At 38.4% G+C, this 144,179-nt stretch overlaps 1 protein-coding gene across 1 annotated transcript; it reads right to left on the minus strand.

Annotated features, from left to right (window-relative positions):
* Nucleotides 1-76,778: 76,778 nt before the first annotated feature.
* Nucleotides 76,779-77,984, minus strand: LOC308511786 (E3 ubiquitin-protein ligase RNF168-like; the record flags this gene model as incomplete). The annotated part of the gene is made up of 1 exon (XM_081081675.1): nt 76,779-77,984. The coding sequence occupies one exon, from the start codon at nt 77,982-77,984 to the stop codon at nt 76,779-76,781; it is 1,206 nt and encodes a 401-aa protein (XP_080937801.1).
* Nucleotides 77,985-144,179: the final 66,195 nt, after the last annotated feature.

The raw sequence follows: 144,179 nt of genomic DNA on the forward strand, positions 1-144,179 counted from the left end.
TCACATGTAATAAATGCATCTGCTCAGTAATTCCCTATTGTCAGATAAAGGACTATTTAAAAATTATTCATGGTCTACTGAATATAATCCAAATAATTGAAATAGTATTGTCATTTAAGTACATCTTAAAGCTTATAAATAGGAAAATAGAAGTCTTAGGGGGATCAGGGTGGCTGCCTCAGATATTAAATGGCTGCCATGTGAAAGAGAGATTAAAATTATTCTGTTTAGCTCAAGAGAGCACAGTTCTTACCAAGGTTCAAAATGTATTTTGTTAAAGTTGGTTTAGTTGAAGAAATAATTTTGTAATAACTTTCTTGGAATAAATTTATGTAATAATGATCACTATTTTCATTCACAAATACTTATTTTCAAAGCATTTTTTTTCTGTTTCAATTCTTAAAACAATCCAGGGAAGTGGGCTAAGGGAATGGTGTCAGTGCAGTGACTTACATCAGCTTGCAATAACTGATTCTGGGCATTTTTTCCCCAATTCCTGTTCAGTGATGTCGTGTTAATATTTAAAAATTTGCCACAGAGGGAATATTAACACCATGGTAATATATACTAGTAAATACTTACCTGTCCATGCCTCCCAGCCAGTTGTTAAATATTTACCAGCACATCATTGGATAAGGACAAATAAGGAGTCTGAGGCTTAGGTAAGTTCAGTGACTTTTTCAAAACCTAACAGCAAATGAATGAATGACTGAGTTATCTACACCTTAGGGCAAGGTGTAGATAAAACTACAAAACTATATCCTGTGTTGATGTGACCCTCAAACTAAGGATAGTTTTTACATTTTAAAAGATGAGGATTGGGAAGGAGTATGCAACAGAGGACATGGATCATAGGAAAGCTTGTCATAGACTAAAATATTTATTATTTGACCCATCACAGAAAACATTTGTTGATCTAGAGCAGTGGTTGGCAAACCGCGGCTCGCGAGCCACATGCGGCTTTTTGGCCCCGTGAGTGTGGCTCTTCCACAAAATACCACGTGTGGACGCACAGGTACAGTGCAATTGAAACTTCGTGGCCCATGCGCAGAGGTCGGTTTTTGGCCTGGGCAAGTCTATTTTGAAGAAGTGGCGTTAGAAGAAGTGGGGAGTGTCAGTCAGTCGGTCAGTCGGGCGACTGGAGACACGGCGCAGGCAGGCCACAGGATACGCAGCCCAGGGGAGGCACACGCGATTAATGCACAAGTTGAGTGAGCCAGTCAGTCAGCAGTCTCATTGTGCAGTGGTTAGTGCTAGTCGCGCCCGCAAATCGTGCGCGGGTGACAAAAGTACCTACTCGAAGCATAAAGTTACCTGTATTTTTCCAACCAGCTGCAAATCCTACAGGTATTTTTGTCATCAATTTAAGAATTGTAATTCTTTTGTGTTGGTAGCTTTATTATTATAAAATGAAACATTTTTTTAGGTGCCCTGTTTGACATGGTTACAAAGAAGAAGCCAAAAAAATGGAAGACGAAAACCGTGAATTTAAAGTTGAATGGACCGAGACTTTTGTGTTTATTCAAAACTTAAATTCAAACCTTCTGACCTGTCTTATTTGTCAGGAAAAATTGGCGCATAACAAGAAATCAAATTTGAAGAGACACTTTACAACTAAACACGTGTCATTTAGTACTAATATCCTGTTGGTGATGCAAGGAAGAAAGCAGTTGAGGAACTTCAGAAGAGTCAAGAAAAATCAAGTTTTGTATTTAATTACTGGATGCAATCTTCCAACAATGTTAATATTGCAAGTATTGTGGTTAGTCAAGAGATTGCTAAGAGAGGAAAACCATATACAGACGGCGAATACATAAAAAGTTGTTTTATAAATGCATCCAAAGAGCTATTTCAGGATTTTAAGAACAAAGCAGATATTCTAAAAAAAATAAATAAATAAAATAAAGAGTTACCATTGTCTGCTAAAACAGTGAAAGATAGAACAGTCAAAATGTCTTCGAATATAACCAACCAGCAAGTCGAAGATCTTAAATTGGTTTCAGCTTTATCAATAGCAGTTGACAAGTCTTGTGACATAAATGGTACAGTGCAAGATTCACTTTTTGTACGATTTATTTCATCTACAGGGCCTAAAGAAGAACTTTTAGGATTATTGCTACTCAAAGGTCAAACACGTGGAGAGGATATAGCAAATGCTGTAATTGTGTGCATTGAAAAACATCATATTCCACTCGATAAAATTGTCTCAATTTCAACAGATGGGTCGAAAGTATGACCGGCATAAGAAACAGGTTTGTTGCTATTTTGAAAGAAAAAAATTAATCACGAGATACTTACTTACCATTGCATCATCAAGAAGCGCTTGGTGCACAGACATTTCCAGAAGAAATTTGCAAAGTTATGGAATTGGTGATTAAGATTTTCAACTCCATTATAGCCAATGCTCTTAATCATCAACAATTTAAAGAATTTTTAGTTGAAATGGAGAGTGAATACGCAGATCTTCTGCTGCATAACAAGGTACGTTGGTTACCAAGAGGAAACGTTTTGAAATGTTTCGCTTCCTTATTAACAGAAATTAAAGCATTTCTCCTTGAGAAGGGTGTTCACTATTCAGAACTAACGAACGATCAGTGGATCCAAAAAGTTTTATTTCATGGTAGATGTTACATCTCATCTAAATCAGCTTAATCGTAAACTACAGAGGAAAAGAAACACAATTTTTTCGATGTTAGAAGAAGTTATTTCATTTGAAAACAAATTATCTCTTTTTGCTCAAGATTTTGAAAGAAAAACTTTGATTCACTTTCCAAGTCTGTTGAAACATCGCCAAGAAAATAATTCTGATATTGATATTTGCTATTCAAAACAACACTTTTAAATATGAGGGAAGCTTTTCTCAATAGGTTTCAGGAATTCAGAAACAGCAAAGCGACATTAGCCTTTGTTAAAAAACCTCTCAATGCTACTGTAACAGAATTAAATTTTTCTCCCTTTAATATTGACATTGGCAACTTTGAAATGCAATTGCTGGATTTAAAAAACAAAGAACTGTGGAGCTCGAAATTTGAATGTCTTTGTGCTGATATAGAAATATTGGAGAAAAACAAATGTGAACTTAGTTCACAGCGCAGGTGGTCTGCTTTGAAAGACCTGGAGAAGGAAGATATGTTTATTTTTAACACCTGAAATAGTATTCCTGACTCATATAATCAACTGAAAAAACTAGCGTTTGCTGTCCTTTCCTTATTCGGGTCTACATATTTATGCAAACAATCATTTTCTAGCATGAACCTTATCAAGAGTAAATTGAGAAGTTGTCTTATTGACGAGAACCTGGAACCGTGCCTAGAATTAAAAACAACAACATACAAACCTGACTTACCCAAACTTTCCAAGGAGCTGCAAGGCCATTGTTCACATTAGTGTTTGTCAGTCATTGTCATGATTTAATTTTATGGATATTGTAAGGTAAATTGTAAGGAATTTAATTTTATCAATAAATAATATCGTTATTAAGTATGATATCAAGTTTTATTCAACGTACCTATAGTTTAACTAAGACTTAAAACTTTAAAGTTTATTAAGTTAATTTTAGGGAACGTTGTGGAGTGAAAGAAGATGTAGCGTTGAGGATTGAGAAAGGTATGTTAAGATGGCTTGGACATAGAGAGGGGATGAACGAAAGGAGATAGAGAAACAAGTATACAAGTATACAAGACGAGTGTGGATGGGAGAGTTGGAAGGGGTCGACCTCAGCGAAGGTACCTTAATCAGATTGAGGACGTTTTTAGCAAAAGCCAGCTTAGGAGTACCTTAATTAAGTTAATAACAATGTACCTACCTATATTGTTTAAGTTTAAAAAATTTGGCTCTCAAAAGAAATTTCAATTGTTGTACTGTTGATATTTGGCTCTGTTGACTAATGAGTTTGCCCACCACTGATCTAGAGCCTAGCTGTTTCAGAGTCTCTGGGGTAATGCCTGTCCATCAAATTCCATTGTCCACATTTTCAATAGTAATTGAGTTGTAGCTTGATACTAGATTGCCTTGTTAAGCTATATTTCCCAACATCCTTCATGGTAGGTGTGGCTAAATGACTAAGCTCTCCCCAATCAGATGGGCATGGAAGTGATCTGTGTAAAGTATCATTTTTTTAAAAGTGAAGATTGCCCTGGGATCACTGTCCCTTTTCCTTCCTGGTAACTGAAAAATTTGAAGGTTGAAATAGTAATGCTTAAAACCACTTATTTAGGATGGCAGAATTTCCTTGCTAGTCTGGGATCCTAGGATTAATTTGTGAAGCAGAATCCATTTACTCACCTAGGTAGGATTTTTCATGTGAGAAATAAATTTGTGTCTCATGTTAGCCATTGTATTTTTGGATATTTTTGTTACAGCAATTTAGCCTTTATCCTGTGATACCCCCCTTTGCCCAAGGGTCTTAGCTATGGCAACCTTCTAAAAAGTCCTCCCTGTATCCCTAAATTTCTTGTCAATGATTATTTAAGCTAAATTACTTTAGTTTAAGGCTGCAAATGGTGAAGCTAACACTTGAAACCAAATGTTGTGACTTTATCATAATATTGAAAAAGTGGTTCTATTGTATGTGTGTGCTGACATTTAAATAAAAAGCTCAGTTTTTTCTCTGAGAAGGAAATATGGAAAATAACATCAGCTAGCCTTTGATACATTGTTTTCTTGATATGTTTGTTGATAAGTAGAAAGGACATGATCATACATTGTTAATCCTTACTGGTATATTGAGCTTTCGCTAAGAAATTTTGTAACTAAACTAGCTCTTGTGACTTACCTTAAAAGAGAAGCTAATTCAGTGTACAAGGGTTCTCTTTTCTCCACATCATTGCCAGCACTTATCATCTCATGTTTTTTTTTTTTATAACAGCCATCATAAACAGTGTGAGGTGATATCTCCTATTTTTGATTTGCATTTCTCTAATGAGTCAGTGATATTGAGAATCTTTTCCTGTGTCTGTTGGTCATTTGTATATTTATTTGGAAAAATGTTGATTCAGGTCCTTTGCCCATTTCTTAATTGGGCTATTCGTTGGTTTATTTATTTAGTTTTTGCTGTTGAGTTGTATAAGTACCTCTTACATTTTGAATATTAAGCTCTTATTGGATATGTGGCTTGCAAGTTTTTTATTATTGGGGTGGCATTGGTTAATAATATTATACAGGTTTCAAGTGCACAATTCTATAATACTTCATCTGTATATTGTATTGTGTTTTCACCACCACAAGCCAAGTCTACTTCCATCACCATTTATCTCCTCTCCCCTTCCCCCTTTGCCCATTTAATAGGTTGCCTTGTGCACTGTTGGTGAGAATATAAACTTATCCAATCACTATGGAAAATAGTATGAGGGTTCTCAAGAAATAGAACTAACATATGATTCAGCAATTCCACTTCTGGGTATATATCCAAAGGAAAGAAAACCATGATCTCAAGAGATATCTGGACTCCCATGTTCATTGCAGCATTGTTCACAGTAATTAAAGTATGAAAACAAAGTATGTGTCAACAGAAAAATGGAGTATTATTCAGCTTTTTTTAAAAAAGGAAATTTTGCCATTTGTAACAATGTGGATAAACCTGGAGGGTGTTATGGTAATTGAAGTAAGTCAGGCAGAGACAAATGTTGCATTGTGTCACTTACGTGTGGAATAATAGTAATAAAGAAACCTCAATTAAACAGAGAGCTAGAAAAGTAGTTTCCAGGGGCTGAGGGGTAGAGGAAATAAGAAGAGGTTGATGGCCGAAACCGGTTTGGCTCAGTGGATAGAGCATCGGCCTGCAGACTGAAAGGTCCCAGGTTCGATTCTGGTCAAGGGCATGTACCTGTGTTGTGGGCACATCCCCAGTAGGAGATGTGCAGGAGGCAGCTGATCGATGTTTCCCTCTCATCGATGTTTCTAACTCTCTATCTTTCTCCCTTCCTCTCTGTAAAAAAATCAATAAAATATATATATATATATTTTTTTAAAAAGAAGAAGTTGATGAAATAATACAAACTTTCAGCTATTAAATCAATAAGGTCTAAGGATCTAGTGTAGAACGTGGTAACTGTAGTTGATAACACTATATTGTGTGATTGCAATTTCCTTGGAGGGTAGAATTCAACTGCTCCCACCAAAAAAAAGGTAAACATGTGAGGTGATGGATGTGTTAATTAACTGGATGAGGGGACTCCTTTCACATTGTATACATATATCGAATCATCACATTGTGCACTTTAAATGTCCTGCAATTTAAAATTTTTTTGCAATTTTTATTTGTCAATTGTACCTCAATAAAACAAAAAGAGAGAGAAGAGCCAATTAGGTAGGCATTCTGAATTGTTCCTATAATGATTAATATGAAAAGGATCTTTGATCTCAAATAAAATCTTTAAATGTCTTAAAATAGCTTACTATTTCAATCCTGCTCAGCTGTTGTTGGTGCTAGAGTATGTGTGGTCAATACTACTGGATCTTTCAATTCTAGTCTTCTAGAAGTCAGAATTCTAGATTGCTGCATAAAATTTCCCAACTTTAAAATGTTAACAGTTAACTTACAACCTGTTTAGTCATTTACAAAATTTTAAAAAATATATCTGTAGTTAGGATTATAATAAATTATCCTTATTTATAATTTAACTAGAGGCCCGATGCATGAAATCCGTGCAAGGACCTGGCCCTGGCCCCCACCCTCTGCCACTGCTGCCATAGCTGGGGGCTTCTGCTGTGGCCCCCATCCGCTGTGGCTTTGTCTGCAAGGAAGGACGTCTGGTATAATTAGTATATTATGTTTTTATTATTACAGATTATTTTTTATTATAGTGTATATATAAAATCAGGAAAACAAAACCACAATGAGTATTATGGGTGTTATAGATTAAACTGTAAGAAAATTAAGTTATTTTGTTTAAACTGCCCAGTCTTAGGTAGTTTGCTATGGCAGCCCTAGCAAACTAATCCAATGGCAACAGGTGATTTATTATAGTAATCTGATCTCATATCCACCTAAACCACTAATAAGGGTAGACAAGTCAGAGAATATGGGAAAATTTGAGAAATCGAGCACATATGGCTGCCAAGATTGTACCATGTAAGAAGATTTAGTGGAGAGTTCTGTGGAAACTGTCATTTCTGTAAATACTGTTCCCTTAGTGGAATCTGCTACTTTGTTAAGACCACAGCCAAGCACTTGGTGATGGGTTTGAGCCTGCTGCTAATTAGTAAGGCCATTAGTCAGAAAGATAAACTAAGAATAGAACAGAAGAGCAGGGTTATGTAAGTTTCTCTATATATGTCTGTCACTATATCACACTTGAACAAACTTTCTAGTATGGTGGCTTCTGTTTGACTTCATTCCAAACAGCATATGGCAAACTCAAATGTAGGAAAGAGGATTCTTGAAAACAAAGCTCTCAGCTTTGAGAATAGTGCCAAGTGATTAACACATCTGCATGCAGAAAACATATCATTAAAAACATATTATTTAGTTTCTTTTTTGAACTTATAAACAGTAACATTGCATGCACTGGTCTATAACTTGGTCTTTTCACTCAACATTATGATTCTGAAATTGTCCGTGTTTATGAGTTATGTCAGAGTTGCTTTCTTTTAATTCATATATAGTATGCCATAACTTACCCAATCTGCTGAGGCACATTTGAGTTGTTTCTGGTCTCTGGCTATTGCAAAGAGTAGTTAAACAACTCTGTACATGTCCCCTGGCACTCAGGTTCAGGAATTTTTCTATGGTATATACATAGGAGTGGGATTCCTAGGTATGTGCATTTTTAAAAATATATTTTATTGATTTTTTACAGAGAAGAAGGGATAGGGATAGAGAGCCAGAAACATTGATGAGAGAGAAACATCGATCAGCTGCCTCCTGCACACCCCCTACTGGGGATGAGCCCGCAACCAAGGTACATGCCCTTGACTGGGACCCCTCAGTCCGCAGGTCGACGCTCTATCCACTGAGCCAAACCGGTTACGGCGGTATGTGCATTTTTGAATGTGCAAGACAGTGCCAAATTACTTTCCAAAGTAGCTTTCTGATTTTGAATTGTAAGAGTAGTATTTTGTATCATAGTAGTATATGAGTTCCCATTATTTCATATCTTGGAAGGCTCAAATTTTTGATTTTTGAAATCTGAAATGTATAAAATTGTATTTCATGTGGATTTTGTTTTCATTTTCTATATTGCTAATGAAAATCAGCATCTGTTATATGATTTTTGAGCATTGTTTTATGTGAAATTCTACTCATATAGTTAGTCCATTTTTCTACCTGGTCATTTGTTTTTTTCTATATTCAATTATAGGGATTTATTATTTTTATCAATCCTTTTGCAGTCATATATGTTACAAATATCTTTTTAGAATTTTGACTTGTCTTACAGTTTGTGTGTTTAATGAACATAACATTTTAATTAAATGTAATCAAATACATCAATCTTTTACTTTATGTAATTTGCATTTTGTACATTTAAAAAAAAAATCCCTTCTTACCTGAGGTCATAAAGGTGTTCTTCTATATTCTTCTAAGAATGTTTTGCATTTCACATTTAAGTATTTAATCTACTGTGAATTAATTTTGTGTGTGCATGTGATTTTGTATCTCAAAATACAATTATATTTTGTATCTAAAATGGATGAACATTCTCTCAACACCGATTCATCATATAGTGAATATTCATTCTCTATTTACTTGCAATGCCACCTCTGTCACATAATATATCTATCAATATCTACCTTTCTACTCCCTCCCTCCATCCTTAATTCCCTCCCTCCCTCCCTCCCTCTCTCCCTCCCCTTTCCTTCCCTCCTTCCCTTCCTTCCTTCCTTCCTTCCTTCCTTCCTTCCTTCCTTCCTTCCTTCCTTCCTTCCCTCCTTCCCTCCTTCCCTCCCTTCCTTCCTTCCTTCCTTCCTTCCTTCCTTCCTTCCTTCCTTCCTTCCTTCCTTCCTTCCTTCCTTCTTTCCTCCCCGCTCTCTCCTTTCCTATCTTTCTTCCTTTCTTCTTCTCTTCCCTTATTCTCTTTCTATTGTGATCCATTGTTTTACTTTCTAATCCTGATCCAGCGCGGCACTGCTTCAATTCCTATATCTTATATAAAGTTTTGATATTTTGCAAGAGTGTCATTATTTCTTCTTTAGTTGCATTTTCACTTTTTTCTTTGACATATAAATTCTAGGAATATGTTCTCAAGTTACAAGAAAAATTTTATTGTTACTTTGATTGAAATTTCATGAATCTATACATAACTCTTGGAAGGAGTGATGCTTTTTGATACTAATGTTTTGTATGAATATACAAGATAAATTTAACTATTTATATGTCATCTTTAATTACTTTAAATAAAGTTTCTTAATTTTCACCAAAATGTTCTTAGATGTCTTTTATTACTCCAACTGTAGGTACCTTATATTATCATTGTTCTAAAATATATTTATTGTCCCATCATTCTATTAATTCTGGGTTTAGTTTGTTTTCATTTTTCTATTTTCTCAAATTATAAAGTTAGGATGCTGATTTGAGATTTTTTTAAAATTAAGTGTATAGAGCTTTAAATTCCCTCTTAACACTTACAGTATCCCATAAATTTTGGTATGTTGTACTTTTGTTTTGATTTTTCTATAGATATTTAGTAATTTCTTTTGTGATTTCTTTTTTGACTCATTGATTGCTTGAATGTGTTATTTAATTTTTACATATTTGTGAATTTTCTAGCTTTCCTTCTGTTATCAATTTCTAGTATTCTTTTGTAATAGTCATGATGCTTTTTATGATTTTAATTTTTCAAACTTATTAAGGCATATATATGTGGCCTAATATATGCTTTATCCCAGAAAATATTACATGTGCATTTGAGAAAAATATGTATTCTGGGATTGTTAGGTAGATTTTTCAGTATATGTTTGTTATGTCCAATTATATCAACTTTATTGTGCTATAATTTCCATAAAGCTAAATATACACATTTTATATGTATGGATTCATGAGTTTTGACAAATGTGTGTGTATATATATATATAGCCACTACCACACTCAAGATGGAGAGCATTTCCATCACTCCACAATATTCCATCTTAAACCTTTTTGGTCAATCCTCCCACCAACCCTGTCCTCAGACAACCACTGATATGCTTTCTGTCACTGTGGATTCATGTGGCTTCTAAAATTTCATATAAAGTAAATAATACATTATATACTGTTTTATGTATAGCTATTTCTGTACAACATAACATTTCTGAAATTCATCTTTGTAATTAAATGTATCAATAGTTCATTCCTTTTTATTTCTGAGTACTATTCCATTGGATGGATGAATTTACCTCAATTTGTTTATACATTCACAATTTGGTGAAAAGCATTTGAATTGTTTCAAATTTTGTCAATTTTGAGTAATGCTTTCAAGGAATTATACCAAAATAAAGTTGATTTTAAAAATATAATGGAAACTTAAGCTCAATTAATATTTGACAAAGGAGGCAAGAGCATACAATGGAGTCAAGACTGTCTCTTCAATAAATGGTGGTGGGAAAATTGGTCAGATACATGCAAAAAAATGAAACTAGACCACCAACTTACACCATACACAAACATAAACTGAAAATGGATAAAGGACTTAAATGTAAGATGGGAAACCATAGAAATCTTAAAAGACTCCATAGGCAGCAAATTATCAGACATACATTGTAGCAATATCTTTACCAATACAGATTCTAGGGCAATGGAAACTAAGGAGAAAATAAGCAAATGGGATTACATCAAAATAAAAAGTTTCTGCACAGCAAAAGAAACCATCAACAAAACAACAAGAAAGCCCATTGCATGGAAGAACATATTTGCCAATGTTATCTCTGATAAGGATTTAATCTCCAACATTTACAGGGAACTCATACAACTCAACAAAAAGAAGATAAACAATTCAATCAAAAAATGGGCAAAGAACTTAAATAGACACATTTCAAAAGAGGACATACAGAAGGCCAAGAGACATACGAAAACACTCTCAAAGTCACTAATCATCTGAGAGAAACAAATCAAAATGACAATGAGGTACCTTCTCACACCTGTCAGAATGGCTATCATCAACAAATAAACAAACAAGTGCTGGTGAGGATGTGGAGGAAAAAGAACCCTCCTGCACTGCTGGTGGGAATGCAGACTGGTGCATACACTGTGGAAAACAGTATGGAGTTTCCCGAAAAAAATTAAAAATAGAACTATCATTTGACCCAGTGATCCCACTTCTAGGAATATATCCCAAGAAAACAGAAACACCAATTAGAAAGGATATATGCACCCCTATGTTCATAGCGGTACAATTTACCATAGCTAAGATTTGGAAACAGCCTAGGTGCCCATCAGCAGATGAGTGGATTAGAAAACTGTGGTACATCTACACAATGGAATTCTACGCTGCTGTATAAAAAAGAAAGAACTCTTACCATTCGCAACAGTATGGATGGACATGGAAAGCATTATGCTAAGTGAAATAAGCCAGTCAGGAGAAAGATAAATATCACATGCTCTCACTCATTTGTGGAGTATAATGAACAACAGAAACTGATGAACAACATAGATACTGAGACAGAGTAGCATCAAACAGACCACCAAACCTCAGAGGGAAGGTAGGGAAGGGGAGGTAAGAGATTAACCAAAGAATTGTATGCATGCATATAAACATAAGCCATGGAGAAACACTAAAGAGGTGAGGGCACGTGCTGGGTGGGTGGGGATGCCTGGGGAGAGGTCAATGGGGGAAAAAGGAGACATATGTAGTATTAAAGGGTGTCCCAAAATTAACGCAAGAAGTAATTTTGATAGAAAACACAGGTTTATAATTAAAAATTGTAAATTCTTTTATTGATTCATAAAGTATACAGTATAGGGTTATGTATGGAATAGCATATCAGGTAAATGGCCTCCACGGCTTTGCTGGCACATACATACTCTTTTGTTATTGCCCGAGCAGCCGCATTTTCAAAGAAGAATGGTCCGATGATGCCTCTAGCCCAAAATCAGTACCAAACAGTGACACGTTGTGGATGCATTTGTTTCTCAACAATCACTCATGGATTTTCTGAACCCCAAATGCAACAATTTTGTTGATTAACCAAGCCATCAAGATGAAAATGAGCCTCATCAAAATTCAGCCCCATTTATGCAAAACGGTCATGGAAAATGTCAACAAAAGAGTGCATATGTGCCAGCAAAGCCGTGGAGGCCATTTACCTGATATGCTATTTTATACATAACCTTATACTGTGTACTTTATGAATCAATAAAAAATTTACAATTTTTAATTATAAACCTGTGTTTTCTATCAAAATTACTTCTTGCGTGAATTTTGGGACACCCTTTATATGTAATACTTTAAACAATAAAGAATTTTAAAATCCTAATATATAAAAACCCAGGATCCATAAGGTTCGAAGGCTTGACTGACCAGAAGTCATTCCTGCTGTGGCGACCCAGCACTGACTGCCACTGCTGCAGGTGTGGCAACCCAGCACTGACTGCTGAGGGGGCTGCAGATCAGGCCCGAGAGAGGCTCGAAGAGAGAGGCAGAGTCTGATCCACAGCCTCCATGGCAGCTGTTGGTAATTAGCATATTACCCTTTTATTAGTATAGATATAAAATGGCAAACATGTCAGGAGCAAAATGGCAGACTAGGAAACTACAACTGGTCATTCTTCCATGGAAACATCAAAACAAAAGCAGAAAATTTCTGAACATGTGTTTTTTGAGAAAATATATATATATATATATATATATATATATATATATATATATATATATATATATATATTCTTTAAATTTAGATATATATCTAGAATTGGAAAATTGGAATCATGGCATTTATGGAGTCTATGCTTAATCTTATAGATATAACCAAAGTGATATTCAAACTGGTAGTAGCATTTTAGAGTTCAACAAGCAATGTATGAGCATTCCAGTTTTTCCAAATACTTGCCAGACATAGAATTTTTGACCATTCTAGTGAATGTGTACTGATTTTTCATTGTGATTTTAATTTTTATTTTCTCTAAGAGTAATGATGCTGATTGTTTGTGTGCTTATTAATATATATGCATATGTATAATTTTTGAATTTCCATTCAAATATTTTGCCCACTTTATTAGTGGGCTGTCTTCTTAATATAGAATTTTAAGTGTTCATATATTATGCTTAAAGTGTGCTTTTTAGCATGTGTATATTACAAATATATTTTCTCATTCTGTGGCTTGCCTTCTCATTTTCTTAATGGTACCTTTAAAGATATTAAAGTGTAACTTTCTTGAAATCAAATTTATTAATTTTTGCTTTTTATGTCCTATTTTTGCTCATGCCAGGAAAATGTTTATTTGACTAAGGCCTGATAAAAATTAATCTCTAAAAATTTTGGCTCAGATATTTTGTGGGATTGGAATTATAATGAGCATAGTAGAGATACCTCGGCTTTACTTTACAATGTCTAAGCCCTCATCTGGTAGACTCAATGGCCGATTAATATAATCTTATTTTTTAAATATATTTTTATTGATTTCAGAAAGTAAGGGAAGGGAGAGATAGATAGATCAATGATGAGAGAGAATCAGCTGCCTCCTGCACACCTCGTACTGGGGATCAAGCCTGCAACCCAGTTATGTGCTCTGACCAGGAATCAAATCATTACCTCCTGGTTCATTAGTCAACGCTCAACCACTGAGCCATGCCAGCTGGGCTAATTAATATAATCTTCCGAAGACACTTATATTAATAATGTAAGTTGATGCTAGTTATACATTGAAACCTTTCTTTGGATTTTCAGTTGGGTAGTCTAAATATGGCCTCTCCATATGACCTGGAGTTCCTCAGGTTGTGTCTGTGTTACAAGGGAAATTGTCTTGAGAAAGAGAAAGACCAGACAGAAGAAACAGTATCCTTCTTATGACTTAGCCAGAAGTCATACAACATAATTTCTACTACACATTATTGGTCATAAAAATTACAATTCCCAACTCAAGCTCAATAGGGAGAGGGCAGAAACCTCATGTCACAGAGTGAGAAGGTGTCACTCATAATGTAACATATATGTGTTGTATAAATGCCATGGGTCTACTAACATCTACTACAATCTGTACTCTGGTCAAATTATCCACATCTCTTCTACATACAAAATTCATATGTGCCTCTTCCAAAAACCCCCAACTCCTATCCTATTATAGCAGGTGTCCTCAAACTTTTTAAACAGGGGGCCAGTTCACTGTCCCACAGACCGTTGGAGGGCCAGACTATAGTTTTTTTTAAAAAAAGTATGAACAAATTCCTATGCACACTGCACATATCTTATTTTGAAGTAAAAAAACAAAATGGGAACAAATACAATATTTGTATTTGCATGTGGCCCGCGGGCCGTAGTTTGAGGACCCCTGCTACAGCAACAAGTTCAATCTCAAGGTCTAGGATCTCCTTACTTACAAATGTTGTGTTGGGCTGAGGCTCGTCAGCAGTTGTTCTTCAAGTATAACTTTTCAAGTATATCTTCTCTTGACTTAAAAGTCCTGTGAATTAAAAAAGATGCTATTTGTGCCCAGATGCTGTGTCTCAGTGTTTGAGCATCCACCCACAAACCAGAAGGTCATGGTTTGATTCCTGGTCAAGGCATAGGCCTACGTTAGCAGCTCGATCCCCAGTAGAGAGCAAGCAGGAGGCAGCCAATTGATGATTCTCTCTCATCACTTATGTTTCTATCTCTCTCTCTGCCTTCCTCTCTCTGAAATCAATAAAAACAACAAACATATTTTAAAAAATAAAAAGATGCTATTGGTAACACACACACACACACACACACACACACACACACACACACGTCCTTCAACATGAAATGTTTGATAAGAATTGATCTTCCTTTTCAAACAGAAAAGCAGGAGGCATGCTCGAACCACTGGTCCATAGAAGTTCAGAAATACAGTTAGGTACATGTTGTCAATTCTTTTTTTTAAATATGCTTTTTATGGATTTCAGAGTGGAAGGGAGAGGGAGAGAGAGAGAGAAACACCAATGATGAGAGAGAATCATTGATTGGGTGCCTCCTGCACACTCCACACTGGGGATTGAGCCCACAACCCAGGCATGTGCTCTGAGCCCCTGACTGGGAATTGAACTGTGAACTCCTGCTTCATAGGTCAGTGCTCAACCACTGAGCCACACCAACTGGATGACATGTTGCCAGTTCTTGATTAGGGTTTAGTCCTACTGCCTGTGAATGATTCAATAAAGTTTTTGGTTCTATGCTTTTTTTTATCCTGTTTTCCCACCAATAAAAAGCAGCATGTTCTCCCCCCCCCCCTACACACACACACCATCCTTCTTATTTGTAAAAGGTTGGGGTTCCAAAGACCTCTTTTAATATTTTAGTCGGAGCTAATATAAATATTTTTAAAAACTTAGTGATTTTCTTATGAATTAATACATAATCTTTTCCATTAACAAAAGCCACAATCACAAATTTCTTTGAGATTAGCCCTGCTCTAGTTGACTTCTGAGAAATAATGAATGTTCTTAAGATATTACAAACTTTATTGTTCAGTTGAGAAGGTCTGTGAGACAAGTCCTTAAGATCTTCAGGTGAGTTTTTTGTGAATTAAATGATTCTTGGAAGTACCACATTAGATCTTTCTTTGGTTTTACAAAGGATTTTATCTAAATATATATATAAAAGCCTAAGAAACCGTTATGACCAAACGACTGGAATGACCAAAACGACCAGACAACTGGCCGGTAGCTATGACATGCACTGACCCAGATCTTGCTGCTGGGGCCCTGACAGCCCCGAATCTGGTTCACTCACACCCTGGACCCAGACAGGAGAGAGGAGGGAGCCTGATTCCTCATGGAATCGGCAGTTGGTTATCTTTCTGCAGGGGCCAACCTCCCATAGTCCCTCTCCCAGACAGCCAGCCCCCTGATGGCTCGGATCACTGGCCAGGCCAAGATACCCCACCCATGCATGAATTTGTGCACCAGGCTTCTAGTAATCTTATAATTTTACATATTACTTATAATAATAAAAGTGTAATATGCTAATTAGACCAGGCAGCCAAACGACCTTCTAGACATCCTTCCAGATGACCTTCCGGATGAAGCTGGGGCTGTGAGGGCTGAGCCCCTTGTGCGAATTTCATGCATAGGACCTCTAGTATTTTATAATCTTACAATGTATTGTCTCTAAAACCCTTCCCTAATTCCAGAATCTTGGAAAGTCTGCAAATAACAATTTTTTAACTTTCTTTGTACTTAGCAATTCTTTATGTAGATTATTTCTCTCCCATTTTTTATAAGCATCAACAAGAAGGCAGGTGTCACTTTTGACACTTTAAACTCCTTAGTTACATCATCCAATTTGTTACATGTTTGGTTTTTTTTCCATATAGCTGTAGATGACATTGTCTAAACTTCCCACTTCTGCATAACAAGGTTTTTCTTTCCTTCATGCTCTGATGACAAATTCCTTGCTTTCTTTTAATCCTTAAATGACACATTTTATGAGGGCTCTTATGCTTCCACTAATAATCTGAAGGCTTTCTAATTTAGGCCTAACATCTGGTACTCAAAATGTTGCTATTTTTTTTTTGTTGTTTTATGGCAGAATGCCATGTTCATGTAACAATTATCTTCCAGTTAGCATGGCTGTGTGACAAATTAGTCCAATATTTATGGTGTAAAACAATCATTTATTATGACTCATGGATTTAATGGGTCAGGAATTCAAACAAGGGGAAAGTAGGGTTGTCTTTTCTCTGCTCCATGGTGTTTGAAGCTTCAGCTGGAAGATACCACCACTGAATGTAGAAATTTCTTCATTCTGCTCCTACTGCACTAATAGTATTTCTGTATCATGGAGCTGGGGAAGTGGTTATGTTGGGAATGATGAAAATACCACAAGTTTCACTATTCTAATCATGATTCGGTAATTTTTTTTTAAATTAACAGTTCTCAAATTGTTTAATACTTTTGGCCAATTCCTAGTTTTTGAATTTTTTAACATAATTTTGTTTACTTTTATTATTGCTTTTTCAGGACAGTATTTGCCAAATTCCTCACTCACCATTCTGGAAGTCTCTTTCTCTCTACCTTTTTCAACTTAATTTTCAAAAAATATTTTTGTTGAGTAAAGAATTTGTACCCCATTTATTGAAGAGGCTGTCTTTACGCCATTGTATGTTCATGCCTCCTTTGTTGAATATTAATTGAGCATAGCGGTTTGTGTCAATTTCTGGGTTCTTTATTCTATTCCATTGATCTATATGTCTGTTCTTGTGCCAATACCAGGCTGTTTTGAGAACAGTGGATTTGTAATGCAGTTTGATATTTAGATCCCACCTACTTTTTTCTTCTTTTTCAGGATTGCTGCAGCTATTCAGGGTTCTTTTTTTCATTCCAGATGAATTTTTGGAAAGTTTATTCTAGGTCTGTGAAATACGCCGTTGGTATTTTAATAGGAAGTGCATTGAATCTATAGGTTGCTTTGGGAAGTATGGACATCTTGATGATGTTTATTCTACCAATCTATGAACACAGTATGTTCTTCCATCTGTTTATGTCTTCCTCTATCACCTTTTTCAATGTCCTGTAGTTTTCTGCGTATAGTTCTTTTACCTCCTTTGTTAAGTTTATTCCTAGGTAGCTTAATTTTTTTGGTGTGATGGTAAATGGGATTGCTTTTTCAGTCTCTCTTTCTGTAAGTTCATTATTGATGTATAGAAATGCCATAGATTTTTTTTGGCATTAATTTTGTATCCTGCTACATTGCTGAATTCATTTATTAAGTCTAATAATTTTTTGATGGAGTCTTTAAGGTTTTCTATTGGACAGATACATGCAAAAAAATGAAACTAGACCACGAACTTACACCATACACAAAACCAAACTCAAAACGGATAAAAGACTTAAACATAATACGGGAAACCATAAAAATACTAGAGGAATCCACAGGCAGAAAAATCTCACACATATGCCAAAGCAATTTCTTCACTGATACTGCTCTTAGGGCAATGGAAACTAAAGAGAAAATAAACAAATGGGATTACATCAAAATAAAAAGTTTTTGCACAGCAGAGGAAACCATCAACAAAACAAGAAAGCCCACTGCATGGGAGAACATATTTGCCAATGTTACCACTGATAAGGGTCTAATCTCCAACATTGACAGGGAACTCATACAACTTAACAAAAGGAAGACAAACAACCCAATCAGAAAATGGGCAACGGACCTAAATACTTTTCAAAAAAATACAGAAGAAAGGCCTAGAGACACATGAAAACACACTCAAAGTCACTAATCATCTGAGAGATGCAAATCAAAACAACAATGAGGTACCATCTCACACCTGTCAGAATGGCTATCATCAACAAATAAACAAATGACAAGTGCTGGCCATGATGTGGAGAAAAAGGAACCCTTCTTCACTGCTGGTGGGAATGCAAACTGGTGCAGCCACTGTGGAAAACAGTATGGAGTTTTCTCAAAAAAACTAAAAATGGAACTCCCATTTGACCCAGTGATCCTACTTCTAGGAATATATCCCAAGAAACTAGAAACAACAATTAGAAAGGATATATGCACGCCTATGTTCATATAGCTAAGATTTCATCATAGCTAAGATTTGGAAACAGCCTAAATGCCCATCAGTAGATGAGTGGATTAAAAAACTGTGGTATATATACACAATGGAATACTATGCTGCAGTAATAAAAAAGGAATTCTTACCATTTGCAACAGCATGGATGGAACTGGAGAGCATTATGCTAAGTGAAATAAGCCAGTCAGAGAAAGATAAATATCACATGGTCTCACTCATTCATGGAATATAATGAACAACATAAACTGATAAACAAAAACAGATCCGGAGACAGAGAAGCATCAATCAGACCATCAAACCTCAGAGGGACTATAGGGGAGGGTGGGGGTAAGGGGGAGAGATCAACCAAAGGACTTATATGCAAGCATATAGGCCTAACCAATGGACACAGACAACAGGGAGGTGAGGGCATGAGTGTCTGTGGGGGCGATAGGGGTTAATGTGGGGATAAGGAAACATGTAATAATTAATTAAGAAATTAAAAAAGAGTTTGTACCCCATTGTGTTCTAGTTTGTCTTATTTTCAGTAAGAAATCTACTATTATCCTTGTCTTTGTTCTGGTGTATATAATAAGTGTTGTCTTTTCTCTAAAGGCATTTAAGGTTTTTTTTCTTTTTTGATATTTTAAGCAATTTGATAATAGTATATTCTAGAGTTATTTTCTTCATTTTTCTTGTGCTTAGATTTTATTGAGCTTCTTGAAACTGTAAGTTAATTATTTTTTGACAAATTTAGCCATTAGTTCTTCAAATATTCTTTCTATTCTTCCACTTTCTCCCCTCCTTCAGTGACTCCAATTCTACATATATATTTTTAAATATATTTTATTGATTTTTTGCAGAGAGAAAGGGAGAGGGATAGAGAGTTAGAAACATTGATGAGAGAGAAACATTGATCAGCTGCCTCCTGCACACTCCCCACTGGGGATGTGCCCGCAACCAAGGTACATGCCCTTGTCCAGAATCTAACCTTGGACCCTTCAATCCCTAGGCTGATGCTCTATCCAGTGAGCCAAACTGGCTAAGGCTCTAATTCTACATATTTTAAGCAGATTGAAATGTTTTATAGTGTACTTATGCCCTATTCATTTTTCCTCTCTGTGCTTCATTTCATATAGTTTTTATTGATATATTCACTAATCATTTATTCTGTATTATCTGCTCTGTTGTTAATAATATTCAGTGTATTTTTATCTTAAATATTAGGATTTTAATTTCTAGAAATTCTATTAGGGTCTATTTGTATCTTTCATATCTCTATATAGTATATTATAATTTTCTCTAGCTTCTTGACAATATGAAATACTGTAAGTATAATATATTCATGTCCTTTTCTACTAAACCTATATGTCAATTCAGGGTCATTTACAATTAATAAATATTTTGTCATTATGTTCCTCTTTCTTATTCTTTGAATACTTGTTAATTTTGATTAGATAACAGACATTGTATATTTTATTTTATTTGGTGATGGATATGTGTGCATTCCTAAAAATATTCTTGAGCTTCGTTCTGGAACATATTTAAGTTGCTTGGAAAAAGTTTGAGAGGCCTGGAAGCTCAATTGATTAGAGAATTGTCCCAATACTTCAAGGTTGTGGGTTCAATCTCTGGACAGGGCAAGTACAAGAATAAATGAATGTATGCATAAATAAGTGGAACAACAAATCAATCTCTCTCTTTTCTCCCTTCTCCTCTCTCTCTCTCTGAAAAAGTTTGATCCTTTTGGGTATTGTTTTTATCTTTGTTAGGTTATACCAGAACAATATTTTATCTAACATTGATTTTTCCTGCTACTGAAGTTAAAAAAAAATACAAAACCCTGAAACTTTTGAGAACTCTACCCAATGTTCTGAATGATATTATTCACTTTGAAGAGTGAGAGCAGGCTTTATGCCCAGGCTTATTTACTGTAAGCTATGGGAGTGTGTGTGTGTGTGTGTGTGTGTGTGTGTGTGTGTGTGTGTATGATTCTTTCCACAATTTCAGGAGATGCCTCACACAAATGCACTGATCAGTACTCAGCTAAATACTCATAGAAATTGCTTTGTTGATTTCCAGATTCTCTCTCTGTGCAGTTCTCTCTTCACCACCACTTTTTTCTTTTGAATTCTAGCTGCCTTGGCCTCCCCAGACTCCCAGCTCCCTCTCCTCAATTCAAGGAGACTGCTGTATTTTAGCTGAGTCCCTCCATGCTATGCTGTGGCCTGAGAATTTACCCAAGGTAGCACCCTGGAAATATTGGTAAACAAATTATTTGTTCCCTGATTCTTAGGGATCCCTGTCTAACACTGCCCAGTGTCCAGTGTTTGGAGTGCTAATTTTAATGCACTTTGTGTGGTTTGTTGTTTCAGGTGGTAAGTTAGTGATAAAAGTAACTCATATTTACCCATATAGTTATCATGTTTGTTTCACTATATTATTTTATGTAGTTTTAAATTTTAATCTGATACAATTTTTCCTTTAATCTGAAGAACTTTCCTTAACTATTTTTTTTGTAATGCATAATCGTTTACACTGAACTAGCTCAGCTTTTGTTTTACTAATTTAAAAAATTGCCTCCATTTTTAAAGAGTATTTTCACTAGTATAGAATTATTTGCTAACTTTTATTTTCTATTTTTTTTAGCATTTGCACTGATAATATCACTGTCTTCTAAGATGTATTTTTAAAACTATATTTTTATTGATTTCAGAGAGGGAGGGAGAGATAGAAATATCAATGATGAGACAGAATCACTGATGGGCTGCCTCCTGCATGCCCCACACTGGCGATTGAGCCCACAACCCTGGCATGTGCCCTGGCTGGGAATCGAACCATGACCTCCTGGTTCATAGGTCGACACTCAATCACTGAGCCACTCCAGTTAGGCTATTTTTTTTAAAAAAAAAAGATTTTAAAAATGGATTTTTTTTTAGAGAGAGAACAAGGGAGAAACATTGATGATGTGAGATTGAAATATCTATCAACTGCCTCCTGCACCCAGGCGTGTGTCCTGACCTGGAATCAACCGGCCAGAGTCTAATCTTTTTTCTGATAAAATATCTGCAGTCTTTTAAAATAATTCTTTTTTTGTGTGTGTTGTGCATCTTTGGTTGATTAAATTATTTTCCCTTGGTAACTGGTTTTCAGCTATTGGACCATGATATGCTTTGGTGTTTAATAATTTTCCTGTTTGAGGTTTGCTGAGATTCTTGGATCTGTGTTTATACTTTTTATACAATTTGGTCATTTTCAGTCATTATTTTCTTTTTTTTTTTGCTCTTTTTCACCTCTGATATTCCAAATCCTATATAATAAAACCCTAATATGCAAATCAACTGAACAGGGGAATGACCAGTCACTATGACATGCACTGACCACCAGGAGACAGCGTGCAATGCAGGAGCTTCTGCCTCCCCATCCCCCCTCCAGAGGGAGGCAACCATTCGTGGTGATGGGGGTGCGGGGCTGGCCAGTGGGTGTCACAAGGCCACCAGCCAATGCAGGTGCCAGTGGGGGGGGGGAGCTGATTGCCCTGCTCACCCTTCACCCCACAGATCAGCCCTGATCACTGGCCAGGCCTAGGGACCCTACCCTACATATTGGGAACAGTCTCTTAGATTTAAAAATTAAAACCTGGCAAGGCTACTCTAACACTGAAAAAACAGGAGGATGCAGTGATGACATGCATGGACTCTGGCTTGCACATTTTGTGGCCAGCCCTGATTCTGACACTGTGTGACAAAGCCAATTACCTAACTTCTCTCTGTTTCAGTTTTTTCACCCATAAGATGGGTAAAATGGTACTACTGCCTCAGAAGGATCATGTTATGCACTTCTTTTTATAACCAGGGCAAAAAAATGCAACTGCCCATACAACAGCAAAATGCCTTTCACTTGTATGAAAAGTATGGTCACTGGTGCATGCAGTGTCCTGGTATTTAGGGGACTGGGCCTAAACCTGCAGTCAGACTTCCCCCGAGGGCATAGGCTGAGCTGAGGGACCCCTCACCCGTGCATGAATTTTGTACACATGGCCTCTAGTATACATATGTTAGCCATATTTCCTGTTGCTGTTCTAACTCTATTTTTCTCTCTCTCCTTGGTGCTCAGTTTGGATAGTTTATATTTTGTCTGAAAGAGTATATTCTTTATTATTTAACTAGCTGCTTTTCTCACCCAGTGAATTTTTCATTTGAAATAGTATATTGTTCAGCTCTAGAAGACCATTTGGTTCTTTTTGTAGCACTTATTTCTCTCTTCATTATTGTTATAAATTTATTTAATTCCTTTGGCATATTTATAACAGCTGTTCAAAATGTTTATTTGCAAATTCTACTGTCTAATTTTTGAGTTTGTTCTTAGTGACTAATTTTCATCCAAGTTACAGGTGATATTTTGCTGCTTCTTTACATGTCAATTAATATGGATTGGATATTTGAACAATGTGACATTTACATTGCCAAGTACTGGAATTTTTTATTTTTCTTTAGCCAGAATTGGACTGTGTTATTACTAACAATTAATGTTCTTTGGGATCAGCTTGATTCTTTTGAAGCCTTTTTTAAACTGGCATTTACTCTAGGTCAAGTTTAGTCATATTACTAAGGTATGACACTTGTGGGATTCTCTACTGCATATCTAGGTGCACAACAGCAACTCTTCATTCTGGATGCTTAAAATCAGAATATCTTACCACCCTGGAAAAGTTCTGAGAATTGTTCATCTTACAGCTATCTTATTTTTCTTTACCATGGATGTTCACATTTCTCATGGATGTCTTAGTATTCATAAGGGTTACCTATGAATATTCTAGAACACTTTCTTTGTCTCCTTCTTTTTCATAAATTTTGGGGACTCCAGCCTTCTCAAATGCCAAATTATCTTCTCAAGTCAAGATCCCTGTTTTCTGCTTGGTTTTCTCTTCTTCATACTTTTGGATCAGGAAGTGTCTCCAGGAAGAAAGCCGGGTGATCATAAAGCTCATCTCATTGTTTTCCATTCTTTCTTGGGCAAGTCATTCACTTTCTATTGTCTAATGATCGTAAACAGTTTTAAAATATTTTGCCCCCTTTTCCAGTTGTTTAGGGGGAACTATTATCTATTATTCCTAATTTTAAAAACATTCTTTTATAAATTGTTTCTTTTTAAATTTTATTTTCCAATTTTTGATGTTGGTATATAGAAAAGAAATGTAATGTTTTAATATTAAATCCAGACTCTTTACTTTCCTAAAATAGTTCTGATAATTTATCTGTGGATACTCTTTCCATTTTCTACATAGATCATTGTTATCATGTATAAATAACTTTTTGTTTCAGACTTTACACTTTGTTTCTTTTTATCACTGCCTGCAACACTGCTAGGATTCCTGGCCCATGATTACTAGAAATACTGATAGTGAGCTATGTTATCTTATTCCTGATTTTAAAGCAAATACTACAACCACTTCACCATAATGTCTGACCTGTTGTATAGAGTTTTTAATTTTTTTATGTTGATACAGCATAGGGAATATAGTCAATAACATTGTAATAATTATGTATAGTGCCAGGTGGGTACTTTAAATATAGGTGGGTCCACTTTGTAAAGTATATGATTGTCTAGCCACTATGCTGTATACCTGAAACTAATACAAAATATTAAATGTAAACTGTAATTGAAAAAAATGTTTTATATTAGATTGAGGAGGTCTGCTTATATTCCTTTGTATTTCTCAAGTGTATATAATATGGGTCCTCAGATCACCAGGAATCATAAATAAGCTAAAGACCAATTGGTCAGCAAGTAAAGATTGAGGTAGGATCTCCTAATTATACTTACAGTTAACCAAGGCGAGAAAGGTTCAAGAATCAATGAATCAAAGTAGACATACCCAATAATAGTGTTCTGACTTCATCAATGAACTTGAGCCTAATACTAAATTTAGTTTCCAACACTGTTGTTTATGTACCCCCCAGCTTAGGTGGGAAGTGGTATCAGGGTCGGGGTGTTGCTAACTCCTAAGAAGGAGTCACTGTTGGCTAACAGAGCAGTGATTATAGGTGAGTTATGATATAATCAAATACTTTTTTTTTTCATTTTAGATGGCTACAGTGAAGGAGTGCATTTACCAACTTTATTTTCTAGTTGAGGAAGCTAAACTATTTTGATAATGTGAGAAATAGATTCCATTCATTCTTCTTTTAGAAAATATTTGCTCTGCCGAACAGTATGCAAGGATCTGAGAAACCAAAAGAGAATTAGATTCACCTCTTCCCTATCCTCATAAAGCTTGAAGTCTCACAGATTCATGGGTGATTCGTATCAACAGTTTTCCTTTAGAACTACTCCATCTTCTTTCTGCAACTCTTCCTTCTCATTCAGATGCCCAGTACTTTCATGGTACACTGATTGCCAGTATAAATATAGGAGTTTTACTTTTCTATCCCCTACCCACGAAATTAATATATAATATGATCTGTTCACAGAAGTACTAAAAATTTCTCTGTTGACAGATCACTTTGTGTCTCAGTAATAGTATTCATTTTCCCCCTAGGTCAAAATAATATTTCAATTTATTAAGTACTTTCAAATAAATTAGCAAGTGTTTGTGTCCTAATAACTTAGTGGCAACTTAAAAATTATACACATAAATTTGAAGAACTATTTTTATTTTATTCTCAAATAATCATAATTACTTAATGGGATACATGTGTCTGCACAAATTCTTAAAATTTCCAAATCAGATTGGACATTATCATTTTCTGTATCCCAATTGTTTCCACACAGTACTTACCTTTTAATTCACAGTAACTGTCAAAATCTCAGTTTAGCAAATGTATAATGTTGAAAATAATGTAGCACATTGGCAACAACATGGGTGGGCCTTGAGAATATTATGCTAAGTGAAATAAGTCAGTCAGATTTCACTCAAATGTGGGATATACTAGTAAAACTGAAACTCATGAACACAACAGCAGTGTGGTGGTTGCCAAAGGGGAGGGTGTGGGGGTGAAGGGGATCCTAATGTAAGGTGACAGGAGAAAATCTGACTTTGAGTGTGGGCACATAGTGTAATATACAGATCTTATAATATAGAAACCCACACTTGAAACCTATATGATCATTTTGATCAATGTTGCACCAATAAATTTAATCTATAAGAATAAAAGTGTAATATACTAATTAGACCTAACAGCCGAACGACCTTCAGACGTCATTCTGGATGTCCTTCTGGATGAAGCCGTGGTGTGGGGGCCGAGGCAGAGGCAGTTAGGGGTGATCACTCAGGCAGGTGAGCAGTTAGAAGCCAGCAGTCCCGGATTGTGAGAGGGATGTCCAACTGCCAGTTTAGGCCCAATCCTGCAGGGATCCCGGATTGCGAGAGGGTGCAGGCTAGGCTGAGGAACCCCCCTCCCCAGTGCACGAATTTCATGCATCAGGCCTCTAGTTTAAAAATAACTGTTTCTTACAGATTTAATGCTTGATGAATGTCAATCATTATTATAGGCAGAAATAATAGGGATTAGTGGTCTCCCATTAATATAAGATATATGAATGAATGATCTATGTCCTCTAGCATTTGTCTAGACCTAGTAATAGGGTTATAAGATAATGAGAACCCATAGTCTTTATCTGTAATACAGTGATCCCAGCAACTTGTTCTGGTTATGTGGGTTGTTCTGATTTTTCTGTCTGTATATACTGGCCAAATTGGTAGCAATATTAATTCATTTTTAGTTAAGGAAAGAGGAACATAAGACATGGCTACAAATTCATATTTGGTTTAAATTAAAATAAAACAAAGAGAAAGTGCTATTAAGGGCTGATAGGCATTCACTTGAAAATAAGGTAGAGGAGAAAGTAAAAATCTATATATTTTTAAATTCTTGAAAGGGTTTAATTCTAGTTGTTCTATATTTCAATCCTTGGTCTAGTTTACATTAAAACTACAAATGCAAGGGAAGAAAATAAATAAAAACAAATCTGTAACGTGAAAGTTTTGAGTGATATGGTATTTTTATTTTATAATACCCAGGAGTGCAGAATATCATAAAATCTCCATCCACTGATGTTGGTTTATTCAAAATAGCACACTACTCAAGATAACTGATAATCCCCAGCCCCCTGGATATCTCACTATGTTTTTAAAATAAAATGACAATAATACAGCCAATTCAAAGTTCTTTTCTCTAGGGGTCTCTAGAGAATTCACATCTTATTAAAAAGAAGTAAGACACCGAAAGAAGGAGTCATAAATAAAGATCTTTTGTAATTCTCCCAACTATATATTGAGTGTACTTTTGCTACTAATACAACCCATCTTATATAAATTATGTATACAGGTTTATGGATATAAACAGTAATAACAAAGAGACAAAATAATAATTGAACAGAAGCAAAGTAGACAGGAAAAATATATCAGAAATCACATGTTTGGGATAAAACCAATGAGTCAGGAAAAAACTCAGGATAATGTGCGTTAAAGCTTATTTGGAAAGAGGTGAATATAAGAAAACTAGAGGCCTGGTGCACGAGTTCATGCATGGGTGGAATCCCTCAGCCTGGCTGGCGATTGGGGCTGATTGAGGCCATCTTATCCAGTGCCTATTGGGGCAATCAGGGCTGGCAGGCCCACGGTGGGGGTAAGGGGGGGGCAGAAGGACCATAGGAGGTTAGCCTGCCAGGGGTGGGAGGTGGGGACCGAGGGAGTTTGGCTGTGGGAGCACACTGACCACCAGGGAACAGCTCCTGTATTGAGTATCTACCCCCTGGTGGTCAGTGCATGTAATAGCGACTGGTTGATGAGTCGTTCTGTCATTTGGTCATAATGGTTGCTTAGGCTTTTATATATATAGATAACACCAATTAAGTCCGGACACAGTAGGAGGTCAGTTTGGCAGCTGAGAGAGCTGGAAGCCTGACAGTAGTTATCTCAAGGAGATTTCTTTGAGAGAGCAAAGTAAATCATCACTTTATTGTCAAGAGGCTGACTGGGGCAGGACCTTGAGTATCCAACCAAAGTAATTTGATGCCTCAGGTTTCAGAGACCAAGCATAATCACAGGCAGTGATAGTTACTATATGAAATTTTACAACAGGTAGAAAACTTAAGAAATTCTTTAGTTTACTACATCATTTTGTAGATAAGAAAATGTATGCTCAGAGGGTGGAAGGGTCTGTTTCAGGATAATGCAGCAAATTCGTGTCAGTCAGTTTTCCTAATTTTCTCTCTACATTCTTTCTTATATAATCATCTTCAGAAACAAGGAATTGAATGGACAATTTCAATATACTATAGGCAACTTTCTCTTTGTTGTCCTTTTATTTAGCATGTCTTTATACCAGGTTTGTAATCTTCATGTGAAATGCAATTGACTAATTGCCTTCCCACAAATATGCAGGTTATAACTTCCAAGGAAAATTTTCAGAACTCAGCCAGAATAAAAAATGTCTTTTTGTTTTTAATCATTCAATATTGCCACAGAATATTTCAGGAACACTATTAGGAAAAAACTTTTTTTATCTTCAGAACATTCCAGTTTCAATAATCTCTATTAAGATAAATAAGCACAAGGAAATGTCCCCAGCCTCCTTAAAGCCTTGCCCTACTGCAAAAAAAAAAAAATTGTATCATTTTGGGTTAAGGCATTCAAGGATACTGCTAAAACACAAATAGATTTCCTAACAGCAATATATTGGCAAAAATGGACTTAGAAAATCTTTGAGGAAAAGGTGAATTGCAAGAGATATGAGTTTGGCTGAAGAGAGTGCCAGAAAAAGCACATCAAAGAAAACAAGTATCTCAGATGTGGCTAAGTTCTCTGGATGCATCCTGAATGCAATTAAGACCTCATGGTAGGAGGATGGTGATGGAGGTTCAGAGGAGTTGTTAATTTTGCACATTTTTTTTCTAAGGGAAAAAGTCCCCCGTTGTCTCTGAATTGGCTCTAACACTACTTTATCTAGGACTTGATTAATGAATCCACAATAAATATTTTTAAATCAATTTTTTTGTTAACACTCTTGAATATTTTAGAAAAAAAGCTCAATATTTCCAAGAATCACTTTTTAAAAAAACTCAGTTTGTATATTACAGAGATAAGTATAATTCTTCCATCAACGCCATGCACAACCTTTCACTCTGATATTATTTTTCTTTAAGAAAGCTGAGGAAATGACAAGCAAAAAGCATTATGAATATATTAGCAGAAAATTCCAAGCCAACAACAAAGTTATATGTTCTGTTGACCTACTTGTGTTCTGGATCATTAATTGCGTCTACTGAGAAGGATTGTGACTGACTACAACAAAAGGGAGTGCTTTCAATTTTCCATGTGAGCTTTCACTAGCTCCATTAAAATGAAAGCAGTTTTATGGAATATGCCTGACCCCAAAATAATAACACTGAAAAAGAGACAGAGCAAAGCATGAAAAAGGAACTCTGATAACAAGGAAACTAACCACTCAGGATGCCTTTTTATTAATGTTTAAAAGAGATGTAAGTTTGTTGATAGTGTTCTATAGTTGGACCATGCTGATGATGGTCTCAGGGACAGCCCTTCTGTGGTTAGCCTTTCCTTGAGTATTTATTTATTTTTGAAATAGTATAATGGAAAACAACCTGAACTTTATTTAAAGCATTGGTGGCTATTGAGGTATTAACTATGACATTATACACTGTTTCCTAATATGTTGTTCTGTCCCAAATGGTCAAACCTAGGTGTTACAATGAAAGGTAAATAAGAATTCACAGAAAAATATTGCTTCCATTTGTATAAAATTACTAGTACATCCATATATGTAACCATTTTTGAAAATAGATGTGATTTTTGGGAAGAAGGAACATAAAGTAATATTAACACATATAAAATTATGAAATGCATAACACCATCAAAATCAATAGGTATGGAAAACAAAAATTACTACAAAAATGTTCATAAAAATAATGAATGACAGCTGCATAACTGGTTTCAGAGAAACTAATCTCTTTTTAATAAAATCTTTATTGTTGAGAGTATTACAGAGGCCCCTTTTCTTCCCCCATCATCCCTCCTCCACCTGATTCTTGCCCAGCCCCAGGCCTTCATCACTTTATTGTCTGTGTCCATATATAATGCATATACTAGTATGCATATAAGATCTTTGGTTAATCTCTTCCCGCCTGCTCTCACCCTTTCCTCTGAGATTCATCAGTCTGTTCCATGTTTCCATGTCTCTGGTTTTATTTCATTCACCCGTTTATTTTGTTCATTAGATTCCTTGTTCATTTATTTTGATTCTTAGATTCAATTGTTGATAGCTATGTATTTATTGCCATTTTATTGTTCATATTTTTTATTTTTTCTTATTTCTTCCTCTCCTCCTCCACTTCCTCCTTATTTTTCTCTTTTTCCTCCCCCTTCTTCTTCTTTCATCTTTCTTCTACCTCTTAAAGAATACCCTTCAACATTTCATGTAACACTGACTTGGTGGTGATGAGCTCCTTTAGCCTTTTCTTCTTTGTGAAGCTCTTTAACTGACCTTCAATTCTAAATGATAGCTTTCCTGGGTAGAGTAATTTTGCTTGTAGGTTCCTGGTATTCATCACTTTGAATATTTCTTACCACTCCTTTCTGGCCTGAAAAGTTACTGTTGAAACTTTGGGTGTGGGTGCTTCCTTGTAGGTAACTAACTGCTTTTCTCTTGCTGCTTTTAAGATTCTTTCTTTGTCTTTAACACTTGACATTTTAATTATGATGTGTCTTATTGTGGGCCTCTTTGGGTTCCTCTTGTTTGGGACTCTCTGCACTTCCTGGACTTGTAAGTCTATTTCTTTCACCAATGAGGGGAAATTTTTTTGTCATTATTTCTTCAAATAGGTTTTCAATATCTTGCTCTCTCTCTTCTCCTTCTGTCACCCCCATAATGCAAATGTTGATATGCCTGAAGTTGTGCTAGAGTCTCCTTACTCTATCTTCATATTTTTGGATTTTGTTTTCTTTTTGCTCTTCTGGTGTTTTTGTTTTTTTTGTTTTTGTTTTTTTTGCTTCCTCATATTCCATATCACTTATTTTATTCTCAGAACCCTATACTCTACTGTTGAATCCCTGTAAATTATTCTTTATTTGTTAGTGTATGCTTAATTTCAGACTGCTCCTTTTTCATGTCTTTGAAATTCTAAGATTCTTGAAAAGTCTCACTAAGTCCCTTGAATCTCTCATTAAGATACTTGAGCAACTTTATAACCATGGTTTTGAACCCTGTATCTAGTAGTTTTCTTGCTTACATTTCATTTAGTTCTCTCTCTCTTTTTTTAGATTTCTTCTGTTTTTTCATTTGTGACATGTTTCTTTGTCTCCACATTTTGGCTGCTTCCCTGTGTTTCTTTCTATGTATTATCTAGAGCTGCTATTGTATCCTGGAATTCATAGAGTGCCTTTGTGTAGTAAACATTCTGTAGGGCCATGTGGTTCAGCTTCCCCAGTCACCTGAGCTGGGCGCTCTAGGTGAGCCCCTGTATGGGCTGTGTGCACAGTCTTGTTGTAGTTGAGCCTTGTTTGATGTTGGTGTCACTGGGTGGAATTGACCTCCAGGCAAATTGGCTGTGAGGACCAGCTGCTATTACAGTGGAAAAGCTGTTGTGCAGGAGACACCCCTATGAATTAGGACTTGCTTCTGTGCGGCTTTGATGCTCACTGAGTTTGCCCCTTGAGTGTGTCACCTGCTGATGTGTAGAGTTGTAATATGGTATAGTGTGAAGCTGTCCACTGGGTGAACTGTCTCTAGGCCTCCTGGAAAGTGCAACATCAGCCACTGCCAGGGGCCACTAGGCAGGAACTGCAGAGCTATCAGCAAATGGCTGCTAGTTGTGCTGAACTAGGAAGTGCCCAGGCAAAGCCAAGCTGTGAAGCAAGTTAGGCTGGTGCTAGTGTCAGGTATTGGGCTTCTTATTGGTAGGTATGGGGCACACTGACACCAGCTGCTGCTTGTTTAAGAGATTTTAGGAAAGTCTGAAGCCTATGCCAGGACAGGCCATTCATATGGAAAAGCCACTGCAAACAACTTGGGTGGGGCTTCAAATTGGACGGGGCAGGGTCTCAGGGATACTCCAGGGTGAAGCAAATAGTGTGAGGCATGCTAATGGAAACTCAGATATGGTTGATGGGAAGCTCTGCAATTGGGGAGATCCCAGCACAGAAACAATCACCCTTGTGAGCACCCCAGTCTGGGAGAAAGCTGCTCTCATGTTCCTGCTCTTATGCCAGACAATACACTTGGCATTGTAATTATGATGTGTACGTACCTGGATCCCCTAAAGCAACTGCCCAGTGCTGGAGCCCAGAGGGAACAAGTCCAGGTAAGTTCATGCACCAGCTCTTTAAGAGGAACTACCCGGGTCTCTAGCACCTCCCTCCCAATCAGCCACAATTCCTGCTGGTTTTTAAAGCCTGAAGTTATGCTGACTTCTTTTCCCAACTCTGAAGCCCTGGTCTGGGGGTCTTCTGTGGGACTGGGGCCCCTTGCTTCTCACAGGAGGCCCCTGCAGCAAAGATATCCCTCCAGTTTAAAAAAAATGCCACACATGGGTGTCTGACCAACCTGTTTCCTGCCTCTGCCCCTCCTACCAGTTTCTATGTATTTTCTTCTTTACTTCTCCAGTTGTTGAACTTCCATTCAGCCAAATTTCAGATGGGTTTGAATTATGGTTGTTCTGTATTTTAGTTGCAATTTTGGTGTGGTTGTGGGAGGCAGCGAGTACTGGTGTTTACCTACACAGCCAAGAGAACTTTTTAAAAATACATTTTTAGTTTTCAATTACAGTTGATGTACAATTTACAAAGTGATCAAGTACTCATCTGACACCATACATAGTTATTACAATATTATTGACTGTATTCCCTATGCTGAACTTTATATCCCCATGATGAATCTGTAACTATCAATTTTTACTTCTTATAAGAGACCCCAAAGAGCTACCTAGCCCCTTCTACTATGTAGGGACAGAAGAAGTCTGCTACCTAATTATGCTGGCACCCTGATCTCAGACTTGTAGCTTTCAGGCCTGTGAGAGATAAATTTCTGTTATAAACTACCTAGTCTGTGATATTTGTTGCAGCATGAGCAGACTAAGACAATGGGAGAGCCAAGTTTAAATCAGAGACTTAAGACTCCTAAAGTTCTCATTAATGGGAAAAGTCACAATATCACAAAGAACAATGAAATACTGTTGCAGTTTTTTTAAACAAACCATCTTTTACAAAATCAACATTATCCAGTAAGTGTTTACTTACAATATTTTTCACCCATTTTAAGATTACAGTTTGAGGCACTTTTATTTATATCTATGTGCCAACATCCAATGAGCATGATATAGAGTATTTCCATTATTTCAGAAGACTCGCTTGTGCCCCTTCCCAGTCAATAGTCTTCTCTAACTCCCACCCAAATAATCACTGCTCTTCTTTCTATGACTTCATTAAATTTGGATGTTTTTAGTATTATACATAAAATGGAATCATAAGATATATGTTAATTTTTGTCTGCTTCTTTTTCCTTAGCATAATGTTTTTGAGATCCATTCATATTACTTTGTACTTTAGTCATTCTTTTTTTTATCAGTAGTATTCCATTTTTGTCTTGATCACAATTTGCCTATCTATTCACCAGTTGATAGATACTTGACTAGTTCACAGTTTTTGGCTAGGTTGAATCAAGATTCCATAATTCATGTTCAGGTCTTTGTGTGAATATTTAATTCATTGCTTTGGGGTAAATTCTCTAAGATCGAAATTACTGAGATGTATAGTATTCATTTAACTTTTAAGTAGCTGTCAAACTGTTTTCAAAGTGGTTGTATCATTTTAGGATCCCACCATCAATGCTAAAAGCTCCATTTGCTTCACATATGTCAACTCTTGGCATTGCCATTTTTTTTTTTTTTAGATTTTACCATGATTTTTGTCTTCTTATTACTGAGTTTTCAGAATTTTTTATTCTTAATATAGGTTCTGGATACAGGTTCTTGGTCAGATAGAAATATTTTGAATAGTTTGAGAGATTATCTTTTTAATATTATAAGTGCTTTATGAAAAGCAGAGTTTTCCGTTTTGATGCAGTTAAATTTATAAATTTATCTTTCAGATTTTATACATTCTGTGTTTTGTATTAGAAAACTTTTGCTGCCCTAATAATATTTTCTTCCAGAAGTTTTATAATTTGAATTTTTACATTAAGGTCTGTGACACATTTTGAGATAACTTTAGCATATGGTGTTATGTAATTTTTAAAGTTATTTTATTTCCATGTGGATAGCCAATTATTTCAGCACCATTTATTAAAAAGACTCTCCTTTTCTATTGATTTATGTTGGCAAATTTGTGGAAAATAGACCATAAATATAACTATTTAATTTTGGACTTTGTAGTCTATTCCATTTATTTATCTTCTTATCCTTATGTCAGTATCATTACTGTAACTTTTAGTAAATGTTGGAATTAGTGTAAGTCTTCCAACTTTCCTTTTGATTCATCTCTTCTTTACCCCCTTTTCTATTTTCAGTCTTCTTTTGGAATAACTAATTTTTTATTGAGGATTCTATTTGTCTCCACAATTGGCTGATTAACTAACTGTCTGTGCTTTCTCTTTTAGTCATTGCTCTATGTTTACAGTATACACCTTTATCTTACCATTGTCTAACTTAAAATAATACTGCATTACTTCATGTCAAATTTAAGAATCTTTCAAAAGTAGGCTTCCATTTGCTCCCTTACTTCCTTTGTACTAATGTATTATTGCTGTTATACATGTCATTTCTATATGTGTTGTAAACTTCACAATGTGTTGTTATTATTTTTAAACAATTATCACTTAAAGAAGTTAAAAATAAGAAATAAATGCCTTTCTTATTTAATCATACTTATTTCTTATGCTTTTCATTTCCGTTGGTATATATGTACTTTTATTTAATATAATTTTCCTTCTGCATGAAAAACTTCCTTTAGCATATTTTATAGTGCCAGTCTACTGAGGCTAAATTTTCTTCACTTTTGTTTTTATTTCACTTTTGAAATATATTTTCTCTATATGTAGAATTTTAGACTATCCTTTTTTCCCTCACAGAATTTTGAAGGTGGGATTCTATTGTTTTATGTCTTGCATAGTTTCTGAAAATAAGTACTATATGTTCATTGCCCTCTGTAGGAAACCTGCTTATTTTCTCTGGATAATGATAAGATCTTCAATTTAGCATTGGTTTTCAACAATTTGAATGTGATGTACCTTTGACTGGTTTTCTTTATGTTTAAACTTTTTAGAAGCCTTTCATTGAACTTAGTGGATTTGTGAGCTTCTAATTCTCAAAACTTTGGAAAAATTTCAACTGTTATTTCTTCAAATATATTTCTACCCTATTCCTTCTGGCAATACAATTATGCGTTCATTAGAATGCTTGCTATTGTGTCATGTTTCATTGATGTTGCCTTGCTTTGTAAGTCTTTTATCAATGTGATTTATATTGGATAATTTCTATTGCTAGATATTTAAGTTAATGGATCTGTTTTTCTAGTGTCTAACTTGCTATTAACCTCATTCAGTGACATATTAACTAACAGTATTGCATTTTCACATCTAGAAATTTTTCCTTTATATAATTTTCTGTTTTCTCATTTTGTTTATATTTTTCCTTAAATTTTTAATATATTAAGCATATAGGAAGCATTTTAGTTACTTGCAGTTACCTTGATTCTTTCTCTGCTTGTTGTATAACTTTGCTGTGCTGTTTCTTGTATAGCCTTTATGCTAGGACTAATTAAGCCTCACTACTGAGTCATAATCCTTCTAAGGTCTATAATGAATGTTCTGTGTAGTCAACGACATCTCTTCATCTTGACTAATAGGAACTCAAATGATCCTTTGTCCTGTGTGAGCTCTGGAATGATTCAGCTTATAGCTCCAGTAATCATTTTTTTCCCCTCTGGAAGTTGTACTTTTCCAGACATCAGCAGATTTCACCTTATATGTATACAAATAGACATTCAGCCACTCATGCAAAATACTGGGTCTATTTTTCTGTGGTTTTTAAAATAGTATTCTGCTCCTTAAATTCTAGCTACTTCAGCCCCTTAAAACTCATATATCACTTTACTTAATTCAGCAAGAGCACCAAGATCTGTTTGCTTTTTCCTTCTCTGCAGTGTGGTCTAGAAATTTCCTCCAGATAAAAAGTCAGGTAAAAGGGATCAGCTAAGTCCTTTCACCTTTCTCAGGATCATAATTCTCTGTTGTCCATCAATCACTAAAAGCAAACATTTCATATATTTGGTCCAGTTTTTATATGTTTAAAAGTTAATTCTTTTTTATATGTTTAGAAGTTAATTCTATACAACAAACTGGCAGTGACCATGAGGCAATGGTAGAGGTTGCAAGTGTCTGGCGAGTAATATGGACCTTTTTTTTAAAAAAAAATAATTTTGTATTTTTCAATTACAGACATACAATATCATATTAGTTTCAGGTGTATAATGCATTGATGGGACATTATATAACTTACTGAGTGATCACCCTGACAAACCTAGTATTCATATGACATGATATTAGTTATTACAATATTATTGACTATACTCCCTATGCTGTGCATTACATCACTGTGACTATTCTGTATCTATCAATTTGTATTTCTTAATCCCCTCAACTTTTCACTCATCTCCCAATACCCCTCCCATCTTTCACCCAGTCCACTAACCCCCCTCCACTCTGGTAACCAACAGTTCTCCTTCTGTGTCTATGTGTTTGTTTTAATTCTGTTTGTTCATTTATTTGATTTTTAGATTCCACATATCATACAAACAATATGGTATTGGTCTTTCTCAGACTGACTTATTTCACTGAGCATAATACCCTCATCCATGCTGTCACAAATGGTTAAATTTCATTTTTATTCTTAAAGAATTGTAGTTGTCTGATTTGAACTACCTGGTGGCTTAGGAGGACAAGCACAAATTGCCTTTGGTTTGCCTGATGAAGAGTGTTCTCATGGCAGGGGTGACTTCCTGGTGGCATTTTCCAAAAGCATTTAAAGATTGCAGCAGACTGTGGCAAAGGATAAGACTTGGGACAAGTAATAGAAAAAAACAGAAAACTGGGAAGGAAGAGGTTGAGGGGGGAAATATGAGAGGTAATAAAGGCTTTTAAAAGGTCTTATCTATATATATAAAAGCCAAGCGACTGGAACGACCGGTGGCTATCATGCGCACTGTGGTCAGCCAATTGGTCCTATCGCCCCCCCCCACCCTTCATGATCAGGGGTGGGACTGGTCAGCCAACCTCTCCCAGCTGCTCCCCCGAGCCAGCCTGGCCCCAATCAGCCCTGATTGGGGCGGGCCAGCTGGACCCCACCCAATCACCAACCTCTCATGGTCCCCTTCATCCCCCCATGGCTGGCAGGCCCTGATCACCTGATTGGGTCAGGCCCCGGGCGGGGACAGGGAATGGGTGGTGGATGGTGGCAGACAGGGCCCCTTTCCCTGGGGAGCTGAGGGGTGGCTCCCTCCTTGAGGCCAGTGGCCAAATTCCTGCAGCCCCTCCCCCTAGCTGGCAAACCTCCAGTGGTCCTTCCCCCCATTCTTCCCCTAGCCGGCAGACCCCATCCTTCCCCCCAGCTGGCAAGCCCCAGTGTCTGTGCAGTGGTGAGGAAAGGAGCGGGGGAGGTGGGGATCTGTGTGGTGGTGGGGCACCAAGGGCGGCTGTGGCATCTGGCGACTGTTCCTTCCGCACCCAGGCTGGCAACTGTCGCCTCCTCTCCCAACCCCACCAGGGCCTTCAGACCCCGATCAGCCTGGCCCCTATCATCCTGGCCCCAGTCAGCCCTGATTGCCAGCCAGGCCTAGGGACCCCACCCATGCACAAATTTTGTGCACCAGGCCTCTAGTATTGAATAAGACTGATGAGAACAGATTTCCTTGTATTATGGATTCAAGAAGGCCATGTGCATGATCAGGAGTGCCCACACTCTTAGAAAAGTCAGAGAAAACCAAAGCCTGAACTGCAGCTAATCTAAAGACTCGGTGCAAATGAGTGAAGGCTATGGCAGAGTTTGGTCTTGCTAAATGTTGAAGAGTCTTAACACAGATCCAGTCTTCAAAGATTGGGAGTCCAACTTCTCTCTCTCTCTCTCTCTCTCTCTCTCTCTCTCTCTCTCTCTCTCTCTCTCTCTTTCTCTCTCTCTCTCTATTTTCTTTCTTTCTTTCTTTCTTTCTTTCTTTCTTTCTTTCTTTCTTTCTTTCTTTCTTTCTTTCTTTCTATCTTTCTCTTCTTCCTTTGTCCCAGGTACTTAAAAAACTGTCAAAATAATATTTGACCATTTAATTAATTGAAGACAGACTTCAGTGGCTACATATAAAAATCATAGACTACAAAAACAGTATAGAAAAAATACTAAATAATCAAATGACAACAAACCACAAGAAACAAACCTTAGGTATTGAGGAGAATATGATTTCTACAGTTGCCACATTGTAATATTCAAATTGTTGAATTTTCAACATAAAATAATGGGGAATGCAAATTAATAAAAAAAACTATGGCCCATTCATGTTAAAAAAACAAAACAAAAAACCAATGCAATAAAAACTGTCCTTTAGGAAGCCTTGGAATTGAACATATTAAAAATAGAAATTAATTTAAGTGATTTAAATATACCCAAGGAGCCAAAGAAAACCATGGACAAAGAATTAAAAAATTCCCAGGGAAATTATATCTCACCAAATAAAGAATAAAATATAGAAATAGGAATTATAAAAAGAAACCAAATAGAAATTCTGGAAGAGGTAAAATAACTGAAATTAAAAATTTACTGTAAGAGTTCAACAGCAGATGTGAGCAGGCAGAGGAAAAAAATAAGCAAACTTGAAGATAATTCCACTGAAATTATCTATTAAGGAGCAGAAAGAGAAAAGAATAAAGGAAAATGGACAAATCATAAGAGATTTGTGGAACACCATTGAACACATGAGCTTCCACATATTAGAGGGAGAGGCAAGAGAGAAAAATAAAGAATAAATATTTAAAGAAATAATGTCTTTAAAAACCCTCCCAAATATGATGAATGCATAAATCTACATATTCAAGAAGCTCAATTCTAGGCAGGATAAATTCAAAGAGCTCCACACTAAAACACATTATAATAAAACTGTCAAAAACCAAAACCAGGGCATGGATGGAACTGGAGAGCATTATGCTAAGTGAAATAAGCCAGTCAATGAAGGAAAAATACCACATGATCTCACTCATTCATGGATAATAAAGACCATTATAAACTTTTGAACAATAATAGATACAGAGGCAGAGCTGCCTCGAACAGATTGTCAAACTGCAGCGGGAAGGCCGAGGAGGGTTGGGGGGCAGGAGGGAGGGGGGTAAGAGATCAACCGAAGGACTTGTATGCATGCATATAAGCATAACCAATGGACATAAGACACTGGGGGGTAGGGGAGGCCAGGGGATTGTCAAGGGCGGGGGAAAAAAAAGGACACATGCAATATCCTTTGAAATACTTTAAGCAATAAATAAATAAATTAATTAATTTTTAAAAAAACAGAGAAACTTCAAAGCAAAAAGAGAGAAGTGATTTATTACAGACAAGGAATCATTAGGAAAAATAATAGTCAATTTCTCATCATAAAACATGAAGGCCAGAAGGCCATGATGTTGCATAATTAAAACACTGACAGAAAAAAATTTTCACTCAAGTGTCTATACCTGGCAAAATTATACTTACAAATGAGAAGAAATTAAGAAATTCTTAGATAAACTAAAACTGAGGGAGTTCATCACTAGAAGACCTTCTCTTTACAAAATGCTGAAAGCAGTCCTTCAGGCTAAAATGAAAATATATTAGACAGTAACTCAAAATCAGATGAAGAAATAAAAAAGTTAAAATAGTTATTTAAGCAAATATAGATACCAGTATTTTTAATTTTTTGATTTGTGGCTTCTCTATTTTTATATGATTTAAATGCAAGTACAGAAAAACAATCTAATAGGCATATCTGTATATATATAAAAGCCAAGCAACTGGAACACCAGAATGAATGGAATGACGGGAAGGACTGGTCCCTATGATATGCATTGTGGTGGCCAATCAGCCTAATCGGGGCCCCAATAGGGGTCCCAATTGGGCCCCCCAACCTCCCTAGGCCCCTCCCCCTGGACAGCCCAGCCCCTAATTGCCCCCTCCCCAGATTGGGGGAAGGGCTGGCCGGCCAACCTCCCACTGCTCCCCATCAACCCTCCCCCCAATCACCCCCCCATTGGTGATGGGGCTGGCTGACCTCTCATGACTGCTCCACCCAGCTGGCCCAGCCCTGATCAGCACCTTTCAGCCCCCCCCCCCCAAGTTTAGGGGCAGGGCTAGCCAGCCAACCTCTTGCATCCCCCCCCCCACTGGCCCGGCCTTAATCGTACCCCATCAGGGTGGGCCAGCTGGACCCAACCCATGCACGAATTCATGCACTGGGCCTCTAGTGTTGTATAAATTACTAATTTTTATAATCACAACACAAAGAGGGAGGAATGGAGCTGAAATGGGGCAGGGCTTTATATGTATTTAAATGTAAGTTGGTACTAATTCTAATTTCATTTTTGTAAATTAGGGATGGTCATTATAATTCCCTGACTACTAAGAACAAAGTTAAAATATAGAAAAAATAACTAGTGAATTCAATGGTCCACCAGGAAAAATATTAATCAGAAAAGGCAGTAAGGGAGGAATTAAGGGACAAAACAGATATGACATATAGAAAACTCTCCCTTTTGCAAAAATGGAATAGAATGAAAAGGAGATGGCGTGGGGTTTGTGCCTAACATAATTTGTGTTGTCTTACAACTTCCAAGTCAAAATCATTTGGTTGAAACAGACTGTCACTTGATTTAAGAAAATATACAAAAACTCATAATTCTGAAATAATGCTTATTCCTGAGTAAGAAGGAGGGACTTGCATTTGATACCTAGCCTTATTGCTTAGCAAAATAAATTGCACTCATGCTTCTGTGTGCACATAATGAAATATGGGCAAAATAATAAAGATTGATCTTTCTTTAAGTCTGCTCTGTTTAATTCTGCTGCCTGCTCTTCTACAATGTTGTGTCTCTAATTGTACAGTTTAGTGACACCTAGGAGTATATAAGTTGTTGCTCATCAATAAAAATTACTAAGTTAGTTTTAAAAATGTACTTACAAATGAAAATTAAGAGGTACTCTTTCTTGTGCCATTAGAAACTCCTTCACTAAATATGCTTTAGCAACCTATTCTCATGCCTCCTGGAGCCTCTGGACCACCAATGATGGCCATTAGCTGCCCCAATGCTTCTGATGCAAAATGTTTCCCCCTTTTCCTTGGCATCACACTATACAATATTAAAACAACAAATGAATGATCTGGGCTGTCTTGGAAATAGAGGCCTTCACAGACTCTGAACCTGTGACCCCCATACCCAGCTACCCATTATGCTTTGAGTCATGAAAACAGCAGGCCACAATCTCAGCACAGCTAAGAAGGCCTTCTTGAGACAGGTTGGAACCAAATCTGGGCCCTCTGGTATATTCCACCTGCAGGTGGAGGTAGCTTCCCTTGTCTTCAGTGTCTTGCCAGATGCCAAGGTAAGAAAGGAGGTTACTCCTCCACTTGACCTCTTGAATATCTGGTATTAACTAAGTGAACAGCAATGGGAGTTCTTAGTCTGTGCAAATGGTATTGCTATCATACATGATGGAGTTTAATGGAATGTTGCTGCTTTCCATCCCTTAGTTAGAAAGCCCAAATAAAGGACAGAACCCAAGAAACAACACACAAGGCCAAACTCCAAGCAGTTTCCTTAAGCAGAATGCCCTGATCAACAAATGACACCATCTTCACAGGTATTATTAACTATTAGGAGCCTAGTGCATGAATTTATGCACCTTGAAAGGAACTGTGAGCTGAGAGTCTGTGGTGGGCACAGGGGCAGGTCTTGACCCATCCTCTGTACCCCCGCCCTGCCCCTCCCTCCGCACCCCTGGTACTCTGTCTGCTGGCAGTCCCGCTCCCACTGCTGCTGCCACTTGCAGGTGGTGATGGCACCAGTTACGCTCACACCCACTGAAGGCGCAGAGCGACTGGGGCTGGTGCCAGCAGTGGGTGAGTGCAGTGGCTGCTACCCCTGATCGCCACTCAGGAGCAGGGGGAGGTGGAGAAGCCCTAAGGGACGATTGGGTCTGACAGCCGCCGCTTGCACTTGCCAACGGTGCTGAGTGATCAGGGCTGGCGCTGGGTGTCAGCAGCAGGTGCAAGCAGGACCAGCGCCAGCAGCACGTGCAAGTGCAGGGTGGGACCAGGGCTCATGGGAGCAAAGAATTTTCACTAACCATTAGAGGCTCACCCCGATGACAGCGACCAGTGCCCCACCTTGGTCTGGTGCTCCTGCTCACCTGCTCCACCATGATGCCCACCATGTTCTGTGCTCTGCTGCCTGCTGCTGACACCTGCCATGTTCCGTGCTCATGTTCTGAGTGCAATTTAAAATCTTTTAATGGAGCTCTGGTGGTCAGCGCATGTCATAGCGACCAATTGTTTGGTTGGTTGGTAGTTCCCCCATTCTGTCTATTTGCATATTAGCCTTTTATTATATGGGATTAGGCCATTACCTAAAAAGTGCCCCCTTTAAGGTAAAGAGTGCTGAGGATCTCTTACCTCACAGATACACCAAATGTAAATCAAAATGATACCTGTTTCTGTATATACTAGAAGATACAATGAGAAGCCTTGCAAGGACACAACTTACTCTCTTCAGAGCTACAGACATCACTGGTAGTACCCAAGACACACATTTCACTTGTTAAAATAAACAATGCTGAACTCTTGGAAAAGGCATTCAAAAGAACTTTCATGCATCTAATAGTCTCAAATAGCCAGTTTAACTGAGAGATAATTGTGTCTTCAAACAACTCCTTTTTCTAATTCTAGACCAATGAGTATACCTCTAAAGTTCTCTATCTTGTCCCAGGCTTTAACCTATTCTTATAAATTTTCAATCTTACCCCCACCCCATAAGGGCTGAAGGCCAGATGGAGGAAACATACTCTCTTGGGATTCATTAACCACAAATCATCTCACAGTTTAGAAAATTGCTTATCTGGTGCCGAACCCCTTTGAACCTAACTTTACACTGAAAACAAATAAACAAACACTGTCAAGTGCAGCTGCACACCATTCTGCTGACTGTTGGTTTTATTACTACTGATTTGTTTGCTTTCATTGGTTTATAATCTGGAGGCCCACATCAACTCAAGTGGCTACCCACTTGGAAAGTATACATGAGTCCCACATCCCAGAGCTTCGCCACTGGAGATGACATTGCCTCAGAAGACATGCCCTCAGGTCACAACAGTGCCATTATAGATGCCTTTGCTCCCTAGGCCAGAGACAACCTCACCTGGGATACTAAGATTTCTGCCCCAATAAGACCCATGAATTAACTACCTCTTAAGAATCAAAGTAGGCATTACTATCTTTTTCTTTTCTTCCTAAATTCACTGCCTGCTTATCCTGTGATTCTGGGATACTCTTTTCTCTCTGCTAAGGTGTACATCCCTGCACTTTCATGCCTAAAGGAAAATCTGGTAAAAATTACTAAAATTAATGAAGATTATTGCTTTACCAAGAAGGCACCTACTTCATATCAATCAACCCTTTGACCTCCTGAGGAGAGGACTACACACTCCCTGATGTCTTTTTTCTACACCTCTCCATCTTTCCACCAGTTTCTCACTTTGCATCTCTGACCATGACCACCACAACCACACTTTCCTCTTGGCTAAACATATCACATTCTCATAGGTACATTATGATCTGAGTAATGGCTCTTTGGGCTTTTATCATGACCAAACTCACAGGCACAGCATCTTACATATTTTTCCTTGCTGACTCCTCCACACATTTTCTCTAATGAAACCAAACCCCAGTGTGCAGTGACTACACTGGGGATCACCACAGTTCTTGATTCATTTGCTACCTCCCTGCTTCCATCAGCCCAAATGTACAGTATTTATTCATATCTTAATAGGATGTGCTATAGCCATAGGAACCATCAGTAGTATGTAGTGTGTGTAGAGGGCTCTAGTTGGGGATAATATTTTTTTAAAAAGTAGATTGGGACCAGTAGAATCTAATCTGAATGACAATATTAGCATTCCACACATTTTTTGTTAGGGGAATGAAGTAAGATGATTTTTATTTGTAGGGAAATCCTTCTGCAGGTAGTGTATACGATGGATTTAAGGGGATTAGACCTATTAACATATTAAATTAGTATTAGTGAAAAATGAGTAACTGGATGAGGCCAATGGTCAATGTTACTACACTATTAAAGGAGGGAGGAGAGTGTAGGTCGAGTATTGTAACAAGCCCCTCACATGCATTAGTTTTTACAAGCACAAAGACAAATACTTTGGTACTAAAACTGAAGACCTCATTTACTTAGGAATATCTTCACAGCTTCTATTGAACATATTTTCTTTTTAGGAATGAAGGAGTCTCTCATTTTTGAGCCATTCTTTTTTATTATTTATTGTCTAAAGTTTTATATATGTCTCCTTTCCCCCCAATTGACCCTGCAGGCCACTCCCACCCCTGAGGGCAAGCCCCCACTGCCCCAGTGTCTGAGTCCATTGGTTATGATAATATGTATGCACTCAAGTCCTTTGGCTGCTCTCTAACCCTCTCCCACCTCCCTTGCCATTTGTTTCTGGATCTATTTCTGTGCATCAAATTATGTTGATCATTAAATCCCACATATGAGTGAGATCATGTGATATTTATCTTTCTCCCACTGGCTTATTTTGCTTAGCATAATGCTCTCCAGTTCCATCCATACTGTTACAAATAGTAAAAGTTCCTTCTTTTTATAGTGGTGTAGTATTCCATTGTGTAGATGTACCATAGTTTTTCAATCCACTCATCTGCCGCTGATGGGTACGTGGGCTGTTTCCAAATCTTAGCTATAGTAAATTGTGCTGATATGAACATAGGGGTGCATATATCCTTTCTGATTGGTGTTTCTGGTATTTTGGGATGTAGTCCGAGAAGTGGGATTGCTAGGTCAAATGGGAGTTCCACTTTTAACTTTTTCAGGAAACTCCATACTGTCTTCCACAGTGGCTGCACCAGTCTGTATTCCCACCAGCAGAGCATGGGTGTTCCCTTTTCTCCACATCCTCTCCAGCACTTGTCGTTTGTTGATTTGTTGATGATAGCCATTCTGACAGGTGTGAGATGGTACTGCATTGTTGTTTTGATTTGCATCTCTCGGATGATTAGTGACTTTGAGCATGTTTTCATATGTCTCTTGGCCTTCTGAATGTCCTCTTTTGAAAGGTGTCTATTTAGATCCTTTGCCCATTTTTTGATTGGATTGTTTATCTTCCTTTTGTTAAGTTGTATGAGCTCCCTATAAATTTTGGAGATTAGGCCCTTATCTGAAATAGCATTGGCAAATATGTTCTCCCATTCAGTGGGCTTTCTTGTTGTTTTGTTGATGGTTTCATTTGCTGTGCAGAAGCTTTTTATTTCAATGTAGTCCCATTTGTTTATTTTCTCTTTAGTCTCCATTGCCCTAGGAGTTATGTCAATAAAGATATTGGTACGACATATGTCTGCAATTTTGCTACCTATGGAATCTTGTGGGATTTTTATGGTTTCCCGTCTTACATTTAAGTCCTTTAGCCATTTTGAGTTAGTTTTTGTGTATGGTGTAAGTTGGTGATCTAGTTTCTTTTTCTTTTTTTTTTTTTGCATGTATCTGACTAAATTTCCTAGCACCATTTATTGAAGAGACTATCTTGACTCCATTGTATGCTCTTGTCTCCTTTGTCAAATATTAATTGAGCATAATAGCTTGGGTCAATTTCTGGGTTCTCCGTTCTGTTCCATTGGTCTATATATCTGTTATTGTGCCAGTACCAGGCAGTTTTGAGAACCGTGGCTTGGTAACATAGCTTGATATCTAGTATTGTGATCCCTCCAACTTTGTTCTTCTTTCTCAGGATTGCTGTGGCTATTCAGAGTCTTTTTTTATTCCAGATGCATTTTTGGAGAGTTTGTTCTAGATCTTTGAAATATACCATTGGTATTTTAATAGGGATTGCATTGAATCTGTAGACTGCTTTGGGTAGTATGGACATTTTAATGAGGTTTATTCTACCAATCCAAGAACATGGTATGTTCTTCCATTTGTTTATGTCTTCCTCTATGTCTTTTTTTCAATGTCCTGTAGTTTTCTGAGTACAAGACTTTTACCTCCTTAGTTAAGTTTATTCCTAGGTATCTTAATTTTTTTGGTGCAATGGTAAATGGGATTGCTTTTTTAGTTTTGCTTTCTGTGAGTTCATTATTGGTATATAAAAAGGTCTTTGATTTCTGGGTGTTCATTTTGTATCCTGCTATATTGCAAAATTCATTTAGTATTAGATCTAGTAAGTTTTGATGGAGTCTTTAGGTTTTTTAATGTATAGTATCATGTAATCCTGGAATAAGGACAGATTTACTTCTTCTTTTTTAATTTGGATGCCTTTTATTTCTTCTTCTTGTCTGATCGCTATGTCTAGCACTTCCAATACTATGTCGAACAAGAGTGATGAAAGTGAGCATCCCTGTCTTGTTCCCATTCTTAGGGGACATGAGTTTAGTTTTTGCTCATTGAGTATGATGTCAAGCCATTCTCTTATGTCAATTGTACACAATTGCATGCAATTTTATAAATAATTTTAAAATATAGTTTTGTAAATATTTAAGATTTTGCTAATATGATTTTGAATTATAAATGTCAAGTATTCAGTTTTGAAGATTATGTATTATTTTTATTATACTTTGTTAAAAAAAGAAAAAATTTACATTTTTAGACTGTTTCTATGGGTAAATTTAATGTACTGAATAAAGGTTTATTTTCCTTATTTTTTATAGTTACACCTCATAAAATGCTTGACAAATTGTTTTCTCTGGGATAAAACTGTTTATTCATCTATAGAGTGATTATGCCTATATGAGTTTGGCTTTATATATTATAAATAAGTGGAGGAAGTCTTATTACTGTCTAATCAGCATTCAGCATATAAGAAACAATAAGGGTGGTTGTCAGAGGCAGTGGTCAGGAGAGTATAACATGGACAAAGTGTTTCAAAGATACAGACTTTCCATTACATAAAAAAAAGCTGTGTGGCTGTAATGTGTAGCATTGTGACTGTAGTTAATAATACTGTACTGCATATTTGAAAATTTCTTAGAGAGTAGATCTTAAAACTGTTCATTGGATTAAAAATAATAGCACTATGAATACCTTGCTGGTAGACCCAATTGCATTTTATATCAAGAGTTTAATACAAAGCTTCTCCAATAGTAGGGGCATAGTAATTATTTTTTTCATAATAAACAATTAAAATTATAAACATCTCTAATTGTTATAGATAGTTTATAATTATAGTAACTATATGTTAGCGATCTCTTGGAGCAGAAATTTTTGCTCAGGACCCCATACATATCTGGGTATTTTGTTTGATTTTCATTCTTTGTCAATTACATTTTGAAGTACAGAGCCTAATGACTCAACAAATTGATTTATTTAAGGATTCCTTGTATAGAAAGGAGCAAGGAAGGAGAAGTGTCTGGTATTTTCTGCTTTTATCCTAAATCGCATAATCCAAAACCATCAGAGCAGGAATAATCTCCCTTCCCACCATTGTGGACAGAGGGCCTACAGGAACATCTGAAAGTAAATAAAATGTATAAATGAATTAATGTGCTACAACTATTTTCTCTATGCTAGGTGAACAAACAAGGGCCCTAAATCACCAGAACTACCCACCTAGCCCAATAGAAGCCAATGACGATAAATTGAATTTACAGTCAATAAATTTCAAGAAAGAAAAACATGCAACTACCTAGAGACTTATGGGGCATTCATTGTTGTTTTGTTGGTTGTTTTAGTTGTTTTTTATGACCTGCAAACCCTAAAAATGATTGATACCAGAGAAAGTAATAGGACATCATAAGTACTATATTTTCATTTTCATTGAGCCTTACATTCAACAATTCTTTTGACTGAAGTAAACTAAAGATAAATTAAAAAATGAATTCCTCTACTTTGGTCCTGAATAATCTTATTGTTTTTAGTAGCATAAAAATTATAGTGATTTCTAACACCATTTCTAGGCAACTCTAAATTAAAAAAGAAAAACACATTTTGATTAATGTATATGCTGAAGGGTCATGTTTAGGGCTATGTGGAAGAAAAAGAGTTATATGAAGAAGAGAGGAAAATGAGAATTCAAGAGGTATCCACCAATGACAAGTAATAGCAAAGTTATTTCTGAAACAACAGGATAAGGGGAAATATTTCATATCTGCGGAATAGAATAAAAAGCTTTGTGAAAAATCTAACTCCTGCATTTCCAGAATGAAGTGCAAGAATTAATTGACTCAATAAAGAGTCCACTCTTCTGAATACTAACTGAGACTTCTCATTTTTCACTCCTCTGGCTGACGGATTTCACATTTTCACTCAACTGGTATACTAATAAACATTGTACTTTGTGGTCTCACTTTCATGGTCTTTTCACTGACATGTTGACATAAACTTTTATTATTCTTTTTATTATGCAACCTTAAGACACCTTTGGTTCTTTTCCTTGAGTTCAAGCTGACAAGAAAGACTTCCTGTCTGAATGTAGATTCTCCGAAAAACCTTTGTCAATAGAGATTACGAAGGTAAATTTAAATGTATAATTGGAGGGGTGAGAGAATAAAGCTGTCTTATATTAGAAAAACTCAAATAAAAAGAGACAAGGAGGGAGAGGGAGAAATACAGAAAGAAAGGCAGACAGAGAGGAAGGGAGGAATGGAGGGATGGGGGAGTATGAAGGAAGAAAGGAAGGGAGGAACATAGAAGGGAGAATTGTTATAACACTCAGGGAAAGAAAAAAAGAGAAGGCACTTAACTACAAAATTGCAGGGTTTTGTCTGCCTTTAGATGGAGTATATAATAGTCAATAAGGAAAGTTTCTCTACAGGAGGCAAATTGCTTGTAGATTTGGAAAATCACACAGTACTTATAAAACATTGAATATATCCCTGGTTACGAGTACTTAAGTATGCAATTTGGTACTTCTTAGGAAAAATTTTGTATTACAAATTTTTTGGTTCAGAGCCTTCTCCAATTCTGGGTGCAGGCTGAATAGCCAAGTGGGAGGTAATAGGCTTTTATATCAATCATTATGCAAATCTGCCTTTGGCTTTGCCTCAGGTTTGAAATATTTTCAAGTCTGTCAAAATTATCATAGATGGGGAAGTAATGTTTTGCCTAAATAAATGTTCTTCCTCTCAGACCAACCTATATTCTCCATTCATGACATTCTTTATATGGAAGTTAAAGGAGGCAAAATGGATTAGTGGTGATTTAAAGGACAGATTTTCTATATATTTCCTTTAATATCAGAGCTAGAAGAAACCCTAATCTTACTAAGGTTCAGAGCTCGAGGCAACTGCTGTAAGAACTGACACTGAATTAGTGACAGAGATGAGACTAGATTTCAGGTCCTATAGCCCCCAAGCCATTGCATTATACAAGAGCTGTCTGTAAAACTGCAAAGGAAAGAAGGCCTTCAACTGCTCTCATTTAAACAGCATACAATCTTTCCCTCCTATTAACTGTTTCCCTATCCTAATATATCACCCTCACCACCTCCTCAGATCCTGTCATGCGCTAAGCCAAAATTTACCACTTTTGTGAAGCCTGCTTTTCTCCAGCCCACACTGATCACAGATTTACACCTTTGGCTGTCAGCACAGTATTCAAGTTTTAATTTGTGTGTGTTTATGCCCTTAATTATGTGGTATGTTGGAACTATTTTTGATTATTTCATGGGGTTTGTTTTGTCCCTTCAATTTAATTACAAGCTCTTTAAGGACAGGGTCCATGTTTCCTGCTTGCTTAATAACAACTTCCAATTCTTTGCCAACCACCCACATATAATCTTACATAGAACAGACAATTGATATATCTTGTTGTCATAACTGCAGTTTTAAGTGAATCACAGGCATTTTGAAATACATTTTAAAAAATGTGTTGTGTTCCTCTTTGTACGTTTCTCTGTTTTTCAAATTCTACATCATGACTCTGCGTTACTTTTTAAGTAGAAAATTATATAGCATTAAAAATCGAGAGACATACATTTTGTTTTCTTTAATGATTCCTTTTCCTCAGAACTTCAGCTAAGACCTCTATTCTAATACCTCCTAAAACTATAAATTTCCCTGGAGTTTTTACCAAAGCTATATACATGTATATCTTATTGCTTATGACCTATAGGTCTATCTTCAAATTTGGTGTCTTAACTCTATTTCATTTCAATGTTTATTCAATCAGCCAACAAATAGTCATCAAGCACTGGTAAGTGCCAGGGACAGCTTTAGGATGACACTCCTAAACTGAGCCACACTGGCCAGGGCTCTTTTTAATTTTTATTTCTATTTTTTATACTAGTGCTATTTTGCTTACATAATATACCTATCCAGTCACTCATCCACTTAGATGGCAGCTCATCATCTCAAACACAATTTCTCATAACAAGAATTAATAGAGAAACAAGATGTTCCAGGATCTGTAATAGGTTCTAGGGATAGCCTGGTAAAAACAATCAACAGCATCAAAAACAACAAATGAAAATCTCTGCTGTTATAAAACTTACCCTAGATAGTTTGAATCTTGACAGAGGTTTGCCTGTTTTGTTAGACTTCAGAGAACCAGCTTTAAAAAAACAAAACAGAACAAAAACTCCCCTTTTTGTTACCATTTTTGTATTAAATTATTTTATAATGTCTGTTATATATTTACTAGTAGCCCGGTGCATGAAATTTGTGCACATTAAAAGGGAATTAATTGCCCTAACCAGTTTGGCTCAGTGGAAAGAGCATCGGCTTGTAGACTCAAGGGTCCCAGGTTTGATTCTGGTCAAGGGCCTGTACCTTGGTTGCGGGCACATACCCAGTGGGGAGTGTACAAGAGGCAGCTGATCGATGTTTCTCTCTCATCAATGTTTCTAAGTCTCTATCCCTCTCCCTTCCTCTCTGTAAAAAATCAATAAAAATATTTTTTTTAAAAAGGGAATTAATTAGCAGAGATATTTTAATATTGCTATTTGCCCTTTCTCTATAATAGAAGTGTGAGAGATGAAAGGAAATTAGTAAAATGTATATGAAAATCATATATAAATTTATTAATAAATAAACAGTAACCAAAGGATATAACAACAACAGAGGCATGATATAAAAATGATAAAAACGTGATATGAAAACAACAAAAACATGATATGAAAACAACAAAAACATGATATAAAAACAACAGTGATGCAAACAATGACTGATAAAGTGATTAAACTTATTCTAATATCTCCCTGTACACTACATTAAGAGTGAAAACACTTTCAGAGTGCTTGACTAATTTCCCTTGTGATGAAGTACTTAGAACTTTAACTGTAACATCACATGCTCTTCAAACTGGAGAGAAAGCAACATATAACTGACCATGTACAAAAACGGGTTCAGGTAGGAACATGCCTACTCTATCTAGAGTTTGTCCTTGTAATTTATTAATAGTCATCACAAATGATGGCATCATGGGAAACCGTTGTCCAATCAATTTAAATGGGAGGCCAGTGTCAGTTGGAGACAAATTAATTCTTGGAATCAGAACAGCCTCTCCCTCTGAAGATCCTGTAAACACTTCAGCTTCGATAATGTCAGGTTGTAATCTTTTGATAATAAATCTGGTACCATTACAAAGACCCCATTTACACTTGAGATTTCTCAATAGCATGATGATTGCACCCACTTTCAATTTTAATTTATGATACGGCATTCCCAAGGAGTAATACTATTCAGAAATTTGATGGGGAAATTTTCCTTTGTTTCTTTATGGGGTGGGGCCACAACATTAGTAACAAAGAAACAGAATTAAAACTTTATTGTGGGGAGCCGCTACAGTGTTTTGGACAGGTTCAAGCCTTGGACTGATGAGAGGGCACAGTCCTCTCATTGCCACGTGCAAGTCCCAGCTTGGGGGTCAGGGCCCTTCCAGCACAATTATAGCCAACAGCTGCAGTTGTAAGCTTGAACCTATGGTCCAAACACGTGGCCCCACGTGCCTGAGTGATGTGGGCTTGATAGAGTTCAGGTGCATGTAGTTGAGTAGGATTGAAACCCAGGAGAATGTTGTAAACATCTTTGTCACGCCCTTACTTTGCCTCGTAGCATCTGCTATAAAATAAAGGCATGGCTGTGGGCATGGTCGCTGTCCCTCAGAGAAGCAGTGTCCCACCGAGACCCAGCTTTCATTCTCTTGTCTGTCTTTTCTAAGCATTTCAGCCACCCCACTCAGGTTCACCGCATGCTGGCACAGCACACTTTAGAAAGATCTGCCTCCACGCTCCCAGGGTGGGTTCCTACCTCAAACTCCACCCTTCACAGGAAACAGCTCCAGGAAACCGCTTGGGGGAGGGCGCAGCCATTGCCAAGACAACCCCTGTAGGACTGACTTCCTTCCACTCGGTTGCTGTTTGTCTGTATGTGACGAACACCACCCATGGTTTTTATATAAGTAGATTATTTCCTTTTTTTATATTCTGTCAGTTGACCCTGTTGTACATTTTCCACCTTCTTATTTTGGCTACTAATACAATTTTTATCCTTAACATCCTAAATTGAAGAGAAGATTTTTAAGAATATACATTTTCTTTTATGTGCCATTTTAGCTTCAGCCCCAAACTGAAACAGTATTTTCATTATTTTTCAGTTACAAATGTTTATTATTATTATTATTATTAAATCTAGAGGCCTGGTGCACAAAAATCATGCACTCAAGGGGGGGTGCCCTCAGCCAGGCCTGTGCCCTCTTGCAGTCCAGAAGCCCTCAGGGGATGTCCAACTGACAGACATCCTTAGCACTGCTACAGAGGTGGGAGAGGCTCCCACCAGCACCACTGCACTCCCCAGCCATGAGCCCAGCTTCTGGCTGAGCTGTGCTCCTCCTGTGTTGAGCGTCTTCCCCAGTGGTCAGTGAGCATAATAGCAACTGGTCATTCTGCCATTTGGTCGACTTGCATATTATCCTTTTATTATGTAAGTTATTTTTAGTTAATCCTCACCTGAGGATACTTTTACATTGATTGTTAGAGAGAGTTTGGAGGGAGAAGGGAGAAAGAGAGAAACATTGATGTGAGAGAGACACATTGATTGGTTGCTTCCCACATGTGCCCCGAACTGGAGCCAGGGATCAATCCTGCAATCCAGGTATGTGCTTCTGACTGGGAACTGAACCCACAGCCCTTAAACTGGCCAGGGATGTTTCCTTATTTTTATTATGATATCTTTTTTGAACCATAAATTATGAAGAATTTTTTGTTTTTCATTTTCTAAATGAATGAAGGCTATTCTCTTTTTATTGATTTCTAATTTTATTACATAGTCATCAGCAAAACTGGGTTATCTATCTTATTTTTAGACTTGCTTTGTGATCTACATATGGTCAATACCTGTGTTAAATGAATGTGTATTATGTAAATGATGGGTTGCAGATATATCTTCTCCAGATAAAGCTTGTTAATTATTTTTCATCTTTCATATCCTTATTTTTGTTTTGTCTGTGTAATCTATCAATTTCTTGGGGGAAATTTTGTTAAAATCTCGTGGAATAATTACAGATTTGTTTATTTTTCTTTGTAATTCTCCCAATTTCCCACTATATTTTAAGCCAAAATGACTATAGCAGCCTGTTACATTTTCTTTTATTTGCATTTCCTTATATAACCTCTAATTTCCTAAAAATGAGAATTTAAGCATGTTGTTCTTCTGCACAGAATGACGCATTTGTCAATGCATCCCTCTTGAGTGCTTCTGCATGATTTCTATGTTTAGAATCTGCCCTATTATCTCCAATCCTATTTCTACCAATTCCTCATCATAAAGTTTCTGCATGAATTGTTCTTTCACACCAGTCTCATTTCTACCTCCATGTTATTCTCACACCTAGGTACATTCTCCTTCCTATCCTTTTAAAATCTAACTCCTACTTGTTTTTAAATGACAGTTCCTCCACAAAGACTTTTAATTTACCCGATCTGTACTTATCACTCCTTTCTCAGATGTCTAGAGAACTATGGGACTAAAGCAAGCATGTCAAACTCAAAGGCTAACATGGGCCAAATAAACAAGGTTTATGTGCACCACACAAAAAAACACACAAAAGCTTCAAAAATAGATACAGAGGCAGAGCAGCATTGAACAGACTGTCAAACTACAGAGGGAAGGCCGGGGAGGGTTGGGGAGTGGGGTAAAGAGATCAACCGAAGGACTTGTATGCATGCATATAAGCATATCCAATGGATACAAGACACTGGGGGGTAGGGGAGGCCGGGGGAAAGTCAAGGGGTGCGGGGGAAGGAGACATATGTAATACACTTTGTAATACTTTAAGCAATAAAACAAAATTTAAAACCAAAAAACTCCAAAAGCTTCAATTTTCATGATACATAGGTTTATTTTGATAGAGACATGCTGAATAAAAAGGGCTGAAATAAATGAGTAATCTATATTAATAAAAGAGTAATATGCTAATTAGATTGGGAGACCTTCTGGAGACCTTCCGGACATCCTTCTGGACAAAGCCAGGGTTTGGCCGGCTTGCAAACAGCCCCCAAATGGCCCTCAGACCCTCACCAAGCCAGACCACTGCCCCCAGTGGGAATCCTCACCCCATGGGGGTGTGGCCAGCTTGCAAACAGCCATCAGCCCCTCGCTTAGGCCAGCCATATTCTTCGTGGGGACTCTCACCCCGATGGGGCATGGCCAGCTTGCAAACAGCCATCAGCCCCTCACCAGGCCAGCCACGTTCCCCCAGCAGGGACCCTTACCCCAATGGGGGCATGGCCGGCCTGCAAACCACCCCAGACTCTTCACCCAAGCTGGCCCCACCCCTCAAGAGGGCCCCACCCTGATCCAGGACCCCCTTCAGGGTAGACCAGCTAGCCCCACCCGTGCACCAGGCCTCTATCTATACTAATAAAAGGGTAATAATGCTAATTAGACTGGGAGACCTTCCAGGAGACCTTCCAGACATCCTTCTGGACAAAGCCATGGTGGCAGAGCTGAGGCAGAGGCAGTTATGGGTGATCAGGCCAGGATGGGTTGGCAGTTGGGGGTGATCAGGCCAGCTGCGGGGGACAGTTTGGGGCAAGCAGACCAGTAGCGGGGCAGTTGGGGGCAAGCAGGTTGGCTGGGGGGGGCAGTTTGGGGTGATCAGGCTGGTAGGGGGGGAAGTTGGAGGTAAGAAATCTGGTGGGGAGGGGCAGTTGGGGGCGAGCAGGTCAGCAGACAGAGTGGTTAGGGGTGATCAGGCAGGCAGGCAGGTGAGCAGTTAGGAGCCAGTGGTTCCGGATTTCTAGAGGGTACAGTACGGGCTTAGTGACACCCCCACTACTTCCTCGTGCAAAAATTTCTTGCACTAGGACACTAGTCATTAACATAAAATAATAGAACATTTTAATAAAAATTAATATTTTTTCTTGAACATTAATTTACCAGACACTGAATAACTACACAAATTAATAAGTGTAAAGCAAATAAACCTATTTTTCTTGTTCTCCAAAAGCAAAGTATTTCCTGTTGTGCACACCAAACAAGTCAGTGCAAGACTAATGTTGTGACAATCTGCTGCTATAATATTCGCTGCTAGAATTGGTGGAGAGAACTGGTATGTCTGCGTGTAAGGTGCGACGTAAGGGAAATGAATGCAACACGAGTATAGTAATCAGTCATTAGCAAACGTTGTAGTTCATATTAGTAATTATGTATAACAGGACATTGTAAAAATTAAGTTACAAAATTTTTATTAAAACATTTCTTACATACCATTATATTGGCTGGGCCACAAAAATATTCATTGTGGGCCCAATGCGGCTCACGGGCTGTGAGTTTGACATGCTTGATCTAAAGGGTATTTGATAGTTTTATATTTTTAACTAGACTAAAATCTTTGAGGGACAAGCTCTAACCAACTTAGCTACCCAGGCCATAGTGTAGGAATGTAATCCATTTGTGTTGATTAAGGTTTTTATTGGCACTGTACTCTAAATGGAGATGTTGATGTTGATTTGCTAAGTTAAATGGAAGCCAAGACTGAAGGCACAATATATTGAAATACCTGGCACAGTAGCTCAGGTTGATCTAACTATGAATATCCTGTTAATCTTATTTTGGGGGTATAGGAATTGTTCTTATTATTGGTGTATTATTTCCTATTTTTAAGATCAATAAAATAAAAAATTTCACACTTCTAATAAAATAAACTGAAAAGAGAATATCAAGGCAATTTTGGTTTCTAAATCATAGGTGAAAAACATAATACGTTAGATATTACATTTTATTTGCAATTCCTACTTATATTTGACTTGCATCCAAATCAAGAACAAAATACTAAGAAATAACAGTCTAGTTTTAATGGAAAATATCAAATAAATTTAGGAGGAATCTTCCAAAGGTTAGTTGTTGGTTCAATTTGTTTCCTGACAGTTTATTACATGCTTCAGTACACATGATGTTTTCCTGCAGAGTGACCACTAATCAATGTGTTATTAAGAAGTGGTACTTCCTATAAATCACAGAAAGAGCATCTGTCTCAATACCCTAATTTCCTTTCTCATAGTTTGATTGAGGGAAGCGCAATTATGTAACACAGAATTTCATCCAGAAAAAAAGACCACAATGAGGACTATGATATGATAGTTAATGTCTCATTGCCAGAGAGTAGATCTTCCACAGAAAATAATATTTTCAATTTTTTAAAAAAATCTATTTGATTGAATATGGTTCAACTACATCTTTTAATTCTTGTTTTGCTTTCTTAATTACAGTTATTATCCAACATTATATAGTTTTCAGGTGTAAGAGATTATAATTTGACATCTGTGTACCCTATTGCATGCTTCCTACCTGATGTCTAGTTTTTTTCCCTAAGCATATATTTGACCCCCTTTACCCACTTTACCCTCTCCCTACCTTCTTTCCTCTCTAGTAACTACCATTTTGTTGTCTGTATCTGTTAGTTTGTTTTTGTAGTTTGTCTATTACTTTTTCTTTTATATTTCACATGTGAGTGATATCACATGGTTTTTGTCCTTTTCTGTTTTATTTTATTTAGCATAGTACTCTCAAGATCTATCCATATTGTCATAAATGGAAGTACTTAATCTTTTTTATGTAGTATTCCATTATATATTTTCTTTTTAGGGGAAAGACACACAAAATTTTTAAATTATATCTTTATTGTTGACAGTATTACAGATGTACGCACCATTTCACCCCATTATTTTCCTCTAGCCGGATCCCGCCCCACCCCAGGCCTTCATCACCCTATTGTCTGTGTCCATGAGTAATGCATATATGCATGTAAGTTTTTTGGTTAATCTCTTCCCGTCCCCCTCACCCCCCTCTGAGATTTAGCAGTCTGTTCCATGTTTCCATGCCTCTGGATTTATTTTATTCATCAGTTTATTTTTTTCATTAGCTTTCTTGTTTATTTTGATTTTTAGATTCAATTGTTGATAGATACATATAAATTAGCAATTTATTGTTCATATTTTAATTCTTCTTCTTCTTCTTCTTCTGGGATACCCTTTAACATTTCTTGTAATACTGGTTTGGTGGTGATAAACTCCTTTAGCTTTTTCTTGTCTGTGATGCTCTTTATCTGACCTTCAATACTAAATGATAGTTTTGCTGGGTAGAGTAATCTTGGTTGTAGGTCCTTGCTATTCATCATTTTGAATATTTCTTGCCACTTCCTTCTTTGCTGCATAGTTTCTGTTGAGAAATCAGTTGATGGTAATATGGGTGCTTCCTTATAGGTAACCAACTGCTTTTCATTTGATGCTTTTAAAATTCTTAATTTGCTTTAACCCTTGGGATTATTTTTTTTTTCATGTGAAATAGGTATTAATTTTGTTCATTTCACAAGGACTTTATCACTGATGCCCAGTTCTGTTATTTTAGGATTTTTATTAAGCAGACCCAGGCCCAGTCTCTACAAAGGAAAATCAAGCCAGTCATCTGAAAACCTCACCGTTTCCAATCAAGAGGAGCTATCTGTTCCATGAACACGTGACGTACGGTGGGGCTCACCTCAGTCGTAGGGGGTGGGCGTAAAGTGACAAAAGTAGATTTATTTCTTTTCTCGACAATTTTTATGTGGACTTGTAGAATTTATTTACATTCTCCGCACGGTCACTGTGTTGAACGTGCACAATATTAATAAACGGCAGAGCTTTTGCTCTCCGGCCTCTGATTTGCTGGGAAGGTGGTGTGTCTGCCAGGCGTCAGGGCTCAGGCACGCGGGAGGGACTTGCGTGGTGACCTGGCCGACGGGACACCTCCTCGTGGGAAGAGGTCCTGGATTATTCCCCGCGTCGATGATCAGGTGTCTGTTTCCCGGTCGGAGTTGCCAGGTCTGCCTTCCCTGTACTTCCCAGGGATGCCACGGGCCCACGAGTAGTTTACGTCCACTTGGGAAAGGGGCTGGGAATAGATTCCCTTCGCTGCTGCCCGCAGCTGCGGGAAGATCTTGCTTGGGAAGCACATCAGGGGAGTGAATGTTTTTTAATGTCCCGATTAAACAAACCACCCGATCCATCTGCCCCTCACTCACGAGAAGTCGGCCCGGTGCGGGTAGATGCTGCCCACACACTGGGGGCACCTTCGCTTCTGGTGTCCACGTTTCACGTGATCCTTCTCCGGTTTCGCAAGTGGCTACAACAGTGGCTGCTTCTAGGGACATTTACTTATGTTTTTAGCTGAAACAGTAACTATTCCTGTAATGACTGCTTTTATTTAAGACCAGCCTTTCACAACTGTAGCACATTATTTCATTCTAACTTTGGTGCAATGATGACTCCCCTCCCTCCCTTTCCATGTGACCTCAGGCCTCTGAGAGGCAGGCAAAGCTACGAGTAACATTGTAGCATTTAGAGTAACACTGTCGTATTCAGGGTCATTTTGTTACCACGGTGATGAGGTGCCATGGGAACTTAACTCTCTCTATCAAGTAGCCTATGGTAAAACTGGTTTCATTGTCTGTCATGTCACCACAGTGCCAGCACCCTATCCACAGCCACGTTCAGTGAGGACCTGCTGTCCGTCTGCGGTTTCCACGGGCTCAGCTTTGCTTTCTGTCCCCACCAAGCGAAAAATCGCCTTGTGGCCAAAGGAATTTTCCATTCAAAACCAGCCCAAAGGCTCGGCTATAAAAAGGCACCCACATGAACCCCACATAGTACAGCAAAGGGCCCAGCACCAGGCTCCCCTTTGAGGAGTAACAAAACCCTTCATATATTAATCTGGAAAAATAAAATAATTCAGTCCCCCCCACCCCCCGCACCGCCCCGTCTCATATTTAAAAAATTTCTCAGTTTTCAATTTTTTTTCCTGTGCTATTTATCCCGGAACAAAGATTCACAGGGCATTTTCCGTAGGTGCTATGTAATCACACTCAAGGACTCAAACTCTGAGGCCCTGTTTCCTTGATAACGGGCACCAATGTTACATAACAATAAGAGTTCATCACTATTCAGAGACTAGAAGTTCCAACCCACCGTCACACTTTTCTTTGTACTTCAGGAGCTGAGATGGAGGGTAACTGTCAACCAGAGGAAACTTCCAGTATCTTTATCACAAACGTAAGCGGGAAGAGGACAATCTTTAAAGGTAAAAAATCGGGGGCCGGGGGGCAGAGTGACTGAGAACAGACAAGCGGGAAAGGCAATGCGCTTGATTCCGTTTACCTGACACGCTTCCTGCTGTCCTGTCGGACCACTGAGCCTTGGCAAGGAAAGTGTCAATAGTTAGTTACATGACATTAGGCGGGATATGCAAATGTAAGTCATCCTGCAATGAAGACCTGGGGGTGGGGGGCGTGGGGCTGGGGTGGCAGAAAACATTTTCCTCATCAGAGAATAAAATACTGCCGATTCACTTTGGCCATGTATCTCGCTGAGCCACTTGGGAGTAGGAAGACAAAAATAACTCTTTCGTATTTATCAAAGGTGTAAAAAGTCAGCCACCCTTCTGTTGTTGCTTCTGAAAAATCTGGTCAAAGCGGAGAAAGATTGCTCTGGCCATCCGAACCATTTCCTCCTTTATTCAGGGGCCTGCAGGCTAGGGGCAGCTCCTGCATTGAGCCTCTGCCTCTCTGGTGGTCAGTGCATGTCATAGCCACGGGTCATTCCACAGGTTGTTCCTCTGTTTGGTAGATTTGCATATTAGGCTTTTATTATATAGAATGAGAAGAAAACTCAATCAACCAGAACTGACACAGATGTTAGAATTAGCAGATAAAACATCAAAAGTTATTGTAACTATATTGTATGTGCTCAAAAAACCAAGACTCTTATGAAACATCTGAAGATAAAAAATAAAATATATAAGATGAAAAATATACTGAATTGAGAATGACAATACATTAGACATTGTAGAGGATAAGATTATGTTATGAAGAGATCACAATAGAAACTATCCAAAATTAAACACAAAGAAAAATATAATCCAATGATATTAAAAGGGCATCTGCAATTTGTATAGTCATTTCAAGTTACCTAATATACATGTAATTAAATGCCTTACTGGAGATGGTGATGACACAAATATATATTGGAATTAAGAAATAGTTGATAATTTCCCAAAGTTTATAAAAATTATCAATCTGGAGAAGTTAAAAAACCTCCTAAGCAAGAACATGAAGACATTTATACCAAGTCACTTCATAATTAAGTTACTCTAATCCAGTGATAAAAAGAAAAATTTAAAAGCAGCCAGAAAATTTGTGATATGCCACTAAAGTAGTATTAGTGAGAATTTTTATAGCACTAAATGTCTACATTATAGAAGAAAGAGGTTTTCCATATTTAAAACTATAAAAGAACATATTCTATCCAAAGTAAAGAGAAGATGGAAATAATGAAGCTTAAAGGAGGACTCAATAAATAACCAGAAAGAGAATAAAAACTAATACTTTGAGAAGATTAATAAAATTTATACACTTGAAGCCAGACATATTAGGATGAAAAGAAAAGAAGACACAATTTACCAATATCAGAAATAAGAGAAGTGAAATCACTGTTTCTTCTTAAAAAATTAAATGATGATAAGTGAACAAATTTAAGCCTACAATTTCAATAGTTTAGATGAAATGATCAAATTCCTTGAAAGCTATGAGCTACCAAAGCTCAGTCAAGAAGGATTATACAACCTATCTACTAAAGGTAACAAATTTTTAGTTGAAAATCTTCCACAAAGAAATCTCAAGGCCCAGATGGTTTCATGGTGAATCACACCAAACATTTATGGAAAAAATAATGTGATTTCTACAAGTGCTGGAATACTCTTTCAAAATATTAAAGAAGAGGGATACTTTCTACTCATTTGATTAAGCTAGTATTATCAGTGACAAAACTTACAGATTAAGAAAACTATAGAATAAAGTACCTAACAAATATTGATGTAAAAACAGAAGTTGTAAATAAATGTTAGCAACTTGGATGTAACAATACATAAAAATATAATAGATAATGACCAAATGGAATTTATCCAGGAATGCAAGTTTGGTATAACATTAAAAAATCAGTCAATGTAATTCCCCATATTAACAAACTAAAAAAGAAAAATCATATGATCATCTCATTGGACATAGAAAAAAATTGACAAAATCCAGCATCTATTCATGATTTTAAAAAATAAAACGCTCTTGGAGTTGATAAAATGTGACAGAGAAAGGCAAATAGTGTATGATCTCACATGTGGAGTCTAAAAAAGCCAAGCATACAGAAACAGAGTAGAATGGTGGTTGCCAAGGGCTGAGGGATATGAGAAAATAGGAGATGTTGGTCAAAGAGTATTTAGCTATAAGATAAATAAGTTTCAGGGATTCAATGTACAGCATAATGATTATAGTTAATAATGCTGTGTTATATACTTGAAAGTTGCTAAGAGAGTAGAAACTTAAATTTCTTCATCACTGAAATGAAGTAATAAATATATGACATGATGTAGGTATTAGCTAATGCCATGGTGATAATCATTTTGCAATATATGTGTATCAAATTTACGTGTTGTATACTATAAACTTATACAATGTTATATATTAATTATATCTCAATGAAGTTGGGGGTAAAAACTCTCAGCAAACTAGGAATAGAAGGGAAACTTCTCAATTTGGTAAAGAGCATCTGCAAAAGCCTACGACCATCATCATATTTAATGGTGGAAAACTGAGTCCTTTCCTAGTAAGATCAGAAACACTTTTCCCCTAAGTAATAAAACTACCAAATATTGACATAATTCTGATAAGATCTTTTCAGATAGATCCACAAGCTGGGGGAAAGGTGGTCAGACTTATTTAATTATTAAAAAGACCAAAAATAACTGCTATAAGCACATACAGTTTATATAATTTTATTATGTGAATACTCTTTAGCGCCATATCAGCAGTGTGGCCCAGATTAACAAAATGCATTCTGGCCCTAGCCAGTTTGGCTCAATGGATAGAGGGTTGGACTGCAGACTGAAGGTTCCCAGGTTTGATTCTGGTCAAGGGCATGTATTCAATTTCAGGCTCGATCCCTGGCACAGATTGGGCACTTGCGGGAGGCAACCAATCAATATGTATCTCTGATATTGATGTTTCTCTCTCTCTCTATCTCTCCCCCTGTCTTCCACTTTCTCTAAAAACCAATGGGAAAATATCCTCACGTAAGGATTAACAAAATAAAAATAATACATTTCAAAGAGAGTTCTGATAGGAAAAGAGCTTGTCACTCCCATCCTTACAACAAGAGTAAAACTAGACAAACTGAAAATTGAAGAAACCCAAAATGCAAGTAGATGAAAACAAGAGCACTAAGAATTTGATGGCTTCATTATCTATAGCTACAAAAATATTACAGTACCACTCCTAGAAAAATTAACATAAGGCATCACACTAAAGGCCCATTTATCTCACTTCCTATTACCCTCTGTTAAAAACTATACCAGCATATATGATATACTTGAAAGAGAAAAGGAAAAACATAGTCTGGCCAGACAAAGCAAGTATCGAAATCAGACTCAACACCAAAACCACAAACAATCCAATTTAAAAAATGGGCAAAGGATCTGAATAGACAGGGAGAGAGAGAGAGAGAGAGAGAGAGAGAGAGAGAGAGAGAGAGAGATTTGTCTTTCCATTTATTTATGCATTCAGTGGTTGATTCTTGTATATACCCTGACCTGGGATCGAATCCACAACATTGACATGTGGAAATGATGCTCTAACCAACTGAGCTACCTGGCTACAGCAAATATATATATTAAAGTAAAACACACAACCTCTCAGAAAACTAAGATTTACAGACAGTCTTTGGCCATAATTAAAAAGAGATCTTCACTAACTATAATGTAATGAAGTTTGATTAAACACACACACACACACACACACACACACACACATGCACACACACAACTGTGGTTTTCTTCATGAAACAGAACAGTTATATCATGTGATAAAAGATAAGAACACATTTTCCCCAGACTCAGAGAAGTATATGGGGAAGATACACAAAAATGTAAACAGCCGAAACCGGTTTGGCTCAGTGGATAGAGCGTCGGCCTGCGGACTGAGGGGTCCCAGGTTCGATTCCGGTCAGGGGCATGTGCCTGGGTTGCGGGCATATCCCCAGTGGGAGATGTGCAGGAGGCAGCTGATCGATGTTTCTCTCTCATCGATGTTTCTGACTCTCTATCTCTCTCCCTTCCTCTCTGTAAAAAATCAATAAAATATATATTTAAAAAAAATGTAAACAGTGACTGGTTTATTCTCCTAATTGTACTTTTAGTGTTGGGCAACATTTTAACAATAGCTGTATACAGTAACATGTGGTTAAAGCAAAAAAAGTAATAATATATAAAGTATATGTTGTATTGTTAAATAATGCTATTTACAAAAAGATGGTGACTAGAACACCAATGCATAGCACACTCCATTATGATCACAGTAACAAAACGAATTGAAATATTTAAATGTATCTTAAAAGGAGGATCAACATTCATATGCTATGCAATTTGAAGAATTTACACTAGCTACTTTAAAGGTAGAACAAGCTTAATTGAAGGCCTTGAAAAACCTCAAAATATCATTCAATAGATATGCAATATAGTGCAGGAATAATAGAGTAGTCCCTGACTAATTACAAGCCTAACGGAACCTAGTGATTTGACAGGTGAGTGTAAGACTGGGAACAAATATGGAACAGGAACGTTGACCAAATTCATTATTTAGATCCAAACCACTTGACATTAGCTGCAAGTAGACCGTAAGGCCAACTCTGACCACATCTAACAGATGGCCTAGGGACAATGTGATTTTTCTTCTTCTGGCTTTTAGCAGTAGTGGACAGGAACACTAAGAAGTAGCCTGACAGCCACATTCTGTAACTGTAGTAGAGTTTAAAAAGAGCAGACAAAAATGGATACACAATTTTGATTCCTGGAATGGAAGTATGCAGAGCTAAATTTTCCCTGAACAGACAGCCCCAAAACCCAAAATCTTTCCCACTCATGTTTCAGCATCACTAATTTGGTGATATAAGTATACACTGATTCAGGCCTCCTGCAAAATTTTTGAGTCATTAAATCTAATAGTGTTCAGGCATAGTGAGGAAATTCAAGGAGACTCCTTATACACTAATTTGGGTCATTGATCAGTTCAGTATAGACCTGCCCTGATTAAGAGATAAATACTTATTTTGTAAAATCAGCAGTTTGTATATGAAAATCTTCTGCAACATGAAAGAAAAGTATGAACATGAGATTTAAGTGGGAGAAGTAGAAAACAAAAGAAACAGCCAACAGAGTGAAAAGGCAAAATATCCAAATTACCCAAGTGAAAATTGGGCAAAGGATGTGAATAGACATTTCTCCATAGAGGAGATACAGATGACTAACAGGCATGTGAAATAATGTTCAATATCATTAACCATCAGATAAATGTAAATACCATAATATATCACTTCACACCTGTTAGGATAGCCATTATATAAAAATATTGAATGTCAACTGTAAATTGGGAAATGTAAAAAAATAGTACTATAGTTGTTCCTTCAGTTGTAACTAGTGTACCACTGAAAGGTGTTAATAGAAGAAAGAGTGAAATCTGTATTATTTTTGTGAATTTTCTGTAAACCTACAAACTCATTGTAAAATAAAAGCTTACTTAAATAAAAATTTACACACACACAAAAGAAAAAAAACAGAAAATAAATGTTTGTGAGGATGTAAAGAAATTAGATTGTTTATAAGCTGTTAGTGAGAATGTATATTGGTGCAACCACTATGTAAAACAGTATTGAGTCTCCTCAAAAAATTAAAAATGAAACTATCACATGATCCAGTAATTCAACTTCTGGGTATACATCCAAAGGAAATAAAATTAGCTAAAAGGAGAAGTTGAGAATAGCCCAAATGCCCATCAAAGAAAGAGCAAATGAAGAAAAAAAACCCTGTTGTATATAATACAAGGGAATATTATGCAGCCATATAAGGAAGAAAATTTTGTCATATGCAGCAACATGAATGAACCTTAAGGGCATTATACTGTTATATAAGTCATTCACAGAAGGACAAATACTGTATGATTCCATTTATATGAATGAGGTATCTAAAGTAATCAAACTCAATGAAATGGAAAGTTGAGTGGTTGTCACTGGCAGGGAGAAAGAGAAAAAGTTTGTCATGCAAGATGAAAAAGTTTTACATATCTATTGTACAACATTGTGCCTTATAGTTCACAAGACTGTAATGTACACTTAAAAAGTCTTAAATGGGTCTCTCTTATGCTTCCTAATGCCGCCACCCTTTAATACAGTTCCTCATGTTGTGGTGACCCCCAATCATAAAGTTATTTTTGTTGCTACTTCATAACTGTAATTTTGTTACTCTTATGAATCATAATGTAAATATCTGATATGCTATATGTGTTTTCCAATGGTCGAGACCCACAGGTTGAGCCGCTGGGTTAGAGGCTTTTAACGTTTAAATACAGTTGTAATTGACTTTTAAAAAAATGTCTGCTACTGAAACCCATATTCTGCCACAGTATATTCTTCAGAATATGGTTAAATCCCCAACACAGGTATTTACATTTGCCACCAATGATATATGAAAACATGTAAAAGGAGAGCTTTTAAGGACATTTTTTATTATTTGAAAATGATCTGATGCCTTTAATAAATTCTTATCCTATTTTTTAATGTGACAATAAGAAAAAGCTTTTAAAACTATTTACTAGAGTAAGTGAAACTAATTTGTAGAAAGCATTTTTTTCTTGCTTTCAATAAAATTGAAATAAACAAGGAATCCATAAAATAAATTGTAAATGTTGAAGAAATAAGGCAACAGTTTCATATGGAAAAAAATGTAGAAATGTTCCAAAATGAACATAATTAAGTAATAACATGACACAGAGTAAAATCTTATTATAAACATTGAATTAGAGAATCCTTATAAAAATTTCAGTCTGGCCAAAACCGGTTTGGCTCAGTGGATAGAGCATTGGCCTGTGGACTGAAAGGTCCCGGGTTCAATTCTGGTCAAGGGCATGTACCTGGGTTGCGGGCACATCCCCAGTAGGAGATGTGTGGGAGGCGGCTGATCGATGTTTCTCTCCCATCGATGTTTCTAACTCTTTATCTCTCTCCCTTCCTCTCTGTATAAAATCAATAAAATATATTTAAAAAAAATTTCAGTCTGTAAGAATATATTAAAATATTCTTTAACAAAAAGATACATAATGTAAAAAAAAAAATACAACCCAAGTAATATCCAAGAAATTAGAAGAGATTATGGGAAAGGAAGTAAAGTACACTAAATTCACAAGGCCTACTGTTTCCATGTTGTTTACAATTGTGAACCATTCCCCACCTGCCACCCTCATCATCATTTTTCTGCTCTATTTTTCTTCATAGCAGTAAGGGTCTTCTAATGTACCACAAAAATAATCTAACAGACCATAAAAATATATTTCTTAAAATATATTTTTATTGATTTCAGAGGGAGAGAACAATAGAAACATCAATGATGAGAGAGAATCATTGATCAGCTGCCTATTATAAGTCCCACACTAGGGATTGAACCCACAGCCTGGGCATGTGCCCTGACTAGGAATTGAACCCATGACCTTCTGGTTCATAGGCCAATGCTCAACCACTGAGCCACGCCAGCTGGACAAATTATGTTTATTGTTGCCTGTTCTCTCAACTAGAATGTAAGCTTAATGAGAGCAAAGATTGATTTTTTACCTCAAAGAGACCCAATGAATATTTCATTTACATATGAAGGAATGAAAGACTGAGGAATGACTTAAATCTAACCTTAAGTCATCCTATATAATAAAAGGCTAATATGCAAATAGACCGAATGGCAGAACAACTGAACAACCGGTCACTATGACATGCGCTGACCACTAAGGGGCACGCATGGAACATGGCAGGTGTGGGCAGCAGGCGGGATGGTGGAGCAGGTGAGCAGGGGCACCAGACCAAGCTGGGATGCCAGTCGCTGCATTGGGGTGAGCCTTTGGTGGTTACTGAAATTCTTTGCTCCCACACAACACTGTCCTGCCTGGTGATCGCACCTGCTGCCTGTGTTTTGTTGTGCTGCATTGACTCTAAAAATGAACCTGAAATAATATAATTATTATGCTATAAAATATTAATGAATTGACATTAGATCCTATTAGAAATACAAACTTATTTTATTCATACTAAACATTATTAAATTCCAAGCCAGGTTCTCTTGGTATCCTATATAATAAAAGGCTAACATGCAAATAGACCAAACAGCGTAACAACAGAACAACCAAACAACCGGTCGCTATGACGTGTGCTGTCCACCAGGGGGTGCGTGCAGAACATGTTGGGTGTCAGTAGCAGGCAGCAGAGCACAGAGCATGGTGGGTGTCGGCTGCAGCAGGATGGTGGAGCAGGTGAGCAGGGGCACCAGACCAAGCCGGGGCGATAGTTGCTGTCATCAGGTTGAGCCTCTGGTGGTTACTGAACATTCTTTGCTCCTGCATGCTGCAGTCCCACCTGGTGCCATCAGCAGGTGCGAGTGGCAGCTGCTTTCCCTGATCACCCCTCAGGGTTTCTACACCTCCCTCTGCTCCTGAGGGGAGATTGGGGCAGCAGCCACCACTCACACCCGCTGACAGCGTGGAGTGATTGGGGCTGGTACTGTCAGTGCATGGGAGTGGCAGTGGTGGGAGCGGGGCTGCTGGCAGACAGGGGACTGGGGGCTGTGGCAGGAGGGGCCAGGCAGGGGTATGGAGGATGGGCCGAGATTCGTCCTTATGCCCACTGCAGCTTTGTGGCCCACAGTTCCTTTCAAGGTGCACGAATTCTTGCACTGGGCCCCTAGTCTATAATAATAAAAGCATAATATGCTATTTAGACCAGATATCCTTTTGGACATCCTTCTGGATGACCTTCCAGACTAAGCCAGGGCTGCGAGGGAAGCCCGGGTCTTGGGTGCCTGCCGGCAGCTGGAGAGAAGCCTGGGTCCTGGGTGCCAGAGAGAAATAAGGCCTACTCTTGCATGAATTTTGTGCATTGAGCCTCTAGTATAGCATATAATTTCTTGAGAATGAAAATGAGGGAATAGGTATGCATATAAAAATTTGTTTTTTCTTTGTTTGGGCCTTAAGTAGAGAGGTTTGACTTAATCTTATTTCTTAATTCGTAACACATTATCATTATTGGTCAGAGAAGTCCCTCTTATTAATTTATTTATTTTTTTAAACATCATACTCCACTTCCATGCCCCCTACCTCATTGGCAACTAGATTAATATGTTAAATGTATATCTTCATATTTGACTGAATGTTTGGCAAACATGTATTATTTTGTGCATGTTTTTCTTATTTGTATAAATGGTACTGTCTTATCTCACTAATTCTTTTATTTTTTTATTTTAACCAACTATTGTTTTTTAAGATTCATCTGTGTTGCTATATATACATCTAAATAATGCTCCTAATTGCTGCATAATATTCCATAGTGCACATTGACCACAGTTAACCAGTGATGGATTTAGATTGCCTCCTATTTCTTTCCACAGCTTCAATAAACAACCTTGAATATATCCCCTTATTGAGGTATAAGGAATTGGTGGGTCATAGGGCACATCTATATGTAATTTGCCTATAGATTGACAGTTTTATCTCTAGAAGTGCTGCACAATTACATCCCTTACCAGCAGTGCATGATGGTGCATGTCTTAGCTAAAGTTCCCAGAAAGAATGAGACAAGGAGGCATGTGGAGATAGTTTATGTGGAGGTGATCTCAAAAGCAGGAATAAGCCACTGGGAGACCAAGTCAGAGAAGGAAGGAAAACCAATAATTTGTGCATTAATGAGGTCATTTCTGATGGGGCAAAGAGGATTCAATTCTGCTAGGAACACCTGACAGTACATAGAATAATCCCTGGATATGTTTGACAAGACCAAAGGCAAAAGCATTTGTCAATTTATGACAACCACTGGTAGTGTTAACCCCCTTTTTTCTGCTCCCTCACTTCTGAGCTATGCAAGACTCCTTGCTCCCCGTGAACAATGTCATTTGAATTTTGATAGAGCTTGCATTAAATCTATAGATGGGTTGGGATAGTATGGGCATTTTAAAAATATCAATTCTTGCAATTCATGAACACAGGATATCTTTCCATTTGTTTCTGTCTTCTTCAATTTCTTAAAGTCTTGTAATTTTCAGTGTACATATCTTTTATCAATTTGGTTAAATTTCTTCCTATGTATTTCATTATCTCTTATGCTACTAAGATTCTTAGCTAAATTACTCCACAGTATTGTTGCTTCAGGATCCTGTGTGTGTGTGTGTGTGTGTGTGTGTGTGTGTGTGTGTGGCCAAGAGGCCTGCAGGTGGCCCCACCTACAAGCATGTACCCTGGGTAACAGCCTCAAGAATTACAAGTAAATTTAAATCACTGCTATGACTCCCCCAGTGGTCCTTGTGATAGACAGTCTTCTCCACCTCCTATGGCCTTTGCCTTTTTGGTCCCTTAGAAAAGATCCCCACAAAGCATACATTGTTGGGTGCTTGGTATTTTTGTATTTCCATTCCTTTGTTCTAGGATGTATTTATGTTATTTAGGAATTGCTTGATCAGTTTGTGTATTGTTTTTAAGATTTGCTTCTCCTAATGGACATACAGATTGCCACTAGACATATGAAAAAGTGTTCAATGTCACTGATCATTAGAATGATGCAAATTAAAACTAAAATGAGCTATCACCACACACGTGCCAGAATGGCTGCCATCAATAAATCAACAAGCAATAAGTGCTGGTGAGGATGTGTAGAAAAGGGAATCTTAGTGCACTGTTGGTGGGAATACAGACTAGTGCAGCTACAGTGGAAAACAGACTGAAGTTTCCTCAAAAAACTTAAAAGGAACTGCCTTTTGATCCAGCAATTCCACTTCTGGGAATATAGCCTAAGAATTCCAAAGCACCAATTCGAAAGAATATATGCACCCCTATGTTCACAGAAGCATTATTTACAACAGCCAAGATCTGGAAATAGTTCAAGTGCTCATCAGTAGATGAGTGGGTAAAAAAGCTGTGGTATATTCACATAATGGAATACTACGTGACTGTAAAAAAGAAGGAACTTTTACCTTTTGCAACAGCATGGATGGACCTAGCTAAGCAAAATAAGCCAGTCAGAGAAAGACAAATACCATATGATCTCACTTATATGTGGAATCTAATGAACTGAATAAACTAACAAGCAAAATAGAAACAGAAGCCTGGATACATGGAATAGACTGACAGCTGTCAGAGGGAAGTGGGAGGGACTGAAGGAAAGAAGGTGTAGAGATTAGCCAAACAACATATATGTATAACACATGGACACAGATAACAGTGTGGGGATGGCCAGAGGAAGGGGAGTGGGGGCTGGGTGGAGGGTGGAAGTGGGAAAAGGAGAGGGATGGGGGACATCTGTAATAGTGTTAATAATAAAAATAAAGTTAAAAAGAAATTTGTTAGGTGGGACCCAAGCAGTTTATCATTTAGCAGTGGTTCTCAACCTTCCTAATACTGAGACCCTTTAATACAGTTCCTCATGTTGTGGTGACCCCCAACCATAAAATTATTTTCGTTGCTACTTCATAACTGTAATTTTGCTACTGTTATGAATCATAATGTAAATATCTGATATGCAGGATGTATTTTCATTGTTACAAATTGAACATAATTAAAGTATAGTGATTAATCACAAAAACAATATGTGATTATATATGTGTTTTCCGATGGTCTTAGGCGACCCCTGTGAAAGGGTCGTTCGACCCCCAAAGGGGTCGCGACCCACAGGTTGAGAACCGCTGGTTTAGAGATTAGTTCCCTTTACTGAGGTAATACCCTTTTGTTGCCTCTACACAATGCTTTGTAAATATTGAGATTTTTACAATATTTAGCTGGTGGAGATTGTCACTATTCCTGGGGCTATGTGAATGCTGGGAATTCTTTTTCTAATATATATTTTTTATTGATTTCAGAGAGGAGGGGAGAGGGAAAGAGAGATAGAAACATCAATGATGAGAGAGAATCATTGATCGGCTGCCTCCTGCATGCCCCCTACTGGGGATCGAGCCTGCAACCCAAGCATGTGCCCTTGACCAGAATCTTACCTTGGGACCCTTCAGTTTACAGGCCAGCGCTCTAGCCACTGAGCCAAACCTGCTAGGGCAATGCTGGGAATTCTTACCTCTAATCATTTGGAGGTTTTTCCAGTCATGGACCTATACTCAGCTGCAGACCTGAGTGCAGCCCTCTCTTCTCCAATACTCTGTTTTGGAAATTCTAATTGCCTTGATCTACTTCCCTCAGCTTTTTATCCTGACCTCAGGGAATCCATTGGGCTCTGACTGGGCTACCTCTCCCTGTGGTCTGGAAACTCTCAATGCAATAAGTTGAAAGAATCATAGTCCTCATATTGTTTGTTCTCTCTCTCTTGGGGATCACTTTCTTTTATTACCAAATATCCAGTGTCTTGAAAACCATTATTTCAGGTATCTTGTCCTTTTATTGTTGTTTCAGATGGGAGGGGAAATGTGGTCCTATTACTCCATTATCTTTGGAAGCAAATGTCCTGTGTATAGTTTAAAAAAGTAATCAGTAATGGCAAAATCTTTGGCATCTCAGAATTTAGAATGCATTCAATAGTTTGACCCTAAGAGACAGAATTTGATCCCAGAATCAATAGCTCCTGCATTCACTGAACACCCCCTTTACTGTTTTGTAAATAGACCTCATGGAAATTACAGACATGCCTTAATGCAACTTCAATAAAGACCAGATTTTAAACTTCAGTGATTTTCAAAGCAAGAAACATTCCAGAAAATGTTTGCTGCTCTTTACCATCTGTCTTTTCACACACTATCATCCATTCACAGGGTGGGAGAGTTCCCATTCTTCTATTGACATCTGGTCACATAATTTAGGTAAACAAATGGAAATCAAAATGCAGAATTAAACCTATTATCTAAATTTTTTACCCCCAGTCGCTCTGCACTCCCAGACCTAAATAAAATCCAGAAAGATGTGTAAAATATTCATAAATACAAAACAGAAGTATCTGAGAGTCTTACATCAAAATAGTTAAAATAATTGCCTTGAAATTCCTACTAGAAGCTTTCCCCCTCAATGTATAGTACTTTTCAAGGTGGTTTGGGTATATAAAAATAGCTTATGAAGAACAGCATAGTACACAAGGAAAAATACTACATATTTAGTGTGAAGAAATGTTGGTTAAAATATCTCCCAGGAATGCTAAGACTTGGGCACAAAATAAAGTCAATGAAGTAGAATTTCATGATGGTTGATTATTATAATTTTGTCCTTAACCAAATTGGTCTAAATTAATTGAGAAAAATAGAGAACACTCCAAATAGTGACAATGGCATTGATAAACACCTGATGGTAGGAGGGAGCAAGATGCATTAATGAGAGTGATTTTACTACATTATGAGGAATGAGAAATAAACTTATGGAGAGAATACAAATAGGAAGGTAATTCTATGGAGAATTTTACATGTTAGGCTAAGGACTTAAGGATGTATAACTTCAATTTCCAGAAGTAACAGAAAGTGGAAGTCGGCCTCTCTCTCTCTCTCTCTCTCTCTCTCTCTCTCTCTCTCTCAAACAAAAACAAAACAGAAATCGGGTCTAAAAATAAAACAGCTTTCTGGTTTGGAATATGATGGCCTAGACTCATCTCTCCCAGCTCTTCTCTACTAAGTACAAGTAAAAAGCCTAAAAGTAATAAAATAGACAGCTATTAGAGAACCCTGAAGGGGAAAAGGGGGGAAGCAGACTGCCCAGGGGCCTGGTGGACTTAAAGAAAAACAGTGACCTAGTATCTCCTGGCCACCCATCAGGGGCAGAAGCAAAACCAGGCCCAAACTCTCCTGACTTTCCAAGGGACAGAAAGCATACCAGGCTCAGTGTCTTGATAGAGGTAGCTCTGCTGGAAGACACTTTATATAAAGGGAATTATCTCTCAGTGATGAATTGGATATATCTCTTCACCAGTTTGCCATGTCTTCCAATTTTCCTTTCTGGTACTTTTTGTTACGTAGAACTTTTAATGTAATTTTTATTTTACAAATGTACACAATAGTCCAGTTTCATTTTTAATATTTTAATTTTCAACTTCTACATAGTCTTAATACTCCTTGACAAATTAAACTTTCAAATCCCTTCCACAAAAAAAGACAAGAAAAATTAGCAATGAATTCTTATTACTGATGCAAAACAGTAGTTTCTAACAAAAAGGCATACATGGAAGGACTATTGGCAATGGGGTGGTGAGGGACTGAGGAAGGGAAGGGTGGGAGTGGGCTGGAAGAGGTTAATGGAGGAAAAGGAGGACCTATATAATACTTACAACAATAAATATTACAAGAAAAAAAGAAAAACAAATAAAGACAACCTCATTGGAGGGTACCTTACCAGAAAAAAAAAAAAAAAGACTATTGGAGAAATTAAATTTTATCTTAAAACCTGTTTTGTTCAATTATATACTTGAAACCTGTATGGTTTTTTGAACCAATGTCATACCAATAAATTAAACTAAAAAAATATAACTCAGCCAGCATGGCTCTGTGGTTGAGCATTGACCCAGGAACCAGTAGGTGACAGTTTGATTCCCTGTCAAGGTACATGCTCAGGTTGTGGCTCAAACCCCAGTAGGGGGCGTGCAGGAGGCAGCCTATCAATGACTCTCATCATTGATGTTTCTAGCTCTCTCTCTCCATTTCTCTCTGAAATCAATGAAAATATTTGAAAGAATATGTATATAGTAAAAAAATCTAAGTATTGTCACAAGTATTCCAAAACAATGAGTGCTAGAATGTATAAGTCTAGTTTCTAACATTTAACTTCCAAAAACCAACCAGTTTAAATAAAACAACCTAAGAAAAAAACATGTCAAAAATGAGCATAAAATTTAGATAATTTTTCAAATTAAGAGAACTTTTTAAAAAATACAGTCATTATGACTTTAGTTATTACTCCTAAACAATTAAATTCCACTTGCTTATTATTACAAATGCTCATTACACAGCAATGAACCACAGAAAATGTCATATAACTAACTAGTTCATTATTCCATCTACACTAATAAAAGAGAAACATGCAAATTGGTGTCACTCTGCTACACCTACCAGCCAATCAGAGCAACTATGCAAATTAAGCCAACAAAGATGGCGGTTAATTTGCATACACAGGCATGGAGCGAAGACTGAAGGCTCTGGCCAGAGTGAAGACTGAAGACTAAAGACTGAAGACTGAAGACTGAAGACTGAAGACTGAAGACTGAAGACTGAAGAGGCTTGGCTTCTCCACTGCGGCCGGACCAAAGGCCTGGGTCCCGGGTGCCGGAGGAAAAACGGTGCCAGCAGCCAGGGGAAGGAAGGCCTATTGCGCAAATCTTCGTGCAATGGGCTTCTAGCATTTTGTAATATAATATAATGACAACCAAAAATAGATCATGAACTTTTTAAAAATGTAAACACAAACCAGAACAATCTGATATGTAATATTTGTGCCAAAAAATGAAAATTACAAGACACAGTAAGAAGGGATAAAAAAAATGAAAATAAAATAAAATTTATCTTTAAACCAACTTTAGTCAGGAAGACTTCGTCACAAAAAAATAGTCAAATAATATAAATCTTAAATACATAACACTGTTTTCCCCCTTTTTGGTTATGGTCTATTTCAGGAAGATTTAATTACATAACTTGTAATTTGAGGCATTTCCATAACGTCCACCATAAAATGTAATGTAAAATTAATCTTAGAAAAATATCAGTGCGATGAGATGAATTTTAGTCTATTTTAGACAAATTTGGTTAGTTTCTGACAACACTTCATTTCAGCACAATCACTACTCAGACATCAATCAGTTGTTGTTTTTTTTGAGAAAGGGCAAAGTAAGTTTTACATTATCATCAAAATTCTACCGATAATTACCCAATCAATACTTGAAGCACATGCCATCAAGTGTGTAAAGATTAACAGAATCAGTTACAGAATTTGGAGGAAAAATCTCAATCATGTATAAAAATATTGACAAATTTAAGCTAAAATTAACCCTAGGACATTTTTTTACCCTAAAAAGATAACTAGACATCAACAGAAATACTGCTAAAACTGTTGTTTGCTCGAAGTTGTTTATATTAATGAAACAAAGGTTAATAGTTAAATTTCACAAAATGAAATCACTACCTTCTGATTTAACTTTGAGGCATAATATAGGGCAAAACCCAAGTATCATACTTTCTATTTCTTCCCATAAACACAAATAAAAGTCAATACTAATACAAATAATAAGGAAATAAACAAATGATCATTTATGCCTGAGGTTCCACAGCATAAGATATTGTTATATAACTCTCCTACATAAATTCCCTCTCTCCCTCTCCCCCGGAATAGCAAACTAAGAGTAATGTGAATTTCCAAAATTTTAGGTAATTTATGAACTAATTTTGATTTTGACACCAGATACTATGGTGTGAAAAGTTATAAAATCCAAATGTTTTCTGTGTCATTTAGCAAAGAAAGGATGAGGGAGAATGCTTTACCAAACTATACCTCCTACTCAACCCTGGACCAATTTCTGATCACCAGCTTAGTACCAGTGCTTCCAAGTTATCAGCCTGCCCCATTCAGCCTTACTGCAACTCTTAACTCCTTTTGCATCAAGAGTCTAGTTTCCTTTCTGCAAATTAATCCTAATTTCCAGAAAACTGACTTTCTGATTTCATGTTAATCCTAACACACTTTAAATAAAAGAAAATGCTATAATGCTTAAAGTAATTAGAAGATGGCAACTAGATTCCTTTACTGTTATGTAAGATGCATTTCAAGTGCTCTGCAAATACATGGAAAGTAGCAAGAAAACTTAGATTTTAAACCTGGATTCCTTAACTAGTCAGCATAGTATAATCTTGCTTGAATTACTACAGGACAAAAAAAGATGACAAAAGGTCATAAAACATACATATTTTGAAGAAAAGAAAGCTTCACAACAAAAGTTTGCTAGATTATAAAACACCCCCTTTACCCACGCATTACTTTATCTCTGAAACATCTGAGAAGTTCTTTTCCTTCGTAACTTAGGCTGTAAAGAATGAGCACTTTGCAATAATCTCTAGTGGAACTTGGCATCTTTCATATATGAACATTAACTGAATGTTACAACTGGATCTTAAAAGAAGGTTGCCAGTTTTAATTTTTTGAGCCTCTCTAGGGTTTTGAAGGCTTTATATCAGTTTGTCTTTTGGAGTTGCTGTCTTTGGAATTCTTCTCTCTACTTGGCAGTTTGTCTGGAGATGAGGACATAGGAGATAACAGCTATTCATCTGGGGATCCTTTTGGCAGGGTTGAGTTTATTTGGTTTTCATCCACCTCTTTGCAAAGATTTAATGCTGATAACTTATCTTGTTCTTCTTGGTTTTCTCTCTCAAAAAATACCTGTCCCAAATCTAACAGATTTAAGTGATGGTGACTTCTGTTTCCTCTTGGTCTGAGGAATCTTCAGTGAACACTCTCCCTCTTTTTACAGAAGAGCCTGGATCCCCGGCTGTTTCAAACAAAGATTCCTGTGTTTTTCTTTTGGAAACATCTTTTTCACTGCTCTGTGGGTAAGACTCTTCATTTTCTGCCTCACTTATCTGTGCCATATCTGATATAATGCACATACTCTCTCTTTTGCCATGAGGGTCAACTGCAGCTTCTCTGGAGTAGGCAATGCTGGCTTTAGGTTCCTTCTCTTCATCATTTTTGCTTGGTTTCATTTTGACTTTTTCTCCAAGGCACAATTCTGTACCACTGGCACCTAGTTGAGGCATAGGTGACTCTATTGAAGATGTTGCACCTTGTTCTTGTATTTCATGATATATTTGAGAAGAAAGTGTTATAATATCTTCCTTAATTTCTGTGCCTTGGTACATAGGGCTCTTTATATGACTACTCTCACTCTCCTTAGACATGGAGTTTTTCTTGCCTTTTTTCATACCTTCTGATAGTGATACTGGCCCATACTGAGATATAGGTGACAAATACTCCTGAATATCACCAGTGTTTTCTTGTTGGTTCATTATTTTCATTTGTGACCTGGTTATGACTCTATTAGATGTCCAGCCAGTTTCTGCATTGAAATTAATATCAAAGCTTATCTTTTTTGCTAGTGCTTTATCACTTTTCAGTTGTCTTTCTATCTCTCTTTTCCTTTTTTCCTCATCCTCTGCCAATAATTGCTGTATGTATTCTTCACTGGCTTTGTTTTCTTCTTCTGCTTTGGCTCGTTGCAATGCCTCCATCCGTCTTTTCTCCTCTTCATATTCTCTTCTCAGTTCTCCAGGTTCACTTATCAGATGAACTGGCAGAGCAGGATTACAACTTGCTTGTGATTCCCGGAAAGCGACTCTTAGATTACATTCTTCTGGATAGAGTTTTTTAATTTTCTCCCACAATTCCACATTGACAAGGGAGTTTGTTCGGGTATGGTACCGGGCCCATCCAGAGATCCATAAGCGACAGAAGGGACAGCATAAATTTGACTTTTCTATAATGGACTGAAAGCATGGCTTACAGATCGTGTGATCACAAGGTAGTGTTACAGGCTCGACCAGGATTTCTAAACAGATCTTGCACTGGTATTCAGACAAAGGAGGGATGGCCTCTTCAGGTGCTGCCATTTTAATGTGCTAATAAGATATAGTCAGTATCAGCACGCAGAAGAAAAAGAATAGTATTTCCAGCCCAATTATGGAGCAAGACAATGAAGAGTTTTGTGTTTAAATATGTCCAACAGCGTATCAGAATTCAGAGATTTGGAGCATCAAACATGTCTTAAAGCAAGAGGGATTCTGCAGGCCAGGTAAACAGTACTACCATGTAATACAGTGTATCAGTCCACTTTTAGGACAAACTTCCGGTAAGAAAATTAACGGTTCAGTAAGGAGACCTCGGCCGTTGAACCAAGACAGTAATGTAATGTTTTTGGCAGGACGGACGGCTCTCTGGCGTGCGGCAAGGTTCACACCAAATTCCCCTTTCCCACTCACCAGGTGAAGATACTTCCTTGGCTTCGGGTAGCCAAGCCAGAGACAGTCCAGCAGCGCCCCTTCAGGGCCGCCATCTCAGGACGAAGGCTCTAGAGAAACGGTTCTTCGGTCCTGCTCCAGAAGCACTGCTGAAGCAGACTTCCGGTTTACTATTGCTATGGCGCAGTATACATTCCCTCGTCCACTTGGCCCTGTTCCGGAAGCAGGAAGGGGGCTCCTTGAAGCAGGACTTCCGGTTTATTATTGCTATGGCGCAGTGTACATTGCCTGGTCCACCTGGCCCTGTCCCAGAAGCCGGAAGCAGGGGCTCCCCTGAAGCAGGACTTCCGGTTTACTATTGCTATGGCGCAGTGTACATTCCCTGGTCCACCTGACCCTGTCCCAGAAGCCGGAAGCGGGGGTTCCCCTAAAGCAGGACTTCCGGTTTACTATTGATATGGCGCAGTGTACATTCCCTGGTCCACTTGGTCTTGTCCGGGAAGCAGGAAGGGGGCTCCCCTGAAGCAGGACTTCCGGTTTACTATGGCAGCAGCACACAATTCCCCAGACACTGCTTTCCAGCATCTAGCGAGGTTTCGTGGTGCTCTGACCGTGCCCCTCCACTCCCTTTGGTCTGCCAAAAGCTTCTACATGGTGCAAAGGTAGCGTGTCTGACTCCAAAAAGCTTCTACAAATATTATCATTAAAAAAAACCCCAAAAGTTAGGAAGCATTATCCCAACCTATCTTCTTTCCTGTCACTTTAGTTCTTTTTAATAAATGCATTTATATAGCAGCAAGCCTAGTTAGACCAGAGGTAGGATATGGAAAGCAGAATAAACCATTAGTTGGGCAGATAAAACCAAGATGGATTCAAGCAAGAGGAAGGTGCTGAGGGTGGGAGTTCAAATCAGCCACAGCAACTTTGTTTCAGAGACAAAACTCCAATCTCTAAAATTCTTGGAAGAGGAAAAAAGCAAGAGGAAATAGGGTACCAGGAAGTAAGTTCTGTATCTTTTCTTAGTTGTTTTAAAGTTACTTCAGACAAACACTGAACACATTACAAACGCATACTAGTATATACACACATCTACCCCACAAAATACAGTTCTCTTCAGGATCTCCTATTATCAAAATGCATTCTTGACATCGCCTCATGCCTACCTCATTATTAATCTAGCACTAAGTCTCATGGATTTTACCTCCCAAATCTGTTACATCCATCCAGTTCTCTCAGTCTCCACTGCCACCACCCCAATTCAAGGCAGTATCTCTTGAGAACTATGATGACAGCTCCCTAGTTTTGTCTTATCATATCCTCTCTCACCCCCTTCCTATTTGCTTCTAACTGCTGCCAAAAATGTTAATGCAAATCTATCCATGGTCCCTCTCTTTATTTAAAATCTTTCAATGTTTTCCCATTGCTTTTAAGTTAAGATGAAAACTCTTTGACATGTTCAAGAGCTTTCTGTGTAGTCTGGCTTTTGTTTAACTTGCAAGGTTTTCTTGCCACATTCCCTTATAGCACAAGGTCTTTAAACATGCTACCTCTTGTTTTCTGGGACATTTTATTCCGCGCCTCTCAAAGTCATCAGCAGAACTCAGGTTAAATCCCTTCCTGGCACTCTTTCCTTCTTCCTAGCATTAATCTTAGTTTGTAGTTATTTTTCGAATGGTTATTATTGCCTGTATTTTCCTTCTAGAGTCCAGACTTTAAGCTCTGTAAGGGCATATCTGTTTTTGTCCAACTTATAGTCCCAGGGCCTAGTGAGTAATTATTGAATGAATGAATGTGAAATGGGAAATTTGGACTGGAAATGCACGGTGTCCCTCTGGGCAGGATGGTTCCCAGGGCTCTTTGTCTGGTGGAGTCAAAGAGTGAAACCATGGACAAAAGATGATATAGCAAAGGTGGAAATTTATTGAGAGACAAGCACAGACTTCGCGTGGGGAGGGGGAAAGAGTCCCACAGCACAGACTCCCATATGGGGAGGAGGAACAGTCCCACTAAAACCCTTTTCTTTACCAAAGGCTGCAGTTTTTAGTGCCTCACTACCCCACTTTGATTTGGTCACTATAGCAACTCCTGAGATTAAGCCTCACGTGAAGTATGTGAGTTTCCCTACATCTTTTCCCTTATTGTTCTCTTATTTCCTCTGAGCTTTCTTCCTCTATTTTGTAAATGTGTACCTTTTGCTACTCTCAGCTCCCTTACTCGATGGAAATGTAACCTTTGCAGCTCTGTAGCCCTGTGCTTTTTCCATGGGCCCCTTAATTCCTAAAATTTCCTAAACCTGCCTATTTCGCCCTTAAAAACTCCTTTCAAATGGACACTTGCTCAGCACAACAGTGAAATTCACCAAGTAGTTTAGTTCTTTAAGCCACTCTTTTCTATATCTTTTTTTCTCCACAATGGTACAATGTCCTTACTTTCCTTGGACAGTCGGTGCTCTAAAAACCTTTCTCTTGAATTCTTTTCTAGTTCTAAAATTTAGTTTTGAAGAAATAAGGTCAAGCTAATTGAAACTTACAAGTGACAGGCTGGTAAGGCTCAAAAGTTTTCTCCTCCCTACTGAATTTACATTAAAATGCATAAACCTTAGAATTAAAACAAAGAAATTCTATTGTAAGATATTTTTTTGTCAGCTAAGTGCAAGAGGACTCCAAACTGATGCCAGAGGTCTGTTGAAGAAAAAGTCTTTTCCTTACTCAATTATTGTGAAATTCATTTCATGTCCACGGTAGAAATTTAAGTCTTTTACATTCTTCTAGAAAATTGGTGAAACCATTGTTTTTTACTTAGGTTTAGCCAAATACCTAATTTTATAATATCTCAGAGCTGAGCATTTATTTACACAGAATGTAATACATTACATTTCCTAGCTGCCTTGAGTAGCAATCATTGTTGGAATGGCTATTGTCAAGACAGTGTATAAATTATGTCAATTTCTGTGTAGATATTCAGATAGAGATAAAGATAATTGATTTTCATACCTATGTTATCAATGAGAACAAATTATCATACAGTGCCATTCTCCCTGCTATCCCAAGGAAGAATAACTTCCCTTGAGAGACATAGACCCAATGAAAGGCTTAGCACTGGAGCTGAGAGATTTGTTCTGGCTCTGGTGACTTGTAGGATACTCTATATTTTGTCTGTTTGAGAAATAGAATCTCTGCATTAATCTAGCAGAAAAAAAGAAATCCACAAGTAGCTGAGAATCTGATTGATATGCAGCTGCATTAAAATGAGAGGAAATGTAGTGCTGTTTGTCTATGGTTTCCTTCAGTCATCACAGGGTAATAAAAACAACATATTTTTTAATTACCATTTCTTACTAGAATGTGGAAATATTAGCCCCCAGATACCCATTTAAAAGCTTAAAACCAGATGGTGGAAAATATCCAACTGAATTGAAGTAGATGGGAGAGCAATCTGAGTAAAGTGATTTTTAGACATCTGATACATGAAAAGGAAACATAAAGACTCCAAGAGCAAGGAAGGGAAGTCAACTAGTAAAGTCTCTGAAAATGTTAGACATATTTGAGAAAATAATATCAAGTTAATAATGCCTAAGTTCACAGCTAATTTCAGGGAATGGTTGCAAATTATAGGCGGTAAGTTGTAGCATCCTATGTGAAATTGCTCTTTTACTAGTAAGTGAAATTAATTTTGATACCTTAAGTTTGTATGGTGTCTTTCTTTCCAAAGGAAGTTTTTTTTTCTGACTGAGGCTTACAAGTACATAGCATTGGTTGTTAGCAGAAACTCACAAAGGTAAAAAATGTCCCAAACCATGTTCTTCTCTTCTTTCTTGCAGCTCAACTTCATAATCTTTACCACACAACCTCCCACACTTGATCACTATATAGCCAAAGAAAAACACACAGTATATGCCACTACATATATGAACACTTCTTTTCGAGTAGAGGAACAACAACTCTATCCCAGAATATTCTGGGGAATCTGGGATAATATATACATTTATCTAATTGAGTAAAAAAATTACTGAACGGCCATGTTTTACCAGATACCTAGAAAACTCTACAGGACAAAGACATGAGAAAGATAGACAAGATTCTTGCCCTTATAGAGTCCCCTACTAGCAGGGGATAAACAACAACAAAGTAAAATAGTACTGTGTGAAAAGTGACAATAGAAAAAATACAAACTGTTATATGCTGGCCCAACATAACTACTGATATTATCCCTCTTTGTCTTAAGAAATATCCCCGTTTAGATGTTAAGTTATATGACCACCCTTACTATAGGGTTTAAGAGTATCTGATCCATCTAACCCAGCCCTGGATATTCAAGGGCAATCTCTCAGAGGAAGCTATGGTTAAAAGCCATAACCTAAAGGGTGAGTAGGTAGAAGATAATGATAGCTGGACAAAACTGAGAGGAATGGTGCTCATGGCAAATAATACAAAAACATAAAAAGCCCAGAAAGAAGATTTTCTGGCACACTGAACAAAAGCAAGTTTGCTTGAAATATTTAAAGAATGGGAGAGAGTGTGCAAAATAAGAAAGCAGATTAGGCAGAAAGCAAAGCCACTTTTCTGTCCTGAACACACCAAGCAAGCTCTAGCCTCAGTGCCATTGCATCCTTTGTTTCCCCTATTTAACACATGGCTCTCTTTCTCACTTTACTGAAGCCTATGTTCAAATGTCACCTAATCAGAGAGACCTCCTTTACCCTCCCAATCACAAAATAACATCCCTCCCCATCACTGTCTGTCCACTGATTTACTTCATTTCTCTTTATAGCGGTTACTAGTATATAATTTATATAATTTATCATCTCTCTTCCCCCAGTAGAATGTAAGCTTAATGAGAGAACTTTTATTTCTTCTTTTCATTTCTGTATCCCCGGTACCTAAAATTATTCCTGGCACATTGTGTTTCTTCAATAAGTACCTGATAGCCATGGCCAGTATGGCTCAGTATTAGAGTGTCAGCCCACCCACCATAGGGTCACAAATCCAATTCTGGTCAAGGGCACTTACCTGGGTTGCAAGTTCAATTCCCAGCCGGTCAGGGCACATGTGGGAGGCAACCAATTGACATGTCTCTCTCACATGGAAGTTTCTCTCTCTCTCTCTCTCTCTCTCTTCCTCCCTCCCTCCCTCCTTTCCCCCTCCCTCCCTTTCTTCCACTCACTCTAAAAGTAAATGGAAAAATAGTTTTGGGTGAGGGTTAACATAATGAATGAATGAATGAATGAATAAGTAAATAAATAAATAAATTAATTAATTAAAAAAAAATCTGGTAAATGAAGACAAGGAAAGCACTAAGAAAAGTGCCTGGCAAATAATGAGAACTAACAAGGATTAACTATTTCCATTATGAAATATTGACATAAGAAGACAAAATAAAAACTTGAGTATTTGAGTATTACAATATTATTGATAAGAAATTTGGGTTTGTCTCTGCTTAAAACCTCCCATAAAAGGAAGGACTTCACTACTTCCTAGGTCAGACTATACCAAGATTAGACCAAAAGTCTATTTATTCCAAGATTTTCTCTTAGGTTGAGCTGAAATCTGCCTTTGTAACTTCTTCTATCTCTTCAAAATTTATTGAAAAACACAAAGCAAATGCTTTCTGGAAGTTAAAATCTGTATTATGTTTCTTTACTTTTAATCAGAACAAAAAAACTCAATTCCTTGAACTGTATTTCATGAATTTGTTAGTCTTTTAAAATATTCAGTCATATGATCTGACTCATAGGTTTCATTGGTTCCTGCATATCATTGTTAATGTAATTTATGATTCTGTAAGCATTTTGTTTTATTTATTTTTTATTTCTTAATTTTAAAAATTTATTTTTATTGTTGAGAGTATTATAGATATCCTCCTTTACTCCTCCCCATTGCTCCCCTCCACCCAGTTCCCACCCTGCCCCAAGCCTTCACTGCCCTATTGTCTATAAGCATTTTAATAACTGCATTTACTGAAGCAGTTATGTAATTAATTGTACATGAGCATTGACTCATTTTTAAATATTTTCTCTAAAACACATATGCTTTATTGATTAAAATGGTTAATTTAGTTAGTTAATACAGAATTTTACAATTTAGACTTGAAACAAGAGAAAAGCTAATCTCAACCAAATGCTTCCACCGTTATTTAGTATAGTAAATGCTTGGTATTGAGGATTTAAAATTTAAAGTTTCAAGTATTCACAGAACACCCAAATAATAGTTGCATGTAACAATCTGTAATTTTGTTGAGGCATGAGTTTTCCTAAGGCATGAAGTGAACAGCCTGCAAGGTTACTATGTAGCAGTGAGTCTCTTAGGGTATGAGTGAGCCAAGCTAACACCCTGACTTGTGTATCTAAACTTGGCTTTGTTATTCTCTGCTTGAACTTGCATATATATATATTTTATGGGATTAAAATGTATTTTATAGTAACATTAGAAAATATGGAGGATGCCCAGAGATTTAGTATTTTTTTTTTATAGAGACTATTACAGGTCTAATATAGATCTTAGACAGATGGTCAATAATACTCTACTGCCACCTGGTGACATCATGTTGTCCACTCAGCATAAATTTATGATCCAGTCCCTTCCATCCCACTGTATGTAGGACTCTTTTGCCAGTTTGGATGAGCTCTTGATCAATATCCATGCTCTGTACAACCTCAAATTAGAGTAAGGAGACCAGGTGTTGTTTTTTTAATTTTTTTTTTTATTTTAGAGAGGAAGGAGGAGAGGGAGAAAGAGATAGAAACATCAATGATGAGAGAGAATCATTGATCGTCTGCCTTCTGCATGCCCCATACTGGGGATTGAGCCCGCAACCTGTGCATGTGCCCTTGACTGGAATCGAACCTGGGACACCTTCAGCCCGCAGACTGACACTTTATCCACTGAGTCAAACCAGCTAGGGCAAGGAGACCAGGTTTTATGTGAACAGTGATAAGTGGAAAAAGATCAGAGGATACTCATACTCCTGAACCAGAGTGAGAAAAAAAAAAAGATAAAATATTTTTAAGCAAATTCAATTAAGCCATGACTGAATAATTAATTTTTGGAACATAAAACAATTTTTCATTTGAAATGATCATGGTATTTAAATACTCTGTGTATCTGGTTAAAACTAAATTTAACTGAACATAATGCTTTAGAGAAACTGTTTTATATGTTTTTATAATCTATGTATCTTTTGAAAATTTGTGCTTTTTTAACTTTTTATTTTCAAATAATCATAGATTCATAGGATGTTGCAAAGATAGTAAAGAGAGGTCCAAGATATACTTCACCCAGTCCCACAATGGTTAAATTTTATGTAATCTTATATAATAAAAACCTAATATGCAAATCGACCTAACAACAGAATAACTGGTCGCTATGACGTGCACTGACCACCAGAGGGCAGACGCTCAAGGCAGGAGCTGCACCCAGCTGGCAGGCCCCAGCCCTGCCCCCCATCACCCTACTGGTGACCCCACAGATGGGCCCTAATCGCTGGCCAGGCCTAGGGACCCTAGCCGTGCACGAATTTCGTGCCCCAGGCCTCTAGTCTATTATAATATCAAAACCAGAAATGACAGTGCTACCATGTAATTTTATCACATGTAATCATCACCAGAATCATGATATAGAACTAACTACCCCATCACCACAAAGATCCCTTGTGTTACATATGCCTTTATAGTTTCAGACTCCCCACCATCCACCCACTACCATAGTTAATTAACCCTAACAATTACTAGTTTGTTCTCCATCTCTATAATTTTGTCATTTCAAGAATGTTATATAAATGGAATTATACAGAATATGACATTTTGAGATTGCCTTTTTTACACTCAGCATAATTTATTTGAGAGCCATCCAAGTTGTTATCTTAATATATAAAGATCCAGGGTCTGTCACAACCTAAATGTCTGGACCGACGACTGATCACCAGGCTAGGGTCCCAGCTGGCATGGTGGAAGTCAGTCCTGGGTCCTGGCCACCCGCGGTACGGCAGCAGGAGGGAGCTGTGGGAAAGTAGCCATGCTGCCATTGGACTTACCACTTGGTCCCTACCCCTGGTCCACAGGCCCGGGGATCCAGAGCCATGCTGTGATGGGACTTGACCCTACCCAAGGGATCCCGGATTGTGAAAGTGTTCAGGTTGGGCTGAGAGAACCTCCCTGACTCCATGAATTTTCATGAACTGGGCCTCTAGTACGTTATAAACAGGTTATTTCTTTTCATTGCTGAGTAGAATTTCATGGTATGGAGGTACCAGTTTGTGTAACTATTCACCCAGTATAGGACATTTTGTTTGTTTCCAGTTTGGATATTACCAATAAAGCTTCCATGAACATTTGCAAACGATATTTTATGTGTCTGAGGATGCTCAGAGACAGTGGGCATCTGTGTCTCCTTTGTCATTCCAGATGGTTTTACACAAGAAAAGGGTAAAAAAGTCATAACATCCACTTGTACCAGTAACTTTGTTAAAAGGAAAATCCCAAATCAAAGTCCCAATTAAAGACATTAGTTGTAGAAAATAATTTGCAAAAAGTAGGCTACCACTATTATCACCACCATCCTACATGTTATGTACAAGTGCATGTATTGGGGCCTTATAAATAGTGGTGTTTTAGATGTCTTAGATAAAAACATCAACTAAGAAGTGTTAGCAACTATGAACCAACTACTGTATATGTATTGGTATATTCTGCACCAGAGAAGTCACCCCAATAATTTTATGTTGACCAAATCCAATAAGGATTAAAAGTCATGTGTTCAGTCAATATGTGTGAGAGGGGGATTTAGTGGACAAAAAAATAATAATAAACAAGTTTTAAAGTATCAGGTTATTGAATGTCAGTGGATTTATAAATTGGCCAATATGAAACTATCTCCTATCTCCAATATAAAGAATGAAACCATGAAAAAACTGCATAATAAAGGGAGGGATGCCTTTGGCTGAGGGCTTTATAATTACCTCAGGAACATCTGCTGAGACCTACTCTGGGATTCTTCCTCCTATATGAATAAATCTGAAGGTGTCACCATAGATCAGCCATTTAAGATGAGTTCAAAAGGAGTTCATTACATCACATTCAATGTTTCTCTACCAAGGTATCTATAGGTAGATTAAAGCCCCATTAAAAAAAAATCTCTTACAGATCGTTGTTGTCAGAGCAAAATGGGTGAAGGTGGTCAAAAGGTACAAACTTCCAGTTATAAGATAAATACGTTCTGGAGTGTAATGTACAGCATGGCAGCTATAAGTAACAATACCGTATTGTACATTTGAAAGTTTCTAAGAGAATAAATCTTAAAAGTTCTTATCACAAGAGAAAAACAATTGTAACTATGTGAGGGGATGGATGTTAACTAAATGTGCTAATCAATTTGCAATACATACATATATCATTATGTTGTACACCTAAAACTAATACAGTGTTATATGTCTACTAGAGGCTTGGTGCACAGATTTGTGCAACAGTGGGGTCCCTCGGCCTGGCCTGCAGGGATTGTGTTAGTGGAGATGGGGCCTAAACCAGCTCTCCAACATCCCCCCAGGGGTCCCAGATTGTGAGAAGGTAGTTCTTGGGTGACACACCCTGGAATCAGGCTCCCTCCTATCTGGATCAGGCAAGTGGGAATAAAGCTTCCTCCTGTCTGGATCAGTTTCCATGTTTCCATGACTGTGTTTTCTGCTCCTGCAGTGAGCGTCTGCCCTGTGGTGGTCAGTGCTCATCATAGCTACTGGTCAACTGGTTAACCGATTGCTTAGGATTTTATATATATATAGACTATATCTCAATAAAACTGGAAAAAAAACAGTCTCAGAAGTGAGCATTTTTTTAATCTCTATTTTCAGCTATAGATAGGTCAAATTAGTTTAAACATCATTTGAGAATATTCCATTTTCCCTTATGGGATATGAGGTCTATAAAACCTCTTTCCTGTTTACAGAGTTTATTGTGAAGGTAAATTGAAGAATGGAAGAGACATGTTTTCAGTTCTTTGTTGAAAATATCCAATATAAATTCAGAACACTGATATTTTTGGTGCAATTATTACAAAACTGGACAGGTTGTTTAGTGCAGGAGGTGAGAAAAGACACTTCCCCAAAAATGTGGTGACAAATAATTTTGGGTTGAGTCCTAAACTTATTAAACTGTCAGTGCTGAATTATCAGTAAATCAAAAAGGATGTTAATGAGCATCTGTGCTTCAGCTTTCACTGCCATTTGGCAAACAGTAGCACAAAAAGAAAATGGTAATTAGCAATAAAGGTGAGTTTATTGGTTGTGCAATTGACAGAGGCTGTATGTCTCTTCTACACAGTATAAAGTCCTTTATAAAACTGCCAGACAATGGATGCAAACCCTATTCTCTTTTCCTTTAGGCTAGAGCTTCATGACCTTGAAGTGCCAGGAAAATCAATTAATGTGGGAATGAGAATTTATTCTTTTCATTGAAAAACAAAACAAAGAGATGTAATGAAGTGAGTAAAATATAGGTAACCTTCAATCTCTGCTTCCTCCAAAGGCCTTTCTTTAAAGCCTGCTTTCCCACCCCAATCCATCCTCCATACTGCCTCCTGTGATCTTTCTAAGGGAAAATTGGTCATGACATTCTCCTGATGAAATCCTTTCAGTGATAGAATACAAGTTCCCTAGCCTGTTATGTAAGTAACTTTGTGATCTAGCCCCTGCCTACTCTCTAGCCTCTTCTCAGATCACTATTCATCATTCCCTCATAATGTATACTCTAGTAAAGGAAGTGCTTGTGAGGAGAGGGAAACAGGAATGTTTATGCACTTCTAGAGAAAATGTACGTTGGTATAGTCAAGTTTGAGAACAATGTGACAAGCTCTAGTAAACTAGAAAATGTTCACACTCTTCAATCCTATGAATATTTCATTTCACTTCCTGGGTATGCCATTAAAAACATACATCTTGAAATGTACTGGTATCTTCATTGCAGTGTTGCTTACCAAAGTGAAAAGTAGAATGAGAAGAACAAAAAAAGTCCCACATAAATAGAAGAATAAATAAAGAAATTGTTTTCTACTTACATAATGGAATCATATATAGCAAGTAACAATTAAAGAGATAGTAGTATACTACATGGATAAATGTAAAAAGCCTAATGTTGAATTTAAAAAATATTTTACCAAGTGATAAACACAACATGATGTAATTTATGTAAATGTTTAAATGAATAAAAAGTTATATATGGTGTATGGGCACATACATTTGTGCTTATACATAAAAGGAAGGATACACACCCACTTCAGGAGAAAAGTTACTTCTCCAAAGAGAGGTGAGGGGAGAGGGAATAGGAGAGGACTGCAAAGGGGTTTTACTTACAAATGAAATATTTTATTTCATATCTATGTGTGATTTTATGATTTATAATAAATATATGTTTGGTCTTTGTCTTGTTGCTGACACAGAGGTCCTAAAACCCTTGGCATTTCCTCAGTGATGAGAGCCATAAAGGTGTCTTTTGTTATGTTAATGAGGTGACTTTTGGAAAGCACTTAAGGAAGGCAACTGGTAGCCTGTGGAACCAACGATATGCTTAGGGTTGGAACTTTCAGTCCCACCATCCTGGCATCCAAGAGGAAGGGGCTGATGGCCAATGATTTAATCATTCATGCCTATTCAATAAAGACTCCATAAAAACCCAAAAGGACAGGGTTCAGAGAGTTTCTTTGTTGGTGAACACTTGGAGATTTAAAGAGAATGGGGCCTTCGGAGAGGGCATGGAAGCTCCAAGTCCTTTTCTAAATACCTTGATTTATGCATCTCTTCCATCTGGCTGTTAAACCTAAAATCTAGTAAATAAAATATTTCTCTAAGTTCTGTGAGCTGCTCTGACAAATTAATCAAACCCAGGGAGGTTCTGTAACCAATATATAGCCAATTAGAATCACAGATGACAACCTGCACTTGAGATTGGCATCTGAAGTGGGGGCTGAGGGAGGGGAGGTAGATTTGTAGGACTAAGCCAACCATGGGCAAACTATGGCCCACGGGCCGGATCCAGCCGTTTGAAATGAATAAAACTAAAAAAAAAAAGACCGTACCCTTTTATGTAATGATGTTTACTTTGAATTTATATTAGTTCACACAAACACTCCATCCATGCTTTTGTTCCGGCCCTCCAGTCCAGTTTAAGAACCCAGTGTGGCCCTCGAGTCAAAAAGTTTGCCCACCCCTGGACTAAGCCCTTAACCTGTGGGGATATGATGCTATATCCAGGTAGATAGGTCAGCATTGAGTTGAATTGTAGGACATGCAGTTGGTGTCTTTGAATTACTTGTTTCCCCACACTAATAAGTGGGAATAGGTACTAAAATAAAAGCTATCTATCCATAAGAAAATATACAAAAATCTGGGTGGTGAACACAACGTGGGTAGGCAATATATTGCTTTTTTTGTAGTTTAGTTAATTTGAAAGATAAATAAGGTAAACTACTCTGCCTAACTTATTCTACTCAGTACACATGATTAAAAAATCACCACTTACAAGCAAAATTTTGGTTACAAAGTGAAAATCACAGAAATAAATATCAAACCATGCAATGGGTGGAACAGGATGGGGTGGGAGTGCGGGTGTTGTGTTGACTTTTGCCTCAGTCATATACTTTTTCTCTTTCTCCTTTCCATGGTTATAGTACATAAAATAAATTATGAATTTTCATGGGATTTTATACAGTGGGATTTTCTGAATGACTATCTCCTGAATCTGCTGCTATGAGATACAAAGCTAAATAGGGTGTGGACTTACATTGCTAGGTGAGTGGGTGTTGCAGTCTATTTTGTTGATGAGTGTGGCTGTTGGATAGTATTGATGGGGAGCATAAGACACTTTGGGGGCTAGCAATCTGAATTTGTCCCAGTAACCTGCCTTCTACTGTACACTCTTGCTAGCCAATAATTAACTCCATTTGTGAATGGACCAACAGCCAGACTCTGTACCTAGTTAATCAGTGTCCCTAATGCACATTTCTGAAGTTACTGCCCCTTCCTTAATCATCTGGTCTTGCAAGAGCTATTTATTTAAATACGTCCAATTTACAAGGGGCCATAAACCAAGGATGTAACAGCTTAACTAGAGGGAGGTCAGTGGCACCATCCAGGATGGACATTAGATACAATCTAAGTTAACCATTCTAACTGACTTGAGGGGGGCTGTGAGAGTCCACTACAGAAGCTTGGTAGTTGGGAAACAAAAAAACTCAGAAATATATAAAAAGAAAATCTCATTGTCTAAGTTGTTCAGGATCTGGATCTTAGAGTCCCCTGAACCAGCAGCGCTGCTTTGAATAAAAGCTTTTCCTGAAACCTCCAAGTGTCCAGCTGTCTTCTTCCACGCCAATTCTATAACAGTATAATTACCACTTGTACTTATTTTCCATAAAGACCTTCTGAAGTTAGTTCCTTTACACTGTAATGGAATATAAGTTGGTACAAGCACTGTGAAAAATCACTTGGCATTAAAAGTATATGACCCAGTAATTACACTTCTATTATAGACTCTGAACAAACTATTAGAAATATGTACCAAGAAACATATTCACAGGAGCTTTTGCAATAGCTAAAAAAATAATCAATCAATCAATCAGACAAGCAAACAGAAATGTCATAAAGTCCAAACACTGGAGAATAAATTAATAGTGGTAGTTACAGAGTGGAATTCTATAAAATAGAGAAAATGAATGAACCAGAACAACAGGTCATTGAAGACTACATACAAGATGATTTTATTTATATAAAGTCAAAGACATGAAAAAGTTAAAATAAGTGTTTTTATATCCCTTAAAAAACTATGAAAGAAAACATTGGAATAATGAATACATGATTCAGGATATTAGTTTTCTTTGTTGGGAGGAAGGAAAAATTATTAGGCAGGGGCTTAGAGGGGGCATCAAAGAAACTGATCCTGTTTAATTGTTTAGGATTGGTGGTGGGGATATGTAGGTTTCTTTCCTTTTCATTTTTCTTTTTTTGTGACTTTACATATTTTTTTAAATTTTTCAATTAGAGTTGACATACCATATTATGTTAGTTTCATGTATACAACCCGGTGATTAGACATTATATAACTTACTAAGTAATCACCCCAATAAATCTAGTACCCACCTGACATCATACATAGTTATTGCAATATTATTGACTACATTCACTATGCTGTACTTTATATCCCCATGACTATTCTGTAACTACAAATTTGTAACAATTCTTAATTCTTTCACCCTTTTCACCCATCACCCCAACCTTCCTACCAACTGGCAACCGGCAAAATGTTCTCTATATCTATGAATTTGTTTCTGTTCTTGTTTGTTTATTTTTTATTTAGATTCCATGTATAAGTGAAATCACATGGCATTTGCCTTCCTCTGCCTGACTTATTCCATTCTGCACAACACCCTTGGTTCCAACCATGATGTGGCAGATGGTAAAATTTCGTTCTTTTTTATGGCTGAGTCGTATTCCATTGTACATATGTATTACTTTTTCTTTATCTATTGGTGGTTACTTAGGATGGCTATTGTAAATAATGCCACAGTGAACATATGGAAGTATATGTCTTTAGATTTAGTGCTTTGGGTTTCTTTGGATAAATACCAAGAAGTGGAATTGCTAACTCCTTCTTTGTCTCTTGTTATATAGCCTTTGCTATAAAGTTTATTTTGTCTGGTATTTTTGTTTGTTTTTAATTTCATGAAATATTATTTTCCATCCCTTTACTTTTAGTCTGTGTGTGCCTTTTCATCTGAAGTGAGTCTCTTAGACAGCATATGTAAGGTTTTTATTTTGTCATCCATCCATTGCCCATATATCTTTTGATTGTTGCATTTAATCCATTCTCATTTAAAATAATCATTGCCCTATCTGGTTTGGCTCAATGGACAGAGTGTCGGCCTAAAGACTGAAGGGTCCAGGGTTTGATTATGGTCAAGGGCACATGCCCTGGTTGTGGGCTCAATCTCCAGTAGGAGGCATGCGGGAGGCAGCCAATCAATTGTTCTCGCTCATCATTGATATTTAAATCTCTCTCTCCCTCTTCCTTCCTCTCTCTGAAATCAATAAAAATATATTTAAAAATAAATAAATAAATAAATAAAATAATCATTGATAGATATGTATTTATTGCCATATTATTACTTATATTATTTATTTTATTTTATTTTTTCTTCTAAAGAACCTTTAACATTTTTTGTAATACTGGTTTGGTAGTGATGAGCTCCTTTAGCTTTTTCTTGTCTAGGAAGCTCTTTATCTGTCCTTCAATTCTAAATAGCTTTGCTGGGTAAAGTAATCTTGGTTGTAGATCCTTGCTTTTCATCACTTTGAATATTTCTTGCCAATCCCTCCTGGCTTGCAAAGTTTCTCTTGAGAAATCAGCTGACAGGTTTATGAGAGTTTCCTTGTAGGTAACTAACTGCTTTTCTCTTGCTGATTTTAAATTGTCTCTTTGTCTTTAACCTTTGGCATTTTAATTATGACGTGTCTTGGTGTGGCTCCTGGACTTGTATATTTATTTCCTTCACCCTCTTAGGGAAGTTTTCTATCATTTTTTTTCACATAGATTTTCAATTCCTTGAACTCTCTCTTCTCTTTCTGGCAGGCCCATGTTGCAAATGTTAGTTCACTTGAAGTTGTCCCAGAGGCTCCTTATACTATCCTTATTTTTTTTTAATTAATTTTCCTTTTTTGCTGTTCTGATTGGGTGTTTTCTGCTTCCCTATCTTCCAAATCTCTGATTTGATCCTCTGCTTCATCTATTCAACTATTGGTTCCCTGTAATATATTCTTCATTTCAGTTCTTTTTGTTTTCTATCTTCATTTTTATGTTTCCTATCTCTTTGTTGAAGTTCTCACTAAGTTCTTCTACTTTTGCCCTAAGTTTATTGAGCATCTATATAACCAGTGTTTTGAACTCTGCATCTGGTAGGTTGCTCATATGCAATTTGTTTAAATCATTTTCTGGAGTTTTGTTCTGTTCTTTCATTTGGGACATATTTCTTTCTCTCCTCATTTTGGCTTCCTCCCTGTGTTTGTTTCTATATATTAGGTAGAGCTGCTATGTTTCCTGGGCTTGGTACAATGGACTTATGTAGTAGGTGTCCTATAGGGTCCAGTGGCAGAGCCTCCCCGATCACCCTAGTTGGGTTCTCCAGGCAGGCGCTCCCTCTTGTGTGCTTTGCATACCCTCCTGTTGTAATTGAGCCTTGATTGCTGTTGGCACCTCACTGGGAGAGATATACCCCCAGACTAATTGGCTATGAGAACTGGCTGCTACTATGGTGGAGGGGCCAACTTCACAGAGCAGGACTAACTTCAGCTGGGTTTTGGTGCCAATTGATCCTTCCTCTTGAGTTTGTTACTTGTGGAAGTGGTTCAGTGGTGCTTCAATGTAATCTGAATCTATCCATTGGGTACACTAGTTTTGGGCCCTCTTGGGAAGTGCAGGCCAAGGTAAGCCACCACTTGTGTTCTTCTTGGGGCCACCCAGCCTGAGCTGCAAAGTGATCTGCAGATAACTGTTACTTTGTTGGGCTTGGAGGTTCCCAAAAGAGGCCAAGTTGTGAACCAAAGACATCTGCCATTATTGCAGGACCTGAGGTCACTTAGCAAGAGGTATGGGGCATGCTGTAACCAACTGCTACTTATTTGAGAGGTTTTAGGGAAGTCTGAATCAGGAGCCAACACAGGCCATTTGTATGGAAAAGCCACTAGGAATGGCTTGGGTGGGCCAGCAAGTTGGTTGAGGTGGGGTCTCAGAGAATCACCAGGGCAGGGGGTATTGTGTTAACCAGGTTGCTGGAGACTCAGGTATGGTGTCCACCTGCTGAATCTTTGGTGGGGGAGGGCTCAGCAATGGAACAATGGTTCCTCCCCATTTGTCTCTGGTCCCTGTTGAGCTGCTGCCCCAGAACTAGAACTCAGAGCAAGTGAGTCCAAGTAAGTTTGTGCATGGACAATTTAAGTGGAAACCTGGAGCTCTTGGAGTCCTCCATCCTACTCATCAACATTCCCTGCTGGTTTTTATAGCAAGAAGTTATTGGGACTTCTCTTCCTGATACTGGAACCCTGGGCATGGGGACCTGATGTGGGGCTGGGGCTCCTTGCTCTTCAGGGGCGTACTCTGCAGCTGAGATATCTTTCCTGATTTTTATCTGTCACACTAGAGGCCCAATGCACAAAATTCTTGCAAGTGTAGGCCCTCACAGCCCCGGCTGCCTCACAGCCCCACGGTCTCACCCACTGGTCATTCTGGAAAATCATTCCACCATCTGGTCTAATTAGCATATTAGCTCTTTATTATATAGGATGTGGGTGTGGGGCCAGCCAGTTCAACATCTCCACCTCTCCTGCCAATCTCGATGTGGCTTCTTTATATCCTTAGTTGTTGAAGTAATGTTCAGCTATATTTCAGGAAGTTCTGAATGATAGTTGTTCTGTGGTTTACTTGTAATTTTCATATGGTTGTGGAAGAATTCAAGTATCACATTTATCTATGTCACCACCTTGATCGGAACTTTTTTTTTATTATTTTAAATATATGTGTGTGTGTGTGTGTGTGTGTGTGTATATATATATATATTTTTTTTTAATATATTTTATTGATTTTTTACAGAGAGGAAGGGAGAGAGATAGAGAGTCAGAAACATCGATGAGAGAGAAACATCGATCAGCTGCCTCCTGCACATCTCCCACTGGGGACGTGCCCGCAACCCAGGTACATGCCCTTGACCAGAATCAAACCCGGGACCCTTCAGTCCGCAAGCCGACACTCTATCCACTGAGCCAAACCGGTTTCGGCAATATATCTTATCTAATAAAAGAGAAACATGCAAATTGATCATACCTCTGCTACACCCACAAGCCACGCCCACCAGCCAACAGGAGCGAGTATGCAAATAAACCCCACCAAGATGGCGGAGGCCACAGAGCTGGAGTGAACAGAAGGCTTCAGTTGCCCCTGGCATGGAGGAAGACAAGCTTCCTGCCTTCCCTGGCCAGCTGTGGGCTCTGCTCAAGGCTACGAAGTTTCAATTATAGAAGATAAATAAATCCCAGATACCTGTTTCCAGCCGCTGAGGCCTCTGCTCAAAATGGATTGTGAGCCTGGGTTGCCTGGGGCCATGGCCAGCTGGCAAACAGCCATCAGACAATCATCCAGGCAGGCCAGGCACCCCAGTGGGGACCCTCACCCTGAAGGGGGTGTGGCCAGTGTGCAATCAGCCCTCAGCCCCTCACCCAGGCTGGCTAGGCACCCCAGTGGGGACCCCCACCTGAATGGGGTGTGGCCAGCCTGAAAACAGCCATCAGCCCCTCATCAAGGCTGGCCAGGCACCCCAGTGGAAACCCCCATCCTAAAGAGGGTGTGCCAAGCCTGAACACAGCCCTCAGTCCCTCACCCAGGCTGGTCAGGCACCCCAGTGGGGACCTCCACCCTGAAGGGGGTGTGGCCAGCCTGAAAACAGCTCTAAGCCCCTCACCCAGGCTGGCCACACCCTCGTGGGGTGAGGGTCCCCACTGGGGTCTTAACCAGCCTGCAAACATCCATCAGCCCCTCACCAAGGCAGGCTGGGCACCTCAGCAGGATCCCCCATCCTGAAGGGGGTGTGGCCAGCCTGAACACGGCCCTCAGTCCCTCACCCAGGCTGGCCACGCCCCCCCAGCAGGGACCCGCACCCCATGGGGGTGTGGCTGGCCTGCAAACCACCACAGGCCCCTCTCCCAGGCCACCCCACACTCCAAGGGAATCCCCACCCTGATCCAGGACACCCTTCAGGGCAAACCAGCTGTCCCCCACCCATGTACCAGGCCTCTATCTATACTAATAAAAGGTTAATATGCTAATTAGACTGGGAGACCTTTCAGGAGACCTTCTGGACGTTCTTCTGGACAAAGCCATGGTGGCGGGGCCGAGGTAGAGGTGGTTAGAGGCCAAGAGGGGAGGGCAGTTGTGGGTGATCAGGCTGGTGGGGGCCGGGGCTGTTGGGGGTAAGCAGACCAGCAGGGGGTCCAGTTGGGGGCAAGCAGGCCATCAGTGGGGGTCAGTTGGAGGTGATCAGGACAGCGGTGGGGGCAGTTTGTAGTGAGCAGGCCAGCAGGGGGGCAGTTGGGGGCGAGCAGGCCAGTGGGGAGGGAAGGTGGGGGTGAGCAGGGGGTGGCAGTTGGGGGTGATCAGGCTGGTGGTGGGGGCATTTGGGGGCAAGCAGGCCAGCAGCGGGGAGCAGTTGGGGGCAAGCAGGCCAGCAGGAAGAGTGGTTAGGGGCAATCAGGCAGACAGGCAGGCAGGTGAGCAGTTAGGAGCCAGAAGTCCCGGATTGCGAGAGGGAGGTCTGACTGCTGGTTTAGGCCTGACCCCTGTAAACCGGCAGTAGGACATCCTTTGAGGGGTCCCAGATTGGAGAGGGTGCAGGCCAGGCTGAGGAACACCCCTTCCCCCGTGCATTGTATATTAAAAATAAGATAATTTTAGTTTAAAGTACAGTTCCAGGTATAATGTACCTGGAATGTCTCTTCTCAGTAAAGATTGGACATCCATGGGGTCAAGTCATGGTCTTGCTGGAGTTATAGCCTGGAAATCTCCTTTACCTGTGGACCTCTGAAAACTTGCTTAAGTATTTTGTCAGAGTGCTGAAAGAGGCTGAGCCACTGTACTATGATTTGTGGAGTATCTCGACAGCACCCCCATGCATAATTACTTCATCACTTGATGGCTGAAATTCGTTTACTAAATGTGCATCTATCTTGTGAGGATTTTCTTATTCCTTTAGTTTTTTCAAAATGCAAACCTGCCTAAAAGAAGAGTCACAATAAGGCTCTTTTACCTTAGTATGAATGAAGCTATCATTTGCCTACCTGGAAAAGAAGAAATATGAGCAGGCTGAGGATACTAGGTATCTGAGTATGGAGCAAGACAGGAAGGAATGGGGTCCAGAATGAGAAGTGGGAGCATTTCACCAAGAACCTTTGTGAACTTCACCATTTTTCACATACTTGGTATAATAAGAATTGGGAAAATATTTCAAAGCTTATTCACTGAACTGAATATTTATTAGCCTTTTGGTCTTAGGGGAGGAAATAGGATTTAGATGGGGCCCCTCAGTGGTATGTACACAGTTAAACCAAGTACAGTGAGGTGCTGGCCTACTCTGGGAAATTGATCCAGCGTCAATGTGTAAAGGAAACAGGTCAGATAGAATGCCCAATGAGTTGAGATCATAGTAAGGGGCAAAACCATAGGGTTAGTGAAAGGTAGAAAGCTCAAGTTGCAAAAAACAAGCAGCAGGTGTGGATCCTAGGAAATGATGGCAACAATAAATGTTAGAAATATGTAGGGTTTTAGCATTCAGAAGCTTAAAGCCTGTCACATGCACCTAAAGGGTAGCAGGCATGCAATATGCCTTCTTGCATCTATTTTTGCTAGTTGGAGCATACCCACATGAACTTATAGATGAAAATTTGGCATTGTTTATCAAGAGCTTCAGACAGAAGGCCCAAGATTCAGCTATTTCTGAGGAAGGCAAGGTTGGAGCAAGTAGCTTCAGTCCTGGCATGCAAGTTAGCATAAAAATCATTCCCTATCTAGGGCCAAGTTTTACAAAATCAACTTTACTTGTTTTAATTGTCAAGCAGCTGGGTTAAAATTATATGCTTGTTATGATGCTATTAGCTTTTCAACTAAACATGTGCATTCATAATTGTGTGACAAAGATATAAAGTCATGAAAACACCCTACTGAAATATTAAATCTGATGCATTTAAATTTTAAAATGAAGTTTCTAGCACACAGTAGGTGCTCAATAAATATTGTTGAGTGGTACTGAAATCAGGAAATTAGAAGAGATTGTTTGGCTTTCCAACAGTGTATTAAATTGGGTACACCATGTCTCAAGTTGAAAGGATGCTAAATGAAGGGAAATAGGTTTGTTTGATTGTCTCACATACATAATGACATGAAGTAATAGGAAATTATTCAGATTATTCATCCAAAATTTTGTCTGACATAGACAGATGATTAGGTTTTTGTTATAAATATGAATCATTCAGAGAGCTCCCTTCCTGTGCCCCTTCTCTTCATACATTAAAAAACACAGTGCTGGATTTATGAACCTAGTATGCCATCTATTTGGCTATACCTCCTCAAAGGAGGTACGTATAATTCCATTTCAAAAGACTCAGGATGGATATATGACAAGCTAAGTGGCATCCTGATGTTCCAGGACCTGCTTTCCTGTCTGTTTCTGATTTAGCCAATGAGAGTCTAGAGAAGCCTTAAAAATAAACAACACCAACAAAAAAACACCTGTATTCTTCTTAGCCACAGTTTTGTATTCTGGTGGTCCTGGAGCTAACTTTTATTAGACTAAAACCTTGACCTTAGAAAACATTACTTCTAGAGTGATAAATGGGCATGAGGAGAGAGGAAAGATAACCAGGTGCAATGTCTAGAGCCATCTGGGATCAAGTGACCACTTCAGTCTCTCAGAGGACATTTCCAGTAAGCTGCTTGAAGGATTACATGGAAATGACTGAGTGCCAAAAATAATCAAATGCCTCTAACCAGATGCTTTCCATACGAAACTGTTGTCTATTTGTGTTCTGACTTGAAATCACATAGCTTTCCCCTGTTTTCATATGAAGATCAGCTTTCATAGAAGTTGATCAGTATTAGATAGACTCTTAGTAGCTTTACCTGGGTAGGTAGGATGCCTATGTATGGGTATATAATGAAACATATGCACACACATCAGAGCTCTCACAATCAAGTAGTGTGACATAAATAAAACTTTTCACTGTGATGGAAAAACAAACAAAATATGCACGCTTGCAATTCACTTTTTTATTAAAGAATTTTTTAAATAGCAGATTTAGGTTCATAGCAAAGTTAAGAGGAAATAACAGATAGGTTATAATATGGTTTTAGTGATATATAGGCAATATCTGTATTTAACTTTGCTATGAACCTAAATCTGATCATGTCTGGTAGAGCCAGACATATCAGATGTGAAAGCAAGCATGAATGGTTTGTATTTGAAAGTCTTCCCATTCTCCTGCTATAGTTGCTTGTTTATCTATACTTCTAACATTCCCCTACTGGAGCAGCATTTGAAAGTCATTGGCAACTTAGGTACTGTGAAAGTCCCTCACAGACTTAAAAGTCTAAACACTGAGACACAGAAAATTTCTAATTTGTGATAATTATATTTCTAGATTTATTGCTACACATGGTAGCCACATGTGGCATGAGGCCAATAGTACAAAATCAAATTCAGAAAACTATGTTCAGTACTCATCTTGATCTTGACTATGTAACTGAAACCCTCAATTTTATCTCCAAACCACAAATGTCCTGGAAAAATCTAGCCTGAACCAAGCACTAAAAGAGATTATAAGATTAATGTTTTGCTGCTTTGTCTTACTATTTCTAATATCCTCAAAGATCATTTGTATTACTCCACTTCCTATGTCTTATCAGTAAGGAAATGTTAGAAATATAGACAAACAAGCAGCTATAGCAGGAGAATGGGAAGACTTTTAAGCATGAACTCTTAGTGATTGCTTTCACATCTGATATCTCTGGCTCTACCAGACATGATCAGATTTATATTATAGGAAGATAACTTTTGGAAATGTGATGATATATTGAAGAGGGGGTGATTGGTGTAAAAAAAAAATTAAAAGGTTGCTACCACAGTTTAGACAAGAGTTGAGAATACTTTGTATTACAGTAAGTTGTAGTGGAGATTAAGAGCAATGGGTGAATGAGGGTGCTAACTATCTCTGTGGTAGAATAAAAAGAATTGCAAGACCAATTAGATGAAGGAAGTGATAAGATGGAGGAAAAAAAGGAGTTTAAGATGCCTACCATGTTTCTGGATTGGAGGAATGAGTAGCATTACGAGTTGAGAACATGGGAAACAAAATCCCTGATGTGCAGGCAAGAGGATGTATCTAGTTTCAGACAATCTGAGTTCAAAGTGCTTGTAGGACATTCAGAAGAGTGATCCAGTGACAATAGAAAGAATTGTATCTCTGTATTGGCACAATTCTTAAATGGTCCATTTTTTTCACATTGAAATACTTCTGAATTTGGAATGTTTTCTAATAAATGTGATTACTTAATATCATAATTAATCCAGAATTCTCCCCTCAGAAGTTGCTGTATCAATAGTTTATCTTACTTATAGCGATCATACTCAATGGTGAAAGACTGAATGCCTTTAATGTAAGATCAGGAACAAGACAAGAGTGACCACTTTCACCACTTCTATTATTAAAAAACTAGAGGCCCAGTGCATAAAATTCATGCACTGGGAGGGGGGGGGGGTCCCTCAGCTGGACCTGTACCCTCTCACAGTCCAGGAGCCCTCAGGGGATGTCTGATTGCTGCAGAGGCTGGAGAGGCTCCTGCCACCGCTGCTGCACTCGCCAGCCGTGAGCCCAGCTTCTGGCTGAGCGGGACTCCCCCTGTGGGAGTGCACTGGCCACCAGGGGCAAACTCCTACATTGAGTGTCTGCCCCCTGGTGGTCAGTGCACATCATAGCAACTGGTCATTCTGCTGTTCCATTGATATGCATATTAGCCTTTTATTATATAGGATTACAGCCTGAGCAATTAGGTAAGAAAAAAAATCAAAGGCATCTAAATTGGAAAAAAAGAAGTAAAATTCTCTTGTCACTTACAACCTGATCTTATATGTAAGAAACCCTAAAAATTCCATGCAAAAAAGAAATCTGCTGTTAGCACTAATAAATGAATTCAGCAAAGTTGCAGTATACAAAATCAGTACAAAAAATGAGTTGTGTTCCCATATACTAACTATGGACAATCTGAAAATGATAAAAATTCCACTTAAAATAGCATAAAAAAGGAATAGAATATTTAGGAATTAACCAAGGAAGTATAAGATTTGTACACTGCAAACTGTGAAACATTGTTGAAATTAAAGATAAGAGTAAATGCAAAGACATCCTGTGTTCATGGATTGGAAAACATATTAAGATGTTGGTACTATCTAAAGTCATCTGCAGATTCAATGCAATCCCTATCAAAGCCCCGATGACTCTTTTCAAGAAAAATTCATTCTAAAATTCAAATGGAAGTTTAAGGGACACTAAGTAACCAGAACATCTTGAAAAGGAAAAACAAAGTTGGAAGATTCACATTCCCTTATTTTAAAAACTTAATACAAAAGTATGATAATCAAAACAGTGTGGTACTGGCATAAAAGCAACATATTTGCCAATGAAATAGAATACAGAGCCCAGAAATAAGCCCTTGAATATTTGGTCAAATAATTTTAACAAGGGTATCAAGACCACTCAATGGGGGCGGGGGGAAATACTGTCTTAAAAACAAATGGTGTTGAGAAAACTGAATATCTACATGCAAAATGATGACATTGGACCCTAACCTTATACCATAAATAAAAATTAACTCCAAATTAGTCAAAACTCTAAATATCAGAGCTAAATCTATTAAGACTCTCATACAAAAACATACAGGGAGAGAGTCATGATATTAGATATGGCAGATTTCTTAGCTACAACACCAAAAGCACAGGTAACAGATTGGAGTTCATAAATTTAAAAACTCTTGTGAATCAAAAAGACATTATCAACAAAGTGAAAAGGCAACCCACAAAATAAAAGAAAATATTTGCAAATTATATATCTGATAAGGGATTAATATCCAGAATATGTAAAGAACTCCTAAAATGCAACAAAAGAAAAAAAAAACAATTAAAAATGGGCAAAGGACTTGAATAGACATTTCTCCAAAGATATACAAATGGCCAATAATTACATAAAAAGATGCTGAACATCTCTAATCATTAGGGGAATGCAAATCTAAACAAAAATGAGATACCACTTCACACCCATTAAGATGGCTATTAGTAAAAACAAACAAATAAACAGAGAAAACAAGTGTCAGATAGGATGTGGAGAAATTGGACTATTCATTGTTAATGGGAATGCAAAATGGTGTAGTGGCTATAGAAAACAATATGGCGATTTCTCAAATATTAAACATAGAATTGTCATATGATATAGCAATTCCACTTCTGCGTTAATACACAAAGTAATATAAAGTATACACTCAAACATATTTGTACACCAGGTTCACACAAGCACTATTCACAAAGCCAAAAGGTAGAAACAGTTCAAATGCCTATCAATTAGTGAATAAATTAATATGGTAAGTGCACACAATGGGATATTACTCAGCCTTAAAAAACAATGAAATTCTGATATGCTACAAAATGGATAAACCTTGAAGACATTATACTATATGTGGTTCAAAGAATAGTTCAATTCACACAGATTTAAAATAGAACAGTGGGTACCAGGTACTGGGGTCCTTACTGTTTAATAAGTAAAGATTTTCAGTATGGGATCATAAAAATATTCTGGAGATGGAGAGTGATGATGGCTGAATGACCATGTGAATGTATTTAATGCCACAGAACTCTCCACTTAAAATAGTAAAAATCATACATTTTATACCACAATAAAATAAATGAATAAACATGAATGAGTCACCTCAATTTGGAAACTTTTAAAAAATAGTCATCCTATAATTGAGGTCAAAGTGGGAGTGGCTCAGTGCATTAACCTTTATCAAGAATCAGCCGTCATTGCTTTTTGTTCCTTGCTGACAGATGACAGAAGTCTTCCTGACCTCCCACAGTCATTATTGTTCCTTTGATAAATAGGAAAAAGCAGAGCTTTTTCCAGGCTTTGGCCAATAGTTAAACACTGTAAACTTTCCCAACTGCAAGGATTGCTAGGGATGTCAAATCCCCTTGATTTACCCATGGATGGGTAAGGCTAAAAGACTCCTTAATAACATTTTCCTTAGCAGAACAGCAGAAGTAGGGCCCAGTGCTGGTATTATCTTTTTTTAAACCATTAAACAAGGCTCACCCACCCCATCACCCAATACATGGCCAAAATTCTGGAAACTGTCACCTTATTTCCACCTTGATCCTGTCTCCATTCTTGAGTTCACCTGGAATCCTGACCTATATTTCTCCTCAATTTCCAGCTACACATTTTTTCTTTAGGCCCATTTGGTTTCTTCAGTTTGACTTCTACATTCTCTAGTAGTTCCTAGTGCAAAACTGCTCATTTTCTGAGCCACACAGGGCCCTTGAAACCCCATAATACTCTTGAACTTCTCTTTACCCTAACAACCCTCTTGAATATTTGAATGTGCCAAGTGCTCCTTATTTGGGGCACTTCTATGTGTTGTTTCTACTGCATCATATGGCTTTTTAAAAAAAGAATTTTAAAGATTTAAACAGTTTTATTTAGTTATCATTGATATACAATATACTGAACATACTTAATGTGATGGATTTAGTAAGTTTTAACATAAGTATGCACTAATGCCTCAGATGTTTTAACCCAGTCTTTGCCCAAATGAACTCCTACTCATCAGTCAAATCTCAGTGCTCATGTCATTTTTACAGAAAAGTTTCCCCTGACCCTTTCTCCTCCCATTTCTAAATTAGATTCCTGTTAATGCATTTAAAAGGCACTTTTCCTTTATAACACATCACAATTTACATATAAGTACTTGTGTAATTATTTTATTTTTATCTGGAAGATAAGATTTGTAAGGAATGGGGCCATGTCCCTCTTATTTATAATTTTACACCAGTGCACAGCACAAGACCCAGCACAAAATTTGGTTGGATAAATGAACAAATAGGTAAATGAACACAGTTGTCAACCAACTTAGCTGGCATTTTTCTACCACCTGAGGAGACATGGTCAATCCTTCTGGCTCCTGGATATCATAAATACCATACTCTAGGGTCCAAATACTGCCAGAACTAAGAAGGGACCCAGAAAAAGGAGATGGCAAGAAAAGAAAGGGTGATTCCCACTATATATAGCTAAAAATGCCAGCAGGCTGATACATATACACTCATCCAATAATCTTATTTTCAACATCATTACAAAGACAAAAAGTGGGATTTGCTCTCCTTATCCATGGAACTCCCTAGCCATTCCACAATGTGCCCTTTTCTGACTTTATACTCAAATCTGTTATTGATGCTAATTTCAATCTGATTTTATTGGATTCCAACACATTTTGTTAAGGGTAGATGGTGGTAGTGGTGGTGGATAGTTTGTTTGGATACCTCTCCACAGGAAATACCTTGAAATCATTCTTTCCTTCCACCTACCAGAGAAGAAGCATCAGAGCTGAGATCTTATGAGTTCCATTTCATTTAAACCTTGGGCAGCCTATATAATAAAAGCCTATTATGCTAAGTGTCAGGTTGACCAGCCAGCGGTTCAACCAATCAAAGCATAATATGCTAATGATATGCTAAGGCTGCTCAACTGCTCGCTATGATGTGCATTGACCACCAGGGGGTAGAAGCTCTGACCGGTAGGTTAGCTTGCTGCTTTGGTCTGGCCAATTGGGACTGATCGAGATGGGCCAGACACTCCCTGGAGCCCTCCCGCAGTCCCTCCCTGGCTGGCCAACCTCCTGCATCCCTCCCCAGCTGATCGTGTACTGGTGGGGTCCCTCAGCCTGGCCTGTACCCTCTCACAATCCAGGACCCCTTGGGGAATGTCAGAGAGTCAGTTTCAGCCTGATCCCACAGTCCAGGCCAAGGGACCCCACTGGTGCACGAATTCGTGCACTGGGTCTCTAATATTAATATTAAAAATGTTACTGTTGTTTTAAACAATTGTGTACTGGAAAACAAACTTGTATTGGATATTCACTTTGTTCATTTATATCTGAGTTCATTTTTTCTAAATAAGTTGCCCCTGAAAAGCAGCAATTTCTATATCTTTGGGGTCAATTATAGAGCTGTTCATCTGAGACAATATAATAGGGTTTTGCTTGTGCAAATAAGTTGAGTTGATCGCCAAGTTTCAAGCTACCATCCTATCTATCATTTGAACCAGGCAATCTGTAATTTGCTGTACTACTCATAGCTTTTGTATTCATTACTTCAAAAATGTCCATCTTCCCCATATAACTCAACAAATGTCCACTTATTTACTTCAACTCTATCTTCCCTATCTTTACCTCAACTATCCCTATGCTCCACTTTCTCCTACCTATGATCCATCTCAGAAAATCAGGGTAGCATTACCTTTACCTTTCCTCAAAGCTATATATACTTGCTCAGGAGCAATGGGCTATGAACAAAGTGAATCCATTCCAGCACTAGGCATGAGCTCCTAAGTTAGCTCTGTACAAGTCCTGTAGCCAACCATAACCCTCCCCTAACATCTAACCATTTTGATTTCTGCATAAGCACAGCATTTTAGTAGCTTTTTTAAATACCAACACTGGAGAGTCCTTTTTATGACAGTCATTTTGTAGATATTATAATAAAGTACCAACTCCTAAGCTGTCAATACCTCAATTCCAAATTTGTTTTCAAACAGCTCTATGCACAAATGTGGAATGGGACCTACTGTTTTCAGAATACAACTTGGCTGGGACTGAAGCCTAGAGTGACTTGAGCCTGAGAGGAGATTATGAGGCAATTAGGACTTCATAGAGAATATTGGCTTGGCTATCTAGGATAACACAGGCTTAAAAGATACTTTAGAAAATAATCTTTTATTTCTCTGAAACATGACATAGTTGGTAAGACAACAAATTAATGGTAGCACAAGTAATTCCATGCTAGTATTAATTTTTTTGTCATTACCATAGAGGAGACCACCTCACCTCTTAACCATACATTTTATTGTCCCCAAAAGCATTAAGAATACATCCTGCTGTTGGTCCATTCATTCTTCTAACAGGTCATGAATATTCACTGACTAATATACCAAGTACTGTTTGAGGTTCTGGGAACTTAGTCATTCAGTCATGCTTTGTCTCTGTCTCCTGGAGTTTACTCTACTGGTAAACATGCCTATTAATTAAATAGAAATATTGGGTGCCAATGTTCATATAAAAAGGCCATCTATCTTGACCAGGGAAATCAGATGTGATGGATTTAAGGATGCTTGGCAACACTATTCGTGTCTGGGAAGAGGGTAAGTAAAAGGGGAGACAAGTTTGGAGAACTTAAACTTTACCTATTTCTCCATGTTGTCTATGCCTACCCTTGACTAAAGGCTATCCCTTGTAATAGCCAACCTTCTCAAAATCTTATTGTGTTACTCCCCTGCTCATAAACCTATATTGGCTCCCTGTTGCTCTCAGGGTTAGGTTTTAACTCCTTACTGTGACATAATAAGAGGTTCTTCACAATTTAGAGAAAATCTCTTTCTCTATTTTTATATTCCGTCATATGTATGTGTATACTCTGAACAATGAAACATCACACCATTTCCAATCCTTTTGCTTTTAGACATACTGTTTCCTAGAATGCTGCCCTCCCTCACCTCCTTCTTCCTAGCAAACTCTCTTTAATCCATTACAAATCAATTCAAATGTAAACTCTTGAGTAAAGTCTTTACTGACTATCATAATAAGGTATCTTTTGAGTGCTTATTAAGTGTCCAATAATATATTAGATATTTTCACATGTGCTTTCAAAATTGATAGTTAAATAAAATAATGAGGTTGGTATTACTATTATTCCCATTTTACAGATAGTTAACTTGTGCAAAGTCACAGAGCAATGAATAGATTTGAAATTCAGACTCAGAGTGTTTGATTTCTGAGACCATACACTTAACCATGTATTTATTTATTCATTCATTTATTTGTCTTTATATATACTAAGCTCTAAGAATATAAGATAGAAAAAAATATTTCTGCATGATGAGCTTTCAATCCTATGTCTCCCAAAGAGAAAGTATATAGAAGAATGGGCAAGGAATCAAACTGAGATGCCCTACACCACATGGTGGGCAAGATTTCTATGACTGTTTCTATCACTATGCATGATATTTTATTCACACTTTCTTTGTCAAAGATATTTCTTCTATGAATAAAACCAAATAAACTACCAACATTTTACCATGGTCCCAAAACTGTGCATAGATTGGCAATTGTCTACCTCTAAAACCACATCTTATGACACTTTACCCATCCTTAATTCCATTCTAGTCACACCGATATCTTTATAATTGCTGAGGGCTCTTTTTCATCTTAAGGCATTTGTTTACTATTATTATTGTTATCTTCTATTATTGTAATTTTAACAAGAGGTAAAGTAACACACTTGAATGAACACTCATATTTACTTCATACATTTTTAAAGAATAAAACATTACAAAATCGAATTCCCTATTCTCTACTGTGTAGCCACAAATCTCTTCCTCCTTCCCCAGAGGCAATTACCACTATGAATTTGCTTTCTCTACCATTCATGTTTTCTTATTTTTTAACATTTGTGTATATGTCTTCATTTCTAAATTTATAAGAAATTATTTCATACTCTGTATGAAGTACTGGAACTTGATTTTCTCCCCCACTATTAGGATTAGGATGTTCCTCCATGTTGACAAGTGTAGATTTAGTTTATTTATTTTACTGCTCTATTACATTTTTGGTATTATTATATCACAATTAATTTATTCTGTAGATTATGGGCACCTGATTTTTCACAATTAAATGTCATGTTTCTATGAACATTGTTGGACAATTGAATTTTTGAATCAAATTGTTTAGTTCCCAGAAAAATTCTATTGGATTTCTAATATAATTGCATTTAATTTATCAATAATTTGATGTTGGAAACTGACATTTTCTTAATCCTACCCAGAGGATATGTTTCTACTTATTTTTTAGAGAATGAGGAAGGGAGAAAGAGAGAGAAACATCAATCAATTGCATCCTGTGTAAACCCTGGCTGAGGATCAAACCCACAACCAAGGTATGTGCCCTGACTGGAAATTGACCCCACTGCCTTTTAGTGTACAGGATGACAATCCAACAAAGTGAGTCACATGGCCAGGGCCTGACATCTTTATAATGAATACAACACGGCTTTCCAGATATCATAACCTCAATAATTTATGGATAAAGATCTTGATTTTATTTTTATTGTTTAGATTTACTCATGGGTACTTTAAAACTTCATTGCTATTTTGAATGAGATATTATTTTGTCTTATTATATTTTCTAGTTGCTTATAACTACACCATGAGGACAATATTGATTTTGATCTTTCATTTATCTCTGTTGTACTTCAAGTTTACCTGAAAATAATAGCATAATTAAGGTGAAAACATATAAGAAGAGTTAACCTAGAATCCCTTCTAAATCAGTTTACACTTTATGATTTGACTGTTCATTTCTTTGTATGCTGAGTTTTTGTTTATTTTCATCACAATTTAAAGGAACCCCACCAAACACTCAAATACATGGTTCTACCAAACTGACCAGGTACTGAAAATGATGATAAAAAAGTACCATTTGACTACCAAACCATAGGATGTGAGTGCTTCCGTGCATCAGAAATCATACATTTATATCTTTTTTTAAAAAATATATATTTTATTGATTTTTTTACAGAGAGGAAGGGAGAGAGATAGAGAGTTAGAAACATCAATGAGAGAGAAACACCGATCAGCCGCCTCCTGCACATCTCCCACTGGGAATGTGCCCGCAACCCCATTCCCTTGACCGGAATCGAACCTGGGACCTTTCAGTCCGCAGGCCGACGCTCTATCCACTGAGCCAAACCGGTTTTGGCCATACATTTATATCTTAATTCACCAAATATTTAAGAAACTACTATATGTACTCAACACATACTGAGTGACTGGCATAGTGCAAGAGGTAACCAAAAAAGTCAAGGTCTCTGCCCTTTCATAGAGCTTATCATCTAGTGGAAGAATCAACAAACCTGTTGTGATGATAACCTAGTCAGTTATTTAATCAAACACTAATCCAAGTGTTGCTCTGAAGGTATTTTATAGATGTGATGAACATCCATAATTGTTTGGATTTCAATAAAGTAAATAAGCCTTAACAATGTGAGCCTCACTAATCAGTTAGATGGCCTCCCGTCAATGTAAGGGAGATTATCAGTTGGAGGCCTTCAGGGTTCAAATGAGGTTCCCAGAGGAGAAGAAATTTCCATCTGGACTCTGCATCAACTCCTGCCTAGTTTCCAACCTGCCAGCTTGCCCTAAAGATTTCAGACTTGCCAGCCTCTCAGAATCATATGAGCCAATTCCTTAAAATAAATTTCTCTAAATATAGTATATATGCAATGCGAGATATTTACACATGCTGTCTTATAATGGTTCTATTTCTCTGTAGAATCCTGGTATATCTTTAAAAGTACAAATAAATGTATAATTATAAATTACAATACATGCTATGAAGGGAAGTATTGGCAGGGACGGCATGGAGTGGGGATTGAAGGAGACTCTACTTATGTGTCTGATGAATTACCTTCCAGGTTGAGACCTGAAGCCTAAGAAGCAGCCAGCCAGGTGAAGAGCCTTCATAAAATCTGGGTCAAATTATACTACCACAGGAGTTTATGAGAGTACCCAACACCATGGCCAATATGGAACACTATCATTTTATTGTTAACTATGTGCTGATTTGCTAGGCAAAAAGTGACATCATGTTACTTTTTCAACTTGTTTTTCTGGAATTATTTGTGAGGTTGACGTTTTTATATTCTAAATCATTTGAATGCCTCTTTGCTGTTACAGTTTTGACTAGGATGGCTCAACAATAGCTGCAAGAACAGTGTCTTTTATGTAGATAGTACCATAGATTAGCAGAGGGGGAGGAGACCTAAGGAGTTGCCAGTTCAATCTATGCTCAATGCAAGAATTTCTCTGATAGCATCCATTAGATTTTTAGCTTCTGCTTGGTTATGCTCAATGACAGGGCTAATTGGAGAACCATAGATTATCCTGGAAAGAATGAACTTTACATATCATCATTAGATTCGTTCATAAATTCACTCATGACAACTATTGAGTTTTGTAAAAGTAAATAGTCCAACCTCTTCATTTTAAAGATGGCTGACTTGGGGAATCACAGAGTTTAACTGATTTTTAGTACTTTCTCAGGTGTGAGCGAACAACAAATCAGGGACACGAATCAGGTTGCTCTAATTCAAGCCCATTATTCTTTTTCGATAAGGTGATATTTCCCCCAGAGCACTGAGGGAAAATAAAAACCTACATTCACGTAAAAGTATACCTAAAAGCCCTTTCTTGCAGCTTTATAGCTAAGGTGTTCATAAGTTTCAGTGTTATGTTCTCAAGATTCTCTCAAGAGGTAGAATAAAAAAATTTAGTAGGTTGCTTTCAGATGTTACATATTAGGAGCCATCTATGAGCATAATTAGCCAATGTACATTCTTTAGATTTAGTTCCATTTTGCTTTTTGGATTCTAGTCCTTTAATCATAAATTGGGTAAATCATAATTTAAGAATTGAATAACAAAGGCATTTAAAGTTATTCCTATGTGGCCTTGTCTATATTTAAAAATGTCTCTCTTCAAAATTGGTCTCAACATCTAAATGCCTATTGATATGGTTAAGCATTTGCTTCTATCTTAGAGCACTGGCCTTCACATGATTATCTTGCTTTTAATAATCAGGAAAGAGAGATAAAAATTCCAGGAAAGATGCCCTAACGGGTTTGGCTCGGTGGATAGAGCATCAGCCTGCGGACTCAAGGGTACCAGGTTCGATTCCGGTCAAGGGCATGCACCTTGGTTGCGGGCACATCCCCAGTGGGGAGTGTGCAGGAGGCAGCTGATCGATGTTTCTCTCTCATCGATGTTTTTAACTCTCTATCCCTCTCCCTTCCTCTCTGTAAAAAATAAAAAAAATATATATTTTAAAAAATTCCAAGAAAGAGCCTAAGACTTGCACAAAGACTATACTCTCCATTCCTCCACTATGTATTTAGCTATTCAAGTCAGTATTTGAGGTGTATGGACATTGAATAGTGCACTTTAGGGTGATGGTTTACCTTTAGAGCCAAAAGCAAAAATAGATAAATCTTTCAGTGGCCCCTGATGAGGAACACAAAAGATAGAGATGACAATACTATTTCAGTAACCTGACAAGCTGCACACATCTGAGAAGCCAGTGGTCTGGGCGCTGACTTAAAATATGCAGCTATAATTTTATGATGCATTTGATGCAACTGTATACTCTCAAGTACAGAATATTGTTTCATCACTCATAATCATTTCTTGGGTAAAACCTTAATGTTTTGTTGTGCTGCATTGACTCTAAAAATGAACCTGAAATAATATAAGTAATTATTATGCTATAAAACATTAATGAATTGACATTAGATTCTATTAGAAATATGAACTTATTTTATTCATACTAAACATTATTAAATTCCAAGCCAGGTTCTCTTGGTATCCTATATAATAAAAGGCTAACATGCAAATAGACCAAACAGCCTAACAACAGAACAACCAAACAACCGGTCGCTATGACGTGTGCTGTCCACCAGGGGGTGCGTGCACAACATGTTGGGTGTCAGTAGCAGGCAGCAGAGCACAGAGCATGGTGGGTGTCGGCTGCAGCAGGATGGTGGAGCAGGTGAGCGGGGGCACCAGACCAAGCCGGGACGATAGTTGCTGTCATCAGGTTGAGCCTCTGGTGGTTACTGAACATTCTTTGCTCCTGCATGCTGCAGTCCCACCTGGTGCCATCAGCAGGTGCGAGTGGCAGCTGCTGGCCCTGATCGCCACTCAGGGCTTCTTCACCTCCCCCTGATCCTGAGGGGCAATCGGACCCAGCAGCTGCCTCTTGAACCCGCTGCCGGCGATGGCCCTGCTTGTACCCATTGCTGGTGCTGGAGCTTTTTTCTTTTTTTTCTAAAAATATATCTTTATTGTTTAGATTATTACAGTTGTTCCTCTTTCCCCCCATAGCTCCCCTTGGTGCTGGAGCTTTTGCTTGCACCCACTGCCAGTGCCAGGCACTGGTCCTAATTGCTCTGCACCGTCAGCAGGTGCGAATGGCAGCTGCCAGCCCCGATTACCCCTGAGGGCTTCTTCACCTTCCCCTGCTCCTGAGTGGTGATAGGAGCAGCAGCTGCTGCTTGCACCCACTGACAGCGATGGCCCCAATTATTCTGTGCTGTAAGCAGGTGCGAGTGGGGCCAGCACCAACAGCATGTGGGAGCAGTGGTGGCAGTAATGGGGCTGCTGGCAGACTGGGGACAGGGGGCTGTGGCAGGAGGGGCAGGCAGAGGCACTGAGGATGGGCCGAGACCCAATTTCATGCACTGGGCCCCTAGTTCTAGTATATTACTTATTAAAGGCCACCTTTTCAAGCAATACTATTTTTATACCAGAGATAGAAAGCCTCCTGTCAATGTAAGTGAGATTATCAGAAGAAATATTTTAATAGCCAAGTTGACTGAGGTACCATACCAGGATGGGTATTTAATAGTTTGGGTGCTTGATGTTTTGATATAAATATACATTGTGAAATAAGCAGTACAATCAGTGTTATACTGTGTTCTTCTTGTCAAGAGTCTTCATTATCAATTGGGATCATTTCGGTTAGTGCTCAGGCGAGCCCAGGTCCAGTAGAAGCTGACTCCTAGCCTGACATTGTGCATTATTGTGGGGCTGTTTAGGTGAAGTCCTTTGAGCCAACAGGAAGTGTATTCAAATAAAAGGAGGTATTCACCATCCCAGTATCCCTTGAGCCATCTAAATGAGTCAGTTGTACCAGAAACTGCCTGGAGTTGTTACAGCTCTGTAATTATTTACACCATAAAGTATTTCATTAGGTAAGTCTACTTGCACCATAAATATTTATCATCTAGGACTAGGTGCTTGGTATTCCTCTTTTCCCTATGTCAACTGCTACCCTTTATCATACACTTATAATCTAGTTTGCATAAAATTCTAATAAATGCATTCATTATAGTACTGATTCATTTGTCAAATATTTTAGTGAAATTATACATGTGCCAGAGAGTCTTTTATGCATTGCAGAAACAGAGATGAAGAAGATATTCATCTTTTCTTCAAGGATAAAATAGTCATGGAAGCAGTTACTGTGTAACATGTTCAGCTTTGTCATAAAGGTCAGCAGTGGATACCATAGTAATTCAAAAGAGTGAAATCGATACTAGATTAGCTGGCAAAGCTAGTGCTGGAAGGCTTCTTGGTGGTATCTTACTGAACTTAAAATTCTATCTGGGGTGGCTAAGTTGCTTGGAACGTCGTCTGTGTATGGAAAGGTTGCTGGTTTGATTCCCAGTCAAGGCACATGCCCAGGTTGCAGGCTTGATCTCCTGGTCAGGCCCTGGATGGAGGCAGTCAAACAATGTTTCACTCTCAGATGAATGTTTCTCTATTTCTCTCCCTCCCTGTTCCTCTCTCTCTAAAATTCAATAAAAAAATCTTTAGAAATAAATCCTACCAACTATTTTTCAGTTGGAAAGGTAAATACTCTCCAGACAGGGGGAACAAAAAGACTGGAGGCCAATAACTATAGGAGGTATACAGGGAGCTACACACAGTTCTATATATTGTGGTGTTTCATGTACTGCAGAGGTCGTCAAGACATAAATGATGCTGTAAATTATGGAAAGAACTAGGATTTTACCCTCCTTGTAAGTGAAGGAGGATCACTGAATGATTTCAGGCAAGAGAATTACATGGTAAGAGGCATTATTCATTTACTTATTTACTTTTTTATTTAATCTTTTCCAGCTTTACTGAGGTATAATTGACAAATAAAAACTATATATACTTAAGATGTACAACTTGATGTTTTGGTATATATATATATATATATATATATATATATATATATATATTGAAATAAGCACTACAATCAAACTAATTAACACATCCATCATTTCACATAGTTACCATATATTTTGAAGGTAAAATCAGGTAGACTAGGTGATTGCTGGAAGTGAAGGAAATGAAGGAGAAAAGAAAAACTATAGGAATGTTGAAGTCACTAAATGAAATGGGAAATATTGGAGAAAGCTGATTATTGGGCCTTGGAATGTAGGGGAAAGTAAGAAAAGATGAGTACTTGCTTAAGGAGCTATCTGCTCCCTTTGACAGGCCAATGTCATTTAATTCAGCTTTCTTGGGAGAAGATAAACTCTTCTGAACCAAGGGATTCAGTACTAGGCCTGCAGATCTTTGAAATTTGATACTCAGGGACAAAGGCTACCATCCTTCTGAGGACTGTTTTGAGAAATACAACCTGGGGTTTAAACAGAAGCTAATGCAGAGAAGTCAGAGTGTTATTAAAGCCTAAATTCAATTTGTGAAAAGACAAAAAATTTACTCACGTTGTGTAAAGCAGGAACTCCTGCAGAAACCTCAGTGCCATTTGGTAAGTTTCTTGTTCAGCGTTTCCTTGTTGCTGACTTTGGACACCACAAATCCTACCACTGATTTGGACCCCGATTCCAGCAACACAGGCAATCAGTGCAAAAAATATTTCTCTTAACACATCAATAATGTGATAAGATGTTAGTTAAGTTACAGAGATAAAAGAAAATTGAGATAGGCAATCAGAGCACAAGCAGAAAGAATGAACTCAGAGCACAAGTCACAAGAGTATCTGATTTTTGAGTCCTCAACACTGAGAGCCTGATCTTGCACACAGAGAAATGTTCATGTGATTTGCAGCTAGTCTAAAGAAAAATCCGCCCCCCCCCACTTCTCAGTTCAATGTAGATTTGGCATTCAAACTAATACTATAGAGAATCCAGCATTCAATTTAATGCAATCAATATCACAGGACACAGGAGCAAATACCACCTCTCAATAGGCAGCAGGACATTGTCACCTGCTATAATCCCAAACACAACCATGGGAAACCTTTAGTGGCCTCAAACCACAATATTCTCTATATAGGCCCATTTAAAAAATATTTTTATTGATTTCAGAGAGGAAAGGAGTGGGAGAGAGAGAGAGAGACATCAATGATGAGAAAGAACCATTGATCAGCTGTCTGCTGCATGTCCCCCACTGGGGATCGAGCCCACAATGAGCATATAGGCCCATTTCTATTCATGGAATGATGCCACCACTCTCCATGTCCTGTTTTGTTGTGTGTGTTTTTAAATAATTCTGATCCATGCCTCACTCTAAACACTATAGAATTAGTTAACTGCCAAATCCAATACTTCATTCTTTCTGACAAATCACCTCTCGCCTCTCATTGCATGGCAGGCAGAACCATGGCTTGCCAAAGACGTACATATCCTAATCCCTGGGATCTGTTACATGGCAAGTACAGAGATTATCCTGGTTTATCTGGGTGGCCCCCAACTAATCACATGAATCCTTAAAAGCTGCGACCTTTTACCTGCTGAGGTGACAGGGATGTGATGATAGAAGAAGAGTCTGAGAGATGGCAGCATGAATAGGATTGGATACTTCATTTCTGGTTCTGGGAAATGGAGGACTATGTACAAAGACCAGAAAGAGGTCTGTAGATGTTAATTGTGGCTCCCAAATGAACGCCAACAAGGAAACAGAAATCTCAGCCAGATAAAGTCATTGAACTGATTTAGGTTATGAATCTGCCTGGCCGGTGCCACTTACTGACCTATGAACCAGGAGGTCAAGTTTTGATTCCTGGTCAGGGCAGATGCCTGAGTTGTGGGCTAGATCCCCAGTGTGGGGCGTGAAAGAAGCAGCCATTCAATGATTCTCTCTTATCATTGAAGTTTCTACCTCTCCCTTCCCCTTTCTCTTTGAAATCAATAAAAATATAATTTAAAAATTATTTTTAAGGAATTGACTTTGTAATAAAACTTTATGCACTGCAGTGCAGAGGCACCTCATGAGCAGTGTTACCCTGACCCCACTCCCCCACCAGGCAGGACAGACAGCTAGAGCAATGGCATCCACCCCCTCTCCCATCCCCTTTCTGGAGCCAGAACAGCAACTCAGAATACTAGATCAGAATCTCTCACCCCCTCCCCCCCCCGCAACACACACACACTATTGGGCATGCAGGCCAGGGAAGTGGAGCCCTGCAATAGAGCAGCATGCCCTGCAGCCCCTGCTGGCCAGAGCAGCTGCCCTACCAGCTAAAGCAGCTCCTCTTCCATGGCCAGAGCAGCAGCTCCTTGCAATAGAACACAATGCCTCACCCCTCCAACTTCTCCCTCATACCTTGGGGCCTAGCAAAGCTCCCCTCCCCTGTGACCCTTGGTCCAGAGCAGTGTCCTATACACTAGAACAGTGGCACTCAGTCCTCCCAGGGTCACAATGGCCTCCTGGTGGGATAGAGCACTGGTTCCTCTTTGCCCCCCACCCTCCTGAGATGCCAGAGCCAAAGCCCACAAACTCTAGCATTAACAATCCCACCCTTGGTGTCGGAGCAGTGGCATTTCTCCCTTCCTTACACTGCCCTGTCAGCAGTGGCCCTGCACCCTAGAACAATGGAGCCTCACTGAGTCAGAACAGTGGCACCACACCCCCACAAGAGATAAACTAGAAACGCCCCCATGGGAAAACCATTAGCTCCACCCCCTCCTAACTGGGGACTCAGATGGCCCCTGCCCTGCAATGCTGTCAGTAGGCTGTGGCCAACCTGGTCCCGCCCTGCAGGAGACTTTCCAGAAGGTCAGGCTAACTCTGTGAAAGTTGGGTTGTGTGGCTCTGGGTGGGGGCCATTTATCCCTCACATGCCCAACCAGCGCTGACCAGGTCAACCAATCCTGTGCGCAGCCCTCGCTCCACATGGCCAAATATTGGTCTGTTTTGGCCTGATTAATTCTGCTGGCCACACCCTGATGACACCTTGAGCCTCCTCCCCACTACAGAGGTCTTTGGGCACCCAGCAGATGTCAGCTACTCTTGGTGTACCCTAAATCTGCTGCTGAGTGTCCTCAGACCCAGCTCTGGTGCAAATTTGAATCTGTATCACCCATTACCAGCTGACTCTCTGAGAACCTACCTCATGCTACACCTGTATCATCAGAGGCTCTTTCAGTGACTGAGTTTATCAAGCAGCCAGGAGGCCGAGGCAGATCTCTGGGAGTCTTGGGCCAGAGATGTCAAAGTATAGGGTACTTCTAAGCATCTGTCTGATAAGAAGTAGAGCTTTCATTCAATGAATATTTACTGGGTGTCTATATGTATACCCTCTTCTAGGCACCAGAGATATAAATGAATAAGGCAAAGTCTCTGTTATGCTTCATGGCACTTTCACCGCGATAGTAACTAATGACAGCAAATAGAGTGGAAATGGCACACTGGGACCAATACAAAGGCCCTCGATAACCAACTAAGGGCCTTGAACATTGTCCTGAAAACAATAGGACATCTTTAAAGGCTTTTTATCAGAGTGTGGGCATGCTCAAATTTGTTTCAGAATGATTACTTTAGCTGAAAATTGGAGAGTATATTCTGAGGGAGGGAGGTGGCAATGGGTGTGTAGCAGAGACTAGAGACATGGAGACTACTCAAGAAAATATTTCAGCACACCTTACTAGAGACAATAATGTTCTCAACTTGGGCAGAGGCAGTGAGAATGAAAAAAACCAAGTCACAAGAAAGTCTTATCAGGACTTTGTAACTGATTGGATATGGGGGTCTGAGAAAGAAAATAATCAAAAGTAAATCCCAGCTTTCAAAATTAATCAAGGAAACATAACTTTAAAAGCAAGTTGAAAGGGTTAATGAATTCCAATTGTAATAGGTTGTGGTATATCTAGTTCAATATACAGGTCTTTAGATATGCCTGCGAACACATTTAGGTGCGAAGTGGGAAAAGGGGGATACAACTATTCCCAGAGAAAGTACAGAGTGAGAAGAGAAGACTGAAAAACCCTAAAGGATGTAAATATTCAGAGAGGAGTCAGGGGAAGAGGAATCAGAAGGAGAGACTGAAACTGAGCTGGCCGAGTGCAGGAGAACCTGGAGACAGAAGTATATTCACAACCAGGAAGAGAGAGCTTCTAAGAAGCAAAAGGAGTAATCCCTCTTTGTCCTATCTAATCTAATAAAAGAGAAACATGCAAATTGACTGCACCTCCGCTACACCCCAAACAATGCCCACCAGCCAAACAGAGCGACTATATGCAAATGAACCCAAACAAGATGGCGGCTGGCAGCCACAGAGCTGGAGCAAGCAGGAGGCTTGGTTGCCCAGGCAATGGAGGAAGCCAAGCTTCCCGCCTTCCCTGGCCTGCTGTAGCCTCCACTCAAGGCAACAAAGTTTCAATTATAGAAGATAAATAAGTCCCAGATACCTGCTTCCAGCCAGCCTCCACTGGGAGTTTTAGTGGCTGCAGGCCATGGCCAGCCTGCAAACAGCCATCAGACCCTCACATAGATTGGCCACACCCTCATGCAGTGAGGGTCCCCACTGGGGGGCTTGGCCAGCCTGCAAACAGCCATTAGCCACTCACCCAGGCTGGCCACACCCTCATGGGGTGAGGATCCCCGCTGGGGGGGTGGGTGTTGGACAGCCTGAAAACAACCATCAGTCCCTCACCCAGACTGACCAGGCACCCCAGCAGGACCCCCCACCCTGATCCTGGACACCCTTCAGGGCAAACCAGCCAGCCCCCACCCATGCACCAGGCCTCTATCCTATATAATAAAAGGGTAATATGCAAATTGACCCTAACAGCAGAACGACTGGGAATATTAGTCACTATGACACACAGTGACCACCAGGGAGCAGACACTCAATGCAGGAGCTGCCCCCTGGTGGTCAGTGCACTCCCACAGGGGGAGCTCTGCTCAGCCACAAGCCAGGCTGATGGCTGCCAGCACAGCGGTGGTGGTGGGAGCCTCTCTCTCCTCCTCAGCAGCACTAAGGATGTCCGACTGCAGCTTAGGCCTGCTCCCCGCTGGCAAGTGGACATCCCCCGAGGGCTCCCGGGCTGCCAGAGGGATGTCTGACTGCCAGCTTAGGCCCAATCCCCCAGGAAGAAGGCCTAAGCCATCAGGTAGTCATCCCCCGAGGGGTCCCAGATTGCAAGAGGGCACAGGCCAGGCTGATGCACCTATGCTCAGTTACCTAACATAACTCAACAAATAAACTTATAAAATATTTATGAGACTCCTGGCCTGTGGCTTAGTTGATTAGAGCATTGTCCCCATACACTAAAAGTTTGGAGGTTTAATGTTTGGTCAGGGTGGGGATTGGAGGCAACAGATCAATGTTTCTCCTCTCTCTCTCTCTTTCTCTCTCTCTCCCCCCCCCCCCCCCCGTATCCTCTGGTGAGATTTTAAAAAAAATGTTTACCAGAGAAAAACAGAAACATACAAATAACAGAAATGCCCAACACTTTTCATTTCTCCATAAAATTGATCATTATAGAGTCCAACTGATTTCCAATCTTTTAAAAAATATATTGTTATTGATTTCAGAGAGGAAGAGAGAGGGAGAGATAGAAACATCAATGATGAGAGATAACCATTGATTGACTGCCTCCTGCATGCCCCCTACTGGGGATTGAGCCTACAACCAGGGCATGTGCCCCTGACCTGAATCAAACCCAGGCCCCTTTAGTCCACAGACTGATGCTCTATCCACGGAGCCAAACCTGTTAGGGCTCCAATCTTTTTGTTCCAGACATAAATTAAACTTCTCACAAAGTGCATCTCTATTCCCTTCCTCCCACAGTGTGAGAAAAGTGTACAAAGCATCTCCCTCATCATATATTTTTTATTTGTTATTCTACTCAGCCCTGGAGGAAGAATGCCTGGTTAGAACCTGTGTCATTTATCTCTTTAGCAACTGCTGCAACAGTTGCAAAGCAGCATAAATTTTTCTGAAAACTGATGGAGCTCCTTCAGCACATTCCAGGCTTTGGGAAAACAGGTACTCTCATAATGCATTATTTTGGGGAATGGAAAATAATTCAGTACCTATAGAGGCGAGTTTAGCAACAGCTATCAAAATTAAAAACATTTTGCCTACTGAACCAGGAATCCTATTTCAGGGAATTTATCCTATAGGCTAGAGGCCCAATGCACAAAATTCTTGCAAGGGGACTTGGCTCTCACACCCCCAGCTGCCTCGGCCATACCCTCACAGCCCCTTGCAGCCTTGGCCAGCCTTCACAGCCCCAGGTTCATCCAGAAGATTGTCTGGACAGTCATTCTGCTGTTCAATCTAATTAGCATATCATCTCTTTATTATATAAGATATGCCTACCCAAGTAAGAAATGCTCTCTGTATGATGCTCTACTTGAATGCATTATTTGTAATAACCAGATACTGGAAACAATTATGTCCATCTGTAGGTATGGTACAGCACATGAAAGAAATGGTGGAAATAAGAAGACATATTTGTATTTTAATATATTTGCATAAAGGATAATTCAATGAATTTTAGAACAGAAATTTGTGTATCTATAGAGGCTGCAGGTGAAGTAGGAAAGGGATAGATAGGAACAGGCTGAAAGTGAGACTTCTTAATTTTCCCTTTTATATGTTTGCTCTTTGAATAACCAATTCAGATGAACATAATTTAAATGAAAAAAAAATGCACTATTATAGTATAGTATGTGATGGTAAGTGTCTTCCAAATTTACTTCCTGTAGCTAATATAACCCTAACACCAGCACCTCATAAATATAGTCTAAAAGAAAAAATGCAGAACTATCAGACTTCTAAAAACAGATGCAAAAATTATAAACAAAATGTTAAAAATTAGAGCTACTAGTGCATCAAAGAATATATCATGACCAAGTACAATTTGTTTTTGGAATGCAAAAACTAGTCAACTTTAGCAAAATCTATAAACAAACTAAAGGATAAAAACGTGATTAGCAAAGGCAAAGGCATTTGAAAAAATTAGCATACATTCCTCATTAAAAACAAAAACTGTAAGTAAAATGTTAATGTCATGAAACTATAGAATAAAGACTATCTACCAAAACTCAACAGGAAATAATTTGTGAATATGAGTAAAGGGTATATAGGAGTGACTTATACTATTCTTGAAAACTTACTAAAAGTTTTAAATTATATCAAAAAAAAGAGTTCAAGAAAAATCAAATAAAAAAATAGGTGAGTTGAATGCAACCAAGTGTCTAGAAAATATATGATTATTTAATAATTAAAGAACACTAATTTCAATTCAAGGGAAGGAAACATCTAATATTATACCCTGGCACAACTGGTTATCCATGTGATAGTAAAGAGTATTGGATCCCAGTGTTATACCATAATCAAAACTAAGTTCCAGGTGGATCAGAGATCCTTAAATAAAAACAAGGAAAGAACTTGGAGGTAGAGAAGGTCGAATTAAATAATTAAGCACTTAAAAGCTATGAGATAGGGTAGTCATTTTAGGTGTGCAAAGAGTAAAGATTTTTTGTGATAAAATATTGCCTTAGACCAATTCCAGCATGTCATAATTTCAAGAGTTTCATCAAAAGATTGATGAGACTTGGGGACTCAACAGGGTTGAGTCACACATGTAGTCACCTGTTGGGAATGGCTAAAGGCATTTCCCCAAACCTGAATAGGAAACTGATTGTGGCTGCCAGACAGTTAAAGGGCATCTTAATCTACATGTTATTGCCTCTTACTGGCCAAACACCTGAACAGCCATAGGCTAATTCCCCCAAACTGACAATGTTTCTGTACAGTTTGAAACTTTACCCTTTGAAGTGTATTATCTTTACCTTGCCTTAGGACAAATTGTGTTAATAAAAGCAAGGATCCTAGACAAGGATGTAGTCTTCAGTTCCTTTAGCTAAAAGTCCTCTGGCCCCCAATGACTTTCAAAATTATATCTTGTCTCAGGACTCTTTATTAGTCTCTGGATTCCTATGTCATCTACGCACAGCCTTTTCCAGATTCCTGAACCCTTCTTGATGCTGGGACAAGAATATAACAGATAAGCTTACAATACAAACAGAACTTGAGGGAACATATTTTAACATAAATCACACCTATAATATACAAAGAGCTCCTATAAATTGAAAAGTAAAATGGCAAATAATTTACTACAAAATGTGCTACAGATAAAAACAGACATTCTATGGGAGACAAAATTTAAATGACCAACAAACTTGTAAAATTATACTTACTATCTCAAACATTCAATTAAACATGCATTATTCTGGAAAACAGGATAAATCTATACTCATAAAACTAGCAAACCAACAATACAAACAATTAAAAATATAGAGGGATGGAGAGAATGCAGAGAAAAGGCTCTTCATGGAAGGGGACCTGATGATGGAACTGTAAATTTTTTCTTGAATTTCTGCTTTAATAAGACAATGACAAAGATCATCAATGGACAGGTTTTCAATTCAAGATATGAAAGTAACAATATTTAAAATAAGATTAAAACTAGGGCTTTAAGAAATAAAAAACATGTAGATTTTCCAATTGTGTACATATATTATAAAGAAATAAGAACAGCAGTGCATAGTAATATGTGTAAAAGTGTTTCTATTAGCCCACTGCTTGTTGTAGCAAAAACTTTCAATTCCCATCACCAGAAGATGCTTGAATAAATTGTGACATGAAAAGAGTAGCGTCTGCAACATGGCTACATAAGACATCCCTTGTTCAACCACATCCCCGCCCCCCTCCCCATTCCTTTTAACACCTAAAATTTGGCATCCCTCCACAAACAAACATAACCATGTGGGAATTGTGGGATCCAGCACCATATGTCAAGGAACCCAGGAGGAGTCCCATCCATCTGTGTTTCAGGTAATGGGCAAGCAAACTTTAGTATGGCTGCAGAACCAGCAGGAACTGGTAAGCTGGCCCCAACCCCTCTTGGCTGCCATAGGGTGGGTGACACAACTTGGGCAGACACCCACAGATGAAAGAGAGTTCGTAGAGGTTCAGGCTTCTCAAGGCGAGATTCCAGCCCTTTGTTGGAGAAAAAAAAGTATGAGTCCGGACACTGTCCAGGACACTAGTTGAGAAGCCCATTTCTCTCCAGCAGCCCCCAGAGTACTGAGGCAGTACCTCCAAGACTGAGAGGGAAGGAAGAGATCAGAAAAGAGGCAAATGATATCAGAGGGTATCAAAGGGATGTGGATCCTGCTGACTGCATTTAAGACTACAGCAAGAAGCCTGCCCAGAGGCCTCTGGGAAAAACTCACCCCAGGATTCCCCCACCTGGCCCCTGGGCACACCCAGTGCCCCAAGTGTTAAACCCACACCTCCTACCATGGCAGCCATTTCCTTGTACATGATACTGAGTGCGGTGGACAGCGTAAGCTCTATTCTATTGATAATATGTTCCAAAAGTACGAGGAAATAAAAAGTGATTTCATGGCATTTATGAAACTTTTTCTTGAATTTCTGCTTTAATAAGACAATGACAAAGATCATCAATGGACAGGTTTTCAATGCAAGATATTATGAAAGTAACAATATTTAAAATAAGATTAAAAAACTGATTCATAATTAGGCAAACGCCATGAACAGCTGTTCACATGTGTATCCTGCTCCCTTGAAGCCCATATAAAACCACAAGAAACTAAATTCTGCCAGTAACCTGAATGAGCCCGGAAGAGAATTCCCAGTCTCAAATGAGATTGCAACCCCATTTGACATGCACCTTGATTTAGCTTGACTTAGTCATGTAAATCAGTTTGAGGGAATTTTTTCTTGGTGGGGAGAGGCTGGGGGGAGTAGTAGACTTGCAACTGATTTTCCATCAACACATGGAATACAGATGGACGAAATGCATGTTGTATATTAGCCTAGATATTTAGCTCACTGAAATAAAAAGAAAGAATAAAATGGCAGGGCAGAGTACTAGCAGTACACTCTAATATCTGGGAGGAGCTCAAGTTTACACTACTCCTTGTTTGTAGCACATCTAGAGACTGAATATTCTGACCCTAAGTCAATCATCTATATAATTTGCCTAAATGCTTTAGTTACAAGACAAAAATACCCCAACACTGGTCCCATACCTGCAAAGGTATAGATAAATTAGATGATTTCCCAGAATAAAAGAGCTTTAAATAAATTTATAATCTAACACCGAGCCTCATAATTTCCCATTATAAATTTATAATCTCTGAATCCAAGACTATTACAGTCTCAACACTTTTTTACTCATACCAGACACAAACAAAATAATCAGTTAATGATATTTGAGGAAAGGGAGCAGACAGAGAAAATTATTTCATGGGTGTTCAGCTTTTTTGGTGCTGGGGAATGTGGGAGGGTGTTCAGCTTTTAAGGGAACTAATATAGCCTAGATATGTTGACCCTACCTTTCTCCCTCTAAGATATTTTTCCAATGGCAATAGCAACACACATAATGCTTGAGGCAATGTGGATTCACAATAGCGGGTTTATTTATGCTAGCTATGTTCATACCAGCTAGATCAAGCATGTCAAACACGCGGCCATGATTTTGACATGCTTGAGCTAGATGAATATCAGACAAGTATCACACTCAAAGACACTCTTGAGCATGCAAACTCAATATGTGGTCACAAAAATGAAAACAGTCTAGTCTCCTCCTTCTTATGTGTCTTCATATATTTTGCTAACCAATAAATTTTGTTGAATCCAAAAATTTATAATATTTTATTTCTAGTAATAAAACACACAAAATATTTGAAAGCCTTTACAAACTCTAACCCAATGGATGGCCAAATTCCAAAACATTACATTTTTGTTCTGAAGAGTATTACTCTCACTTGTTGTATATGTCATTCCATAGTATCTCTTTACAAAAAGAAGCTCACCCTGGCACTTCCCCACATCTTTATCTCTACAAGTTAAAATTACTACCTTTTAATATATTAATTAATCATCCATATGTCTTCACTGTTGGTGTGAACTTCTTCATGGACAAAAAAGTTGAATGTAGAAGTTTCATAAACTAGATCGATCAATATATAACATTTTATAGACAATATTGGAAATTCTTATGTGCATTACAAGCATCTTTTAGCACACTTTATAATACTTGTACATTTTTAGTATCTTCATGGATTTATTTTTTAATGGACTCAATTGTGGGAAACTATTATAGGGTTAAGCCTCGGACTGACCTACTGGCAAAGTCACAAACAAGTCCTAGCTTAGAGGGCACAATCCTCTTAGCTTAATTAGGCTTGACCTTATAACACTCCCTGGATCTTATCTGGGAATCTAAGGGGCTGAGGAAGTGCAGGAGGTATAACCATGGTGTAAACAAGTGAAACTCACAAGAGAAGTGTAACTTTGGTAACCACTGCCTTGTTTACTGCTCACTATAAAAAGCTTGGTGAGGCCTGAGCACAGTGGAAGTCCTTCCTCTTGAGTTGGACTCTCCCGCCTGGTCCCCCAGTATTCCCAAATTATTCTCGTGTCTTTTCTATTTCATTTGTTGTGCGGCTCCTCTTCCAGACCCGAACCCTGAACCACGCAGGACGTGGAGGGGAACACTTACGACACTCAATAGTTGCAATTGATTGCAACTGTTGCTTATTTTCTTTTTTCAGTGCTCAATGTTCACTCTTTGTCTAATGAGACACTTTTTCAAGCAAGGCCTCTTTCTTTTCTTTTCTTTATTTTTTTACTCCTCACCCAAGGATATTTTTCCATTGATTTTTAGGGAGAGTAAAAGAGAGATGGAAAGACAGAGAGTATGATCAATGTGAGGGAAACACATTGATTGGTTGCTTCCTGCAGGAGCCTGGACCAGGGCCTGGGATGGGGAGGAACCTGCAACCAAGTATATGTCCTTGACCAGAATCAAACCCAGGACCCTTCAGTCTGAAGACTGACACTCTATCCACTGAGCCAAAACAGCTAGGGCAAGCAGGCTTCTTTCTTAATGCTCAATATGTCACCCTGGTGAAAGACTTCTTCTGGTCTCCCTGCTCTTTGAACTCCCAGTCGACATTTTCACTTTCTGTAAATGGCAAGATGTTCCAGGCTCAACTTCCTTTCTCCTGCCCCAAGATTTGGTGTCAGCTACCATCCAAGGAGCCCTGGCTCCTTTTAATGGAGAATAGTTTAAGGAGCCAAAATCTGGCACTAGGGTACAGCATAGACTTTCCGCAATGCTACCTATAATGGATAAGGTGACTTTAGATCCCATTTAGGCTATTACAGTGACAGAACAAGAAACTTCCAGGGCAAGAGCACATATTTCCAATTCATCTCGACTCTTTATAAATCTATTTTCACCAATCATGACTGCCATATATGCTATATATTGTCATACCCAACTCATGCATTCAGGTTTCATTGTTGACAAATGTCCAGAAGCTTCTATTTTCTTTTTCTTCTTTTTGGCTCTTCAACCACGAATCCTGGAATTTGCTCCAAATTGTACAGGTCCAAATGCTCTTCTCTGCCAGAATAATCTATACTATATTTACTTGAAAATGAAAATAAATGCAAGTCTCCCTCCAGGTAGCATTGCCAGGTTCAGCAAATAAAAATGCATGCAATATTTGGTACATGTGTATACTAAAACAAACTCTCGTTTTTCTGAAATTCAAATTTAACTGGACTTCTATTTCGCTGGAAATACTACCTCCAAGGGAACAGTAAGAAATCTAAAAGCATAGGTCATCTAGGATTACAGCTAAAGCTCAATAACACCCTTTAGTATATATGAATTAAAAGGAAAATTTGAAACTCCTTGCCTTCATGATCTTTTAAAAATCTTCCTAATTCTTACAGAGAGTAGACTGATGGTTGCCAGAGGGGAGGAGGGTTGGGATGTTGGTTGAAAAAGGTGATGGGATTGAGAAGTTCAAATTAGTCATTAAAAATAGTCATTGGGATGTAAAGTACAGCATAGGGAATATAACCAATAATATTGTAATAACTATGTACAGTGCCAAGCAAGTATTTGAAATATTGAGTGGAACACCTTGTACAATATATGATTGTCTAAGCACTTTGCTGTTCACTTGAAACTAATACAAAATAGTATTCAACATAAACTGTAATTGAAAAATAAAATTTGAAACAAATACATTTTCTGATTAAAGAAAAATCTTCCTAATTTTCATTTTAATGTGCCAAATGCAGACCTATATATCTTTATGTAAGTTCCTAATTTTGAACACAGATCCCCCCATCATGACTATTTTATTAATGGTATTTTATTCTAATTGTTGTCCCCACAGATAATTTTGAGAAGTAAACATGAATATTTTAGTAGCTGTTGGAAATATATAAACTTGATCCATTACCAGAGTGTGCCATTATCTTAAAATCCCGCAAAGCAACCTCAAACATCAGAAAACCCAATGATATTCATATCAAGAATCAGTAAGAAAAATGTTTTTACTATCACAACGTTTAAACTTCCAAAGCAGTAAGTTTCTGTTGATTAATTGTTATAGGTTTTTATAAGTTTTCACAACATTGATGTCTTAAAATGCACAAACTGGATCACAATATATTTTACTTATCATTACATCCACCTTACATTGAGTACTCTCTAAAAACCACACAAATGCAGCCATTTCTATGTATATGTTCTATATTAAAATAATCATGCAAGATTCAGAAAGTTATTGAGAACACTTAGTGCTAAAGTCTTAATCTTTGCATTTATTAAAATATACATTGCTTGTTCTCCAAATTCTGCAGTCTGTGGTGATTGCACACCCATCACAGAGTTGAAATGTAATCAGAAAACCTGGAACAAATATTTAACAAGTAAAATTCACCTTCCTCAAATTTTACCATTTTTAACTAGTAGTATTGAATTAAAATCCCAGGTCAGGGGAAAAATCATGTGATATATAAATACACACATATATACATGTACACACATTTATACATTTTATGGTATAAAGATCAAGTTGCACTTGATATAAATTTCTCATCTTTAAACATTACACTAGAAAGAAAGAAATCAACTGAGCATAAAATCAAGAATTTAGATTGCAACCAAAAATAACAACCACAAATCCTCAAGAACGTACAAGGGATGGGAGGAGAATGAATGAATTTGACAGTATGTGATAGAACTGGTAAACAAAATCAAGAGCTGGTTCTCTGAATGGACCAAAGAAAGAAAAAAATAAAATAACAAAGCTAATTTCCAGCAAATCCATTTAAAGAATAAATAGCAGTGCCTAATAAATAGTATCACCCTGCAAAATATGTGCATACTAGTATGTATACATATTTAGCTTAACATTATTAATATTTTCTTAACCTTAAAATATATAAAATTTAAAAAATAATAGGTATATGAGCAAAATAATGGTTTTCTGAATAATGAGATTATATATAAAACTTATTTCCTTCTTTTTGTTTCCCTGCTATTTCTTTCTTTAGAAATAAGAAAAAAAGTTAATTCTAACAATAGCATATATATATATATATATATATATATATATATATATATGTTGAAAATATACGCAACTAAATATTGAAAGGCATTGATTCTAGGTGGTTAGATTAGCATTTTATGTGTATACATGTGAGTCCTTGGCTTTTCCAAATTGAAGTGAATGCCATTTTTAATATAGATTTTCAAAATATATGTTCAGTTTGATTTCATTTTAGAAATAAAAATAGCACGTTTTTGCATGCATGTACATATGTTCTTGTATGCGTGTGTAGGACTGTCTGCAAACAATAGTGAGACTGGCCAAATTGAACTCTAAATATTTTTTCTAGGTGATGGCGTTTTGTATGATTTTTATTCTCTTATTTGTATTTTCTCCTTATCTTTTCTAAACAGTATCAAATCAATAAAAGAACATTTAAATTAAATTATAAACTCAATTTTTAAAATTATTCTATTTTCATAAGAAAATTATTTAATGTAACTATTTATTATAACTCACATATGTAGTTATACTTAGAGATGAAAGTAAATAGATAAAATGCTAACTGTTTTGTAAGTAGCAAGGTTCACAGCTAAAGCCCACTAATACTCTTTAGTATATAGTCTTGTATACTAGTCTTATATACAGGCATAAGTATTGTCTTTTCTGTTTACATAACATCTAATGAATAACATGAACTTTTTCTTTTTCTAAATCAGAAGAGGACTTTAGGAAATGAATTTGTTAACATTCAGTGAGGTCCTTAATTGGGGGGAGAGCTTTCACTTTCCCCATGTGAGCCAGGATTTGTTACATTTAAAATACATATTTTGCCATGAGAAATTCATCATATGACACAGGTCACAGTCCCAGTCCCCCACTCTGCACCTAAAGGTATGGCTTGCAGAATGACAGAGGCCAGACTGTCCCTTTAAATTTTTCTGGTAAGAACTTGCTGGTATCATGATGTTTAGCCATCCATCTAGTTCTGAAACTGTTCACAGTGAGAACTGCTACAACTTCTACTGCTACTCCTGGGGAAGACACTGTAGGCAGGAATGAGTAAAGAGGTTGTAGAGAGACTAAGGGATAGCAATTGACTAGCCTGGACCCAGACCACTAAGGGCCCAGAATAAGGGAAAATAGCTGTCTGCTGGTTGTTCCTACCTACAGAAATCACTTCCCCTCTCTTTGCCTCTCTCCATATAGCCTCAGTCACAGGAGTAGCAGCGGTCATAGGAGTAGCTGCAGCCTCTTGGTGTAATCCCCTCATTGCTTCCTCACTTGCCCCCCTGCTCCCCAGTAACTTTTTGCAGCCTGAGCAAAAGTAAGCATACCTGTCTGTGTCTTCTCTTCTTTAGTGTTCCCTCCTGCTTTTGAGATTGAGTGCTTACCACCCTAAGAAGCACATACCTGAGTATATCTCCTTCTGCCTCTACACCATGGAAGACTGTCAGATTTTATTGAAGTTGGACCTGGGCCTTCTGCCTTTCCATTCTTGTCTATCCCTGAGTCTATTCACCATCCTTACCAAGACATCAGTGAAAATCTTTTGCTCCTCAAGCAGCTCCTGAGGCCAAGGTACTCCAGGCATAAGTATTCTTCTTGGCTCCTGATATTGCTGAGTTACTCAGGATGTCCCACAACCTTTTCCCTGTATCACTCCAGGACTCACACATATGCTTCATATAGAAGTATGGACTACCTCCATTTTGAACTATTTTATTATTTATAAAATCTAAAACCTCCCTATAATAGAAGCCACAGATTGGGTTATTAAAATTTACAGCCATTTTAAGTAAAACAGTCTCTGACCTGTCTTATCTTAGACTGCACACAACAAGAGGATGTTACCTTTGACCTTGAGCTCACCCCCCAGCTCATCTGCCACCATCTTCTTATGGGAAGTTAAACACCCCCTTGTAGTGAGAGTTTAGTTACATTAATAGAGTCAGCTACTTCAGAGTCTTTTTAACATAAAGTCAAGGGATATTATCCTAAAGATACAATGAAAAGCCCCAGAAAGTCATTGGCTGTATCCATTAGGAAGTGGATCCAAAGATTATGAAACAAAAGGAAACAACAAAAATAAAGATCTGTTTGTCCCAGGTGGCTCAAGCTGGCATTGAATACAGACACACACTTAATATTTACGAAATTGACCCTGGCAATATTAATTTGATAAGTATGTTGTGTTACAGCATGCTGAAATTAGTTTATAAAATATTTGAAAGCAAGAAAAATCTTTTACCATGAGCACCTACTAGGCACAGCAGAAATACAATAACTATTTTTTTATTTTGTATCTCACAGTTTATGTAAACATGCCCATCCTGTATAGATTAGTATTTTGCCAATCAATATTTCATTAATAGAGAATAAAATTTGAACCTTAAAATATGTAATAAAAAGAAACACTTATTAACTTTCTGGTGACAAGCATTGTGTTAAGTGGTAAGGAGATATAAAGATCAGTAAGACATATTCCCCAAACTGTAGAGACCCATTTTCCAGCGTCATTTTGAGCACTTGATTTCAGATAAACCTGTTCTAAATAAAATTCAAAAATCAGAAAATGTCTCCTCAGCATTATTATTGTTTTTCTTTTTAAAATTTTTTTTAAATTTTGTCAGTTATAGTTGATGTACAATAATATACTACTTTCAGGTATACAACTCAGTAATGAGATATGTATATAACTTGCAAAGTGATCACCCCAATAAATCTAGTATCCACCTACCTCCATACATACTTATTACATGTAATACTAGGGGTCCGGTACACGAAATTCGTGCACTGGGTGTGTGTGTGTGGGAGTGTCCCTCAGCCCTGCCTGCCCCCTCTCACATACTGGGAGCCCTCAGGCGTTGACCCCCATTACCCTCCAATCACAGGATCGGCCCCTTGCCCAGGCCTGACGCCTCCGCCAGAGGTGTCAGGCCTGGGCAGGGGACCCTCATTTCCCCCCATCACTGGTTCTGCCCCCAGCCCAGGCCTGATGCCTCTGGCCCAGGCATCAGGCCTGGGCAGAGGACCCCCAGACCACTCCAATTGCTGGCTCTGCCCCTTGCCCAGGCCTGATGCCTCAGCCAGAGGCGTAGACCCCCATCACCCTCCGATCGCCTGATCGGCCCCTTGCCCAGGCCTGACGCCTCTGCCAGAGGTGTCAGGCTTGGACAGGGGACCCCCAACTCCCCCCAATCACTGGCTCTGGCCCCCGCCCAGGCCTGAGGCCTCTGGCCCAGGAATCATGCCTGGGCAGGGGACCCCCATCTCCCTCTGATCGCTTGCTCCACCCCCCGCCCAAGCCTGACGCCTCTGACCCAGGCTTCAGGCCTGGGCAAGGGGACCATCATATCCCCCCAATCCCCGGCTCCGTCCCCCACCCAGGCCTGATGCCTCGGCCAGAGGAGTTGACCCTCATCACCCTCCGATCACCAATCACCAGATCGGCCCCTTGACCAGGCCTGAGGCCTCTGGCAGAGGTGTCAGGCCTGGGCAGGGGACCCCCAGCTCCCCGCAGTTGCAGGCTCTGCCCCTGCCCAGGCCTAACGCCTCTGGCCTAGGCGTCCGGCCCAGGCAGCGGGGACCTGCAGTGGCAGCGGGGGGTGCCGCGATTGCGCGGGCTCCGCCCCTCCCCTGCAGGACGCCTCTGGCTGAGGCGTCCGGCCCGGGCAGCGGGGACCCGCAGCTGCAGCGGCCCCGCGATCGTGGGCTTCGCTTTAGGCCCAGGCAAGGGACCCCTAGCTCCCGGGACTGCCAGCTTCGACCGTGCCCAGCTCCCATCGCTGGCTCCACCCCTACTTCCTGCTATCACTGGCCAGGTCGGCAAAGGTGCCTGATTCTCCGATCATGGCTGGGGGGCAGGGCAAAGGCGGCCCTAGGGCCGCCTTTGCCCTGCCCCCCAGCTCTTAGCTCCCCCCTGGGTTTCCGATCACTGTCAGTGGCAGGGGGCTTCTTCCTGCTTTCCCTTTCACCTCCCTGCATTGTGCCTACATATGCAAATTAACCGCAATCTTAGTTGGAAGTTAATTTGCATATAGCCCTGATTAGCCAATGAAAAGGGTAGCGCCATACTCCAATTACCATTTTTCTCTTTTATTAGTGTAGATTATTATTGACTAATGCAAAATGAAATTTTAAAAATATATCTATGGTGCTAGATACAGAGGACAGATTGATGGTTGCCAGGAGAGGGAGTGGAGTAGCATGGGGTGGGATGAAAGACTAGGTAAAAGAGGTGAAGGGATTAAGAAGTATAAATTGGCACTTACAAAATATTCACAGGGATATAAAGGACAGCATAGGGAATATAGTCAATAATATTGTAATAACTGTATGGTACTAGGTGAGTACTGAAAATATCAGGGGGATTACTTTGTAAAATATATAATTGTCTAACCAGTTGGATACTGGAAATATTGGTGGGAACTCTTTGTAAAGTGCATTATTGTCTAAATACTATGCTGTACACCTGAAACTAATATAAAATAACTAGAGGCCCGGTGCACAAAAATTTGTGCACTCAGGGGGGAGAGGGGGCCCCTCAGCCCGGCCTGTGCCCTCTCACAGTCTGGGACCCCTCGGGGGAAATAACGACCTGCTGGCTTAGGCCTGTTCCCGGGTGGCAGAGGGCAGGCCCAATCCCTAGGTGCAGCCCCTGGTTGGGTTCAGAGCAGGGCCGATTGGGGAGTTGGGGCGCCGCCCCCTGTCATGCACAGAGCAGGGTGGATTGGGAGGTTGCGGCGCCGCCCCCCGTCACACAGAGCAGGGCCCATAAGGGGGTTGGGGCGCTGCCCCCATCACACACAGAGCAGGGCCGATCAGAGGGTTGGGGCTCCGCACCCTGTCACACCCAGAGCCCACAGGGCGATCAGGAGTTTGGTCGCTGCCTCCTGTCACACTGATCCCGGTGCTGGGAGGCCTCACTGCTCCACTGATCCCGGGGTCAGGACGCCTCTCGGCTCCGCTGATCCCTGGCCAGGAGGCCTAGCGGCTCTGCTGATAACCGGGGCTGGGAGGTCTCTTGGCTCCGCTGATCGTGGGGCCAGGAGGCCTCACGGCTCCTCTGATCCCAGGGTCCTGAGGCCTCGCGGCTCCTCTGATCCAGGGCTGGGAGGCCTCTCGGCTCCGCTGATCCCAGGGCTGGTAGGTCTCTGGGCTCCACTGATAACCGGGGCTGGGAGGCCTCTCGGCTCCGCTGATCACGGGGCTGGGTCGCCTCTCGGCTCCGCTGATCCGGGGGCCGGGAGGCTTCTTGGCTCTGCTGATCCTGGGGCAGGGAGGCCTCTCTGCCCTGCTCTTCAGGGCTGTTTGGCTTGCTCTGCTTGGAGCCTGAGTATGCAAATTAACCTCCATCTTTTAGCTTCTATAATTGGAACATTGTATCTTTTGGAGTTGTTGCTTCAGGAGCTCAGAGCCCTGCAGCGCAGGCGGGGAACCTTGGCTTCCTCCATCGCTGGGGCAACCAAGCCTCCTGTTCTCAGCTGCCTGGCTGCCAGCCGCCATCTTGGCTGACAGTTAATTTGCATATCTCGCTGATTAGCCAATGGGAAGGGTAGCGGTTGTACGCCAATTACCATGTTTCTCTTTTATTAGTGTAGATATTGAATGTAAGCTGCAATTTAAAAAATTAAAATTTTAAAATTATTTTAAATTAAATTTATTGGGGTGACATTGTTTAGTATGATCATATAGGTTTCATACAGGTTTCTATGCTACAAGATTTGTATATTGCGCTGTGTGCCCACCACACAAAATCAAATAATCTTCCATCACCATATATTAGGCCCCTTTTATCCCTTACCCACTTCCCTCTGGCAACCACCAAGCTGCTGTTTGTGTTCACGAATTTCAGTTTTATATCCCACATATGAGTGAAATCATATGGTTCTTAGCTTTCTCTGCCTGACTTATTTCACTTAGCATAATGTTCTCAAGGTCCTTCCATTTGTTGAAAATTACAATATGTAATCCTTTCTTATGGCTTAATAGTAGTATTAGATAAAAAAATTAAAGACTATAGAGAAGAATGGTCAAGCAATCAGGGATCAAGATTTTAGTCCTGGCCCTGACACTAATTCTTGTGTGGCCTTGGGCAGTCATGTCACCTCTGGGTGATGTATTTCCTAATCTGTAAATTTATGTGTTGGACCAGGTGGCCTTTATCTTCCCTCTGAACTTAAAGAATGGTGTGACTTTTAAATACGAAAACAAAAATGATATGAAATGCAAGAAAGTAAACTAGAGTATTAGTTTTTCATTTTTAAATTCTATCACTGTACATTAAAAATATCAAATTGAATAAATTACTCAACTTTTTCCTGGTGAGAGCATTTTATTAGATATTTTATTAGTAATAATAGCCTTATTCCACCATTAATATTGTTAAGCCCTCTGTCAGAGTGTTTACTTACAGCTATTTCAGATTAAAGTTGTCTTATATTAGCCCTGGTTTCTTATGGTATTCTATCACCTTTGTGAAATCTATTTAATTGTAAAATTTAATGATTTATTTTTAAAGGTACAAATGTGTTTCACTGTAAACTTCCCAAAGTGTAAAGGTCCTGTAACCATTTTCCCTCATATGTCTGATAGATTGGTAATAAAGAAGTCAGGCTTTGGAGTCAGACCATCCATGCCTCACCAAATTTTAACTTCATGTCTTCAAATAAATTACATTTCTAAGATAAGTTTTCTTATCTGTAAAAGAAAGATATTATTAGCATCTACTTTTAAAATTTATTTTTGTTGATTTCAGAGAAGGTAGAGGGAGAGAGAAATAGAAACATCAATGATGAGAGAGAATCATTGATGGGCTACCTCCTGCATGTCCGCTACTGCAAATTGCATGTGCCCTGACGGGAAATCAAACCACGACCTCCTGAGTCACGACATAGGTCGACAAAACTCAACCACTGAGCCACACTGGCCGGGCTAGCATCTACTTGTTAAAGTTCTGGGAATCAAATATCATAATGTACGTGAAGTTCATGATAGGGTAAGCATTCAAAAAATGGTAAGTATTGTTTTTGTTGTTAGCAACAGCAGTAGCTGTGACTCAAGGAAGGACAAGAGTTAGCAGGTATGCCAATTTAATCCAAGAAGTTTTAACTTTTCTTTACCCTCACATACTGTATATAGCAGAATGTGGTTCTAGTAGTCACAGTAGGCCACTGCAGCCCTATCTTTAATGGGGTTATAGCATCTGAGATGGCCAGGAAATTCTGTTTCTATTCATTACAGCTCAGAAGAGAGCGACCAGTCTGCTGCTTAGGAGCCATCTGAAAACTCATACCATGAAATAACAACAACAAAAAAGCTGACCCAGGAATGAGCACAAGCATGCCATCTGAAGGTCCAGATACATAATTTTATTTCACAAATGGGGAAACCAGAGAATGGATGAAGCAACCAATATATCTCAATGATTCCATTGAAAAACCAGAAAGAGTGCACCAAGTGCTTCATTCTAAATCTACTCCACTAATCCTGCCTTCTGCAATTTCTACAGCATAATTATTTTGTTTTCTGTTAGAAAGACAAATGATCTTTGGTGTTCAGTGATACTTGGATGATATCATATATAGAACATAGATGAAAACTGAAGAACTAGAATCCAGACAGTGCTTCCAGCCTTCATTGTTTTATTTATTTATTTTTATTTGGCTGAAAGTATACGCACTGAACATGTGGGTAAGGTCTCCTAGATAGTGATAGCTGATAAATTAGAAGGAATACAGTCAGTTGATGAAAAGTTTTGGATGTACAAAGACAATTATGGCACAAAGACAATTCTAAATATTTGAATATAGGATGTTAGAGTTGGAAACAGTCTTAGCCTCTAATCCAACCTTCTCAATTTGCAATGAGAAAACTAAACCTTATTAGGTAACTACAGTGCTTGAGATTATATACCTAAACATGTTGCAGATACAAAATCTCAAATTAATTTACAGAGAAGAGAACATATTTATTTTTTTATGAATAAAATGGGAGACATATGTGAGAAAAAAATCTCTGAACCTCATCTTTCCAAGAACCAATATATAAAAATAGACAATATTGTATATAAAGGTAAAAAATTCATAATCAGTTTTATTTAAATCAATTAATTCCAGAAATACAACTATTCATGTGGCTTATTTAAATATTGAGTCTATCTTTTCAATATTTTTCACAATAAATTCAAATTCACTTGAAATATTTTAGTTAATAATATTTATTATTAATTAATGTGAAAGAGCTTTGTAAACTATGAAGTATGATACAAAAGGTAGATTATTAATAATAACATCTTTACAAATCAGGTTTGTTTTTACTTTTCAATCTACATTATATTCTTATAATTATTTCTTGAAATATTCTGCAGTATGTAAGTAAAATATTTTGTAACAGTCATGAAATATATCACTAAAACTTTTATCTCAGTATTAGCATGTTAACACCCTAATTATACATTTTATAATCAAACTAGAGGTAGAGTGCACAAAAATTTGTGCACTCAGTGGGTCCCTCAGCCTGGCCTGTGCCCTCTCACAGTCTGGGACCCCTTGGAGGATGTCCATCTGCTGGCTTAGGCCACGCTCCCTGGGGGATTGGGCCTAAGCTGGCAGTCAGACATCCCTCTGGCAGCCCACGAGCCCTCGGGGGATGTCCACTTGCCAGCGGGGAGCAGGCCCAAGCTGCAGTCGGACATCCTTAGCGCTGCTGAGGAGGTGGGAGAGGCTCCCACCACCACCGCTGTGCTGGCAGCCATCAGCCTGGCTTGTGGCTGAGCAGAGCTCCCTCTGTGGGAGCACACTGACCACCAGGGGGCAGCTCCTGCATTGAGTGTCTGCCCCCTGGTGGTCAGTGTGTGTCATAGTGGCCAGTCATTCCCAGTGGTTCTGCTGTTAGGGTCAGTTTGTATATTACCCTTTTACTATATAGGATAGAGGCCTGGTGCACTGGTTGGGGCTTGCTTGTGTGACCTAAAGGGTGTCCCGGATCAGGGTGGGGGTCCCACTGGGGTTTCTGGCCAGCCTGGGTGAGGGGCTGAGGGCCGTTTTCTGGCTGGCCACATCCCCTTCAGGGTGGGGGTCCCCACTGGGGTGGCTGGCCAGCCTGGGTGAGGGGCTGATGACTGTTTGCAGGCTGGCCAAACCCCCCAGCGGGGACTCTTACCCCATGGGGCTGTGGCCAGCATGGGTGAAGTGCTGAGGGACATTTTCAAGCTGGCCACACCTTCTTCATGGTGGAGGTCCGCACTGGTGTGCCTGGCCAGCCTGGGTGAGGGGCTGATGGCTGTTTGCAGGCTGGTTGAACCCCCCAGTGGGGACCCTTATCTCATGGGGGTGTGGCCATCCTGGGTGAGAGGCTGAAGGCTGTTGTCAGGCTGGCCACACCCCCTTCAGGGTGGGGGACCCTACTAGGGTGCCTGGCCAGCCGGGGTGAGGGACTGATGGCCATTTTCAGGCTGGCCACACCCCCCAGCGACCCAAGCTCCCAACATCTCCTTTTTTTTTTCCTCGGATTTATTTATCTTCTATAATTGAAATTTTAAGCCTGGGTTGCCCCTGGAAATCCAGGCTCCCAGCCTCTCCTTAAGCAGAGGCCATGGCTGCTGGAAGCAGATATCTGGGATTTATTTATCTTCTATAATTGAAACGTTGTAGCCTTGAGTGGAGCCCTGGGCCAGCCAGGGCAGGTGGGAAGCTTGGTTTCCTCCATCACCAGGGGCAACCCAAACCTCCTGGTCACTCCAGCTCTGTGGCTGCCGCCATCTTAGTTGGGTTAATTTGCATACTCGCTCCTGATTGGCTGGTGGGCGTGGCTTGTGGATGTGGCTTGAGCATAGTGGGGGGACAGTTAATTTGCATGTTTCTCTTTTATTATATAGGATTATAAGGTGTCCCTAAAAGTGTATACACACATTTTGAATCATTATAAAGGAAATGTTTATTAAAATACATTTCATTTTTAAAATTGAGCTATCAGCCATTTAAGTTTGTATACATTTTTTTTTGGTACAGCCTGTGTTTCTTTGACTGCTTCTATCTTTTACCCCATTTGTAGTGATAGTGATGTATCACATTCATTAGTCTAGTGTGCATTCTCTTCCCTTTATTATCACTCCAAAATAAGAAGGGAAGATTATGCAAGCATCTAGGTCCCAGTGCATCTATGGAAATCTATGTGAAATTTGTATATTCTCAATACCATTTGGTAAGAATTAGAGATTCACTAAGATTTATACAGGAATCAGAGGTCAGTATAACTTAAATGGAAATCTGTCATTTTTCCCTATTTCAGCACTTTCTTTCTGCTTAGAAACAAAAAGAACCATCTGAAAAATTACTGAGAGTCATCGTTTACATCTAGGGCTTACATCCTTTTCAGGTTTCAAAAGCAATATTAAAAAGAAGAAGGCTCTCTTACCCTTTGAGATAGCATGGAGGGCCCTGTAGAGTATTATGCTAAGCAAAATAAGCCATTCAGAGAAAGAAAAGTATCACACAACCTCACTCATATGTGGAATCTAATAAACAAAATAAACTGATGAACAAAATAGATCTAGAGACATAGAAGCATCAAACAGACTGTCAAATCTCAGAGGGAAGGTGGGTGGGAAGAGATCAACCAAAGAACTTGTATGCATATATGCATAATCCATGGACACAGATGATAGGATGGTGAAGGCCTGGGACAGGGACAAGGTCAGGCAAGAAGGGGTCAGTGAGGGGAAAAAAGGGGATATATGTAATACTTTCAATAATAAAGATTTAATTAAAATTTTTAAATCTCACACTAAAACTTTATTGTGCAGGGAAAGTGTAATTTATTTATTTTGTTTATAACTGATTTGACCTTCTTCTTGAGTTCCCCACCCTCTGGTTGGGGGGGGGGGTGTAAAAATTAAATTAATGTTCTATCCAGTTTAAACCTTTGTCTGATCTAAGAAATTAAAGTCTCTTTAGGGAGTGTTCAGTTTCTCCTGGTAAAATAGCTTAGTCTCTAGGACAGCATCCCATCCTCTCTGCTTCTCTTCTAGTTGAAGTCTAGTTATATAGGCAAAGAAATAATGGCTTATGTGGCCTCATTGCAGAAGGATTATTGGGAACCTTGCATGTTAGATCTCTGACTCCTCTGGTCTCTGTGGTTATATCTCTTGCACACATGGTTGCATATTGCTGTACTGTCATTCAGAGCCAAAGATGTGGCTAATGTAACTCATGATCCCCATCTCTGGCTTTTTCAAAGATGGTGCTTTTCTTGACTAAGTCAAAGTCACCTCAATTTGCACAAGCAGTTTATTCTTCATTCTCTCCATTTAGCCAACTGGCCTGGCAGTTTAGGCCCAGCCTGTGCTGCTGGGCTACCTTTTCCTGCCCTGAGGGGGGGAGGGTCCATAAGCAGTGCTTATGACTCTTAATCTAGTATCTAAACTAGACAAGTATAAGGATAAGGTATCTCAGTAAAACCAAACGTGTGGAGATCAGTTTGCAGAAGTTAATGCACAGAAAGCCTAAGAGGGTATTGCTTTTATATGAGTTGTAAGTGGGGAATGAGGAAGAGCCACCTCTGCTCTCAGGGTTATCCTCACTATTTTAAGACACTAATTGGGACCCATAATTTGGCTGTCATTTATTTAGTAAATAATACCCAGATCCTTGTCATAATCCCCTGGGGCCAGAAAATTGCAAAGCTTCCCTTCTTCACATATGCATATTACCTCTGTACATTGGTGTGTGTGCTAACCTGACCCTTAATATACTAAAGTAGAAAGAGAGGAAATTTACAAAACAACTTCCCAGATTGCAAGGCATTTTTGCCTGTACAGATTTTTAAAAATATTTTAACTAAATTTTTTTGAAGCTTACATTTTAAAAAAGAATAAGTACTAAGGAGATAACTTCCAAAGCAATAAGAGAAAAACATTTACCAGTCAAAAAGAATGCAGTAAAAGGTTAAAGGAAGTAGAAAAAAATAGAGATAAATAGAAAATAAACAGAAGAAATCATTCAAATAAATAAGTAATCACAGTAAATATAAAGTAACCTAACTCACTAGTAAAATAGTTATTCTAATACTGATTTTTAATGATCAAAACACAGGAATGTTGAAAATAAAAGGCTAGGGAAAATACACAAGACAAAAACAACTTTAAAATGTACTGATAGCATTCGGTCTGCATTGCTCAATGGTTCCGCGTTGACCTATGGACCAGGAAGTTACAGTTTGATTCCCTGTTAGGGCACATGCCCGGATTGCGGGCTTGATCCCCAGTGTGAGGTATGCAGTGGCAGCTGATCAGCGATTCTCTCTTATCATTGATGTTTCTGTCTCTCTATACTTCTCCCTTCCTCTCTGAAATCAATAAAAAATACATTTTAAAATGTACTTATAGTACATTATCTTATAAAATAGAATTTGGGGAAAATAGTGACAACATGAGAAAAAACAGTTAAATTCACCAGGATGATGTGAAACTCTAAAACATGGGTGAATGCCCTAGCTGGTTTGCCTCAGTGGATAGAGCATCAGCCTAAAGACTGAAGGGTTCCCAGTTTGATTCCAGTAAAGGGTATATGCTTGGGTTGTGGGCTTGATCCCTAGTGGGGGGCATGCAGGAGGCAGCCAATCAATGATTCTCTCTCATCATTGATGTTTCTATCTCTCTCTCCCTCTCACTTCCTCTCTGAAATCAATAAAAATATATTTAAAAATTAAAAAATAAAACGGGTGAAGGTAATAATCTATTCTCTATATATTCTCTAATATATATTAAAAATTTTGACAAAATTACATGTATATATGGACGAATCCAGCATCATAATATTTATCTAAAAATCATTTTCACTAACTAATAATTGAAATGGAAAAAATAATTAATAAGGTTTTGAAAGATAAACTTAATTGACAAATTGGTTTAAAAAACATATAATTGAATATTACCCAATTGTTATACTCATAGAATCTGTATCATGCATACATGAGGCTGGGTGGAGGTGGGTAAAGAGGGGGCAGAAATGGGGGACATCTGTAATAGTGTCAATAATAAATAAAAAAATAAACATTTATATGAAAGCAAAACAATTTCTAGATTTTAGAGCAAGTGTGAAAATCTTTAAAAAATCAACTATATAGACTATGTTCTTGTATTTTACTATAATTATTTTTTAATGAAATAACGAAAATAACATTAAAATTATAACTAATCTGTATAAGTATAGATTAACTTGTGGCTGGTCTTTGATAATGCTATGCTTATCTCTAAGGATACTTAGAAGTCTCCTACTCACCCTTGAGCAAGGCATCAATACAATGTACTAGCTAATGGTTTAAAATGTGTGCATAGTCAGATTTAGAAAGTTGTAAGATGAATATCCTCCTTTGCATTATTTTATAACATTTTAATTTTCCTCCACATCAGCACCCCCTACACATACCTGTTTAAGTGATCTGGGTCAACGAAGGTTGGGTCTTATACTGTGAAAGGCATATTAATAATTTTCAATATAGAATATTGCAAGGGCAGGAAGAAGGGATGACTTTCTTATTCCTATAACAGGGAATATATATATATATATATATATATATATATATATATATATATATATAATTTTTTTTAAGTAAGGGAGGTGAGATATAGCTCTTGTTATCCAACTACCCCTCCTCATTCTAGTCACACACTTCCAAATAATTTCAAACATCAGTAACCTTTAGTTTTCAAGATCTGCAAAGACAAAATTAATTGTGCTCAGAGACAAATCCACTGGAGTATCAGTTGCTCTTTAAAAGCAGGAAAAATTAATTGGGGAGAAACATTACTTATACATTTTCTTCTCTCCTCTCTTCCTCTTCCTCCTTTCTCTAGATGGAGAATTAGGGCTAGTATTAGGGTTAGGGAGTTGAATGGAGGCTACCATAAAATGATTAGCATTTACAGAGGGCTCATGGAATCGTAGAAGTGATCCAGGTTTCAGGGAGCAAGAAAAGAGTATACAGAAGACGGCATCTGGCCCTGAGGATCTTGTAATCTTGGATATGAGACACAGACTGACAATTAAGACATTACAGTTCCTAGATACAAGGGTTTTAAACAAAAGTAAAAATGCATTGAAAGTGCAACTTGAGAAAATCCTGAGCTCACCTCTTTCATGGACACAACAAATCTACAGCTACATATGAAACAATTTCCTCTATAAAAACCTTAAAAACTAGCCCAGTAACTTGTACACATTGGGTAAACAAGAAAAAAAATCCACATTGAAGCAGGTAGCAGAGGTTGAGACCCAATCTCACCATACACCCCACCCCCAGCCTGGTGACTCACAATTGGGAGGGAACAGTAAACATGGAGCCTCTCTCTGAGGAGTGAAGAGTTTGAACCCCACATCAGGCACATCAATTTCTAAGAACTTCACTTGAGAGATATGTCCCCAAAACATTTAACTTTGAAAACCTACAGAGCTTGTGTTCGAAAGACCCACAAGTTTATAACAAACTGGGAAATGGCTCCTAAAGGGCTCTCAAGCTTAGACTCACCCACCTGAGGGACCAGCACAGAAGCAGCTGATGGCAGAACATCTTGACATCATGTAAAAGTGACTCATTTGCTAATCTTAAAGTGTCCACCTGAGGAATAAACATCTAACTTAATACATATCTAGGGGCCTGCTGGTATACTCCCAGTGATGGAGACTGTCATGTGCCATCTTTATGCTCC

This window comes from Myotis nattereri, assembly GCF_964212035.1.
Source record: "Myotis nattereri genome assembly, chromosome: X".
NCBI lineage: Eukaryota > Metazoa > Chordata > Mammalia > Chiroptera > Vespertilionidae > Myotis > Myotis nattereri.